We start from the raw sequence: 142838 nt of genomic DNA, 5'->3' as shown, positions 1-142838 counted from the left end.
ACTTCTTAATGTACTCTCTCGGTTTCATATGAATCGCTATGAATTGTACTCGTAATTTCTAACGAATTTTAATAAAGAAAAATAGGAAATGAGAGTGGGTTTTGCCTTGAGAGGAAAAGATGGGTTTGAAACCAACCTTGTATGGTAATATTATAGTTAATTTGATACAACTTGAATTCAAAAAATATTACAGTACAATAAATTTTGGATGAAAATACTAATTGAAACTATTTCCTGATTAAATATCCTAAAGTTATTAGTATTTACTTTCCATTTATTCCTTCACTTATTTGTTAAATTTTTACTTTCACCCTTTAGCTCTCCTATAGATAAGAATTTACGGAGTACAATATACAAAAAAGAAAAAAAAAATCCTAAAAAGAACCGAAGAGTATCTGAATATGACATACTATATGAAAATTATAAACATGCACTCCTCGACTCCTCGATAACCAAACCGAATTATTTTCTTCTTTGTTCTCTAAGGGCCTGTTCTCTTTAGATTATTTTCAGTTCAATTAAGTTCTTAATTTCCTTCTCTCATAAAATATTCAGTTTAGTTCAGTTCAACTCAGTTCAATCAATGAGAACAAGCCCTGAGCATTAGACATAAATGAGACTTTTATTTTGAAAAAATTCTAATCTCATGTATCACTCTTTTTTTTTTTTTTTTGAAAAAAGTTCTAAAGGACATTAAATTTCATTAATAATAGCCATACGGCATCTACAATTGACAATTAACGATAATGAAAACGAATTTAACAAAATCAAACAAGAATAAATCGGGGAAGGGCTAAGAATCCAAATACATAAATATAACAATTCGGCACATTCTCGGTTCGTTGTCTCATACAACTTTTTGAGTGGAACCGTCGCCGCTTCGTAATTTTGGGAGAAAGAAAATTCTTGTATTGATTCCGTAACCCGAATCCGAGCCATAATCAATAGTAGCCCCGCACAACCAGAGACCAAATTAAGCACAAATAAAACCTTGTCTTTCGAAGGAGTCCGAAAAACCTTATCTTTCGAAGGAGATCGAAAAAACCTTGTCTTTCGAAGGAGATAAACCCTTTCTTTCGAGGGAGACATTATTGTAACCTAAGAAACAAAATTAAAAACTTAAAAGAAAATAAAGATTGGGGCTTTCCACCGGTGAAATCCGATGGAAGCCCCTTCAAAATTGACAATGGAGGCTAAAATTTAGGAGAGAAAGAGAGGAGGCTAGGGTTTTTCTATATCTGTGATTTTCTGTTTTTTGGTTTTTTTTTTTTTTTTTTCTCATGTATCACTCTTAGATATTTACAAAATGAACTTTTTATTTATTTATTTTCATTGATAATAATAATCATTATTATGTTTTTTTTTAAAAAAAAAAGGAAATAAAAAAAAAATTAAAAAAAAAAAAGAAGAAGAAATGGACCAATAGATATCATTTGATAAAATCAGTCTCTTTTTCTCATGATCGTCGATTGGCAGACACGGTGGTTACGCGGAACTTTACGCGGTGTGGAGGGCCCCACATTTCCCTCATCAACATCTCACGTTGACTATTCTAGTATCTCTTCTTTGTCTATTTCATTTGTTGTCTCTTTCAATTAGAATGTCATTACCACTTTATCATTAAACTTTTATTTAATTAACTACTAATCACATGCTTAGTCAATTGTTAACAAGAGTAATAAAGATTATTACGCAACTCATTCAACCCTTTAACATCAAATCAAGGTTTATGATGTTATGACTAATTCATTTTCGAAATTACATTGGATTTGCATGTGGTTAATTTTCATTGGTCGATAAGAATTGCTAAGTGTGGTTCTTTAAGTTAGCTTTTTTCGATAGAGAAATCAATATTTTGGTCGGTGAAAAAGATAATAAAGCTAAAGTATTACGGTAAAACAATTTTACGATGTTAGTACACAATTACAATTACTATTAAGTCAAAAAAATTAATCTAACTAAATATATACGGAGTAATGAACACTAAATTAATCAATCAATAGTTCACTTCTAATATGGACCAAGTATTTGAATCCATTTTAAAAGCTTGGGTTATCTAATTCAGGAAAAAAGTTTGTACCGGATGTTATCGGCTAACAATATGGTCTAGACACATTGGTTGGATTTATCTAATCGAACCTTGCTCTGTTGTTCATTATCAATCTTAGAATATCGGTCTGATTATTATACACGTAGAAAGCTACTTTTTGACTACGTAAACACTTGCCACCCATCACTTGGGATATTCTATAAATACCTCAACACATTTCACCTTTAAGGTACAACTTTTTTAACCAAAATACTCTCAAATTACTTTCTTAAGCATATCGAACCCATATTGGCTTTATCATTAGAGCGGTCTTCTTAAGACAAAACCCGAGAATAACTAAGCTACTTTGACAGTGCACATATTCAATTAGATGATGAACCATTACCAACCAGTCAACAAGTTTGAAGGCTATATGGGGAAAAAAAAACATATTGAAACTTCTACGAAGTACAAGTACATTAGATACTGTTCCAATATTTCCTGAATAATTATTTTCTATGTTAAATTTGATGCCAATTAGTAATAAAAAAAAATGAAGAAGAAATTAGTTTTGACTATTGTAGACTGCTAAATTATTATGGAGCATCTCAAGAAAATGCCAAAATACGATCACAAAATTGAGAAGTTGGGCTTCCATTGATACTTTGGGCTGTGTCTATGATCTAATAGCATCACTAATTGGAGCAATTGTAAATGGTTTGGTGGAAGAAAGCCCTAAAAGGTGAAATCATCACGAATTCACTAGTGATTAAATTAGCCTTACATAACAAATAGCAATAGTAAATCAAAGGCTAGTTACCTTAGATGGTCGGGCCTCCGTGGCGGCATTTTGATTTGAGATTAAATCTTATCTATAACCAATTTTTCATTGGAAAAAAAAAATAGAGAAAGAGAAGGATTTGAATAAAGGTGTTGTAAGTGTATAAATAACTTAAAATAGTGAGAAAGTCAATGTAATAATGTGATGTACTTTTATAAAGGAGGAAATATCATTTTGAGATATCCTATAATTTATACTAATGGAGTATTTCATTTGTTATAACTAGGTTAAGTCCCGTGTCATGCACGGTAATTTTTAAAACTTGATACTTATCATTAATTTAACATTATTATTTAATTATTAAAAATTAAACCTAATTGCAGAATAAGATAAAAGTTTTGTAATTACAAAAAAAATTAAAAAAATTGATCACACCAAAGAAAACAGAGAGAATGCGAGTGAGGGATAGCTCAAGTGGTTAGAGATCTTGGGATCGATTCTTACCTCCGCCCTTGTGGCTCTCTTAACACCAAAAAAAAAAAAAAAAGAATAATGTATACACAACTAATAAAAATAACTATGAATTACATCATAAAGTTATAGATAGAAAACAATTATTGCATAATATTGTATATAAAAAATAAAATAAAAAAAAAAAAAATCTTTGTTTGATTGTGTACAAATGTCAAATGGAATATACTTATAAAAGAGGAAGTGAAATATTATTGTATAGTTTGTATTAAAAACTTCTCTAAGAAGTTTTGGCCCAAAAAAAAAAAAAAAAAACTTTTGGAGGGAAAATTTTTTACCAGGAGATAACATGTGTCATTTCTGGTTTCGCCTTTAGTATAAAGTTATAGATTGGTGTGAAAGACTTAGCTTGTTGTGATAAACAAAACAAAACACTCATAGATTTACGTGGTTCACTAACAATGCATTAGTTATATTCACATGTGATGAGAAGAAGTTATATATATCAATCTTATGAATACCACTGATTATATTATGAGTAAGATCATTAACCGAAATATAGATTTTGTATAGTACGAGTACTAAATAGAACGAAATACACCTTATCGTCCTATATAATTATGTTGATTGTTCGTAGGGGGCTAACAAATTAAGGCATATTCTAATTCAAGCCACATTTTTGGATTTACTTTTCTTCAACCAACCTTAGTATCACCATGCCCTAAATCAATGTCAACAATTTTGACCAAAGAAGCAACATAAAATAGTCAAACATATGCGACAATTTTTAAATGACTACTAATTAACTTAATACGAGGTTTCAAACAAACCAAAAGTAAAGCAATTAATCATATCAATTTACATATACTTTATATTATCTAACTAGAGGAAACTAACATGTTTAATACACGTACAAATTCAATTAAGTAATATTACATGATGATGCATGCATTACAACCCTCTAGAAACTTAATTGTCTCTTGCATGCTTCGAAAGGTAACTTGAAATTGGAACTACTTCTTTTATGAAAACAAGAACCAAATTCTTTGATAAATTCATCAATCAATTCTCTAAAAATTATATCTTGTAAAATCAATCCAATTCTTCCAACCTCTTGTATTTGTCCTCGTTCGATATCCCTACAAACCTCGAACACACTCTCTTTCATCGCGCTACTCCATGGCTCTCCGGCTTCTGCTGTCGTGGTAGCGGCGTGATGAGTAGGTCTAGCAGGAAGATGTAATGGTAGTTGTGGTGTAATGGAGGGTAATGATGGTTTACTAAGGAAATTGATGGCTTTGTCTTCATGATCACCTGGCTTTTTCCTAGTCATTTGTTGCGGTTTTTGCTGCTTCGGCTTTTGTTGTTGCATAATTTGCTCTGGATTACGAAAAAGTTGGAGAATTAATCATTAATGTTCGTTACATAGTTTATTGTCACAATATTAGTTAGAGATTAAAAGAGACTATATGATGATTAAAGCTACTCCGTAAGTAATAATTATAAGACTACTGCATTTGCCTAAAAATTTGAAGAGTAAAGTTGCATGCTTTTAGAGATTATCGATGCTATTTTTACTAATGACATACATTTATGACCAAATGCCAAATAATGTGCAAAAGTTTGTAAATCTTTTATTACAAAGGGTATATTCATTTCAGCTTAATTTCATTTTAGTTCAGTTCAATTTAGCTCCTAATTTCCTTCTCTCGAAAAATATTTTATTTCAGCTCTATTCAGTTCAATTCTATTCAGCTCCAATCAGTTTAGTTCAGCTCAGTTTAGTAAATATGAACAAGCCCAATGTACTTCTTAACATTTGTTTTTAATGTTAATATGGTTTATAAATAATGTAAAAGTCAAAACGTTGCGATTAAAAGAGATCAGCAAAAAGTTTATACCTTTCACATTCCAACTTCAACGGTGTACAATTTATTCAAGGATCTATGTACTTGCTAATTCAAGGAACAAAATATACCGTCTAGATAATTTAAACAATACTTGATCTTCTTTGATCTCGATGGTCCTTTTTGGAACCTAATTATGATATAGTCCTCTAAAGTTTAAAGCTCAATTCATGTCATAATGAAACCCATTACATGATTAATGTTGTTATGTTGATGGGGTCACATTGTGATCATTCATTCATGTTGGAAAAATACCTGTTGAAATCAAGAACAAACCGTTACAACTGATCAAGATCCGTCCTCCTTCTGTTGTGCCGTGGTTTGGTACCCACTGACTTAGAAGCGAAATACGCCACCACCGGTACAGGTTTCCAATGACGCACGCCCCCCAAGTTTTACACAACGACCTTTGCAATTCGTGTACCCGAATCAAAGGTTGGAATTGCTCAAGAACTGTTCAGATCTCAAAGGGTAGGTTTGTGTTTTTTGTGTTTTGGGTATTTTCAATAACGAAAATTAACGTATATTGATTTTGGGGTATGAGGGTATTTATATGAATATAATGGAGTAAAGAACAAGCCAAGAAATTAGGTCTTTTAGCCCACGCAAGCCCACCGCCCAAAAGCAAACTGATCGACCGAGCTCTCGCTCGCAGTCGAGCGAGCTATCGCTCGGCCTAGCAGAGAGCAACTACGGCAGCGAGCTAGCGTGCGAGCTATCGCTCGAGCTCTCGCTCGCCCCTGTCGCAAGCACATGGCCAGCGAGCTATAGCTCTCTCGTATCCGAGCTATAGCTCGGCCTTGCAGCGACCACGAGCAGCAGCGAGCTATAGCTCTCTATTACCCGAGCTATAGCTCGGCCTTGCCAAAGCTATCTATCCTTGCTAGAGCTATAGCTTGCACATATCACTCCCTCGTTAACTCCTCCTACACTCACTTAGTAAATCTCCGATTTGCATTACTAGAATCGCAATTACTCCAACAATCCCCCACTAATGCAAAACGGACATGAGATCATGAAATCTGAACAGTAAATGAAAGTCTTAGTACTTAAATGCTAGTATCCGAAGATTTGAACTAACATATTAGTGCACAAGGTTTTTCAACACTTCCCTAGTAAGTATCCTAAGATTTGAACTCCTAGGAGCGAGGAAGGGACCTTGTAAACACATACCTTGACTTTAGAGCTTAAGCAATTCCGCAAATTTGGCTACCCTTGGGATCTCATGAGTACTTCAGAAGGATCACGCTCAATCCTCCCTAGAAGAGCGCCACTCTTCGTACCCAAGTAGGTGTTCTCAACATTCCTAGCAAATCCAAGGACTATTCATGCAGACATGTGAAACTTCACTTGTACCTTGCAAATCCAAGGACCATTCATACAATGGAACTAAACATTAAGAACATTTAAGTTCAACCTCCATCATTCAGTAGTGCACCATCTAGCCGCAGCTCAACGAGCTTTCGGGCAAGATGCACTCACTAGTGCACCATCTAGCCGCAGCTCAACGAGCTTTCGGGCAAGATGCACTCATCTTCGGTGTCTCTATCGGTCCCTGCTCAAGTAGTATCTGGGCTAATAGTTCCTGATAACTTAAGATCACTATAACTCCCTACTCTTGAGCCACTGGGCTAGAGACATTAAGAGCTACGCTCAACCTGCCTCTTGAATCTACCTGGTCAACAACCACTTCAAAAGGAGTCATTAGATTCAATTCAATGTAAGCATAAACACAATAATAAACCCGACTAACTTCACCAATTGAACAACAATCGATAGTTTAGGAATTGTTCATATCATAACATGTCAAATGCTAAACACATACACAATTCACACTCGATCAACATATGGTTTCAAACCCATTCCTGTTGACGATTCAATTACCATTCTCTTGCATAAACCCTTTGTAAAAGGGTCAGCTAGGTTTTTCTCTGTTCGGACATAGTCCAAAGAAACAACCCCATTCAAAATAAATTGTCTTACTGACTTCTGCCTAACATGTATGTGCCGCTTCTTGCCATTATAGACACTATTCTTAGCAACACAGATAGCAGCCTGTGAATCACAATGCATAGAGACCGGTGGTGTTGGCTTCCCCCACAACGGGATATCTGCTAATAAATTTCTCAACCAGTCGGCTTCTTGAGTAGCAAGATCCAATGCTATGAACTCTGCTTCCATCGTCGACCTGGCAATACATGACTGCTTTGCAGACTTCCACGAAATAGCACTCCCACATAGAGTAAAAACAAATCCGCTGGTGGAGTTCACTTCATCACTGGAACTCACCCAATTTGCATCACAATAACCTTCAAGAACCAATGGATGACCAACAAAGTCCAACCCCCAATTCATGGTACCTCGAAGATATCTGAGTACTCGCTTCAAGGCTCCCCAATGTTCATTACTAGGACAATGAGTGTACCTGCTTAGCCTGCTCACAGCGAATGCAATATCTGGACGAGTGCAATTCATCAAGAACATCAGACTGCCTATTACTTTCGCATACTCTCCTTGGGAAACAGCTTCTCCCTTATTTTTCATGAGAGCTATGCTACTATCATACGGAGTCCTCAAAGGCAAAACATCAAAGCTTTCAAACTTCTTTAATATGTTCTCCACATAATGAGACTGAGTTAGGAAATAACCTTTCTTGGTCTTCAAAACTTTGACACCAAGAATGACATCTACTTCTCCCAAATCCTTCATCTCAAACTTAGAAGAAAGCATTCTTTTTGTTTCAGTTATAGCACTCATATCAGCACTAACAACAACATATCATCCACATATAGGCATATGATCACACAATGATTACCAAACATTTTAGAGTAAACACATGCATCACTACCATTGACAACAAAACCGAAACTAAGAATAGTATTATGAAATTTTTCATACCACTGCTTTGGTGCCTGCTTCAATCCATACAAGGACTTCTTAAGTCTACAGACCTTATTCTCCATTCCAGGAACTACGAACCCTGGAGGTTGCTCCATATAAATTTCCTCTTCCAAATCACCATTCAAGAAAGCTGTCTTGACATCCATCTGATGCACAAATAAATTAAATGACGAGGCTAAGGCAAATAAAGTACGAATAGTAGCAATTTTAGTCACCGGAGAATAAGTGTAGAAATAATCAATCCCATATTTTTGAGTGAACCCTCTAATCACCAATCTGGCCTTGAACCTTTCTACAGTACCGTCTGTTCTCATTTTCTTCTTGAAAATCCACTTGCACCCTATAGGTCTGCTTCCCTTTGGCAAATCAACAAGTTCCCAAGTATCGTTTTGCATTATGGACTCAAGTTCACTGTCAACTGCTTCCTTCCAAAGGCTTGCATCAACCGAGCTCATTGCTTCTTCGAACGTTTTTGGATCTTCATCTACAACCTGAAGACATACCATGACCTCATCTAGATCATCCTCACCTTCCAGCTCAGTTAGGAATGCTGTAAGGAAATCAGGGCCAAATGTTGCTTCTGTTCTCTGTCGTTTGCTTCTCCTAGGCTGAGATAACTCCTCAGTCCCGGGATAAGTTTCAACCTGCTCTGTAGATAAAGTAATTGAAGAAAGATTGTTAGTAACATCAATTTTCTTTAAAGGAAACACTTGTTCGAAGAATTCTGCATCACGGGATTCGCTAATGACATTGTCACCCAGACTCATGAATCGGTAGGCCGCACTGTTCTCAGCATATCCAATAAACACCGTATCAAACGTTCTCGAACCAATTGTCGACCGTTTGAAGGAAGGATATCCCACCTTTGCTAGACACCCCCACACTTTCAAGTAACTCAGATTCGGGGCATAACCCTTCCATAGCTCGTATGGAGCCTTGTCTAACTTCTTGTGAGTAACTCTATTTTGAACAAAATTTGCCGACAGTATAGCTTCCCCCCACATGTTGTCTGGCAACCCGGAACTCAAGAGCATTGCATTCATCATCTCCTTTAAAGTCCTATTTTTTCTCTCTGCAATCCCATTCTGTTGTGGCGTGTACGGAGCTGAGACCTCATGAATAATCCCCTCAGCTTCACACACGCCCTTAAGGAAAGTTGAGCCGTACTCTCCTCCTCTGTCAGATCGAACCCTTTTAATTTTTCGACCCAACTGATTTTCAACTTCTGCTTTATACACAAGAAACTTGGACTCAGCTTCATCCTTTGACCTCAAAAGATAAACCTTGCAGTATCTAGAGTAATCATCAACGAAAGTAACATAATATCGTTTACCACCTCTACTCTCCAAGTTCTTAAAGTCAGCTAAGTCAGAGTGAATTAGCTCTAGCAATGTAGTTTCCCTTTTTGTGACAGACTTGAAGGGCTTCTTCACAAACTTAGACTCTGCAGAGACTTCACATTTTTCTAGTCCATCTAATGACATATTTGGGAGCAAATTTAAACGCTTCATACGTTTCATTTTGGTCGCACCAATATGACCCAATCTAGCATGCCATAAATCAAAGGACTCAACAATATAAGCAGAAGAAGAACTCTTATTAATAGAAGATTCAGTTACAATTTCAAGAACAAAAAGACCCCCACTAAGGTACCCTTTGCCAACATATTCCCCATTGCGGGTTAATACAAGTTTGTTAGCATCAAAGACTAACTTAACTCCTACTTTGTTAAGCAAAGCACCAGAAATAAGGTTCCTGCGAAGAGAAGGAACATACAATACATTGTGCAGGGCCAAAGTCTTTCCTGAAGTCAGCTTTAGCGTCACCTTTCCTTTCCCTAGCACCTCTGAACTGCTAGAGTTCCCCATGTAGACTTGTTCGCCTTCCTTGACTTCCTCCATACTAACAAACAGATCCTTGTTGGCACAGAAGTGTTTGGAAGCTCCTGTGTCAACAATCCATTCAGTGTTATTCTCTACCAAGTTGACCTCAGATACTACCGCAGCAATCACATCATCATCCTCATTCTCAGCTAGATGAGCCTGATTCTTGAATTTGCCTTTCTTCCCATCGTTGGTTTTCCGATCATTCTTGCCCTTCACCTTGCATTGAGATGCAAAGTGCCCCGCTTTGTCACAGTTCCAACATGTGATGTTCCTTTTATCAATCTTGCCTCTAGGCTTGAGGTTACCCTTGTTTTTCTCAGACTTCCCCTTGCCAGCTTGATTGTCACCAGATTTCCTGTCATTGTCAGAATTAAATTCTACCAGATTAGCTTTCACAGCTAGTTCATTTTTCGACTTGGAATTAGAATCCTTGAGACGATTAGCCTCTTCAATCTTCATGTGACTCACCAATTCTTCCAGAGTTAAATCTCTTTTCTTGTGCTTAAGATGATTTCGATAATCAGACCAAGATTCAGGTAATTTCTCAATTAGAACATTAGCCTGCAGGATCTCACACATCTTCATACCTTGAGCAAGAATTTCAGCAACATAATTCTCATACACATGCACTTGATCCATGATTGGTTTTGAATCAACCAACTTAAAATTCAACCAGTTTCCAGTCACATATTTCTTTTTCCCGGCATCATCAGCCCCATATTTCTTTTCCAAAGACACCCAAATCTCTTTAGCAGATTTGAATTTAATATACAAATCAAAGATGTTATTTTTCATGTGGTTTAGAAGATGTCCCCTAACAAACTTGTTATCGCGTTCAAATTTCTTGATTTCAGTCTCATTAGCAATAACAGTGGAAGTAGTTTGAATAGGATCAGATTCTTTATTCCCAGCGATAGGGGTACTAGGAATATCAATCATAGCATTGGTTTGAGTAATAGGTTTTGGGGCATCATTAAACAAGACATAATCAACTTCTACTTGTTCAAAAGCAATTAACATTCTTTGTGACCATCTCTTGTAATTAATTCCATCAAGAGACTCAACCTTAGTCAGATCTAGGTATAGACGAGTTTGAGAATTGCTAGTCATGATATCAACAGATCTAAACAAATTATTTCGCTTCTAAATTGTTGGAAAAATACCTGTTGAAATCAAGAACAAACCGTTACAACTGATCAAGATCCGTCCTCCTTCTGTTGTGCCGTGGTTTGGTACCCACTGACTTAGAAGCGAAATACGCCACCACCGGTACAGGTTTCCAATGACGCACGCCCCCCAAGTTTTACACAACGACCTTTGCAATTCGTGTACCCGAATCAAAGGTTGGAATTGCTCAAGAACTGTTCAGATCTCAAAGGGTAGGTTTGTGTTTTTTGTGTTTTGGGTATTTTCAATAACGAAAATTAACGTATATTGATTTTGGGGTATGAGGGTATTTATATGAATATAATGGAGTAAAGAACAAGCCAAGAAATTAGGTCTTTTAGCCCACGCAAGCCCACCGCCCAAAAGCAAACTGATCGACCGAGCTCTCGCTCGCAGTCGAGCGAGCTATCGCTCGGCCTAGCAGAGAGCAACTACGGCAGCGAGCTAGCGTGCGAGCTATCGCTCGAGCTCTCGCTCGCCCCTGTCGCAAGCACATGGCCAGCGAGCTATAGCTCTCTCGTATCCGAGCTATAGCTCGGCCTTGCAGCGACCACGAGCAGCAGCGAGCTATAGCTCTCTATTACCCGAGCTATAGCTCGGCCTTGCCAAAGCTATCTATCCTTGCTAGAGCTATAGCTTGCACATATCACTCCCTCGTTAACTCCTCCTACACTCACTTAGTAAATCTCCGATTTGCATTACTAGAATCGCAATTACTCCAACAATTCACAGTTTTCACACTACCATACGATAGATGCAAAGTAATATTGAAGAATAATGGTTACATCTAATTAACCACTAAAAGACAAGGAATAATCAACATTCAACACCAACCATAGAGTTTGATTAATTGGGGCCTACAACATCTATGTGTGTTCTTCTGGGGCCAATCTACCTTACGTCTGGTAGATTAAAGTTTGTCCCTTTTGCATGAATGAACATGTATTGTCTCCCACTTTGTGATGAAAAAAATTCCACCTTAGGGTATCTTAAAAATAAAAAGGCTGTTCTTTAGATTTCATGCGTATTATAGAATGAATTGAAGCACTCTAAAAAAATAATAATAATAATAAAAAAAAAAAAAAAAAAAAAAAAGCATAGCATCTTGAGAAGATGATATTGTTATACAATGATGAGATCAGGAAATATTATATAGGCGTTGTTTAGAAATACTTCAAATTAGTTGCAACCTATAAGTTCATTATACCCTCATTCTAAATCACTCGAATTGAAACTCAAAGCTTATGTTCTTTTGAATGTCATTATGGTATTTATAGAGTATATTTAATCATCAAGTTAAAGCTTGATCGCTAGCAATTTAGCAAAATTCAAGATGATGTGGCCCACTAATTATTACTACCATAATACCATTACATAATATTAATAGGTGTGATTGATTATATTTCATGTACTTAAGTTTGTTTTTGTTGTGTACTTATGTATTGGTGTATATATGCTTAACAAAGGTGCATACACTTGATTGACATTAAGATAGTTTGTGCTCATCACACAATCAATTCGACATACATGCATGCAAACTAGAGATATGCAAGTTGATTGGGAGCTCCTTTGTAATCTTTTATATAATTATATTTACTTAATAGCTAGGATGGAATAATGCGGTTGATAATATTTTCACATACTTACATACGAAGTATACTTTATTATGCAATTATACTTAGGGCTTGTTCTAAATGACTGAACTGAGCTGAACTGAACTGAATTCATTGAAGTTGAACTGAACCGAAGTGAACTGAAAATAATATGAAGAGAACATGCCCTTAAACAAAGTTGCATACACTTGACAGAAATTTAGATAGGGTGTGCACATCACATACTGTAACTAATACTAGTAGTTCCTACACACGAATGAATGACACCTAAAGATATATATGTAGACTGGGAGCTATTACTTTTTTTTTTTTGATGGAGTAATATGGGTGTTAAAGTTACTATATATGGACTTCATATGAATGAACAACCTTATAACTTACGTTAACTCAGTACAAATTGGATGCTACATACGACCTACATAAACCTAAGAAACCTTATTCTATACTCTAATGCGTGGAAAGGAAAAAGGAAAACACAATCAATGTGTTTTTTGACCACAAAACATTATCATTTGATGTAGAGGTGTATTATATAGATCATGTGCTAAAAGTATGCTCTAATCATAGGCAGTCTTATCCATGAAATTCTATTGAAGATTGTGCTCAATTGGTGAAACTTTCACCTGGATTTTGCCTATCAATATTGTCATTTTTGACACAGAATCTTGCATTTGGCACCAGCCATATAAGGAAGGTCATATGTAGCTAGGCTATGTGGGTAAGAGAACATACACGATTACACCCGGAATATACTCCTTGAGTCCTCGATCGTCTCACAATATCTTATTACCATTTTGACTTTTACATTAAAGAGACATGGTTGAAATTTAACGATATATTGTATTAATATACAGAATGTATATTTTCTTATAGTTAAACCAATTTATTACTAGTAAATAAAGTATTTTTTGTGATATATTTATAGTCCATGTATACCATTGTTATTATTACTTATTCATTTATTTTTAATAAATCAATAGCTAAAATTAATTAATTTGATTATTAGAAATAGAATTTTCTTAATCTAGAATTAAGCTAGCAAAATAATCAATGGAGCATAAATAAGACAAAAACAAAATGTTCAAAATAAAAAATTAGTCTTACCATTAGGGGTTCTTTGGTAATAACCAGATGACAAGTGGCGGTGATCTAACACCGATACCGGGCTCGGCCCATCACTCCCCACCTCACTTTCAACCTCCTCCGTCTCCTCTCGTCTCTTCATCTCCACCACTCGTGGTGGCGTTTGGGTGGCGCGCACCGCCTCGATAATCTTCTTCAATGCCTGCAAGTCCTCATCGCATTTCTCCAACGCCCCCAGCAGCTTCCTACTCTTCTCAGCCGCCGGAGACACCACCGGCGCCGGAGATCTCGCCGGAAAATCTTCAAGTCCCATTAAACGTGCCACCACCCTAGGCGAGCTAACCGAGCTATCTGTCGATGATCGTCGGATCTCCGCCGGAATTGCCGGGCTTCTCGGCGTCTGATCAAGCGAACATCTTCCGGCTGACGAGCCTTGTTCTTGTTGTTGGCATTTGATGATGTCTTCGGATTTTGTTGGTGGTGGTGATGTGGGAGCTTGGACAATGGCATTACGTTCTTGTTTTTTACCTATTATTATTATTGATCACATGAATATATAATTATGAAAAAAAATTAAATAAATCACGTCTAAGTACATAATTTTACTAAATATTACAAGTACATATTATACATTTTATTTCAATAGTAAAACTAAATGAACAAATTAACCTTCAATAATGTATGTCTAGTGCAATTTAAACAAATTATCTTGCATTGTTTTTTTTTTTTGACGAGAATTGAAATTATGTTGTTTTGTTTTATAAAATGTAATATTGTAACATTTTTTCAATATGATCACAAGTTTATGCTAGTTATTTTTTTAGCATCACAAAAATTAAAATGATGAAGTTTATGTACGTACCGAAAGTGAGGAATTTACGGCGAGTATGGTACTTAGACATGAGCTGAAAAATCCCGGACATACACCCAACATTGGTAGTTGATGTCGCCGGAGAACCGGAGTCTCGGCGATAAGAGGAAGATCTAAACGACGATGATGATGACAACGCCGACGTAGTTTCTTGCCTCTTCTTCTTTTTTCCTCCCATATCTAACTCTACTAATTGCTCTAAGCTAGTTTAATTTTTGTGATAGTTGAGTTTTTTTTGGGTAGGAGAATATGTAACGGTAAAGAAATGACAAGAAATGAGAGTAAATAAAAGTAAGTCTAGTGGAGTGAAGAGGTTATGGAATTGTGGGGTGTAATATGATAAATGATGATGAGCTTTTTTTTTTTTTTTTAAAAATATTTTGCTTTTACTTTTGATCTTTCTGATACTATTTCTTTACAAAATATCTTTTTATTTTATTTTATTTTATTTTATTTATTTATTTTGGTTTCGTTTATGGAAGGTAACTTTGGAATTAGAAGGTGAATATTTTGTCACGCAAAGGTTGTTAGATGAGTGACATTATGCTTTTGACTCGCTCTATTATGTTACCAACAACTTTAACTTATGGTAGAAATTTAGTTGGTGATGATGATTGAGGTTCTTTAAATGAGTCAAGACTAGTCAAGTTAAGTTTGTAGTAATTAATAATTACGTAGATATTACTACTTTTTTCATTTCAGATTAGTTGACATGTGTTACGTATGTATAAATCCAATCGTTAATAGCTGTAAATCTTTAATAAGCAAAATTGTAAAGATTAAACATTTGAAAAATGGACCTTGAAAAGAATTTAACAATACCTCACATGACTATATATTTTTTTTTCTTAAAAGTAAATAACAGAAAAAAGCAAAGCCAAAATAACTTATGTGCATATTTTTCAAGGTTAAAACGTGTCCACTAAAATTGACTTTTATATAGTATCATCTTTCATACGGTGATTATATTATATCACCCATTATTGTATAAATGTCGCAATATTATTAGTAACAAAATAAGCCGACAAAAATTGCAAAGAACTATTTAACACCAAATATAATAGCCAACATTATGTATGAAAATTTTGTCAATAAAAGGTATAAAAAGGAAATAAAAGATTATAAAAATGAAAAGTGGACAATATATTTGATAGAAGTGATATATAGAACACCCTTTTCTTTTACTCCAAAGTTGTCCCATACAAATATGTCATATACCATGCAATATCAATGTCTTCTCTGTTAAAAGCTGACCATCTTATTATATACCCCCCACAAAAACCACCATAAATAAATAAAAATTTACCACCAAGAAAATATAATATGTCGCATGTCACATGTTTATACTTTAGGCCAACAAACTTTCATCATTTTCTGACCACTTCAATATGTTTATGTGTGGGGGCTTTAAGTATCTAAGCTTTGGATACTCTCTTATTTGATTATGTTTACTCTAGTTCTTTAATTAGCTGATAATTAAGGTTCATAAGTACTTAAACCCAAACTGCAAATAACTAGCTTGACTTTTTATAACAGACCTTCATGATCAATAAGCAGGCAATTGAAAATTTAACTCCAAACGCAACTGAACTAAGACGAGTTCTCATCAGTTGAACAGAAGAAACTAATTCCGATTGCACATTACAGTCCAGTACCTTGGAAAAACATCAGTGCAACCAGGAAACTTCATACAGCTAGCACCGTAAAACTACCTGATGAGCTACTGAGAACTTACCTAAAACATTAAAACTTACAGAGTACAGGCGGGAAAATCTGAACTACCGCAGAACCAAAAGAGAAGTTTTTCAAAGCAACCCTCTCCTCCTCTTATAATCACCCACTGAAAGAGTCAGAGAATGTGTTCTTCCGTCATCTACTGGAACTTGGCAGCCTATTTTAGCTTCAATCTTCTGTTTTCTGGCCAAAAAGGCAGCTGCTGCCCCATATGCCCCCCCGAAACTCTCTAACAAAGACAGAGAAATGGGTAGCTTAAAATCATGCAGCGTGTTTGACTCTGTTCCTTGGTCCACTGGTGCTTTTGTATCCACCAATTTGCCTGCTCCAGCAGCAGCCACCAAAGCTGCAGTTGTAGCGTCCTTGGCATCACCGCTCTTGCTCTTCTCAGCATTTGATACACTGATATTATTGACTCCTTCAGCTGTTCCTTCTCCAGTTGTTGCAGGCTTAGCTTCCTGCTTTGCATAATAGTTTGTCGATCTAGTCCATCTTCTTGAAAAAGGGTCATATCCAGCATCTCCAGGATTCAAACTCCGGTCTGCTGTTTTCGAGGATGAGACTCGGAAATTCTCAGCTCGATTCTTTTTGTTCATTTCTGCAAGCCTAAGTGCCTTTTTATCTAAATCTTGGCCTTGCCTGGCTTTTTCAAGTTCTTTTAGTCGGGTTTTGATTCTTTCAACCTCATCAGCATCCCCTTTGCTCTCCGCATTTTCCAACTCTCTCTTCAATTTCTCCTTCTCAGCTGCAATGTTCATTGGCCTGGCTGAGACTGATTTCTTTTCATGCAACATTTGTTTCACTGTTTCAGCTGAGTAAACAAAACCATTTATTTTATCAATAGCATCCTGCTTCTCCAAAACTTCTTTAGTGTGTGGCATTCGACCACCACTACGGTCCACCTCTCTTCTCCATTCATTAAACTCTTCCAAAGTGGGTGGAGAGTCAGAAATTCTAGCCATCTGCCACCTTGCAGCAGAACGATCACTGCCCCACACACAATTTAGGTACTTGTGGGTTGTCTTATTCTCAAGCGTATATTTTCTGTTTGGATCAGAAGCATCAATGTTTTGAACCAGACATAACCTGTAAATGCTTCGGCCATCCTTCATCCCAATACCAACCCTGACAAAGCAACCGATGATCAACTCCTCAAAAAATGGTTCCATAAACCACTTTGCCAGTTTCGACCTCCTGATAGTAATATTCTTTATCTGTTCATATGTTGGAGTATTGGAGATAGTACTGTCTCTATCTTCATCACTATAGTCCATTCTGCCACCTCCTGTCGACCCTTCATCATCACTGCGAGAATCACTTCCATTTTCACTCTCACTAGAGCTACCTGAGCTAGAAGAACCAACACCTTTCCTCTTCTTTGGAGAGTATTCCCTGGAAGCACGGCGTTCATGGCTCCCTCTCTGCTTCCCTTCTGGATCCCGCTTCATCCGTCTCGCCTTCAATTCCTTCAAGGCATCAGCCTTGGCTGCCGAACGATCAGCATATCTGATAGAAGAACGCACTCCACGAGAAGAAGCAGGAGGTGAGATGTCTTTTGCAGATTGGGACTTTTTATCACTGCTCAATCTTGATCGCATCTGTTTGTGTAATTTTCTATCATCTATCTTTGCAGCCCTATCAGACAGAATCATCTCCCTCTCAAGTTCTGTCAACTTTGAAAGTTCCTCCCTATCATTTTCATCTTTGTAAAGGTCACTACCAACATCAGAATCACTGCTATAACCTTCACGATCAGATCCCCCACCTTTAATATCCATATCATCACTACCAGGATCATCATTTCTATTCTTTGACCTTTTTTTTAAAGGAACTTGAGACCCAGACAGCTTTTTACCAGCATGTCCATGGTTATCATCTGACTCATCATCCTTGGAATCACTTCCATCATCTGAATACGAACCCTTGTGCCATCTTTTGGAAGTTGGATGAGACTGTTTATTTCTCTTAGATGCACCTGTTCGTCCTGCTGCCTCCAAGAGCATGTTCTCCAAGTCTGCCTCTGACATGACTGCTGTGATTTGTGAGAATAATTTGGTGGTGAGCTATAAACTGCAAAAATACAAAAAATGAAACTGTAAAGATACAAATTTCAAATTACGGACAAGTAAAGGTTAATAATAAATAGTTCAATTCACAAAATTGATCCAACATAATATGGAGCTAGAAGACAAATCAGCACCAAAAAGCCTTTAACAAAGTAGAAAAATACACGATAATGAAGTAAACTATATAAACAAAGTAGAACTTTTGTTGAAGAAGATTCAAGGATGTCATGCAAAAACTGAAAGCTATAACAAATTAACAATATCACTATGTAAGGGCATATCGTATAACATTCAGCCAAAATCATCTCATAGTCTAATTATTCATATCTGAATCACTAAACTGTTAACTGTCAATGTCAAAAGAAAGGCTTTTAGGTCTATAATAAGCACGTGAAAACGAATACAATAATAAATTTTAAGGTCTATAATAAGTAATAAATTTAACAATGTTTAGGTTTCATTTAATTTGATCCTTTAATGATCCACATAACTACCAGAGTTTACAGTACTTAAACATCGATGAATCAACAAAAAGGTTAATATTTAGAGCAACAAAAGAATTTGATTACAGAACGCAGGGTACAGAAATCAGAGGACGCCAGGAACAGAATATATTAAATAGAAGTATGATCATAAACCAAAGCAAAAAAGTATAAATACTAATCTACAGATAACCATAAAAGAAACAACAATTATATTCCAGCAATCAATTTTAACTTCAATTTTGTAGAAATTGAAATCAAAACATCCCCTAACAATGCAAATATGAGTATATGACTACAGCCAATTACAAATATACAAGAAACAACTTAATCAAAGAGAAAATTGAGAGAATTCAATTAGGGATGCAATCCTTGAAAACAGGCTAAATAGGAGTACGATCGGCTCGAGCACAAATCTAGATAAGCCTCAATCAAAACTTGGCTTGGCTCTAGTAGCCTAAAAAGTTTTGGACTAGGATTGCGTGCTCGGTTAGGCTAAAAAATACTCCGTATGACACATTAGCTACCAAATTTGACCCAAAAATCAAATAAGGTTAAAAAAAATCACATCAATTGTTCTCGCTAAGAGTATATCAACGCCAATTGCACATATTAGCAACAAAATTTATCTCAAATATCAAATCAGGCTCGAAAAATCACATAATAGTGTTCTTGCTAAGATATACTTGTATATTAGAGTAAATTGCAAATTTTCGATGAAAATCGATTCAATCATCAACTTAGGCTCAAATAAACCTGCTTTCGCTTTAAATTAACAACGCAAAATTGCACATATTACAACAAAAGTTAACTCAAATATCAAATTAGGCTCGAAAAATCACATAATATTGTTCTTTATAAGATGTATATCAACGTAAATTGCAAATTTTCAATTAAATTCGATTCAATTATCAATTTAGGCTCAAATAAAACTGCTTTCGCTTAAAAATATCAACGTAAATTGCACAATGCAAATTCCTAGCAACAAAAATCGCTCGTATAGGCATTCACAGCTTCGGTAATAATAACCAATAGTTTAATTATTTAGTTCAAAGTATATCATCGTCCAAACTAAAGATACAATATTACAACCCTAATTTGATTATACAGCCAATTAAATTAAATTAAAAAAAAAAAAAGAAAAACTGAAATTAAACCCTAGATTGTGAAATTGAAATTCAATATTCAAAAAGAAAAGAGGAAAATACCTTACCTTAGATGATGCTTCAATGAAGGAAAAGAATAACAAAGTCGGTTGAATAGAGAGAAAGCTCAGAACGCTTCAATGGAGAACTTAGATAATGGAGGAGAAAGAGAGAGAGAGTGAGTGCAGCGTAAAAGTAAAAAAGCTCCAAAAGAGGTAAAAAAAAAAATGACATAAGAAGAAGATTAATGACACTAATTTAATACGGGCTAATTTTTTTTTCCTTTTTTTCTTTTTTTGTGTGTGTTCCACCCGGTTTACCCCTCTAAACTAATCCGAATCAGGTAAATCAGGTGAATTGAACGAACCCTAATGTTAAGATTGTTAACCATATATGTTGGATCTTGTCAAATCTGTTTTATTATGTACTTAATTTAAATTTATGTTCAGTATTTGTTTTACAAGGATCTTGCTAACAAACTCCCACGGGCATTAGAAAAACGCATAAAATATTTCCTACAGTGGTAATAATTTAGGAATGAATGCAAAAATCACGCATCAATCGGTGTAATTAATGATCATTATAATTCATTATTTCTACTTTTACTTAGTTTACTCAAGACCATCTTATATGAGCCTATATGTATGTGACCAATTATGTGGTTCCAAACAACATATATGGCATCCAGATGCATAGACTCTCTCCTCGAGTGTTTTCAACACTAAGCCTCAAAACCTCTAAAACTTGGTTTAAAAGCATGGATTATAACCTTTAGTTTTGACAAACTTTTATTTTCCAATTCAAGAAAGGAGATAAGTCAGTGTCCTATACAAGAGGCCATTTGAGTGTGTGGTATACCGAGTCCACTTTAACCGTTTACTTCTACGCTTCCTTTTATTGATTCAAGGTCACAACAAGCCTTAACGCGACTGATTAGTGGTTGTATATTGTTCCAAACAACATTATATAATTATGGAATAAATTCTTTAAAATCTAGAGATTTTTACATTTAATTTCAAAAAACCGAGCATGGATTGGAAATTATCTAAAATCTATAAATTATCATATATGCAGTTTCAAATTCATGCAAGCTAGCTAATATATCATACAATAATAGACTTGTAAAACTAATTAAAGTTAAAAATAGATTTGCACAAATTTCTCCAATGCAAGATTGTCAAGTAGCTATATCACATCCGAGAGGTCTTGCAGTCTTCCATCGTTGCTCAAGCCTCGATTGGCAAGGGATTGTTGAACGCTTGTTGCATAGTTAGCTCTAAACGTGTCGTCGAGTGTCCATCTTGACATGAACTCCTCGTTCTAAACATGTATGTATACGTACACACGAATAACAAATCAAACAACACGTACACTTAATAAGAATGGGAGTTTAATCAAAAGGCCAAAGAATGAAGATTAGTTGTGTAATTACTAACGTTTTTGCAAGATAATTCTTCAAGTGATGCCAGATCTTTCTTTGTTACAAGTTCATTGACCTTTTCTTGTAGTTTGCAAAACTTATCGTTAAGAGCAAGCTGTCATAACGAACAAGAAAAAGTGTTATTATCTATAAATAAAGGGATTTTCTAATGTGTGCCCATGAACACATGATTTAACTATATAGTTATATACTACTCGTAACAAATATGATCGAAAGTAGAATGTATGTAGCATATATAATTTAATAGTAGTAGTACCTCCTCTTTCATTTGCATTTGAAGTTTCAAAATGGTCGTAGTGGCCTTTTCTTCCTCTTGCTTCACAATGTCGTACCTCTTTTCGAGAGGTGTAAGTTGGTTTGTATTTTAACAATTTGTTGTTCAACTTCTGCATGTTTTTGTTCATTCCCATAGTTTGGATCTACTTCTTCCCTGATTCTATTCAAACATTTCTATATTGTTGAGACAAAGAGAAAGCTCAATACAATTAGACCTACCTATCTTCCACTACACGTGTATACTTTCTTACAGAAAAAGGAATTACTTGGCCATATGAAGTAAAAGGGTTCGACGTCATTGTAATTTTCTGCTTTTCAAAATCATATAATATATGTCATATAATAAATTAAAAATTACTCAAATATATTAAACTCATGATAATTTTAAAAACTGACAATAGAAAAGTGCAAACATTTCTTTCTTGTTTCTTGTTTTTGGTTTTTTGGTTTTAAAAAATAAAAAATGAAAATAAAAAACAATGTCGAACAACCCTTTTTTCAATTACAGTGTGTTGCAAGTATTAGAATTCAAAGAAAGTATATAGAATAGGAGAGAGTATAAAATCTTACTCGAATCTCGCGCTTCAAATCGTACTTAGAACGAGCATAACCATAACCATGAATATAGGGCCAATGTTCATGACTAGTTGTTGCTTTCGGGATTTTAGCATTGGCTTGTTTAACTTCGGGCTCGAGCAATTCCCCTCTTCTTTCAAGAGGTTCAAGCTCTTTGAGGATTTGTTTCTCGGTCGCCCAATTAGTCTTCCCATGACCTACTTGCACTCTCAATTTCTCAATTCTTTCCATGATTTCAGCCAATTCTATGTCCGGGTTCGATTCCTCTTCGAGGTCTTCATTCTGTACTCGATGTATATAACCATTATTGTGATTACTATGGTAGAAAGCTATAAGCAAAAGAAGAGCATATATGTCTCGGAATATAATCAAGACTAAGGGCTGTTCACTTCAGCTTAATTTCAGTTCAGCTCCAATCAGATCAGTTCAGTTCGGGTTCAACTACTATCAGTTTAGTTTAGTTTCTAATTTTCTTCTCTCATAAAATATTCATTTCAGCTTAGTTCAGTTTAGCTCATTAAATGTGAACAAGCTCTAAGCTAATCATTGATTGTCTCTCCAATAAGGTTGTATTTTTAAACAATATAAACGAGATACATTTTTATTTAATTCAATATCTTATGTAATTGATAAAATCGAATCTCCTTTATTTATAGATATCTATTACTTTTAATTAATAAATTAATTAGACTATTAAAAAAATGTCATTGGTAAGATGTATGGATCTCTTTATGACGCCAAAAAAAGAAAAAATCGAGCTAAATAGTAACTAGTATAGCTTACAATTGCCTCAGGCCAATGCTTCAACAGTAATGTTCGGTATTTCTTGATATCACGCTCGCTATAATGGCAATACCATCTATTTCTTACATTGAATTTATTGTTTGGATCCAATAAACTTATTTTTACCTGAAAAAAAAAAATACTTGTATAAGTTAATTTTGTCAAAAAAACAACTATCCAAATTTGTGAAATTACCAATTTTCATGATTTTTCATTACCTCTGCTTTATTTTGTCAACCAAATAAGGCCTAATACTTCTTGAATTAGTATATATAGACCACAAAAGTAAAGACGAGAATAAAAAGAACCTAAGAACTAGAATGTACCTTTAAGGGTCGTATTCTATTAAACAAACATGTTTTCTCTTTTCGAACTTGTTTCCTCAAGTCCTTGGCTATATTTAGGTCGACTTCCAAATCAGAATTTAGGTCATACTTCTCTATTTTGGCAAAATAAAATTGATGAACTGATTTATTTGGTTGTTGATCATCATCAACATCACCTAATTTTGCATTTTCTGTCAATAAAAACGATATACGGACTACGGAGTAATAAAATAATAATACTAATAAAAATCATGATACTATCAAATATAAAACCATTTAATTATACATCTATCAATATGATATAATAGGGAGAAATCATAATTAATCGTAGTTAGTTAAGGAATAATACCTTCAAACGCCATTGATTACTTGGATTTAATGAGTAACTTGTTATGCCCTAGCCTTCCAAATTGATTAGTGGGTATATCCGTATATGTCACCGAATTTGGAAGACGGTTTTTTGGGAAAAGGAAAAAGAAAAGAAAGAGAGAGAAAAAACCCTAAAACCGATATACAATATTTATCCTTGAGATACCCTAATAAATTTATTTTTTTAAAAAAAATAACAAAAAAAAAAAAAAAAAACCCTAAGGCCTTGTTTGGTTGATATGAAAATGTTTCTTGTTACGAGTAAATACATACGTAGTATTTTTTTTTTATTTTTTTTTCTGATGCAATATACATATGTAGTATTTAAATTGCTTGATAATTTTTTATGTTTGTCTTTGAGGTAAATTCGTCTTTTTTGGAAATAGTTTGTGGGTAAAGTTTAATTAATTTTACGGTTTTACCACATGCCTAATAAGTTATCAAAGTACAGTTCTTGTTAAAAAAAAGTTATCAAAGTTTACTAATTAAATGTTAGACTTGCCGAGGAGACTTTAATGAGAATTTGACACACACACTTTGATTGAGATATCAAATATCACGAACTACTTCTATGGAGGAACGAAATATCATAAGCGTCTTCACTTAAGGAGGAGTGTATGGTTAAGGAAAATGTTATACATAGCCTTTAGGGCTATATATACGCATTTAATTTAGGGCTTGTTCATATTTACTTAATTTCAGTTCAGTTCAGTTCAGCTCTAATCAGTTTAATTCAGCTCAGTTCAGCTCCAATCAGTTCAGTTCAGCTCCTAATTTCCCTCTCTCATAAAATATTCATTTCAGCTCCAATCAGTTTAGTTCAGTCCAGTTTAGTTCAGCTCCAATTAGTTCGGTTCAGTTCAGCTCAGCTCAATTTAGTAAATATGAACAGGCCCTTACGCTAGAGTTACACCGATTTACACGTGTTTTTTTTCATGAATTCCTAACTTTATACGTTTTTCAAGAGTAAATTTAATGGTTATATATAGGGCTATGTATATATAACATTACCCATATTATTTGATGACAAAATTGCCGTATTGGTCAACAATTAATTTATTGATTAAATCTTTGCAAGGTTTTTTTTTTTTTTTTTTTTTTTATTTTTTTTATTTTTTTATTGTTTAGTAAATATATAAAAGTAATACAAGGTAGCGTCCATATATAATGACATACAAGTGACACAAAACACAACCAATTGAAAATTATCGTCAAAGTGTAACATTTTACATGTGTAAATTCGTTGTGAATATGTTCCCGCAAACTATATATGTGTACAAGTTCGTTTGTACAAATGTCTTGGCAACTTTGGAAGTGGAACAAGTTTTAAGGGAGATGCCATATAAGTGACAATTCCCGGAGCCTCAGACATATTGATCACTTCAGGTTGATTTCCAATAGGAATATCCCAATCAAAGTGGTGCAAAAGATGTCCCAACATCAACGTAACCAAATTTAACCCTAATTGTGCTCCCAGGCAAACCCGACGACCCGCCCCAAATGGTAACATCCTAAAATCATGACCCTTTATGTCAACATCGTTCTCAAAGAACCGTTCTGGCCAAAACTCAAGTGGGTTAGGCCAAACATATGGGTCACGGCCCAAGGCCCAAACATTCACAAAGACGATTGTATCCTTAGGGACGTCGTAGCCACCAATCTTGGCATGGGTCTGGGCGCGATGAGGTAGCAATAGTGGGGTCGGTGGGTGCAACCTTAGGGCCTCCTTGACTATGGCTTGTAAGTAAGGAAGCCTTGGAAAATCTTCTTCATTCATAATTCTTTCTTGTCCAATTACATTGTTTAATTCATATTGGGCCTTTTGTAAGACCCTTGGATGCCTTACTAGTTCAGCCATGGCCCATTCCACTACTATAGCTACTGTATCTTTACCAGCAATAATCATATCCTACAATCAACAAATTAAAAGTGTATCAATAACTATTTTCTAATAACCTAATTTATTGGGTTAAATAATAGACTAATAGTAGGCCTATAATCAATATGAAGTACAACACATTGTATAAATTAATAAAAGGCTTTATACAAGTAAGACTGTAAGAATAACATTTAGGGACGAAATGAGTACAAACTACAAAACTTACCCAAAGGAGTCCGATAATAGTCTCTTCGTTAAGACCATACTCATCCTTACATGAGATCAAAGCATCTACAAAATGAAGCTTGTTATCGTCCACCATGAACCTTTTCATAAAGTTTCCCAAGCGATCTTCATGCTTGTTCAAGACTTGATCTTCGAACATATGTTGCAACCATTGGATGCCCAACATTAACATATTTGTCCTCTTGAAATTGTTCAACTCAAGTAAAATGTTCATCAATTCCCTTCCTAATTTCCCTTCAAATTCACCTTTGGAGTTGATAAATCTCTTTCCTAATATTATCCTTGTTATGTGGTTTAATGCTGCTTCTCCCACGTATTTCCTAAGTGTTAGAACACCTTTCTCATGGTTTTCTTCTGAAAAAGTCAACAAATTTATTTGACATGGTTTTAATTAGCTAGGAATAATAAGGACCTAACTACATATTCAATTGTCAATCAACTTGATTGATTAAAGTCTTGAGCGATGATACTCATCAAGACATGAGATTAAATCTTGTATACATCATAGTCTTTGCAGCTTTCTGTACAACTTAAAAAAAACAAGTTAAAAAGCATAAGTACGTACCAAAGTAGCCAGTGGCACTTTTGTAAATAGACTCGATCATGGCGGTGACTTCGTCTTTTCGAATGGGCTTAAAGGTATCAATTTTTTTACTAGTGAATAATTCAAGTGTACAAACTTTTCTAACCTTGACATAATGAGGCCCATAATCAGCCCAAGTAAGGTCCATCCCATCTCTAGCAAAGTTTAATTTGGATTTAATCCTAATCCTATTAGCCAACTCTTGATCATTCTCTTTCAACACTTCCTTAGCCAACTCTGAGCTTGAAACCACAACAAACAACTTGGACCCGAACCATATCGATATTATCGGGCCGTAAACTTGAGCCCATTCATAAAAACACCGGCATTGAACGGGCTTAATTTTATGAAGGTTTCCTATAATGGGCCACGGGCTCGGGCCCGGTGGGAGGTTGAATTTGAGCCGTTGGATGATGATGTTGCATGTTAAGAGGGTGGTTAAGATGATTATTGATAGGTTGATAAATAGTAGAATAGCCATTTTTTAAGGTTGTTAGAGAAACTAAGCTTGCATAATATAGGGAAGAAAATGGCTATAACATAGTTGTAAGTCATGAGTTTTGGCTTGTCAAAAGTATTAAAATTAGATTTCTAGGAAGTAGCAAGAATGCAAGATTTGTGACCATAGGATTCGCTCATCCTTGATACATCAATTTCTTCGATTGTTTTTTGTTGATGTTTAGAGAGCCACAAGGGTGTGTAATGAGAATCAATCCCAAGATCATCTAGAACCGGGAGGGGAGAAGTTTTGGGTGAGACGGACTCACATGAGTCCACTATCATATTTTTGGTGTTGCGGGCCTCGCGATCGGGTTTAGTTAGCCCGTGCCTTTTTATTGGACTTTTGTTATTGAGCCCGGTCTCACGTGAGTCCGGTCTCACGTGAGTCCGGTCTCACACAAAACCTTTTGTAGTGGGGAATTGGGGATACATAGTTATTGGAGAGGTACTTTGATGATTGATATTTTCTTAAGATTCAATAAATTTGAGGATTTGAGTTATCTTTTGTATATTAGAAAATGTCAAATATTAGCCTAAGTTAGTTAGCTAAAATGCTAAATATATCAAGTATACTATTTTCCGATATGCTAGACTTGTATATCTTGCGTTGTAATGAGCGCAATCTAAGCAGTTCATTTAAGCTCAATTAAAACAATTTAAATTCAGTTAATAGTCAGCAAAATTAAGTCAAGTCGGAAAAATCTTTCAAAAAAAAAAAAAAAGTCAATTCGGAAAATATAAGTAACCTTAGAAATTAACAATTACAATAGCGAAACAATCAAATTTCAAGTAAACTTGTACAATATGAGTATTATAATTCATTATATCAACATACCAAGTATTAGTTAGTTATAATTATACAATAAAGATAAAAATTTAATTTGGAAGTACATATTGAGATCAATCTAACAAGAGTATACCATGTATAAGACAACTTACATTTAATGGGTACAAATTATGATTTTCCATGTGTTGGATCACAAAGTTTCAACGTTTTGATATTCAAGATTTGACTAAGTTTCGAGACTTCTATTGATAGCATCATACTTCTTTCATAGTTTGCTCTAAATAGATTGTCTTTGTTCCATTGAGACATGAATTCATCAACCTAATTTTGTTCATGAGAAACAATATTAAAGATTTTAAACAAGTTACTCATACATAATTAATTTTACCAATTGGAAAGATTGTAAGAAATTGAAATCCTTGTAATTGGAAAAGGTAGTAACCTGTTTAGGGCATAATTCTTCAAGTGCTACCAAATCTTTCTTGGTCGCGAGCTCCTTGGCATGATATAGAAGTTTTGTATTATCATTGTATCGAACAATCTGCTACATACGAATCAAAGTAATTACTGTAAAATACTTCATATTTACAATTATTGTACAAAAAATGAAGCTAAGAGGATAAGAAAATGGAACTATATAAAGTACTCCCTCTGTCTCTTTATTATTGTCCACTCTCTATCATTTATTACTCACATAATAAAGAGAAAGTGGACATCAATAAGAGACAGAGGGAGTACATATTAAACGAACGTACCTGATCATCTAGGTGGTTCTGGGCAATTAAAATGTATTCATTCAGTTTAACTCTCTTTTTGTTGATTTCAACTAGTTTTTCTTCCAAAGACATAATCTCCTTTGCTAATTCATCATTTTGTTGTTCCACTTTTCTTTTTCTCTCCTGTCCATCTTTTAGTGCATTTAAACCCTCCTACAATAGGTACATAGAAAATTAGAAATATAGAATCATCATCATTTTTTTTTCGGGTTAAACTAGAGCATTAGCACCTTTTTTTCCGGGTCAAACTACCACATTAACAAATATGTCTAGTTTGATTATTGTATCAATTATTATGGAACGGAAGGAGTTGTAACAAAAGAAAAAAAAAAAGGTTTTGAAGCGTATAATAGTATGGTTTTACCTGAATACATTGCTGTATAAATTTTTTAGAGCACCTTGTTGTTTCAACATGATTATGTAGTTGGTCCTTCCTCCTTTGCAATTCTTTAAGCTCCTTAATTATCCTTTTTTCACTTGCTATATTTTTACTCCCATGTGTAAATTGGTAGCTCAATTTTTTAATTTTCTTATCAATATTTATGGAAGGTTCTGATTCCGATTCCGAGTCCGAATCCTATCAAGAGAAAGGAATCAAGAAAAAATAATAATTTGAGAGTTAGATACGGAGTAATACTACTCATTTTTATTTTTGTTATGTTTGATAAACCATAAATCCATCATCATTTCTTAATTCTTACAAGTTACAATGTTTAATTCTATAACAATATTATCGGAATTTATAATAATTTCATTTGTAAGAGATTATTTTTATATATCAAATGAATTGCTATATACTTGTATAAGGTTTTGCAATTCTTACATTGTCCTCATGTAGTCGAGCGTCAAGCTCCCTTTTCCAACTTTCAAGATTACACATTGTATTGTAGTCACTATACCACCTCAACTTATTATTCTCCTTACGTATACTATCCTGCAAGCAAGTAAATAAATGTACATTTATATATATTTGGTAAATAAATAAAATTTGTCATATTCACAATATAATAAACAAGCTAATGTAAATCATGCTTGTTAAATAATTAGAGAAAGATTGAGATGCAAGGTATGTAGCTCAATTGGTAAGCTATCTCAGCCTTTGTCTAAGGACATCGGATTAATTCGATCTCAATATATATAGAGAGCCACAAAGGAAAATAACATGCTATGCCTTCTATGATTTAAGGGGTTGACTTATTAGTACTTCAGACCGTTGAGTTAGGCCTTGGCCCATGTGTATCCTCGAAAATAATAAAATGATAGATTAAGTTAAATGATGCATGTATATATGTACCTTCATAGAGCTTATATCATCCAAGATAATTCTTTTTTCCTCGATCATTTTATTGTTTAACTCCTTGGCCTTCTCGATTTCTTCTTTCAATGCTGGAAATTTAACAAAGTAAAATCGATGCATGTTTATTTTTGAGTTGTTGAAAGATTCAGCTGCTTGAACCTCTTCCATTATAATATGATAAAGAAAACAAAAAATTGAATAAGTTGGGTGATTAATGATAATTTAGCTCAACAAAGTTATATATGTATATATGTGTATGAAAGAATTGAACAAGTAATTGGAATTTAGATATTTTAGTTTAATAATTCAAAGGTTGAATTAGGACTTGCAGTTCACGACAAGAAATAATTAGTCAACGATTAGGAAGCAATTATTTATAATTTATAAAGCTTAAAAATTGCAATTGTTAAAATTTGAAAAGGACTTTTCCTAAAAATAAAATTTAAATGAGGGTATTTGAAAAATGAACACCCACTCAAATATCGTGTAATTAGGTTTGGACTTTATTTTCTTCCAAAAAAAAAAAAAAAAAATAAAAAAAAAATAATAAATAAATAAAAAAGGTTTGGACTTTATTAGGTGTCATATATATAACTGCCGATTATATCAATCAAGAAGGCTAGGGCATAAACAAGGTACATACTTGGAAATCTCAACCTTTCAAATTTAATGGCGTTTGAAATAATTGAAGGTACTCGTATTATTTTTTATATATTAAATTAATCGGTAGAAATTATGTTGAACTTTAATTTGATTATCATATTATATTGTTAATTTTTGTTTACAGAAAATAAAACATCAGATGACCAAAAACCAACTGCGTTGGTTGAGAGATATTTGGAAGCAAACCTAAATATAGCCAAAGTATTAAGAGAACAACTTCGTGATGAATTATCACATTTGCTTCCAGAAATACGATCCTTAAAGGTATGTATTCCCTGCGTTCCTTTTTGTTTGTCATATTTTACGGCCTCAAATGATTAACGTGCTTTATACATTATTGAAAGGATTAGAACATGTCATTTAAGATTTAATATAAAAGGGTTTGATCATATTGATAGAGATTACGATAATAATATCGCATATATTATGTTTGATATATTCTGTTTGATATATAAAAGGGTTGTACCACTCTTATATATACAACCCTTTTATATTATTGATTAATGAGAAAGCCTCCATCAACCCTATTCTCAATCACATATTTTTCATTGTTTGTAGGAGAAAGTAAGGGCATTGAGTCAGTGCAATGTAGCTTTTGGTTTTGGTGATAGCGGTGATTATTGGAACATTCCTTGGCGCATCCGCCGAATTAATGAATACCGAGAATTGCTTTGGAAGAATTGGCCTGAAACCATTGTAAGTAATGCTAAAATAATACTTCGTACTATTTATTTTTGTTAAATTTAGACTAGAAATATTTAGATCCGATCAAATTATAACATTTAGTTTTCTATACTTGAATATACTAAGGGTATGTTCTCTTCAGCTTATTTTCAATTCAGTTCAGCTTCAATAAGTTCAGTTCTTATCTTAATTTCCTCGTCTCATAAGTTCAGTCAATCAGAACAGGCCCTAATACACAATGAGAATATGAGATGGAGATTGAGTAATTTTATGTATTCACATCTAACTAACAACTGAGGGCCTGTTCTAATTCCCTGAACTGAACTTATTGGAGCTCAAATGAACTGAACTGAATATTTTATGAAAGAAGAAAATTAAAAGAAGGAAATTTAAATAAGGACTGAACTGAACTGAATTAAAAATAACCCGATAAGAACAGGCCCTGAGTGTCCTTGATATCTCAGGTGGTTAAAGATTTCCTCCTGGATCGATTGTCATCTCCCGCCCTTGTGGTGATTAGAGGGAATTAAAAGAGAATGATGATTTTAAATAATGGGAAATTGTTAACATGAATGGAAAAGGAAAAAAGATGATAAAAAATAATGTTGACACATACATTCACTAAATCGTATACTAGTAGAAGAAACTTGATTCCAAATTAGAAGAGTTTTTTTGTTTTTTTTTTTTAAAAAAACCTTTATTAATCATGAAATAGGAAGAACAAAAAGGATCGGAATGAGTAATTCCGAATAGATTTAAAGTATTTCAAACATATTTCTACAAATGTAAGCTACTATATCTCAACTTTTGCCTAAATTCCCTTTGTCTTTGATTTGTCTTTCTACCATATACTTCGGACTTCGTATATATGGACTAGTATTTAATACCATTAATGTTGTTTGAATGGTTGTATGACTTGCTTGTATCGTCGAGTGCAGAATGAGGACCTTGAGGAGGAATCAAACCCGAACATAGAGTTGCTTGAAATCTTGGAAAGAATTGAGAAATTGAGAGTGCAAGTAGGTCATGGCAAGACTAATTGGGTGACCGAGAAACAAATCCTCAAAGAGCTTGAATCTCTTGAAAGGAGAAGGGAATTGCTCGAGCTCGAAGTCAAACAAGCCAATGCTATAAATCCGAAACCACTAAAAGGATACGGTTGTTGGCCCTATGGATCTAAGTATGATTTGAAACGCAAAATTCGTGTAAGATTAATAACTCTCTCTCCTATGTTGCCATATATATATATATATATAACCAATTTTGAATTTATAATAATCATCAGCTTAATCTTTTGATTGTTTTGATCATTTAATAATAGGTTTAATAAATAATTAAGAATGTGTTACCTTTTTTTTTTCTTTCACTAATTATATTGTGCCTATTGTTGTCTAAAACATAGGAACTTCTGAAGGAAATCAGAGAAATGAATCCATATTTTTGGAATGAACAAAAACAAAAAGAACACAAACAAGAAATTGTTCAAATAGAGAAGCAACTTACACCACTCGAAAAGAGATTCAAGATTGTGAAGAAAAAGAAAGAAATGACCACTGCATTTATTTTGGAACTTCAAATCCAAATAAAGGAGGTACTAAAGTATTAATGCTACATTATACTCTATCCGTCTCTATTTGTTCTTCTACTTTAACTATATTTTTTTTGTGCGTAACCATTTAAATAAATTTACGCTTTTCCCTATTGATGATATGATAATATTTTCGCAGATTGATCGAAATGATGAATATTGCAAATTACAAGAAAAGGTCCAGGAGTTTGCATATAATAAAGATTGGAAATCACTTGAAGAATTGCCTATCAAAAGTGTAAGTTAGTTAATAAATAAGCTCTAAGTACTCTCTCCGATTGTATTAAACACGTTTTGATTTGTTTTTCGTGTGTACATGTTTAGATTGAGGAGTTCATTTCTAAATGGAGACGCGATGACACATTCAGAGCTGCTAACTATACACGAAGCATCCAACAATCCCTTGCCAATCGAGGCTTGAGTAGAGATGGATGGGAGACTGCCACAAGTCCCTCAGAAATGATTTCTTGATAAATTTGGGAGATAAGGGTGTGATTCTAGTGCAAATCTATGGTATGTACTTCGTATTATGTAATGTTCATTTCTTGTACAACTTTATTATAGTGTGACATACTAATTCTATAAATCTCATATACAAGTATTAGACATGTTTGATTGTTGCACTTATTTGTGATCTTGTTAGATACTCGTACATCTTAATGGGTTCTTTTAAAATATCAACTTTTTAAATATATTAGTTATTGAAATTATAGTAATTGAAATTACGCATTAACATACGTGAAAATTACAGTGTTGCAATAAAAAACAACTAAATGGAAGAGTACAAAAAAAATACATAAATCAAGAATAAGATGAACTTAACACAATTTAAGTATGTATACATGTGTGTTAGAGAAGTAACAAAATAAACAGAAATAAAAAGTTTGAATTACAATTAATAATTTTTCTTGTGAAGTTTTAATCTTGCTGTTAAATAAATTAGCCTCTAATTGATCATCATGTTTCGTTGTTTCGATCTCATGACTAAGGTTTAGACCTTCAAGTGATAGCATCATACTTCTTTCACATTTTGCTCCAAACAGATTGTCTTTATAGTTCCATTGAGACACGAATTCGTCGAATTAATCTTGTTCATGAAGAAAGCACAAGATATATAGTGATGTTACATAGGAAATATTGCAATTAAATTACCAAGCAATATATAGTGACCATATTGTATATCATACCTTATCATTAGGCTGCTTCTCGGCTGATAAAATGAATTCGTTCACCTTTGCTCTCTTTTGGTTAATTTTAGCTAGTTTTTCTTCCAAAGACGTTATTTCCTTTGCTATTGCAACCTTATTTCGTTTCACTATTCTTTCTTTCTCTTGTCGCCTTTTTACTTCATCAAAACCCTCCTATAATAGACATATAAAATCGCCAGATGATTAATTAAAAATGATACGGAGTACTTTTTTAGTGTCCATGAGAAATAAAGCACTTATTAAAAAAACGGAGGGAGTATGAAGTAACTAATTATAACTAGTAGCTAAACAAGCAAGTAAATGACTTGTACTCGTAAAGGATGATGTAATTATGCATGTATTGAAGAAAACGGCATTCCAACACAAGAACTAATATGCCAACAACTTTTAGATATGTACTAATAATAACAAAAAGACTTAAAAGAAAAAAAATTATAAAAAGAATTTGGAAGTTTATAATGTTACCTGAATAAGGTGTTGTAGACCTTGTAGTTGTATTACTTGTACATTATTATCACTTGTTGTTTTGTCATTTTTATATAATTTCTCTTTTGTTGTTTGTAATACTTTAAACTCTCTAATTATCCTTCTTTCATTGGCTATATTTTTACTCCCATGAGAAAATTGATAGCACAATTTTTGAATCTTCTTATCTACCTCTATAGACTCGAGTTCTGGTTTCAATTCCGGATTCCAATCCTATCAATAAAACATAGAAGGTTATAGTGAGCAAGTATATATATGTAGAGGTGTCAAAAGCACACCTGACTCGATCATAAAACCAACCCGAAAAATATCCGATTCAGATTTGGATCGCGTGGACAAAATAATTTATTATGATTCAACTTTAAAAATTGACCTGACCCGATCCGACTTCATTAGACCCGATCCGATCATCTGAATTGACACCTTTTTTTTTTTTTTTTTTTTTTATATATTTTGTTAAAAAAAAAAAATCCATTTCTAATTTCGATTCTTACGTTACATTCAGGGAAATGAATCTGAATTTCCATTTTCCATTGCTCAATATCTCTCCTTATACCGTGCACACTATTCCATCTCAACTCCATACTTTCTTTGAGTAATCTATCCTGCAAGCAAAATTACATACGCATATATTACTTGACATAAAATGTTCGCAACAATTTGACATAAAATCTGAGTAGAAAATGTCTCATCGCTGTAAATAATTTAAAACGTATATATTACTTGAGATAGGTGAGTTAGACTTAAATACATGTCAATACGTGAAATAAAAAAAATGTTCATTTTCATTGATGCATGTACGTACATACCTTCAAAGTGCCTATTTCATCCAATATGATACTTTTTTCCTTGTGCAATTTATTGGTCAACTCCTTGGCCCTCTGGATTTTTGCTTTCAACGCTGGAATTTTTACAAAATAAAGTTGATGGAGGTTTTTTGTTGACTCATTACTATTATGTAGTAATTTCTCCCCTTCGTCTTCCTGGTTCTCATCCTTGTTAAAATAAAGATGATTGCTACGAATACTATTTTTCGGCTTTAATGAAGATTGAATAAGGCTAGCTTGAATCTCTTCCATTGGAAATATGATTAAAGGTGACTATGAAATGGGGAATGACGGCCTAAGGTTGCCTTAGAAACTTATATAATGAAATATTTAACTCCAGTTGAAATGATTTGATAATAGTTAATGTAATTGAGCTGGGACTTGTAGTTCAAGGCAAGTAATTAAGTCATTAGTCAACGATTTGGAAGAAATAATTTATAAATCATAAAGAATAACAAAAAAAAAAAAAAAAAAAAAAAAAATATTTTAAGGGAATGACCGAATGAGCTAGCAAGTTGCAACGACTAGAATTTGTTATATACTTACACCCGGGTGTACTGTACACCCGGCGGGGTCATTTGATTATTTGCTCATTTGTTGATTAAATGAGCAAATGATCCCGATGACATAATAATGTGCTTAATGCCTCAATTACGTATCAACTCAATTATAGCCTCTTGTACAAGTGTGAAGGTAACCTTGGATGAGGCACAATTTGTAAAGGAGTGGCCATATAACTAATAACTCCCGGAATTTCAACCATTGAAATATCTTCTGGCTTAACTTCACTTGGTGTGCACCAGTCAAAGTGTTGTAAAAGATGACCTAACATCAACGTAACCAAATTTATGCTCATGTGTGCACCCATGCATACCCTTCGACCCGCACCAAATGGTAACATTCTAAAATCATGACCTGTGATGTCTACATCATCGTCTAGGAATCGTTCAGGTCGAAACTCATGTGGGTTGGGCCAAATGTCTGGGTCACGAGCAACGGCCCAAACATTTACAAGGACAATTGTTCCCTTAGGAACTTCATAATCCTCAATCTTGAGGTCGGCATTAGCTTTATGTGGTAGCATTAAAGGGGTTGGAGGGTGCTTCCTTAGGGCTTCCTTGATGATAGCTTGTAAATATGGAAGGTTTTCCAAATCTTTTTCTACTATGTTCCTTTCATGACCAATTATAAGATCTAGTTCATCATGAGCCTTTTGTATAACTCTTGGGTGCCTCAATAGCTCTGCCATAGCCCATTCAACTGTGATCGCGATTGTGTCCATACCCGCCATGACCATGTCCTAGGCCAATACATATAACATGAAAATTGTTATAATATATAAGTCTTGACCTCATGGATACTATAAAGCGTTGCAAAGCATGATATAAATTAAATTTTAAAGCATGTTCTAGCAAAAATTATAGAAAAATTTGAAAAACTTATATAATGAGAGAGTAAAACAAAGTTGGCCTAATATAAATGCAAAATTAACAATGACTAAAAGCTACAATCAAGATTTTAAACACATAAGAACAAGACAAAGACATACCCAAAGAAGGCCAACAATGGTTGCCTCACTTAGGCCATAATCATCTTTGCATGAGAGCAAAGCATTAACAAGGTGTTGTGTATCTTCTTCCTCCATGATTTCCTTGGCAAAGCGATCCATTCGATTTCTATGCTCGTTAAGAGGCGGATCATAGAACCTTGACATCCATCGCAGCCATGGAACATGCTCAACCAATATACTCGGCCTCTTAATCTCTCTCACTCCTTGTATTATGCGCATAAACTCTTGTCCTTGCTCATCTAATTTGTTTTCAGAGTTGATAAACCTCTTTCCAAAAGTGATCCTAGTGATATGGTTCAATGCCACTTTCACCAAGTACTTTCTTAGGGTTATTACACTTTCTCCTACACACATTTACACCGTAGACATATAAGATCTTGTTAGATTCGTCTTATGTATAATCATTTTAATTTATCAATACGAAAAATATTATAAATTATGAATTGACAAGCGTAATACCAGTTGAATTACTGTAATCCGTAGATATGGACTCAATCATGGCATTGACCTCATCTTCTCTAATGGGCCTTTGGGCCTCAATTTTCTTACTAGTAAATAATGCAAGGCTACAAATTCTCCTCACTTTCACAAAATGAGGCCCATAATCAGCCCAAGTGAGATCTATTCCGTCTTTGGTGAAGTTAGATTGAGATCTAACTCTGTATCTATTAGCCAACTCTTGATCATACTCCTTCAACACTTTTTTGGCTAAATCAGAGCTCGAAACAATGACGTGTAGATCCGATCCAAACCAAACCGATATAATTGGGCCATAAAATTGGGCCCATTCATAGAAGCATTTAAAATGGACTGGTTTGAGACTATAGATGTTACCTACTATGGGCCAAGGCCTTGGGCCGGGTGGCAGAGTTGATTTCGGCCTTTGTATGCGACGGTATACTAGTAAAATAATGAAAAATGTAGTTGGTATGAAGGCTAGAGATAAAAGCACCATCTCAATGAGTTCGTGTTTGTGTCAATATAAAAAATTATGATAAAAGCACCCTTTTGATGAGTTAATTAGGGAGAAATGGAGAATTAGGCATAAAAAGAGCAATATATATACATTTATAGGTGTGGGCTAAAAAATGTAATTATTGAGTTTAGGCTAGGCTACTAATTAAGATTAAATTAACTATTATGTACTTCGTATAATTAAAGAAGTTATGAGAAGTTAAGATGTCATTAGTTTGTTGTTTGTATGTGATAGTTATTTATGGCTTGTAACATAGGAAATAATAAATGGCTATCTTAAAACCTATGTTTTAACAGAAGAATGCATGTCACCTACGTTATTATGTATATATAATTAATTACTCATACTAAGTTACTTTTTATGTAATTAATTTTAAGAGGTTAAAGATGATTAAGTTCCAAATTGAATGGAATAATATATAGAATACGGAGAACAATTAGCAACTTTAGAGTTAATAGTAACGTCCACAAGCTAGATAATTAGTGCTTATGTAATACTTTTATCACCAAAATAATATCTAGATTATAACTTCAATAATTCAAAAGCAAGTCTATTTAGCAGTCTTGTGATTTTGCCTTCTCTAGATTTATAACCAACTCCACTTGTATTCATGTAATTTCTGCAAAAAAAGACAAGGTAAAACACGAGTAAGGAGGTAATCAACAAGCATGTATCCAAAGAACTAACAACAAAATTTTCATTAAAAAAAAAATATTAATGATCAAATGTTAATTTTAAGAACAAAGTAAAAACGACGATTCACTGTGTTTTGAAGATGTTCAAATGTATACATGTAACAATACACATAAAACGACATACAGAGCTATAAAAATATACTATCTGAGCTCGAGTCTTCTTGATTTTCTCCTATATTCATAGCAGCTAATTGATTTGTCAAGCAACATTCTGCAGGATCATCAGCCTTAAGAGGTGTACTATAAACTGTGGACGACGATTGAAGTGGCCATGACATCGGCACAACCAAGTTCCTGTAACATATACACATAAGTATATAGGCCAAAAATTAGTATGACATTGCCTTTAAATCATACTATATATATTTGCGAAAAGCATACATACCCTTCAATATTCTTGTACTTGCAACGACTCATAAAGTTCACAGTAAATCTTCCAAACAGAACACTAAGATTTTGAGCAAGATTCGGAATCTTGGAAGTTGGTATTATGTCCCAAACCTTGATAACTTGTGTGTTACTTGTTTTTTCCTTAAGAATGTCAACAGTCCAAGCAAGATTCAGCTTCTCATCAACCTTGTATAGCTCCAATAATTCAGTAACCGCGCCATAATCAATGCCAGCCACATTCATCAGTAGTTTTTCATCAGAGTTGGACTGACGCCAGCCATCAGAGATCTTGTGCAGCATTTCTTTAACTCTCTTTTGTACCTCAATGCTGTTTATGCTTGATATAGAGATCCTAAACTCGTCACTAAACTTAACCTGCATATAAGCATATATCTAGTTCAATACTCGATTTTTGACAGTCTGTACTGTCCTTTTTTCCCCTGAGGATATATTACAGCAAGATTATTACTGACGAAACTCACCTTCCACCTTGCTTTCTCAAGTTTTAGATACCGAAAAAAGTTGGGTTTACCAACTAATGTAGCTTGTTTAAGGTCTATATCATCATCTGCATTATAAAAACACCCTAGAGTCTTGGCATCGAACACAAGGTTCGTCCACACCGATCCACTATTGCCTAAAGTACTCCCGCTTCCAACGATCCACAGACAGTACCTACATGTTTAACACCAGAATTGAACCAGAGTAAAAAAAAAAAAAATGCTATCATTAAGTTTACAGTCTAAACAAGTGGAGTACTACATTACTTGATCATGTTTTCGGAAGCTAGAACATATGTAGTCATACCTTGCCCTGGTGAGGGCTACATTTGTTCTCTGACAATTCGAAAGAAACCCAACTGATCCATTTCCATTACATCGAACAGTTGAGATTATTATGATATCCTCTTCACCACCTTGAAATCCATCAACAGAACGAATGTTGATGCAGAAATTTTCCTTATGTTTTATGTATTTCTTCCCGAGTTTTTCTTGAAGTAAACCTACTTGACCTTTGTAAGGTGATATTACTCCCACTGTCACCTTCTGGTTTGTCACGCGATAATAATCTACATACATACAGTGGCGAATCAAATAAATAAATCTAATATAGGTATGCACATCAAATTCTCATGTACATTATTTTCCAAGGGACAAATTATCAGTTCACAAAAGTTTATTAAATCTTACTTTTAAAGAGTTTTGCAATAATATGATCAATAACAGTAGCTTCCTCCAAATTTCTTGGGCTATGCCCTTTGACGAAATTCTCCTTTCCATTAGACACATTGATGAAAGAATATGGTCCATACATAGCTTCCTTGAGAAATTTCTTTGCATAGCTTATTTCTTTGACATTTGGTGCATCTATAATCTTGTTCTCATAAAACTCTTTATTCGGAAACGAGCTTATGGAAGGATGCATTCTGTACTGAATGTTCAGAAGGTGCTTCTTCTTCCCTAATGTTGCGATCCGTTGGAACAAGCTCCTTCCAAAGTTCATCTTTTCCAACACCTAAAAAAGTGAAAATTCCGACTTTTAATTTCAAGTTAAAAAAAGCAGGGGAATTCAAAGCAGAAATATGTAGTACTAGTGTAAGAACATATAGCAGCTTACCTTGCTCTGAACCATGGCAGGGAGTTGTCGATCATCTCCTATGAGAATCGCGACTCTAAGGCCAGGAATTTGTAAAGGAATGGCTGACTCGCATTCTTTAAGCTGTGCAGCTTCATCTATAACCACCATCTCAACTCGAGTTTTCACTTTAATCGAGCTTGAAGCAGTACAGAAGATCAAACGCGCATTTGCTAAGCAAAAATCATTTATTCTTCCTTTTATATCAGGCTTAGGAAATCGTTCTTGAAGCAATTTCAGTACAGGTAAGATGTCTGCCTTTTTTGTCAGAATCAGTTCAGAGTACTGACAACCATTTTTTCTAGCATATTCGAGGACTCTCCTAAGCAGGTCAACAAGCTGAATCATCTGTTTCGCAACATCTAATGGTAAACACGATGTAGGTAAGTGAGTACAGAGATTTTCAGCGCAAAATACTAATTGATTAGCTAAAGAGCAGAACTTATTTCTCACAAAATCCTCAAATGTTAAAACTTCTTCAGTCTTTGTTACAGCATTACTAGCTTCACCATCCTCTTTCGATTGGCTATTAGTCCTATTCCCTTTTCGGCTCTTCCTGTTTTCCTTCCTGCTCGCTTTCAAGGACTGATCAATAATTTCCTTCCATTTCTTGGTACGACTCCTTGCCCCTTCCTCTTTCTCTACACTCGCGACTTCCACCTTAGAAGCCTCATCAACTTCCTTATCACTGTCATCCTTTTTATTATCCGGTACCAAGTAAGAATCATACAAAGCATGAGGGTCTTCGAGCAAAGATATCATCGAAACCAGACTATAAGTCCAACCTTTAGTAGGTTCAAGACATTCAACAATGATTTCCACTCGATTCTTAAGAAATATGTCCTGGATATCCTTGTGATCATTGATCTTCATTCTTTCCTCATTTCCGAACAAGACTATGTCTCCCATTCCATAAGTGTCGCAGACAAGCGACTTAACGAATAGCCTCATAAGCCTTTCAGCAACCTGAACTACTGCTATATTTGTGGGAGCACAAGTAAGTGTCCTGCACTTCAACTTAAGTTGTAAAGATAGAAGAGAAGCAACTGTTTTCGTTTTTCCTGTTCCGGGTGGACCCCAAATCAGCTTCAGATTGTACATTTGATGCAGGCATTTTCTCAAGGAAATACTGCTCAGAACAGCTTCTTTCTGAGACTCATCTAATCCGAGTGAGCCGGTTAGATCAGACAATCCTTCATTCAATACACATAAGGTACAATCATTGTCGACCTGATTAAATAACAGTCATAACACATTATCAATCAATTCCAAAGAAAATTAGAACCATAAATTTACTAATATAAGTATCAGTATGACAGTATCAGCTTCAGAAAAAAAAAACAGGGAAAAAAATATATAGCAGACTGATTTACTTACAGCAGAGTTGTATTGCAGAACCTTCTGAATCAGGCCTAAATTCGCGCTTTTAGGATCAGGATGTAGTGCAGCCCATATTCTCATATTGGTTGTCATATTCATCAAGTATGTAACAAAAAGCCTCTCATTTTTCTCATTCAATCTCTGACGATCAATATTTTCAGATGACAGTATCTCGATAACAGGTGAATCTTCTTCAGTCCTCGAAACAAATGCAATATGAACTGATTTATCAAATCTGATTAAATCTTCAATACCTCTAGGCCTTTTGTTTGTTACAGCAAATATGTCACCAGATTGTGGCTCGTAGTAATGTCGATTTTCATCATCATCAGTTATCGGTTTGGTAAGAATGTCATAGATGAATCTTTTTTTAGAGGGCTTGTAATGCTTGGACAACCAAATGTGTGATATTTCACATACAGGGGATTGAGCAACTGACTCTAACCCGGAACAGTAATCAGCGCGAGTCTCCTCTATAAGTGGCATCTTAAATGAGCTTAAGTAGTGTGTACTTGATACAAAAATGTCTGGTATTTTCTTAACCTGTAAGTTTAATAAAAAGTATTCTATGAAGATTGGAAAACATGAAATAATTATACATATTATCATTCTAATTGAAGTAAACATGTAATATTGAAAAAGTAGTCCATGAGAGTATGAGACTGAAATTATATTGGCTTAATTCTATATATAGATTCACTGAATTCATCTGAGTTAACATTATAACTTGAAATTAAATAAATATACTCCCTTCATTTCTTCAAAAAAATATATATATTACATCTATACCAACAAAATCAAGCTATAAAAAATGTTGTTCTAGAACTGAGGGAGGTACGCGCACACAAACACGTACACACGAATAATTTAAAAGACCAAGTACATACAAAATAGAAATACCTTGTCTTTGAAGAGAGTTTTGTTAAGAACATCTTTGATTGACCAAGAGAACACCAATTCAACAAGTTGTTTGTTCGGGAGTTTATCCTTCTTTGAAGCTTTGGACTTCTCCATTTTTTTTTTCTCTAGTATTAGTATTTTGTTTTCAATAACTAATAACAAGAATGGAAGACATTAATAATGTAAATAAAAATCTTGTTGAACAAAAAAAAAAAAACAAAAACAAAATTGTTGATGAGCCAAAGACAATTAAATATTGGTATATGTAGATGAAAGGCATGAAATGCTACTAGTATAATAAGAGTAATTTATAAAGACTGAACAGTCAAAAAAAAAAAAAAAAAAAAATAATAATAATAATAAAGACTTGGAAGTTAAAATGACAAGCCAAGACACTTTCAAGCAATTAGGGATGGCAATATTAAGTGGATATCCATGAACCTGCTCCACCCGCTATAAATAAATGGACGAAAACCCGAATTAAATGGATGAGAAGCAAGTGACGGATGAAGCGGGTGATGGGTCGGATCGGATGTGGATGATACTTTTTTCACCCGCTAACCATCCACCCACCCGTTTAACATATATTATATTTTTTAATCCAAGAATTTTAATAATAAAATATGAAATGTGCAAGAAAATTACTTTTTTTTTGTTGCAAATTAATTTTTCAAACAATATATTGTTATTATTACATTTTGTATTAATAAAATAAAAAAATTATTGTACAAATAACCGAAAATTAGAGTTTATGTGAGTTTTTTTTCCACTTTAATACTCATCCATTAATCATCCGCTCCATCCGTTTCATCCGCGGATGATGGACGGACGGATATGGATGATGGGTGAAGCGGATGACGGATGGATGTGGATGGAGCGATTAGAGTAATGGATGGATGCGGGTGAAGCTCCACCCGATCCGAATCCGATCCATTGCCATCCCTACAAGCAATGCACGTCGTAGCCTTGGGGATATCAAAGAACTTTTCAATTTTTGGTGTAGCTTAGCTTAGGAACTCTCTCAATATAACCATTAATCTTCAATTAAAAAAATTATAATAAGAAAAAAAAAAAAGAAAAATTTTAGGTACGCATCTAGTTATTGTACTTGTACAAATTTGAATTAAGTTTTTTTTTTTTTTTTGGATAAGTTTGAGTTAAGTTATGATGATGAGGGTTGTAATTAAAGGTGTTATTGTTTAAATGTATGCAATAGAACCATAGAAGTAGTACAAGATTGAAACAAGACAAACAAAATTGAGGGAATAAATTTATACAAATAAATAATACTCGGTATGGATTAATCTATATTATAGTAGAAATTAAAATAATACATACGGAGTACATAATAGTACGGACATTACAATTTTTCCTTACAAAAGCAAAATTAAGTAAAACTTATACTACTCTTTGGTAATTAGAGCATTTTCAACGGTAAGCTACAATATATACGGAGTACTTTGTAGCTTACTTTACCATATCAAATATTCAAGCTAATATGTTTTGTAGCTACAAAGTGCTCCAATGGTTAACTATTGTATGAGCACCACAAACGTATAAACATCACAAAGATTACATCATTATAAAAGGAACACATTCTCCAAAATCTTGATCTTGTTAAGCGTAATAGCTTAAGTGCTTGTGTTAAACTCCTTCGGGTACATGGACCATGTACTTATTAAAATGGTGCGACACGGCCACATAACATAAATCCATGCGACCGACTTTATAAACATCAAGTTGACTTCCAACCCAATACCAAGGTTATTATTTTGTGCAAGTACTTGAAGCTATCATCATTTCTGATGGATCCAACAACATTCTTCCATCACTACATAAGCCTCGATTGGCAAGGGATAGCTGAATACTTCTTATATAATTAGCTCGAAATTTGTCGTCATTTGTCCATTTAGACATGAATTCTTCAATCTGAACATGTATAAACAAGGAACTAACACATCAAATATAGCTAAAACATCCAAGTATAAATTAAAAAAAAAAATATTAAAAAAAAATAATAATAAAAAAAAAGCACTTACCTCTTTAAGGGACAATTTTTCAAGGGTGACAAATTTTTTCTGTGTTGCAAGCTCTTGCACCTTCTTTTGTAGTTTGCAATATTTTTCATAAAGAGTAATCTGCCAAAATAAGCATGTAGAATTATTGTTTAATTAAGTTTTATTAATAGAATATTAGGTCCTTTAATGTAATAATGTTAAAAAAATTTACTCCTAACATACACAAATACCTGCTTTTTTACTTGGATCTCAAGAGCTAAAAGGCAATCTTTTGTTTTTTGTTCCTCTTGTTTTAAAATGTTGTATTTCTTCTCAAGAGACGAAATTTGTTTCTCTAGTTCAATCATTTGTGGTATGCGCTGCATTTTTGCACCGTTTTCTTGTTCTTCATGCTCTTTGATTTCCTTCAAACATCTCTATATATGTTGAGACAATGAGTAGAACTTCGTCACAAAGTATTGTCATGCAATTTGTTTATGGCTCAATCCAAGAACGCAACTTAATACAATAATTTAGGCTATATTTAGTTCACCTTATTTATTTTGTGTCCCTTACTTCAGAGCATATTAGAAAAAAAAATTTAGAGTATATCAAGTCAGAAAAATAATGTTGAAACTTGAAACATACTTTTTCTCCTTTATTTTGTGTAGTATTTTATAGCTAAATGTCTTTAATTTCCTTTATAAAAGAAAGTTATGAAAAATTACAAATTTGAAAATTGTATATTAACATATACAAATACTCATATTAAAACTCCATTTAATATTTTTTTTCCTTATATGGTATATCATACATATAAAGTCAAATATAGTTAAAAAACAAAGACAATTCAATCACATTAGATCAGAAAAAAAAAATTTAAAAAAAAAAAAATCAAATTATATCAGATTAAAATAAAATAAGGTGAGCTACACATAACCTTTATAAAGAAAATATGTTCATTCTTAATAAGAAAAACTTACACGGAGGTGTTGTTTCAACTCATACTTATTCATGGAATCATAGTACCAATAGAGGTAACGGGGTCGTCTCTCTTTTGATTTCAGACTTTTGGGTTCAGCTTCTTTAATTTTGCCATCAAGTAGCACCTCCCTCCTTTGAAGATGCTCAAGCTCTTTCAAGATTTGCTTCTCTTTCACCCATTTCGTCTTCCCATGACCTAATTGCTCGACCAATCTCGGAATTTTTCCCTTTATTTCAACCAACTCTATCTTTGGGTTCGATTCATTTACCTCTAGGTTTTCATTCTGTATACATGTACTCAATATATAAGCCTAATAACGAACCATTTACTATGTACAATTATCATTATTTCAATATCATGCATGCAAGAAAGTTTCAAATGTAGAATAACTTTTTTTAATATATATATATATATATATATATATATATATATATATATATATATAGATATGCATGTAGAATTGTTTATATATAAAGAGCTAACGTGGTTGAAAATATGGATGTAAATTGAAATCTATTTACTCCGTAGAAAATTCTACGGAGTAATTATTATTGATGATGAAAGATTAAAAATCTTTTTTTTTTTTGACAATAGATTAAAAATGTTTCAAAATTTTGCAAATAGCCGCCTAATCAATGAAGAAAGTTGTATGTTTTTACGTACCAATTCCACATCTATACGTAGTACATACTCCCTAAACTCAAAGGGATAATATGGTGTTGCCATGTGTTATCCCTAACCTCAAGATAATTTGGCGCCACATGAATTCTACAATCACACGTATCATTGCTAGCTCTTTGCACACACATATTGTTTAATGTAAATATTTTTTAATGTATGGCTTTCTTTGCACCAAAGGAAAAAAAAAAGGTTTATTTATGGAAACTACTTATTACTACGGAGTACTAATCTTATCTACTACCTCAGCTCCGTTACACATTATTTGCAACGATTTGACATAAAGTAGAGAAGAAAAATGTCTAATCGTTGCAAATAACGTGTAAGGAGGTAGTACTTACTAAGACAATTACTAATGACGGTTGACTTATTGGACTTAAATCAAATTTTATAAAATAGGAAACTGAAAATTTATCCGCTTAAAAATAACCTGTATATTTTTATTTTTATTATTATTATTTTTTTTAAGAATAAAATATCCTTTATAATCATGTAGACATGTAGTACTCGTAGAATTTTATTATTGGTTTAGTAATTTTTCTCTAACAACCGACTTTCCATAGAATTACGCGTAGTCCAAATTTGTGTTATAAATAGGCCAATTAATTTGCGCTAGAATTTCATACACAATACTCCTTCAGCCCTTCTTTACCAAACCCTTGGTGTTCTTACGTACAGAAATTATAATGGCTAAACTCAGCAAAATTCTTCATAGTATTATGAGTAAAATGGCATCATTAAGTTGTGTTTCTCTTCCTAAGAAATCAGAAAGCACCATCAAGAAGAAGCATATCAAAACCACTACGTCTTCAAGTTTAACACCGGCTTCTTCTACGAATAAAGGTGTCACGGCTAATCAAGGTGTTGCAACGATAACTCCGGTGAATCACCAAGGCAGCGACAAGCTGTGTCTTCCCAATAATCTTCCTGCTCAAGTTGTTATGCCCTCGTATTGTCACAAATTTAGTGCTCAGATATTGAGTAATGTGTATTAGCTTAATTAGTATACATGACTTTCTTGAAGTCATTAAGTGTAATTAATTAGTTTGGATGATGTTCTTAATCGATATCTTAAGCATGCATTATGTTGGTGTACATACTTAGGAAAATATTTTGTAAGCAAAATTTGTTACTCGTATTAATCAAATCTAACTTTTGAGTTATGACTTAATTACTTGGTAGTTTTTCTTGATTTTTGGCTTAACAATCGAGCTGTTTGAATAATCAAGGTTTAAGTACAAGTCATGTTTGGAAGTTTAGGTTGATATCGAGTTGAGCCACATTCAATTCAATTACCAAAACTATTCCAAATTTATAAACAATTTTTAAAATATACTCCTATAGATGAGAGAATAACAATTATCAAACATTAATTGCTTAGGTTAACATCAAATTCAAGTTACGTGGTTTTAAGTAGAATTTTGGTATTAGGTCAAGAATTTTACGGAGTAATTTAATGTAATTGATTATGAATCAAGTTTTGTAGGAGAGTCATATTGAATTTAATCATCAATAGGCTTATTAACTGAAAGTAATACGAAGTAACTATTAGACATATTTATTGCCGGATCAGTTATCAATATTAAGTAAAGTGAAATTTAGTTTATGTAATTTCATAGTGTAGGTGTTAAGTCGAAGTTGTTTGCTCTTTAACAATACTCCCTCTACCCCTTATATTAATACAATGTCTCTTTTAAGCATTTATTCCTCATATAATAAAGAGAAAGAGGCATTGTATTAAGGGACGGAGGGGGAAGTAATTAGTTCCTAATAGGAAAAACAACAATATTAGTAAAAAAATAAAACACCAAGAATTGATCAATAGATTCAATACTATTAGTTGTGCTATATCAAAATATTATTTTAAAAACAATTTTTTAAAATATGTAGATTGTAGGTTAAGAGAACGATAAATTCCTCAAGAGAATATTTAAAAACTTCTCAATCTTTAACCTTGTCCTCAAATAAATAAATAAATAAACATTATACAAATCCATACTTATAGACTAGAGTTGATAGCCACATGAATTTGTTTTCCAATTACTGTAATATATCCCATATTCATATCCCAACATATATCTCCTAGATTGCCACATTTAATTGACCTCCATGGGCTAATTTGGTGCTCTATATGACATAATTTTCATTATTTATATAAACTTATTTTTTTTCTAAATTAAACTTACTTAAAATATATTATATTATTTTCTCTATTGACATGCATGTGTAATTTGTATGTATGTACTATCTCTTAAAATATTACTCTTATATAATTGTGATTATTTTGTAAAAGTTATAATAATTAATATTACTACGACATACAGAGTACTATCTTAGTAGGAATAGTAGCTAGTAATATCTAAAATATGAAATTGAATTTTACCTACATTAATAATTTATTATCTTGTATAAAAAATTATTTATGGAAACTTATTTTAATCTTATCTACCGAGATAATACTAAATTACTAATGAAGGTTTACTATTGGACTAACAACAATTTAGGAAATCATTATCTTCTTACAAAATACTCAATATCTTTTACTCGTATATTAGAAATCATATACGGTAGAAATTTATCGGTTTATTAGTAATTATTTCTCTAGCAACCGACTTTCCATAAAATTACGCGTAATCCACTAGTAAAAATTTGTGTATAAATAGGCCAAATTATTTGCTTTAGATCGAGTTTCATACACAATAATACTTGTTCTTTGTTAGTCTTAATTTTTTCTTGGTGTTCTTACGTAAAGAAGTAGTAATGGCTAAACTAAGTAATGTTGTTCATAGTATTATGAGCAAAATGGCATCATTGAGTTGTGTTTCTCATCCTAAGAAATCAGAAAGCACCATCAAGAAGAAGATCAAAACCACGTCTTCACCACCAGCTTCTTCTACTAAAGGTGTCGCGGCTAATCAAGGTGTTGCAAGGATAACTCCAGTGAATCACCAAGGCAGCCACAACTCGCCGTGTCTTCCCAATAATCTCCCTGCTCGAGTTGTTATGCCCTCGTATTGTCACAAATTTAGTTCTCGGATATTGAGTAATGTGTATTAGCTTAATTAGCATGTATGACTTTCTTGAAGTCATTAAGTGTAATTAATTAGTTTGGATAATGTTCTTGATCGATATCTTAAGCATTATGTTGGTGTACGTACTTAGGAAAATATTTTGTAAGCAGATATTTGTTATTAATCAAATCTAGTTTTTGAGTTTTGACTTACTTTTGGATCGATGCATGAGGTTTTTGTTTTTCTTGATCTTTGGCTTAATAATCGAGTTGTTTGAACTATCACGGTTTAAGTACAAGTCATGTTTGGATGTTTAGGTTGATTTTGAGTTGAGTCAAATTTGATTCAATTACCAAAACTATTCCCAAATTATAGTTTTATTATGATAGAATAATAATATAAATACTCCGTATCAAACATTGATTGCTTAAATCAACATCAAATTCAAGTTACGTGATTTTAAGTGGAATTTTGGTAATAGGTCATGGATTTTAGTTTAATACTCCGTATAATTGAGTATGAATCAAGTTTTGGCGTTTTGCTAGTGAGTCATATTGAATTCAATTGTCAATTGTGAAATTAATAATTATTTGACACATTTTATTGTTGGATCTGTGAACAAAATTAAGTAAAGTCAAATTTAATTTTAACTTCATAATTTCATAGTGTACGTGTTAAGTCGAAGTTTTTTGCTCTTAAATTAACAATATATAGTAATTATTAGTTCCTAATAGGGAATACAACATTATTAGTAAAAAATAAAACACCAAGAATTGATCAATCAAATTAGTTGTGCTATGATGCTATATCACAATATTATTTAAAAAACAATATTTAAAAATATGTAGATTGTAGGTTAAGAGAATGATAAATTCCTCAAGAGAATATTTTAACACTTCTCAATCTTTAACCTCTTAGTAGGTATTGTACAAATCCATACTTATTAAGTTATTATAGTATATTAAATTTCATATATTGATATATAGCAACATTTATTTGTTTTTTACTTACTATAAGTCTATAATATATCCCATATTTTCATCCCATCATATATCTCCCCGATTGCCACATATAATTGACCTTGCCTCAGCTCCCAGGTTAATTGGGTGCTCTATATGGCTTAATTTTTATTAATTATATAAACTTACTTTTTCTAAATTTAACTTAATTTTAGTTAGAAATATTATTTTCTCTATTGTGGAATTTGTATGTACTATCGATCTCTTCAAAAAAATTACTCATAAATTATTAGGATTATTTTGTAAAAGTGATAATAAATATTACTACATATACGTCGTACAATCTTAGTAGTAATATCTAAAATATGATAAAATTATTATTTTCTCTATTGACATACATGTGGAATTTGTATGTACTATCTCTTAAAAATATTACTCAAAAATTATCAGGATAATTCTGTATAAGTGATAATAACTATCACTACATACGTAATATACTAATACGGAGTACTTAAATACATTTTGACTCTCTTGTCAAAAAAAAATACATTTTGACTCTTTCTCTAAAATAAATATATAAAAAAAAAAAAAAAATTGATTCATGATTTTGATTTATAAATTGTGTGATTTTATGCATTATACTACTCTTTCGTATTTGGTTTTGGGTAGCGTGAACAGCTAAAAAAGTTACAGAATTGAATATCAACCAAAAATAAATAAATAAATAAATAAAATGAAATGAAATGCTTACAATGGTTTCAGGCCATTGCTTGTGAAGAAACTCTCGGCAGCATTCAAAACTTCGAATTAGCACTTCGGCTCTGTAATTTCTTGTATGAATATCTAATCTCAAGGATTCTAATTTATGCTGCATAAAATTAATTAACTACTCATTAGTTTATTACTTGTATTATTATATGTAATTCAGTAAAAATTAAATATTATTGTATGTCTCTAGCAAAGGGCAGAGGGGACCTTCCATCAAAGCCATTCAGAGCCTGGCCCCTTGTACATTATTATAATTTATTAGCTATTAAACTTAATAATGTTATTATACTGATTGGTATAAAGAGTAAGGGGTATAATATTCATATCCCGACCCCTGTAATATTTTCGGCCAAGATCCACCATTAGCGATGAGTGAAGATATGTCCCCAAGAATGATTACTGTATCAAGGCAACTTGCTTCTACATTGACACAACTTTATTATTAAGGTATAAATTAGGAAAAATTGAAAAGAATAACCTCATTTTTTATCAATGTGCTCAAAACGAGGAAAGATGGGATAATTATAGGAAAAAATATATGAAGCTAATAATAGAAAGAATTAATAATAAATTAGCACTTATTACACCAATTTACTCGTGAATTGTGGATAAATTCCCAGCTTAATACGGAGTACTAAAAAAGGAAGTATATATATTAAATGTTTATATGCAGCTCTTTTTGTTATCTTTTTACAACATAACTCACACTCACTCATACACTAGACGGGTTAATTTATATTAGATGGGCCAGTACAACAAAACATGTTATAGAGTAAATTAAGTTTCTTTTTAACTGGTGTTTAGAGAGCGAGCCACGAGGACGAGTAATGAGATTTGATCCTACAATTGCCTAAAACCGGCGGGAGTAGTGCCCTAATAACCACTTGGGATATCCCTCACTCTTATGTTATAATTCACTTTTGCTTAGGCACGTAACCACGACGTATGTCAATTAGCAAGTGCGACACATCTACATAGATTTGACTTGTTAATAACTTTTGTTTAGACATAATATCTAAATTAACATGATATCAGAAAGTGAATTATATATAAGTACTTCGTATAAGATTTACGCACCTTTGATAGTTGTATTTTATTGAGCAAGCTTCTTCTCTTTGATTCGATCCGGTCCATGGACTTCTTGGTAGTGTTTAAGTTGAGTTGCAAAACAGGATCTGGAAAATACCGGTTTATTTTGGCCATGTATAATTGATGAACCACCTTCATCGACTGTTTATTATCATCATCATTATTGTTGACGACATGAATGGTGCAACCATCACTATCATCTGAATAATTATTTTTTGGAACCAAAAAAAAAAAAACAGTAGTCAATAATTATATATAGACATTACAATAGGTACGGATTTTGTAAACAATAGTTGTGTTGTATACACCAGGCTTAGTCAGGCTATACAATTACTGTATTTGTAGGCGCATGGTTAAAACATGTACGTGAATTTCAACATTTAACAAAATTGATTAACTAAACTCTTACCACTTTCATTATATATTATTTGCAACGGTTTAGCATAGAGTGTAAGTAAAAATTGTCTTGCCGTTGCAAATAATATGAGGAGGTAGTAAAAAAAATATAACACACTCTTCATAAACACTTTTTTTTCCCTTATAAAAGAAGAAATTAGTATCGCAGTTTAACATACATACCTTCAGATTTCAAAAAAAAAATAAAAAATAAAAATAAAAAATAAAATAAAATGTACCTTCAAATGCCATTGATCTCTTAAACTTTCAAGGTTTTTATTGGTCATCTTAAATTCTCAAATGCTTCTTATATATATGTACTTTTTTTTTTGAAAGATTATTATATATATGTACTTGAATTGAGAACAATCTTCCTTTAATGACTTAGTAGTATATATTTTTTATTTTTTTATTTATTTAATTTAATTTTATCGTTTTCATTTCTTTATAAATAATTGTTATAATACTACGGATTATTGAATTTTTCTTACTGTGTGTACATCATCCTTGTTCAAGAAGTTGACTTTCATAAATCATTCAAAAAACTTGCTGAACTTGGAGTTCACGGCAATCAAATTAGTCAATGAACCGTTCAATTACAATTAAATATTTCGTAATTAAAATATTTATAATCCAAAGTGTCGGATAGATCAAGTGATTAGATCTTTCCTCTCGGTTCCAGGAGATCTTGTGACCGATTCTCACCCCTGCCCTTGTGACTCTCTAAACACCAAAAATAAAAAAAAATAAAAAAAACACTATTATAGGCATGTTCTCATTGACTGAACCGAGCTGAGCTGAACTGAACTGAAATGAATATTTTATACGAGAAGGAAATTAGAAGCTGAACTGAACTGAGCTGAACTAAACTGAAGTGAGCTGAACTGAACTGAACTGAATTTCAATAAGAGAATAGGCCCTACGTCTGCAACCTATTAATTTATCTTTAAAAAAATGAAACAATTGTAAATAGCACACTAATAAATGGACTGAATTGAAGTGAGCTGAAATGAATATTTTATGAGAGAAGGAAATAAGGAGCTGAACTGAACTGAACTGAAATTAAGTAAATGTGAACAGGTCCGCAGTTGATACTCCCTCCGTTTTCTTTTTATATGCATCATTTTAACAATTGCACTATTCGCATACCATGGTTGACTAAATATTTTCACCTCTAAAAAAGTAAATAAAAGTTATTATCTAATATATCATTAGATTTGTTATAATGTCTAGTTTCATAATATAATTTTGTTACAATTTTTACAAATGCACAATTAAAGATATTAATGGTCAAAGTAACGTCTCGACAAATAAGCCGGTCAAACTGATGCATATAAAAAAAACAGAGGGAGTACTAAAATAACAACCGCTAACATCATGCTAGACACGTGCCAAATTGCTATTAAAATTTTCCTTCCAAAATTATACATGATGTCATTATTTTATGCTTTTTATTAAACTTTTGATTAGCTATATTATTATTAGTATCAATTTCCGAAAAACAATCTAAACAATTTAATTTCTCTTCCTCAGATACCCCTTTCATCATTTAATTTTTCTACTCCATATAAACTCTTTTTTTTCAAAAGTATTTGATGTATTATTTATTTTGGGTTTTTAATATAATTGTGATATGAAAAAAATGAACACATTTAGAAAATTTTATTTGTTCAAATTTTACGTCGCATGTGACTAATCTAGTATTATATCTTACTCCGTATAAGATACTTTCACAAAAGGCTACTTAGGGCCTGTTCTCTTACGTTGAAATTTAGTTCAGTTCAGTTCACCTCAGTTCAGTTCAGCTCCTAATTTCCTTCTCTTATAAAATATTCATTTCAGTTCAGTTCAACAGAGTTCAGTCAATGAGAACAGGTCCTTAGTCATTCAATAAACTCCCTCATTTTCTAATTTTTCTCCCATTTATTTTTTGATTCCCAAGACAGACTTTAATATATATACTTCCTCCATTTCTTTTTACTTGCAACACATCTTTTTGGCACGCAGTTTTAGGAGATGATTAGTGAAGATAAACGAGCGATTTTATCAATATATTTTTAACACGAAGATTAGAATAGGGTTAAGTATAATTTGTAAAAAACTATTTTAAATAATTTGTCCGTTTACATCATATAAACTTGACCTCAAAACACGTGCCACAAGGCTACGTTGCAAGTAAAAAGAAACGGAGGAAGTATATATATATATATATATATATATATATATATATATATATATATATATATATATATATATATATATATATATATATATATATATATAATTAAAGGTGTTATACTTTGAGCGTATGCAATAGAAACAGTGCATGACTGATATAAGACTTATTATTAAATAGAGGGAATAAGACTATACAAATAAGTGACACAAATTAATTAATCTATTTCTCTTTGACAATTAGCTTAATTATTTGGAATTGGATGTTAAACGTATATGAACATCACAATTCACAAAGAGTACATCATTTCGAAAGGAACACATTCTCCAAAATCTTGATCTTCTTAGGCTTAGCTTAGTGCTTGTGTCTTGTTTAAAATGGTGCGACACGATCACATTTAACATAAATGCATGCGATCAAGTTCCAACCCAATGCCAAGGTTATCATTTTGATGGATCCAACAACATTCTTCCATCACTACATAAGCCTCGTTTGACAAGGGATAGTTGAATACTTCTAATATAATTAGCTCGAAATTCGTCGTCATTTGTCCATCTAGACATGAATTCTTCAATCTGAACATGTATATACAAGGAACCAACAAATCAAATATAGTTAAAACATCCAAGTATAAAAATAAATTAAAAAATTAAAAAAAATAAAAAAATGGCTAAATCTCATTAAGCACTTACCTCTTTAAGGGACAATTTTTCAAGGGTGACAAATTTTTTTTGTGTTGCAAGCTCTTGCACCTTCTTTTGTAGTTTGCAATATTTTTCATAAAGAGCAATCTGCCAAAATAAGCATGTATAATATTGTTTAATTAAGTTTTATTAATAAAATATTAGGTAATTTGATGTAATAATGCTAAGAAAATTTACTACTAATATACAAATATACCTGCTTTTTTACTTGGATTTCAAGTGCTAAAAGGCAATCTTTTGTTTTTTGTTCCTCTTGTTTTAAAATGTTGTGTTCATCCTCAAGAGATGAAATTTGTTTCTCTAATTCAACCATTTGTGGTATGCGCTGCGTTTTTGCAACCTTCTCTAGTTCTTCAAGATCTTTAATTTCCTTCAAACATCTCTATGTCGAGACAATGAGAAAACTTTGTCACAAATTTAATTTATCATCATGCCATTTGTTTATAGCTTAATACAAGATCGCAAACTTAATACAAAAACTTAGGCTATGTACCATTGTACCATATTACTTGGGCTTTATTGTGCGTTTTTTTATAGCTATATATCTTTAATTTCCCAATGAAAATTGTAATTTAATTTATACGCTAATATATAGTACGACAAATCTATTAAAACTCCATTTGATATATTTTTTCTTACAATTCAGCTTCCATATATAGATCAAAGTAGTTTAGTCAAATTAGACAATTCAATCACATCAGATTATAAAAAAAAAAAAAAAAAAAAAAAAAAAAAAAAAAAAAAAAGATTACATTAGATAAACAAAATTAAGGTGATCTAAACATAACCTTAATAAAGTGAATACATTGGTTAATTATAAGAAAAACTTACATGGAGGTGTTGTTTCAAATCATACTTATTCATAGAATCATAGTACCAATTGTGAAGATGTCTATGTATTGAAAACGGAATTTTAGATTCTGCTTCTTTAATTTTGCCCTCAAGTAACACCTCCCTCCTTTGGAGATGCTCAAGCTCTTTCAAGATTTGTTTCTCTTTCGCCCATTTCATCTTCCCATGACCTAATTGCTCAATCAAACCCGGAATTTTCCCCTTTATTTCGACCAACTCTATCTTTGGGTTCGATTCTTTTACCTCTAGGTTTTCATTCTGTATATATAAGTACTCAATAAGCCAAATATAACCATGTACAACAATTCTTATGGCAATTATCATGCAAGAAAGTGGCAAGTGGAATAATTTTTTTATATATATATATATATATATATATATTTGAAATATAAGTAGAAATATTTGTAGAATTGTTTGTAAATAGCTAACATAGTTGAAAATATGGATGTAGATTGAAATCTATTTAGAATTTATCTAGTTACTGATGATGAAAAATTGTAAATGTTAATAAGTTTTGCTATTGGCCTAATCAATGAAGAAAGTTACATGATTTTTACGTACCAATTCCACGTTTAACTACTTAAATACATGCCAATTGTAATTAGCTAATAAATTCAAAGTATAATGCTAGTTTAAACTTATAACACAGTATGCAAATTATTGTCAACGACATGCAAAAATTATAAGTTAATAATTTATAGTTGCAAAATGTATTTAAGGATTAAATCTTCTTATAAAAAATAAATTATTAAAATGAATTTAGCAATCAATTAAAACATTTTAATTCGAACAAGAAAAAAAAACATTTTGATTCATGATATTGATTTATAAAATTAGTGTGAGCAAGTTAAAGAATTGAAATTTATAATTTTATGCATTATTATACGGAGTACTACTCTTTCTGTTTCTTTTTGTTTGTTACGAGTAAAAAGAGATATGGAGTACTCCATATTTGTTTTAGGTAGTGTGAACAGCTAAACAAGTCAAAGAATTGAAATCAACCCAAAAAAAATTGAAATGCTTACAATGCTTTTAGGCCAATGCTTGTGGAGAAACTCTCGACCGATTTCAAAACTTTGAATTAAACTTTCGGCTTTGTAATTTCTTGTACGAATATCTAATCTCAATAATTCTAATTTATCCTGCATAAAATTAATTAAATACTCATTAATTTATTACTTGTATGCATAATGATGTAGTAGCTAGGTGTGGCTTTGCCACGGTTTGTACCCCTTAGTTCCGTTAGTTTCTTTGCTTTGTTTTTTATTTCCCGAGGCCTAGCCTCTCATGCGCACCCTAAAAAAATATTGTGTGCTCATCAATATAATTAAGGTTTTCTCATACTCTCTAAGCTTTCTATCTTCTTTTTCTCATAACTTTATCACCAAACCATGAGTAGATACATTAGCTAAGATTTGAGATCGAATATCGTTAACTATCAAGATTAATGAATCAATTAAGGGATTACAATAACTAAACACACAATGATGATTTGATCAAATCCTTTACAATAACTAAAACAGATAATGATGATTTGATCAAATCCTTTACAGTAATATCTACTCTATTTGTCCCTATTTTTTTGCCCCATTATAAATAATTGGGTAAAATCTCAAAAACTTTGACCATAAATTATTACTCCGTATTACTCGTACTTAATAAGAGATAATATAGGGTGTTGTTGGAATCGTGTCATTGTGAATTTTATTAATATCAAATTTTTATAATTTTTAGCGTATAATAAACATTTCAAAATATGCCTTGTTTATCAAAAAAAAAAATGTGCCTTGTAGACCGTGTTATAATGGGGCAAAAAAATAGGAACGGGTTGAGTAAATTAACTTGGTATCAGAAAGTGAATTATAAGATTTACGCACCTTTGATAGCTGTATTTTATCGAGCAAATTTCTTCTCTTCCATTCAATCCGGGTCATAGACTTCTTGGTAGCGTTTAAGTTGAGTTGCAAAACAGGATATAGAAAATGCCGATTTATTTTGGCCATGTAAAATTGATGAACCACCTTCATCGACCGTTTATTATCATCATCATTATTGTTAAGATGAATGGTGCAACCATCACTATCACCTGAATAATTATTTTTTTGAACCAAACCCAAACAATAGTCAATATAATTATACAAAGACATTACAATTTACAATAGGTGCGATTTTGTATACAATGGTTGTATTGTATATACCAGGCTGAGTCAGGCTATACACTTATTGTAGCGTAATAGCGTATACACCTGGCTAAGTCGGGCTAAACTACATTAAATTCAACCTTTGACGAGCTTAATTAATTAAATAAGCCTATTAAAAAAAAAAAAAAAAAAAAAAAAAAAAAAAAAAAAAAAAAAAACTTCTACGTATAAAGCATCGTAGTGTAACATACCTTCAAATGCCATTGATGATCTCTCAAACTTCAAGCTTTTAATGCTAAGTCATCTTAACTGATTCTTATTTATATATACGTGAATAGATAAGATCATTCGAAGAACTAGCTGAACTTGGAGTTCACGACAAGCATATTAGTCAACGTAACATGCAATTTAAATTAAATACGTAGCACTCTTATTAATTAAAAAGATACTACTACGTAGTACATCTTGTATTCCTGATATTTTACCTTGTTTTTCATGTCTTCATGATATTTTACGTATTTGATTTGATTTTTTCCCATCTCTAAAATACACTTTAATACATAAATGGGTAATGCTATAAAATATTTTAATATACTTCCTTTTTTAGTATTAAGTTGGAAATTTATCAACAATTCACGAGTAAATCAATGTAATAATTTTAATTTATTGTCAATTCTTTTCACTTTTAGCTTCGTATATGTAGTTCTAAGCGCTACATATATCTTTTGCCTAGATAAATATCTCTAATTCTATACAAATAAAATTAATTATAAAAATTTGATATTCTTAAAGTAGACATTATGACGAATTTAACAAGATTTCACTAACCAATATTACGAGTATTTATTATAAATTAATAAGGTTTTAGGGTCAAAGTATTCAAAGTTTGACCTCAAAAAACACAAGGACGTAACAAAATAACGACAGAAGTCATATAACATAAGCAATAATTGTACATTTGTACCATAAAGGGGCTAATATGTAAATCAAAAATTAAGCATCAAATGGTATGTCCTCATAAAAATATTTCTTAAATGCATCCATATGGGCCACTTGCAAGCAAATAGCAACTTGGACTGACCCATCATTCACAGGCCCAGGAAGCATAAGACAATCACCATCAGAATCATGGGTACCTGGGCCCATATAAATCTCTTTTCCCCAACCAAAGTCAAGCCCATAAATTGGAAGAGTCAACCAACTAATGACCCCAAGATTAGGGTTACCATAAAATGGACCTTCATTTTTGTTACGTGCATGCAAGTCTTGAAAAGGGGATAAATCAGTCAAATTTTTCCAAAAGTCAATGTTTGACCAAATATAATTATCGTCCACTTTTTCAATTGCTTCCCTTATTCTAGCACAAGTATAACCCAAGGGAGATGTTATGATATCCCCTGACCTAGATGAAGCCACCACGTCTAATATAGCGTTACCAAGGTACTTAGACGGTAGTGGTGGGTGCAAGCGGCTACGTATATCGACTGAAAAGCCTAAGCATGTTGGTTGTTCAAGGTGGTGCTCGCGTGCCTTGCTAGCACTTCTCCATACATGGGCCGCTACCACTTCATAACGAGTGTAATTTGTGTTTTGACCATTGACTTCCTTGTAAGTAGCCTTCTTTAGGCTCTTAACATGATCTTTTGATAAAGGTAATATTGCCACGGTAGTGGCTTTTTTACGCTCCTCCAAATTGTTTTCTTGCCCTATTAATAATGGTGGTGCACCTAACTCTTTGTACATATCGCGAGGTGTTAGAGTCTTTTTGAGATATTGTGTTCTAATGATATTCGGATTGAAGTAGGGAGCCATCGCGATTGGTTCACCACGTGCTAGTCTAGCCCATTCAGACATAAAATGAAGTGCACTTTGTCCATCAGCTAGTATATGTGATATGTTAACCCCTAAACAAACACTGCCACATCTAAACTTGGTGAGTTGCCCTACCACCAAAGGTAACTCATTAATAGGTTTGTCATAGTCAACAAAAGGAATGAGCTTATCAAATAAATTCGTTTGAGATGCAAAATCGCCAAAATCACTTAGTTCACCACAAGACTCGGCTTCAATTAGCTCGACTCCCATTGCATTACATAGGAGCTCAAGTCTTCCTTGGCCTACCCATCGAACACGGCCTGCTAAGGGATAAAAATGGACCAAAACCCGACTCAACGAATCCTTAAGGGTGTCTATGATAGACTTAGAGGAAGTAAGCCACTCCTCGGAAGGCTTGTAGAAGTAGACAGTCGGAACATGGGTGATCACACCGGTTTGATCCCATTCAGATAATTGGAACACACCATTACACGTAAGCTCGATTGGTCTTACCATGTAAGAACATTTTATGCTAACTTCCATTATACCTGTGATAATTTAAAGGAAGAAATAAATTCTTAGCTAGATTGTTTTCCTTAGGAAAATATTCATGCAATTTGAATAACCTATAGTTTTTGTTTAGGCATCAAAACTATGAGTAATCAAGCAAACAACTAATCTAAAACGCATTATATGTTACTTATTTAATTACGAGTATTATTTAACGATGCTTTTGAGACTTAAGTTGCATTTATTGCTTCTAAGGTAATTAAACTCAAAATTTAATATTATATTTAGTTTTACTATTAAATGTGGGCCATTTGTAAAAGAAGAAAAAAAAAAACAACAAACTATACTTTAATACGAGTAATAAAATTCATTAACAATGATCCAAAATATATTTTATTTGTTCCATTATTTATTTTTCCATAGTCAATCATATTAATAGCTTAGTGTTAAATTCTTTTTTTAAAAAAAAAAAATTCATCAAAATGTGTATTTTTCCTTCACTTGCGAAAAACAATAAACAATTATTTGATAGAAGTATGGAACCATTTAATTATATCAATGTGATTGAAATGTAAAAGTTAATACCTAATCAAATAAATTCCCCTATAAAAACTTGATTCAAATTTTCCTCAAAAAAAAAAAATTAAAAAAAAAAAATTAACAAAACAAACTTGATTCAAATACCAATAGTTATGGCAAATCAAGTGGTTAGTAGTGGCAGAAAAAAATGTTCAAGTGAGCCTATATAGCCAAAAGATAAATGCAATAAGTGATCCTTTTGTCATCATTCACCTATACAATTCTACATAACATACATTAGACATTCACTAACTATTTAAATAAATATCCAATTCATGAATCAATCCAAGTTTCAAACGAGGTTTCTTCATAAATCCATAATCCAAATCACGTCATCAAAGCATTGTTAAAAAAATTACGAAGTAATTATTATCTAAGAAAAATAAGGAGGAAATAAAGATTACTTACATAAATACTCTCGATATACTTAGCTTCAATTAGTAATAACAAACTTTCAAGATTTATACTTTTTGCCATAAAATGATAAATTGATAACTCATTAGAAAACGTAAGCAAGTAATTAAGTAAATGTAGAAGTTAATTTATTTAATAATGTTACATTATTTTTGATGGAAATGAAATTGAAATTTAACTCTTGCAATCAAAGCAATTGTAATATTCCAATCAAACGTAAAAGCAAAGGAATTAATGAAGCAATAAATTTAAGCTAACTAGTAATACCCAAGTATGTAATTGATGAAGAACTTGTACACCAAGAAATTAAACTTATACTATGTCTTCACTTTATTGTGTATTACGCTTTAAGTGAAGTCCTTTCATTAATTAATTAAAACTCCTACATTTTTAAAGGCATACATATAGTGTCACATAACCTATATCTACCACAAAATATGAAACAATAATAATCCATTACACCCCCGGCCAAATAAACACATTTTTACCTTGTAACTATTATTTATAGTCATTTTATTATACGTGAAAATGGAGAATGGAAAGAAGAGAGTGGCTTTGCTAGTAGGATGCAACTATCCAAACACACAATATTCATTGCATGGTTGCATCAACGACGTTGTTTCGATGCAAGAGCTCCTCATGGAACGATTTGGATTCGATAAAAACTCGATTGAGCTCCTAGTAGATGAAGGTCCATGGTCTAAAGCATTGCCTAGTGGTGTTAACATAAAGAATACTCTAAAGAAGATGATTGATGAAGCCGAAGCAGGGGATGTCCTGTTTTTCCATTATAGTGGGCATGGTACATTAGTCCCTTCTAAGCATCATCTCAATAAAAAGGAGGAAGCAATTGTTCCTTGTGATTTCAACCTCATTACAGGTAATTAATAGAATTATTATGTATTTAAAAAGAAAAGGATGCATTCAAAAAACTGGTCGAAAATAGAAAATGATGCACCTAAAAAAAGAGGTACGAATTTCATGTATCTCCAACTTTTTTTTTTTAAAGAACAAATACTTTACCTCAAAAAAAACAAGATTTTTTTTTTTTTTTTTTTTTTTTTTTTTTTTGACACATACTTTGAATTATTTTGTCAAGACTTGTATTGTAGTGATAAATAATCTATTGTTTGTTATTGTAGATGTGGACTTTAGACAACTAGTGAATGGACTACCAAAAGGAGCAAGTTTCACAATTCTCTCAGATTCATGTCATAGTGGAGGCCTCATTGATAAGGAGAAAGAGCAAATTGGGCCCAATACCTTATCTCCTACATCACAACTAAGCAATAACTTGGGCCCAAAACACTCCAAGCCCAAACAAATCCCAATTGAATCAATTGTGAACCACTTAGCCTCTCTTACAAACATGGTTGAGTCTGAAATTGGGGAGCACCTAACCACCCTCTTTGGTGATAACGCGAGCCTAAGGTTCCGTCTTCCGGAACTAGACCAAGACAAGTTGTTTGGACCTCATAGGCCGGACTCCGGTATCTTGTTGAGTGGGTGCCAGTCCAATGAGACCTCCGCGGACATGCCTCCTATGGGGTCCAATGGAAAGGCCCATGGGGCTTTTACGTACGCTGTCCAAACCGTGTTCAAAGCCCAACAAGGCCCACTTAGTAATAGAGAGGTAGTGATGTTGTCTAGGGAGGTGCTTGAACAAGAAGGGCTTGAAGGGCAGCATCCTTGCTTGTATTGTAGTGATGAGAATGCTGATGCACCCTTCTTGATGTGGGATGATGCACAAAGCAACAATTGACCAACATTTATCATTTGCTTTGTATTGATACTATAGCAACAATCAATAAATCTCATAATCAATTGTGTTTCCTTTAATGCATATTTCAAGTGAATTGAAAAACAATTAAATATGTTTTATTACCTTCTAATAACTTGTTTGATAGCTAGCCAGTAATAAATAACCGTAACAATAGCATATTGGTATGTAACTTGTTTTAATTTTTCAAGTTGTGTAACGTATGGATTGCATCGTAATAGACATTTGTTTATGTTATACTTTTACATATGAAATAAGTTATTAAAAGGTCCTAAGTAATAAATAAGGGAATCAAGTATTATGCAATTAAGTCTACTAGCTAGTAGCTAGGCACCACATAATAATTAACCTCTTGACCAAACAAGTATGGAGTAAGCATCTAAAAAACTCTATAATTTGGTCTAGTTGTACAACATTTTTTGCAAAATAAGAACTTTGCACGTTTTCCCCAAATACCACTAAAATGAGTCATAAGTCATCACAAGACCTTCTATAAAAGAGGAACCACTAATTTATTTTACACCCAATTATCACATACTCACATACAATCATTAATCATAAACCTTCTATCTAAGTGGAAATAAATACTCATATAAGGGAAGGTGGATAAGACGATGAAAAAAGTGTTTAGTAGTATATCTACTATGGTTCTTATAGTTGCCATTATGGTTGTGTTACTTCCGGCCACCTTCGGTATGCGCCAAATTCGGCCTCTTACTTCTAGCATTTCTTATGAACTCCCCCTTACAAATACCACGGAGCACTTTGAAGGGGTTGATGGTGCCAATTCAATTAACAACAATAATCATAGCAATGATATCCCTTGCCAATGGTTGGGAAGTAGATGTGGCCCTGAGAGTCCGGCTCTATTCATTACATGTTGTCCTCCGTTTAGGTGTTTTAACCCTAAAATCGCACTTGGAAAATGCATACAATGATCAAATCTAAACATGGAGCCATGGAGGCTAAAGGGGTGTTTATTATGTACATGTATGCATACTCTAACCCTTCCACAATATCCAATGTATATACTAATTAAATAGGAGTATGATGGTTCATGTTTGTGACTTTGTGTTAGCAAATAAAAGTTGTGTACCCTATAATACTTTTTTAATTATATTTTTTTGTGTTATTTTGAATTTGAATGTTAGATAATATACCCTATAATACTTTATTTATTATATTACTTTGTATTATTTTGAAATTAGAATATTAGATAATATACTAGCCAATATCTAAATCTAAAAAACAAAGGAAGTAAATGAAAATATGTTGACCCGGGAAACACCCAAGCCTAAAAACAGGTTTAATACATGTATTAAAAACGAGAATGTAAATGAGAAATTCCAAGTTTCTGTTACTGATAAACAAAATATGTTATGTTGCACAAATGGTAAAATCGTAAATAAATGTAACTTTTTATTAGGTATAATCACTATTTAAGTTAGTGATTTTGTCTATAATTATAATCATAATTTTAACCCCTTGATTAATAAATTTTGTTTTTCGATATGAGAAATTGAGGCGGGCTCGAAGTAATTTGGGACGAAGGAGTAATAGACAAATAGTCCGTTTTTCCAATGAATTAAAACAAGTACTGTACATTTATGTTTTTCCTCCTCCCCCATTTTCCCTCTCTCTCCTCATTAGCCTCCATTGAAGCTTACTCTAAATCCTCCATTGAAGCGGCTTCTGAGCTTTCTCTCTGATGTAAGTTGTTCTTTTTATCCTCTATTCACAATTTAGATTAAATCGTTTTTTTTGCCATTATAGTCAATTTAGGGTTCTTCTAAACTGAATTGTTGAACTATTGCTCATAATCACTTTAAATTTATAATTGAAACTATTGTTGATATATATTATATTCAATTAGGTTCTTCTAAGGTAGATTGTTGAACAATTGGTTATAATTTAATTACTGTAAGATTATAATGATAAATTTCGTTGCTTGAATTCTGCTATTCATATTTTAAGTGGGAAGAATTTAGTTTGCTAATTGAGTCAAATTTGTTGGATAATGTATTAATGTGTTGCAGAATCCTTTAATGTTAATATGGAACTATGAAAATGTAAATTTACTCCCTGGGCCGAGGGCGGCTGCCACCCGGCTCAGGGACGATTGAGAACAACTAGGGAAATGAAATGTACTTCCTCCGTTTATTTTTAGTTGCAACGAGTTCTCGAGAAATTATATATAGTCTGTTCTTGTAACTTTGGCAGAAAATCTGAGCAAGAATATATATATGTCTTGCAGAGTAAAAGATAATTTGTACAAGTGAGTAATGTTAGTGAGGTGGCCAAGGTTACTTAATCCGACTCAGCTTGCACAGATTATACGACAGCAGAAGAATCCGTTTACTGCTTTAAAGATCTTTAATGAAGCCAAAGTCAAGTATCCCAATTATCGTCACAATGGTGCTGTCTATGCCACCATGATCAATATACTCGGGAGCTCAGGTCGTTTTGATGAAATGAAGGAAGTAATTGAGCAGATGAAAGACGACTCGTGTGAGTGCAAGGATGCAGTCTTTGCAGGTATAGTTAAGACGTATGCAAAAGCTGGATTGCTTGATGATGCTGTTTCTTTATTCAGAAGCCTTCCTCAATTTAATTGTGTGGCTTGGACTTCATCTTTCAATACACTTTTAGAGATTATGGTGAAGGAGTCTAGGCTTGAGGCTTTCTATCGTCTTTTTAAGGAAAATTCTCGTGGTTGGGAAGTTAAGTCTAGGATTGGATCGTTGAATTTGCTAATGGATGCTCTGTGTCAGATTAAACGGTCAGATTTAGCGCTAGAGGTTTTTCAAGAGATGAACTATCATTGTTGTTATCCTAACAGAGAAAGTTATAGGATTCTTATGAAAGGCCTCTGTCAAGATGGCAGGCTATACGAGGCCACTCATTTGTTGTACTCTATGCTTTGGAGGATTTCTCAGAAAGGTTGCGGAGAAGATATAGTAGTATATAGAATTTTGTTAGATAGCCTGTGTGAGAACAAACAGATTAGTGAGGCTTTAGAAATTCTTGGGAAAATTTTGAGAAAGGGCCTCAGAGCTCCCAAGATTCGCACCAAACTCAAAGATCTTAGCCATCTTCGGGATACTGAAGACATAGAGCAGGCTAAGCTTTTGATCAATGAAGCTTTGATTGGAGGTGCCGTCCCTAGCCCAGCTAGTTACACTGCTGTGCTTACCGATCTCTACAATGAAGGTAAAATTTCTGAGGCTAACAAAGTGCTTGATAAAATGCGTGAAAAGGGTTACCGACCATCACTGAGGATATATGAATCAAAGGTAGCAGCATTGTGTATGGCTGGTAGAGTCGATGAAGCTGGTCAGATGATAGAAGAGGAAATGCTGAAGAAGGATTGTGTCCCAAATTCTCTGGTCTATTGCACTGTTGTAAAAGGCTTCTGTGATGAGGGTAAGACAGATTTAGCCATCAGGTATCTGGAAAAGATGGATAGGCAGAAAGGTTGCTCACCGGACCAGGAGACATTCAGTGTTATTGTTAATAGATTGTGTCAAGATGGGAAATTTGTTGAGGCCAGTAAGATTATGGAAAAGATGTTGAGTAAATCTTTTTGGCCTGAGTCGAATACTTTTAGTGCTGTTATCAGAGGTCTTTGTTCAATAGACAGAATGTATGAGGCTGTAATGTGGTTGGAAGAGATGATCAGTCAGGGTAAGATACCTAAGTCTTGTATATGGAGAGTATTAGTAGCTTCAGCTAGTTGTAACACAGAAGAGATTCGTGATTGCGTTGCTTTGCTGGATTATCTGAGAACTTAAATCTTTGTCTTAGTACAACTTTATAAAGTATAGAATTCTTTCAAACGGTCCAATTAATGTAAAACCTGCTGTAGATTGCAATTATACAGGATTTCAGATGGAAATTTACAAAGTCCAAGGAATCACTCATCATTGGCTCAGGTGAGTGTTTTATCAAAAGATATGTGACATCAATTTTCAAATTACATTGAAATGGAAAGGAAACCTAAATTTCTAAATTTTATGTAATAGTGAAAGGGAAATCAATTATCATTAGAAGAACCTCTTCCTCCTCCACTTCGTCCCAGGCTATGGAGAAATGGAGGAAGAGGATGGATGTACAAGCAGGATGCAACTACCCTAAAACCAAATTTGAACTCAAGGGTTGTTTCAACAATGTCAAGTCCACGAAGGAGATGCTGATCGAGTACTTTGGTTGGAGAATGATCACATCGAGGTCTTGATTAATAAGCCAAGATCTGATAACTTGCCTACGGGTGTCAACATCCAGACTGCAACAGGACTTGGACGTGAAGCTGTTATCTATGCATTGGGGGAGGCGCGAGAGGATAAGCTACTGGAACAGCGTAATGAGGAGGAGGATGATGGTGGTGGTGATGATGAGGGTGACCAGGAGGAGGGAGCATAACAGGAGTCCCAACAGCGGATGCCATATGATGAGGAGGCGGGGGTGGTGCTGCAGTAATCGGGTGGCCTATTTGAGTCCCATACATTCCTATACCTGCAGGTGCCATATTTACATTAGGCGGAGGCCTATGCTTATTTGCTGCTACTGCTGCTGTTCCAACTGCAGGAGCTGCAGAAGTATTGTTTTGCTGCCCTGTAATGGGTGCTTGATTCGGCGACAACCCTCCTCCATTAACACTTGTAATGTCATGAATGCTAGATCTTCTTCTATCCCTGTTCATTGAGTTCAGTCTTATAAAATATTTTTGGGCATGGCTAGCTACTTGTGTTGGTGTCCTTGTTATTACAAAGTTCCTAGATATGCTTCGCCAATCGCCTTTGCCGAACTTGTCAAGTCCAAGTAAAAATAACCTGAAAACAGGGGATTTAAACTTGCATTAGTGTATATTTTGAAGTATGATTTAAGAATCAAATATACATATAAACATTCGAATTTTTTAAGAAAAATGATTTTTAATTGAAAAGCAATCTTTATCTCTATTATTGTAAGAAAATAGGCAGAACTTTTCTTTCTCTCTTTACCATTACTAACTCACTAAGCCTACCATTGACACTGCTGGCCAAAAGAATGAAGCACAGAAAACGACTTACGAATACAATCACCTATTGCCCTTGTTTTACGACGGATTTCCAGTTTATCACCTTGATATATTATTAGCCTATTAAAAGGTATTATCGATACATAAAAAAGAGATAAACTTCAAGTCCCTCCTAATCATACAATAAGCTCTTGCAACTGTCAAACAAAGCATTCAGATCTAAGCAACCAAGGTCCAAACTATACCAATTAGTCACCCAACATACAAGAAAACCATAATTTGAGTTTAAGTCAATCGCATTTTAAGAGTATAAACACTTATACAAGGTTTAAATTATGTAGTTAAGGGTCGCTTTTAGAATAAAACTTTGGGTAGTTTTTGATAAAAAATCCTTAAAAAGAGAGCGAAAAAAAGGGAAAATAAAGGGTCATACACATAGTTATTAATAGTACATTAATTAATACATACCTATGCTCTTCTTCAGTCCAAGGGATGCCCTTTTTTCGTTCTTGTTCCAACTTAGAGTTAGCTTTTGTGGTATTGTTTCCCATTGAGGAAGGCCCGAAAGCCGAATACCCGTTACCTTGATTCGAGTTTCCTCTTTGGTCCTTGTTAAAAGAAGGGTGATGATCATCCTTAGTTGTAGAAGTTGATAATGTAGTAGTATCCTCACTTCCATAATTAGGAAGTGGTACTTTACCTGCCTCAATAGCACCTACATCCTCTACTAGGAACTCATAGTGTTGCTTAATCTCTTCAATTGTTTTAGTTGGAACCATTGAGGCGACCTTATCCCATTCCTCATTCGATTCGTCGATAGAATGTGTTGCAATCGCGTTCTCAAACGCCTTCTCCTCCTCCCTAGTCCATGACACTAAATTCGGCATTGTCTAAAAACTAAGTAACTAATATGATTTTTCGAGTACGATTTTTCGAGTATTTTATTTTTGTTGTAATGGGTCTAGCTAGTTTAAGACTAGTGCAATAATGGAAGAGGGGTGTATTGTATCATTGAGATAAAGAAAACAATAAGATTTTCATAAGGGAAAAAAACAGGATAAGAAAGTGAGGTGAGCATCAAACCAACAATAAGATGGATGGGGGGACCTAAAATAATAAGGGAGGGTTGAAAAGCATATGGTGCGAATTTTGTAAGGTTGTTACCAATTTACAAATGTGTACAAAAAAGTGATGTACACCCTTTGGGTTTTCTGATTGGTTGCCAAGTTTTTCAGTCATGAAATTATGGGAATTGGTGGGGACACTTTCTCAACACTCAGTTGGAGAATCTATGGGACAGTCATTGTGTCATCACCATTCAATTTTTTTGCATCGGTTAGTGTCATAGTCATGGACATGGTCATTTTTTTCATAACACTCACTCCGCTTGGTGGCACTAGAGGTGTCAATTCGAGTCATCAGTTAGTTGGATCAATGAAGTTGAGTCATGGCGAATTTGTGTTACAACATGTTTTGTATGTGGCTGGTCACATCGTGTGACCAACTAACACACGAGTAACTCTAACCGATCGAATAACCTCTAACGAAGTAACCCCTGATCAAATAACCCTGATGATTCTTTCTAAAAAAGTATATATAGCTGGCCGCATAGTGTGGCCAGCCACATATGAATGTTTGTGCTATGCAAATTGCTAAGTTAATATACCCATGCTCAAATGCTACATCGCATTGGATCTGTTGTTTGGGCTGGATTAGATTTTGGCACTCCAACTTTGTTATAATACTACCTCCGTTTCGTATTAGTTGCAACTTTGGAATATTTTATATCTCACAAATAATACCCCAAAGTTGCAACTAATAAGAAACGGAGGTAGTATCTTTTTTAGGATCTTATTAAAGGGTGTTATTAGTTGTAATTAAAGGTCAGTGCATAGTTTTGTCTAAAACCTCTGGAAGTTAGGTAAAATTGTGAGATTGAGACTAGTCTAGAAATGACTTTTCAAGCTTAGTATAAGCCCAAATCTTGAATATTATGCCTAAATTATAGTTAGGCCCATGTCATAAAACACTAATCTTGGTCTATTAATTTTGGATAGAGTCATGTTGGGTCAATGTATTCTTGAATACGGGTTCAAGTTGGTTGTTTATCTCAATCTTCAGGTTGAAGTTGATTTTAAATCGGGTCATATAAAATTAGAATTGAGTGATGGGTTTAGGATATTTCAATTTTAATTGGGTGGATGTAATCAAATTGTGTCATTCTTAGGTTGATTCATGTTCAAATCAAAACCTTCGAAGGTTAGGTAAATTTTGCCATAAATTATGCTGTACTTGTTACTCATCATGTTTGGATTTGGTTAACTAAATAGTTTTTATATTATTTAGAGTTTATGTTTTATTCAAATAATCCAATATAGTTGTCTTATGTGTTTTGTCAAGTTGGTTTGATATTTTGATTAAATCAGGTTAGCTTTGGCTTAGCTTCCAATTTGTTCATTTAGTTTTTTTTTTTTTGTTGAAACAATTTTGTTCATGTGAAACTAAATTATCAATTATAAGTTATGATTGTTAATGAAACATGCGTAGTATGTATGATTAAAAATTTACATATGCTCATGTAATTTCAAAATTTAGTCAAGTAAAAAACAAGTCAGGTTAAACTCAAGTTGGGTTAATAATAAGTTGAAATTATTTGAATTGGGTAAATAACATGATGTAAATCAAATGGTAGTCTCCTTCAATGATGTAATCATTTATGAGTATATACTTGTGTATATTGTATTATTTGTATATGCTGTTTTCTTAGGATATTATCCATTTTGAGATATTTCAAATGCTTTTACAATCACCTTATATTTAATTTGCTTAATTAAAACAAAAGATTCACATTGGCTTTTATCTTTATTTCTTATCCACTTTGCTCAATCTTGTCAAAATTCAACTGTAGAAAACATGATAAAAATGAGGGTCTCTACATGAAAGTATTCCCTACCACTTAAATGAACTAAGAATACACATGGCCAAATGAATACATGCAAGTAATCTTAGAAAAATAGACTTGTGATCTTGTTTCATCGTTCACTTGACTACCCCACTTCCATTGGCTAGAAAAATGAGCAATATTACACGTATTATATTCTCTTGATTTTTACTTATTATTTAAACTCATCTAATTTATGAGGATTCGATTATATATTAATAGAGAGATCTCTTATCTTCCAGGCGCATGACTTGGGATCGAATCCTCATGTAAGAGGATTGGTTTCCTCCTCCTTCCAGCCCTCAATCAAAGTAATGTTCATATAGCTATGAGTAAATCAAATCAAATCAAACTATCAACGTAATAATAAACTTAAGGAAGAACGAGCATTGAACTAAATAAAAAATGTCTTTTTTTAGCGCTAGTAACACTAGTGGACGTTATGGTTATAAGCAATATCTTCAATTCAAATAGACACACGTAACGTATGTACTGTTTATTTTGCCAAACCAATTGTCTACTTTTGTCCCATACATTATACATACTCTACTTTTCTTTCACTCAACATCCATCAATGTAAGGGGTAAAAGAAAAAGGGTTTGACACAAATTATGCAATCATACAATATAATTTCCCATAGATTCAAATTCAAGGGTAACTTATTCTAAGATATATGGAAAAATTTTAGCTAACTTCTCAAAATTGTACGAAGTAACAACTTATAATTAAATTTTAAAGTCTGCCAACAAGAAAAGTACGAATAGAACAAAGTAACAACTAATAATTCCGAACAATGATCATACAAAATAACTTAAATTAATTTATGCCGGCTTTAGCTTACTTACACGCAAATAGTTAACTTCATGCTTCCAATAAAAACCACCCAACTCATAGAATGGGCAATAATTTTAATTAGTTCAATTAGTTACCACTACTATCCAGATGCATGTCCAACATGCATGAAAAAAATAAGCAAGGATTCTAAATTTAGGTTATTGCTTACATAATCAAAACATCTAATTTGGGTGATTAGTAATAGAGTGTTCAATTGTCCAACAAATTGGTATAGCTTCTACTTCATGCTAAGCAAACCTACCATAACTTGCATTATATTGAGTGTACATATTATAAACTATATATAATCATCATATGAAGAAATAAAACTTCAACAAGCTAAAGAAAAAAGAAACTTGTTTTTTTTTCACATATTGTTGAACTTGTTTAAGACTTGGTCGTCAATTTTAGTCATGAAGGAAAATAATGGGAAAAGAATGGCAGTGTTGGTAGGGTGCAACTATCCGAACATGGAGTATGAGTTGCAAGGTTGCATCAACGATGTAATCGCCATGAAACGCATGCTTATTAAGAGGTTTGGGTTCGATGAGAAGGATATCGAGCTACTAAGTGATGAAGAAGGCTCTTCGGTCTTGCCTACGGGTGCTAACATAAAGAAGGCACTCAGAAACATGGTTGATCGCGCTATGGAGGGTGATGTGCTCTACTTCCATTATAGTGGCCATGGGACGTTGGTCCCTTCCTTGAAGCAAAATGAGCCTCGTAGAAAGGATGAAGCTATTGTGCCTTGTGATTTCAATCTCATCACAGGTTAGTCAATTTTGCATCATGCATACATGCTCATAATCTAATTGTCTCGTTATTATATGAAGTTTAACATAGTATATTACTAGTCACGTATTTTGGAATGTTCGTAAAATCTTGTCATATCTCCTTTACTTAATTAAATAGATAGTGGACAAAGAACAAGGAGAGGTCGAGACTGCTATTATATAATCATTTTAAATTCTTAAAACACGCTATGTGACAATTAATTTCAAATAAAATTGTAAAATTAAAACATTGTTATGAAATATATAGAAATTAGAGGATTATGAGAAGGAGGTAATAAGAGAAGTATTACTTCTTTTATGTATTACTCTTGGTAATATTTTGTGTGTCATACAAGTGAAATTACATGGCTATTTATAGTAGTAAAAACCACTATTACATTGTGGGCTATAACCTTAGAGGGTGGCAATTAGGGTTGGCTACTACATTAAATGTAATGAAGAAATTGGAGTGTGGACATTCACACCTTGACTAAATTAATTAACTCTTAACACTCCCCCTTGAATGTCCATACAGAATAGGGTATATGTTGCCTCGTTAAAACCTTGCTAGGTAAAACCCTTTAGGATAAAAGCCATAGCTAAGGGAAAAGAGTACAACAATATATTACTATATGCTTTAGTGTACCGCCTCATTAAAAACCTTGTCAGGAAAAACCCATTGGGATAAAAACCTGATCGAAGGGAAAAAGAGTGCAGTGCATATAATGCTCCCCCTGATTTTAACATAGTTTATGAAGACGACGCATCCCAATCTTGTGGACCAACCGCTCAACACTCTTCGAAGGTAGGGACTTTGTAAACAAGATTATCAGATGATTGGATCTGTTGGACATTTATCTTCCCTTCCTTCTGCAAATCGTGTGTAAAGAACAGTTTTGGGGATATATGTTTAGTCCTATCACCTTTAATATATCCTTCAGTTACTTGTGCGATACATGCAGTATTATCTTCATAAATGATGGTTGGACTTTCAGTTACTTCTTTCATCCCACATTCTTCTTGGATATTGCCGATCATTGACCTTAGCCATACACACTCACGTCCTGCTTCATAAAGGGCAATCAACTCAGCATGATTTGATGATGTCGCAGTTAAGGTTTGCTTTGTTGATTTCCAAGAAATTGCAGTTCCACCATAGGTGAACAGATATCCAGTTTGTGACTTGGCGTTTTGTGGGTCTGATAGATATCCAGCATCTGCATATCCGATGAGGGTGGCATCTTGCCTTGATTGATAAAACAAACCAAGATCTTTTGTTCCTCGTAGATATCGTAGTAAGTGTCTTACTCCTTTCCAGTGTCTCTTCGTTGGTGCGTTGCTAAACCTGGCTAACAAATTCACAGAAAAAGCTATGTCTGGTCTAGTATTGTTAGCTAGATACATTAGAGCCCCAATTGCACTTAGATATGGTACTTCAGGACCAAGGACATCCTCGTTTTCCTCTCGAGGTCTAAATGGATCATATTTCATAGTCAAAGACCGAACAATCATTGGGGTGTTTGTTGGGGTCGCTTTGTCCATGAAAAAAACGTTTTAACACTCTTTCGGTGTAGTTAGACTGATGGACGAAAATACCATTATTTAAGTGCTCAATTTGCAATCCAAGGCAAAATTTAGTTTGTCCAAGGTCTTTCATCTCAAATTCTTTCATCAAGTATTTTGCAGTTCTTTCAAGTTCATTTGGGGTTCCAATGATATTCAAGTCATCAACATAAACTGCAACAATTGCAAACCCTGATTGTGATCTCTTAATGAAAACACAAGGACTGATTTGATTATTCTTGAACCCTTCTTTCATAAGGTATTCACTAAGACGATTATACCACATCCTCCCAGACTGTTTCAATCCATAAAGTGACCTTTTTAATTTTATGGAAAGTAAATGTCTAGGCTTGTGGTTTTTTGGTAATTTTAGTCCATCTGGGACTTTCATATAAATATCTGTATCGAGTGACCCATATAAATATGCGGTTACTACATCCATTAATCGCATCTTTAGTCCTTCTGAGACTGTCAAGCTTACCAGAAATCTTAACGTAGTTGCATCAACTACGGGAGAATATGTCTCCTCATAATCAATCCCTGGAATTTGAGAAAAACCTTGGGCTACAAGTCTTGCCTTGTATCTTACAATTTCATTTTTCTCATTTCGTTTTCTCACAAATACCCACTTGTATCCAACTGGCTTTACACCTTCTGGTGTAAGGGTTATTTTTCCAAACACTTCTCGTTTTTCGAGTGACTTTAACTCTGTCTGCATTGCCTCTTTCCATTTTGGCCAATCATGCCTGCAACGACATTCTTCCACTGTTCTTGGTTCACTATCATTTTCGTCAGATGCCATTTCAATTGCAATGGAATATGCAAATATTTCATTTACGATAACATCATTTCTATTCCAATAATTCCTGGTAGAAACAAAATTTATTGAAGTTTCATTGTTATCGATGTTATGGTCATCTTGTTCATCCCCTTTCGGATTATCATCTTTTTTTCTATTCTTATCTGTACTTTGTCTTTCTTGACCTTCTGTAAGGGGAATATTGTCGATCTCATCAGGTCTTTTTAATTTTCTTGGTTTAGAGTCTTTTGAACCAAGTGGTCTTCCACGCTTTCGGCGTGCTAGAGATTCATTTTCAATGATCTTATCACCAGAAGGAATTTCAATTCGTGCAGGGGCATTTTCAGCTGGTATATGTGATTTTGTCACTTTCTTTGCATCTATAAATGCATCAGGCAGCTGATTTGCAATGCTTTGTAAATGAACAATTTTCTAAACTTCTTGTTCACACATATTTGTTCGTGGATCAAACATTGACAATTGTGTTGCATTCCAAATGATTTCTATTTCTTTCTTTCGTGGGTCCACTTTCTCTCCCCCTAAGGCTGGGAATACTGTCTCATTGAAATGACAGTCGGCAAATCTGGCCGTAAATAAATCACCGGTCATTGGTTCAAGAAATTTAATTATGGAGGGTGATTCAAACCCAACATAAATTCCCAGCCTTCTTTGTGGACCCATCTTTGTTCGTTGGGGTGGAGCAATAGGAACATACACCGCACAACCAAAAATTTTTAGATGTGAGACATTAGGTTCTCGACCAAAAACTAATTGTAGTGGTGAGAACTTATGATAAGCAGTTGGTCTCAACCTAATTAGAGTTGCCGCATATATTATGGCATGACCCCAAGCAGATGAAGGCAATTTTGATCTCATCAATAATGGCCTTGCAATCAATTGTAGTCTCTTAATTAATGACTCAGCAAGTCCATTTTGTGTATGAACATGAGCTACTGGATGTTCTACAACAATTCCAATCGACATACAATAATCATTAAATGTTTGGGATGTAAATTCCCCAGCATTGTCAAGCCTTATTCTTTTTATTGTATGGTCTGGAAATTGTGCTCTTAGTTTAATAATTTGAGCAAGGAGTTTTGCAAAAGCAACATTTCTACTGGATAAGAGACTTACATGTGACCATCGAGTTGAGGCATCAATTAATACCATAAAATATCGGAATGGTCCACATGCAGGATTAATTGGTCCACAAATGTCTCCTTGAATCCTCTCTAAAAATGTTGGAGATTCAGTAGCAATTTTGTTCATAGATGGTCTTATTATTAATTTGCCAAGTGAACATGCAGAGCATGTTAATTCATCTGATCGAGGGATTTTAACATTCCTAATTGAATGTCCTACTGAATTTGCTATAATCTTGTGCATCATTCCTGTACCAGGATGACCCAAACGATCATGCCATAAATTTAGCAGATTCTTATTATCTAACTTCTGGTTAGATATCGAATTTATTTCAACTGGTCGTATATCTATATGATATAACCCTGAAGAATATGCTGGCAATTTCTCATACACATGTTTCTTGCCATGTTTTTCTGCCGTGAGGCATAAATATTCCTTTTGATCCACTATCATTGTTTCTAAATGAAAACCATTTTGACGCACATCTTTAAAACTTATAAGATTTCTTCGAGATTTACTCGAATATAAAGCGTCAATAATGATTAATTTTGTTCCATTTGGGAGTATTATGCAAGCTTTTCCAGAACCTTCTATTAGCTTGGCTGACCCAGAAATGGTATTAACATTTGCTTGAAATAATTTTAACTTTAAAAAATATTTTCTATCCTTCAGAATAGTGTGTGTTGTTCCACTGTCCAAAAGGCATTGAAATTTGGAACCAACTTCGGGCAGATCCATATCTTCATAAAATAATAAGTATAAGATTAGTTTAAGATAATTTAACTGGACTTACTTTATTAATGATGAAAAATTAAGAGTACATAACTTGAACATGAAAAAAAAAAACATACAAGAAAAGTACATAATGAAAACATAATACATATCATAGTAATTGATGAATTATCTAAACATGATTATTCTCTCCAAAGATATATTCACCACCAGCTTCACCATTGTCTATGTGGAAATCAGACACATCAAGGCTAATTCCAGGGACATTTTCTTCATTAACATAATTTGTTTCGGCATGTTTTTCTTTCCCTTTAATGGAAGCCTGGTATAGTTCTACCAGATGTTTGGCCGTACGACAAGTACGTCCCCAATGTCCAGTGATGCCACATCTATAACATGTGTCTTTTCCTTTTGTGGTGGCTTGATTTTTGTTTCCTTGTTGATGCCCCCTTTGAGTGTTGTTTCTAGGGGGAAATTGGCCTCTACCACGGCCATAACCACGTCCACGGCCACGTCCGCGGAAATTTCCACGACCTCTGCCACGATTATTATATTTTCCACGTCCACCTCTATGAGCAACATTTGTCTCGGGTGGATTTGAGCTTTCTACAGCATTTGTTTCATTGAATGCTTGAGACCCAGTTGGTCTTAGGTTGTGATTCTTCAACAGAAGATCATTATTCTTTTCAGCAACCAATAATGTAGAAATAAGCTCAGAATATTTTGCAAAGCCTCTTTCACGGTATTGCTGTTGCAATACAATGTTGTTAGCATGGAATGTAGAGAGTGTTTTCTCTATCATTTGCACTTCAGTGACTGGTTGATCACAATATCTCAATATTGATACGATTTTATATAGTGATGAATTATAATCACTGACAGATTTAAAGTCCTGAAATCTCAGGTTTGTCCACTCAAATTGTGCTGAAGGAAGGAGTACCCTTTTATGGTGGTCATATCTTCCTTTCAGGCTATCCCATAGTTCTCTGGGATTTTCCACCATTAAATACTCAGTTTTCAAACTGTTATGTAAATGATGCCTTAAGAGAACTATAGCTTTTGCTTTCTCTTGATCAGTTGGAACTTTAACTTGAGCAGGGGCATCTTTTTCGTTTCCTGGGATGGTAATTTCTTTGATTGTATGTTCCAATCCCTGAGCCTTCAAATTCATTTGGGCATCAACTGTCCATTCAAGATAATTATGTCCAGACAAGTCTAATACGTCAAATTGTCTTTTCATCAAGTCTCCCATTTTAACTACAATCAAATAGGTAATTATTATTAAGCCAATTAAGCAAGTGATAATTAAAGTAATCAATTTGTAATCATAATAATAATCCATTTAAAACATATTTGCTTCTCCCCCTTGGGTTATTATTATGATGTACATAAAGTTAAGCTAAAATTAAACATGATAATTACGTTAGTAACGACAACAACAATAATAACAATAACAATGATAATAATAACAATAACAATAAATACTACTACTATTACTACATCACCGACAACGACAACAACAATAATAATAATAATAATAATAATAATAATAATAATATTAATGACATACATTAATGATAAGACAAAAGAAACATTTATTATAACAAAATGCACTTATAATCTACCTAGAAGACAAAAAAACTTGAAGTACTACGGAGATTACATGCATGAATTCCCTTTGTCGAAAAACCGAGCGCTACTTATGTAAAATGATGAAAATCATCATTGCCATTAATAAAACTACTAGGGCCATAATTAAAACTAAATATAGTTTTAATTTCCTTAAATCTTCTTCAAAGGTAAAGGGGTGTGGTGGTTGTCGGTTGTCGACGGGGAACATGGTGTGTGACCGGTGTAGATGGAGGAAGAAGAAGAGGAGATAATTTGGGTAAAGTTTAAGGGGGGGATAAGGTTTGTATGGTGAAATAAGGGGGTGTAATCCGCCTTTTATAGGGGGGTAAATTATCCGTTTCAGCTTTACACTACTGTAAAAATATCATACAATGTTCTAGTAGACTGGTAAAATAATCGTAATCAAACTATTAATATTTACAAACGTAAATAAGTATCACACTGGGATGCAAGCCGTAGTGGTCCGAGAACCCTAATCTATTCGTGAGGTCAAGGGTTCGAAAACTGAAAGAAACATAAAAGTGTGTAATCTAAAAATTAAATAAATATAAAGGCTGCATCATTTTTTTTTCATTTTAGTAATTATGCACAAGTAAGTAAGTATAAACATGATTTGTGTGACCATGAAATTTACTCTATTAACATGCATACAACAAATATTTCCACATGCAAAAGTAATTATATATTACTTTCTATAACCATGCATGAGAGTTACCAAACTAAGTATCATAAATAAGGTATGTATTGATATCCTCATTTTTAATCAACATGGCTAATTATGTGGAGTAATTTTGTGGAGAAATATATTGTGAGTTTCTGGTATAGAGGATCCCATATGGGCAACTATAGAGCATACTCCTCAAAATATATTTTGTGAAAGAAATTGAATCTTTGTAAAAATTGGATAATCGGTATAAGTATACCTGATTGAAGATGGTGCTGATAACGTGTTATGAAATATATAGAAATTAGAGGATTATGAGAAGGAGGTAATAAGAGAAGTATTACTTCTTTTATGTATTACTCTTGGTAATATTTTGTGTGTCATACAAGTGAAATTACATGGCTATTTATAGTAGTAAAAACCACTATTACATTGTGGGCTATAACCTTAGAGGGTGGCAATTAGGGTTGGCTACTACATTAAATGTAATGAAGAAATTGGAGTGTGGACATTCACACCTTGACTAAATTAATTAACTCTTAACAAACATGTTTTTGTAGACATGGATTTCAGGCAACTAGTAAATAAGTTACCTCCTAAGGCCAGCTTCACAATTCTCTCAGACTCATGCCACAGTGGAGGCCTAATAGACCAAGAGAAGGAGCAAATTGGGCCGACAATGATGGCATCAAAGGGTGAAGCCCGATGTTCACGGCCCAAGTTCATCCCATGTGACCAAGTCCTCCAAAAGCTCAAACAACTCACATAACATTGGCAGACACTTGAAGGAACACTTCAAAGACCAAGCTAGCCTTAGCTTCTGCCTTAATGAACTTGATCAAGATCAACTAAGCCTCAAACGAGCAACCAAGGGCGACTGCGGAATTTTACTAAGCGGGTGCCAGTCTAATGAGACTTCAGCAGATGTGAGCTTGGAGGAAGGCGAAGATGGAGAGGCCCATGGCGCATTCAGCAATGCAGTTCAGAAAGTTCTGATGCAGAATTCGGGACGGCTTAGCAATAAAGAGGTTGTTATAATGGCTAGGAAAGTGTTACAAGAACAATTGTATAAACAACATCCTTGTTTGTACTGCAGTGATGAGAATGCTGATGCTACTTTCCTGCTGCAATCATAGATCATAGCAAGTCTAAGACAATCATGTCATAAAATTATATATATATAAGCTCATCATTTAACTAGAAGATTACGATTTGCAAATAATTAGTACTCGTATAGTCGTATGTCAATAATTATTGTACAAATTTGTTTGTTATTTACAATAATATGTACTTTTTATGTTAAAATTCATTGCTCCTCTGATCCTGTCAATCATGCTAATCTCTAATACTTCCTCAATTCGTTCTTATTGCTTATTTAGACGGTAATTCTATCTCTCTCTCTTCATCATATGATTCCCACACTCCCCCTGTCTATTTAACTATACTAGGACACTAGTATAATTGACGGAGGCTCCGTCCCTGAGACCAACCCTGCCCTACCTAAGGCCTGGAGTTCATTTTATAGGCATTCCATCACACGAGCCAAGGATCCAAAGGAGGCAAATACATCCCAAAATTCCATACTGGATTAAAATTTAAAATGCCTAATAATTACATACTAAGTATAAATTATAAACTAGAGCATGAACAATTTTATTGAAGGTGTTGACTGAATAACTTGCCGTGGACAGCAAGTACATACTATCAGTTCTTCCTCTATATTTGCTCCTTTCTCATTAATCCTTTATTCCTAACCAAAATTGGTTTGTTTATCATACATCCTGCTATTATTATCATGAAAAGTTTACTAGAAACTGCAAAAAATGAAAGCAGAAAGGCGATTCCATCGGTACAGAAACTAGAAGCAGAATGCAAGAAGATAAGCATGGATTTGTACTGGAAAAAGGTTTACTTTTCTTCAATCTAATTAGCATAACAGACTTTTTAACTAGCCCGGTTTGGTTCGTGATCCTAAATCTATCAGAATAAGGCTAGCTTACATAGTTACATACCTAAACTGTGATTCACCCCGATTTTACTAGGCTAAGGCCGATACCTCTATGCTTCTCTTAGGCCTTGGCTTGTTCCCATGATCAGCCTGAATATTCCATTTCTACTAAATGTACTTTGGTATTGTAACAGATCAATATATAGTAACCCACAAATTAAAGTCACAAAGGTCAGAGCTCGAAGAACTGAAGCAGCAGATAAATCAATGGAACAATGCACTAGAGGAGCAGCAACATCTGCACCGATTATACCAAGAACACAATACACTAGTACTTACTGCTTATCCTTAAAAAGTAAATTAGTTAACCTTTTGCTTCAACTAGTTACGGTCACTAATGATATATTCTGTATTGGCACGAATAAAAGATGCAGCTTCATAGCTTGCATCATAAACTACGACACAAAAGTGTTAACCTATCTTCAGAAAGGAGTCAAAGGACTATACTAAGAGACTTAACACAGCTTCTGAAGGCAAAGGACATTCCCAAAGAAAAAATTACCAAAAAAGTGGAAAACCCAATGTATACTGAAGAACTAGTAGAAAGTATTCAAAGCAACATCAAAGTAAGAAAAATTTCTCTCTACTATGTTCTTAAACTTATATTCTTCAATTCGTCTATTGAATAGATTCAATATTGCCAACATAAATTCACCTGATTTTTTTTGTCTACTTCCCGGTTTTTGCTACTATTACTGTAAATACGCAGTACATCAGAACTGTAATTGACAGAACTACGAAACAGTATATGGTTAAACAACACAGGGTCAACCGGCTACATAAAGAAGAATACATGCTAGACAGGCGTGTGAAATTCCTGGAGAGGAAATTAGCGAAGATTTATCTAAAGTTAGAAGCCAAATCAGATGGTTCAAATGTATTATGCAAATAGTTCAAAATTATCAAAACTTATATCGTTAATACTCTTGATTGATTCTAACCGAGTTAAAGTATTGCAGTCCATACTCTATATACTACTACTCATATACTCTATCACTTATAAAGTGATAAGAAGAAAGTTTTATATACCCGACTTGGATTGTCTGTTGTGCACAACTTTGTGAGAACGAGGATACATAGCGGGACCTGTGGAGTCATGCAGAGCACCATGTTTCCTAAGGCTCAGCCTCTCACCCTTGGATAATTTAGTACTGAAAATTGTGTTGTTAGATTGCCAACTGGGTTGCCCAATGATGCAAGAAAATTCTAGGTTTTATTGAAAGTGACCCTTCACCAGACAACTCTTCCGCCTGCAAGAATTATCACCCCATAAATTAGCAAGAAATATTTATTAGTTTCATGTAAAATAATGTGGATGAATTAAATTGCAGGTTGAGTATATGAACTGGTATAAACATTTTGACCCTCTTAATTACTTCTCTACTATTGGAAGGCATGAAAATTAAAAAGTAGTATAATAAGGACTCCCTTCGTCTGGAATCAACAGTTCAATAACTCGTAGTATGGCAACTAAATCCAGACAGAGGTGGTACATTATAGAATTAGAAAAATTAAGGTAAGCGAGGTGCACGAAATAAAAAGAAAAATGACTTGTCAATGATCTGGCCATCATGTAAATCATCAAGAATATTCATAGCATTAAATGATTCTTGATGAAAGCATCCAATATAATTATTAAAAAAAAAATTTACATAAAATTGTGCTACATTAATAAAATTTGGCTTTATTAGATAAGTCATTTTCAAGAAATGTATTTGTTGGCATTATTAAGGAGACAGTTGGGACATCTACATCCAGTTGATTGATTAAGTAATTATTAAGAAATATTTTAAATTACATGGAGTACTGTATTAACTTAGTCCAACACGCTAATGATTTAGTATGTGTAAGTTTCTTTGACCACTAAATAACTTGGATAAGTTTCCTACACATCCTAGTCGTCCCTAATATGTATAAATATATACATAGCAACTTTAAACATCCAACTTCTCATCTAAAATGAATCAAAGTCAGAAACAGGAAGAAATTATAGTCCCTGAAAAGGAGGTTCAACAGCTTCAGCAATGCCTTCCAAAGGCTAACTTCATCGGAAGCAAAATTTTGAAATACCAAGGTTACTGGTACCATGACAATCATCTCCAAAATGTCATCGCGTTTCAAAGACACTTCCATGCTCGAGACACTGATCTCATCATTGGTAGCCTGCCTAAAACTGGCACCACTTGGTTGAAATCCCTACTATTCGCGGTTGTTAACCGTGCCAACTACTCCGCAAATCATCACCAAAATCCTCTCCTTGAAAATCATCCTCATGAGCTTGTGTACAGCTTAGAGACAGATGTCTATAATAAGGCCTTTGTTTATCCTCGTCCACATCACCTTAATGAGCTTTCCTCACCAAGACTTTTAAGCACACATCTACCCTATGTGTCACTTCCTGAATCTATTCGGACTTCTGGGTGTCGGATTTTGTACATCACCAGAAATCCCTTGGACACACTTGTTTCTCTATATTATTTTTCCATGAAAGTGATGAAGAACTACTTTTCCATGGATATATTCAAGATGATACTCGGTATGTTTTACCCTACTCCTACCATGCAGGATTTCTTTGAAGCTTTTTGTGAGGATAGAATCCCTTTTGGGCCATTCTTTGATCACGCTGTCGGATATTGGAAGGAAAGTTTAGAACACCCTGATAAGGTGCTATTCCTCAAGTATGAGGAATTGAAGGATGATCCCACAGTTCAGCTGAAGAGATTGGCCGAATTTGTGGGTATGCCATTTACTTCCCAAGAGGAAAGTGATGGTGTCATACAGAAAATTATAGAGATGTGTAGCATCAAGAGTATGAAAGAATTGGAGGTTAACAAGAGTGGTGTAATTAACAAGTTGTTTGACAAAAACTCATACTTCAGGAAAGGCGAGGTGGGGGACTGGACTCATCATTTCACACCTCCCATGGTGGAGAGGATGAAGAAACTCATGGATGAAAAACTTGAAGGCACTGGTTTATCCTATAAATTAACTTCCTGATACCAATTCTTAATTTACCTTAATAATTGTCCTTTATTTTTTCTTTTCTTTTTTTTTTTTTTTTTTTTTTTTCAAATTTCCTGGGGTCTTATTCCTACTATTTTATATGAAATTCTCTAATAATCTCTTTGTACAGTCTTTTAATTTCCTGTTTTACCCTTTGTTTATTATACTGACAGTGCTATACTTCTATTATATGTGTTAATGCTCATGCTCCCTGATGTTCTGAAGTACAATTGTATGAGTAATGTTATGAGTCAGATAATCTCAGCACATATAATAGCTGATAATTTCAACAAGTAATTACTAGTCAGGATTCAACATCTAAATAGATCAATCTGTAATTACCAAGGAGTCAAGAGCTCATCCTAAAAACAGCACTTAGTCGTGTCAGATGTATATGCAATATATTAATGGAAACCAAACTTCATGATGCCACAAATACCATTTTCAGAGCAGTTAGCACAGATTGTCAAAGATACACTAAAACTAGGCGATTTATTTACTAAAATTAAATTTTCCTATAACCATAAGCAATTGAGCAGAACTCACCAAGCAATAGCAGGCAACCTTAAGCAGTTTGGCCCATGAAATTAATAGGAGCATTGTCATCACTGCAGTCAAGCATGGATGCTAAGCAAATTTTTGTAGCTTCAACCTCTCCCTTACCAGTATGAAGGATGGTGGTTGCTGATTGTTCACATGCTTCCTAATCATCAAACGAACCAGCATCAGTAGGTGCCCCAAAGACTACTCCAACAACCTATTTGGCCATACCCATTGAAATCTCCTCTGTACGAGGAACCGGCTTAGCAGCAGGCTCGTATCTGAATGGTACAACTTGACTACTTAAGTCATCAAAAGACAAGATTGTCAGCAATTTGTTCTTGTGCAAATTTCCCAAAAAAAAAATAAATAAATAAATAAATTGTCACCGTACATACATACCAAAGATAAGGTTGAAATCATAGTGCAATTCTTTCCAACAATTTGTCACCATCTTCTGAAGGAATTTGTGTACAATGACCTAAAGTGGAAAAACAGGGTATCCTCATATTTTTCCCACTGGAGCATCGGATTAAGGCAGCTCTTATGTTGGCACCTGCGGACATGACAGGAGTGGAAAATCAGACAATTTGTTGGTCAAACCCAAATCTTTAAAATCAGCAAATTCCACATTCAAGTGACATCTTTGATGGGGCAATGCAATTTGTTTTGACACTTGAATACCGAATAGGTAAACCAAGCAAAGAAGTCATCGTCTTGAATTCTTTATGTATAATGGTCTGTTTAAAGACTTGAGACTCCCTCCTCTAAGAGACCAAGAGGGTATTAGAATTATGGCCTATAAAAGCATCATGGATACTGGATAATCAGAAGGCTGCAGTGACTTACTTGAGATCGAGCACATTGACGAACTGTGACGATTCTAGCTTGACCAGGAAGAAAGCACATCCCAACCTAGCCCATAGGCTGCGGATCAGTAATAGAGGCATTACATTATGTCATGCTCCCAGCAGCTACTGAAATACAATATCCAAGCACATCATCAAGGGCAACTGAGGCTTCTTTCAATGCAACTTTGCCCATAGCAAGAAACAACTCCATATATGAAGTAAAATACAACCTTTTGTGGAAACAAAGATCAGTAAAAGCAAAATGCACATGAGATAAGGAACTAATATCATGACGATAAAAAGTAAAGAGGCAGAAATCAGGTCTGCAGCAGCAGTGATTCTCATATGCAAAATTAAAATTACAACTTGTATCTAAAAGAAAGAGAGTTCTTACCTGCAGCAGACTAGTGTTATTATCATTTTTCACAGATTTCTCCTTATCTGAATACTCAGGTTTCTGCTCATCCTTCTTTAGACTGCAAACCAAGTCTGTCTAACAGCAATAAAATAGTGGTATCTTATACATTTTCCCTATCCATCACATCTCTTTTAGCTTTGTTCGAAAATGAATTTTAAGAGAGAATGATGAGGCCTTATGTTCAAAGTGTTTACTCAATTCCCATAAAGCTTAAAACTAACAGCAAAGTAGAATACTTGCATATTCTAAAACAACATTATGATTCTAATTTCTAATGCAGGGAAACTGGAAGGCACAGCAAAAGCATTGATTGGACTGGTACAGGGCATGTCTGAAACATAATCAGTTATTACATGCCTAAATTTATAGACTGTATGTTCTTGATCATGATTGTCATGATGAACATTGCAGCAACAGGCTACAACATAGAAGCAATCATGATATTAAATTGGTACTGAAAATGAAACAAGGGAGCATGGAAAAAGGTAAGATTATCATAACTCAATAAGTAAAAAGGCCCAGCTCAAGGCCACAAGAGAACCCATTCAGCGAGCAAAATCTTAACTGCAACTAGTTCCGATGGAATACATTCAAACACTACAAAATTAACAAGCTTAAGATAACTAGAGAAGAAAACAATACAGAGTAACATACAATTCTAAGGTCTATTTCAATTCAAAACTGTATTATTTTATTCTTGATCAGCATCTGTATCCTTTTTTTTCTTCTTTTCCTTCTTCTCCTTTTTTTTCTCACTTCGACTTCCATCCTCTGTATCAGCAGTAGCATCACCGTTTTCCACGTCCTTGCTCTTCTTCTTCTTTTTCTTCTTCTCGGATTTCTCCTCATCAGTTGACTCTGCCTTATCTTCTTTATCCTTCTTTTTCTTTTCCTTTTTGGACTTGGACTTCTCTACATCAGGAGTAACAGGTTCATCAGCCTCCTTCTTCTTCTTTTTCTTCCCTTTGACTTCCACAACTTCCTCTTCCTGAACTTTAATCTTCTTGACATCACCAGCAGGACTACCATCAACCTCCTCCAATTTCCTCTTTGACTTCTTCTCCTTCTTCCCTTCTACTACCACATCTTCTGCCTTTGCTGGTTCAGCTGCAGCAGCAATGCTAGCGATCATGGAATCTCCACCAGTAGGAAGCACCACATTCCTTGCCCACTCAGCAGGAGTCTGCTCATTTGGCTTACCATGCTTGTCCAGCTTGCCCTCTGCAATCAGCTTCTTTTTCATCGAGGCCCTCGGCCCAAGCCCCCATTTCCTGGGATAAGTATCCCTATCCATAATCACCCTCTTAATCTTTGCAACAATCCCATGATCACAAGTAGCCATGACAGCAGTAGTCATCTCTGCAATCCCCAAAGCAATAGCTTCTCCCTTAGTAGTCATCAAAACAACCTCCTCCCCAACCTCAACATCATTCTCAAACCTAAGCAACCCCGGAATCATCAACTTGGCACCATAACAAATCGCATTCACAGCCGAATCCTTAACAACAAGCCTCTTGTAGCTAGTCAAAACAACCTCCAACGGCATAATAACCCGCCTCAAATAACTCTCATCCCTATAATTATCATACATCCATTGCCCATCCATCACATCATGCATCGTAACCATATTATCCTTCTCCCCCAAAATACCGGACCGCACCCTCCTAAGCTCCTGCATATGTCCTCCCACACCCAACAACAAACCCAAATGAACACATAGTGTCCTGACATAGGTACCAGCCTCACAACTAATCCAGAAAACAACCAAATGCCTATCGGCATCGTACTCAAGAAGCTTACTTTCATAAATAGTCCTAATCCTAAGCTGCCTTTTAACAGCAGAAATCAAAGGGGGGCGCTGAAAAACAGCACCCGTTAAAGTTTCCAAAGCTCTAGCAACTTTAGCAACATCAGGAACAGCAGAATGTAATCTAGCAACACAAACATACTCTTTTCCAGCACCTTGTTGGGATTTAACTAAACGGGTAGCTCTTTCAATACAAACAATCAAATTCCCAGTAACCTTAGGATCTAAAGTACCAGAATGCCCAGTTTTTTCTACCCTTAAAATGCGCTTAATCCAAGCAACAACTTCATGAGAAGAAGGATTAGCAGGCTTATCGAGATTAAGAATACCATACCTGATGTACTCGGCAAGAGGGCGTTTCAATGGAGAATACCCAGATGAAAGAGGGGTGTAATGCCCAGTTCTAACATTCAATTTGTCGTAGTTTTTCAGGAGAATTGGCCACTGAGAAGTGTCGATTGATGGGGTGAAACTTTGGGGTTTGATTAAGAAATCAGTGTCGTTTTGGGGTTGGGAGTCTGTCGTTTTGGGGGTGTCGATGATGCTCTTGCTCTTCTTCTTCTTCTTGTCTGAGCCGACGTCCGCCATTGATGAGGTTTGGAGGAGACTGGAGAGAGTAGGGTTTTATTAGGGTTTTGGAACAAAATGAACATGGAGTAGAGTTTTATCTAGAAGTGATTATTAGGCGGGCCAGGGCCCGGGCCGGTTTAATAGGAGAGGTAATTTTTAAAATTAACAAGGGTAATTTAGGAATAGTGAAATTTATCAGTTAAAACGTCCAAAAGGTTCTTCCTTTTTTCTTTACTATTTTTTGAATGCTCCCGAGAACATGGCTAGATCATATTGCTATATCACTTAAAGAAACATCCCAGGTTTGTTCTCTTCAGCTTAATTTCAGTCCAGTCCAGTTCAATTCAGCTCCAATCAGTTCAATTTAGTTCAGTTCTTAATTTCCTTCTCTCATAAACAATTCAATTCAGTGTAGTTCAACTCAGTTCAGTAAATAAGAACATGCCCTACATCGTTCCACACTCTCAAACCGACTAACCACAGTTGAAAGTGGGCTTAAAAATGAGCTACTTTATTACCCCCTCTGGCACTCTCTTAACAAAACATGAGCATCGCCTGCCCAAAATAAATGATTTCCAATCGGGCCCAGCCCGACTTTGGGCCTAAATTTTATGTTAATGGCCCACCCAAAACGGTTTAGGCCAACAAACTAGGCTCTTATCCTCCTAAAATATCAATAACATTTGGTGTTTGAATCTCCGCGTATGCCCTTGTCGTTTGGATATACGATTATGCCCTTGCTCTAACTCCCATCATGTCTCGTGCAACTATGGAGCGCAAAGGTTTGATCTCCAACTTCAATCCAAGTCTCGTGAAGCTTTATTCAAAGCTTAGAGTTGCAATATCAATCGATTAAAGAGATCAGAAGAAATTACGCCAAATCCCAATTTCAGAGCATCTACAATTTCTCAACATAAACCCAATTTTCCCTCCAAATTAAGAAATTTGATTATTTGGGTTTTGATCAGAATCAATTGATTTCACGGCTTGATTCTTTATATTTTTATTTCTAGGTTCTTATTAGTAACTAGATAGGTGATTTGTATTCATATAAGTTTAATGTTTATCATCAACTCTAAGTATCATTGTAGATTGCAAAGCTATCTACTTAGAAAGATGCGAATATATCAAAAACACCTCACAGTGGATTATGAGCCATGCCAATCATGTAAAAGTTGTGTCATTTTCTCTAAATATGTGATTTACAAATCTTTATCATACAGTATTATGGTAGATGTCCCATGAATTTGTGATAGCGAATGTTGTATGAAAAACAATAAGCTATACAAGTTATTTTACAGCAAAAATTAAGTGGTAACTAGAAACTATTGCTGCTAAAGGTTTGCCCAGGATACGTTGCCTTCTGAAACTTCTTTTAACCTTTGTACGTAAGGCGAAGGAAACCATCCTGTCTTACCATTGCATTCGCCTTTGGACCAGCCACCGGGAATCAAACAAAGCACCACACAAAAATCAAGTTGTTAATCAATAATCATTACAGTATTATGCATGACTACATGTGCGAAGTGAATGATATTAACCACCAGCAATTAAAGAACATACCTGCTGCACAACACTAACAGCAGCAGGCGACCTTAAGCAGTTTGGCCCTGAAAGTAATAGGACAATTTTTATCACTGCAGTACAAGCACAGATGCTGAGCAAATATTTGTAGCTTCAACCTCTCCCTTACCAATATGAAGAGTGGCGGTTGCTCATTTTGTTCTTGTTATAGACCAGATTTCTCACGCACAATTAATATGAAATGAAACAATAATTAAGGGGAAAGCTCGAGTATTTGATTGATTAAGGGTCGAATTACAGATTACAAGTGATAAGCATAACTTTAGGCTATGAGTCTCTCAGTGACTTGAGGTCACAACTCTCACAATGAACTTGTCTAATTTCTGCATAATCTGTCTAACATGCTACTACACTACTTATACTCAAAGCATAGCTAATACATGTGACATTTTAATTAACCAAAATGGAAACCCACAAAGAACATGATTAAAGGAAGTTGCTTTCTTTCCTATTTTCCCATTAATTAACTTTGTCCTGTTCCCCTTTGTTGCTGGGCTCTGCTGCACCTTGCTGCTTCTTCTTGGCGCGCCTCGTATACACCAATATTGGTGGCTGTCTTGCGATGTTGACCCCGTTGACCCAGTCCATAACATCACTCCCCCCTTTGAGTTTCACCTTGTCCTCAAGGTGGAATGACGGAAACCGCTGCTGGATAGCTTCATACTCCTCCCAAGTTGCTTCAAAGTCAGCCAAGTCCTTCCACTTAATTAGGACGTCCAGACCTTGAGTCGTGCCCTGTTGCTTCAGTCGAACTGCCAAGAGTTCCTCTGGTTCGACTATCATCTCCAAATCCGGAGACAAGTGGTGAGGGATGAGGGGTTGGCTGGTGAGATCACCTAGAGCACGCTTCAATTGCGAAACATGAAATACAGGGTGGAGTTTACAATTATCAGGAAGTCGAAGCTTGTATGCTACCCTTCCAATTTTCTCCAAGACTTCGAAAGGGCCATAAAATCGTGCCGCCAATTTCTCAAACGGCCTCCGTGCAAGGGATTTCTGACGGTACGGTCTCAATTTCAGGAACACGAATTCCCCTTCCACGAATTGCTCTTCCCTTCTACTCTTATCAGCGTTCCCCTTCATGATTTTCTGCGCACGATTAAGATTCATACGGAGCTCATCTAAAATGCTATCCCTTTCTCTCAATGCTTCCTCGAGGCTGCCAACCACCGTCTCATTCGCTCCTAAACGCCACAACTTAGGAGGATCTCTCCCATAAACAATCTTGAATGGAGCCATCTTAGTCGAGGTGTGAGGAGATGTATTATACGAGTATTCTGCCCATGGCAACCACTTAGCCCACGTGCGAGGTTGCTCCGCAATAAAGCACCGGAGATAAGATTCCAAACACTTGTTGACGATCTCCGTTTGACCGTCGGTTTGGGGGTGATAGGCCGTACTTCTCTTGAGGTGTGTTCCTTGTAACCGGAACAACTCTTTCCAGAAAGTACTCATGAACACTTGATCTCGATCGGAGACAATGGAAGACGGAAAACCATGAAGCCGAACAACCTCCTTCACGAAATAATCAGCCACCTTAAGAGCGTTAAAAGGATGTTTGAGCCCAATAAAGTGGCTGTATTTTGACAACCGATCAACCACCACAAGCACGGTGTCGATTCCTCGTGACAGCGGTAACCCCTCCACAAAATCCATTGATATGTCTTCCCAAATTGCTTCGGGAATTGGAAGTGGCTGAAGCAACCCAAGTGGATTTTTGGTGGTGGATTTGCTCCGTTGACAGACCTCACATTCTCTGACATATTTCCCGACGGCCTTCCGCATCCCCGCCCAAAACCAATCTGAAGAGAGACGAAGATATGTCTTGATCTCCCCATCATGACCCCCTATGGCTGTATTGTGATATTCATTCAAGAGAAGAGGAATGAATTTGGAATTACTGGGTAAAACAACCCTACCCTTATAAAAAACTCGATTTCCCTCAAGGTGAAAGCCTTTGGGCCCGTCTTTCCCTCCTTTCAGGCCCACCACGATGCTACCCAACCATTTATCCTTCTCCAGCTCTCTTTCTAATTCGGCCCAATCCACCCAATGTGAGTGGATCATCGTACTCAGCCCAATCTTACAGAACTCATCATCTTCTTCATTCCCCTGCTTCCCCTTTCTTGACAGAGCATCAGCAACGCGATTTGCTGCTCCAGGCTTGTAATGGATCTCGAAATCAAACCCCACCAATTTTCGAATCCACCGTTGATACTCACTCCCCACCTCGCGTTGTTGTATTAAGAATCTCAAGCTTTGTTGGTCCGTTCGAACCACGAACGTTCTACCCAACAAGTAATGCCGCCACTTAGTCACCGCAAGAGCTATAGCCATTAGCTCCTTCTCGTAAATCGACCTTCCTTGAGCTCGGACCCCTAAAATCTTGCTGTAATACGCGATTGGGCGCCCCTTTTGCATCATCACGGCCCCTAATCCAAAACCCGAAGCGTCGGTTTCAACCACAAACTTTTCTCGAAAATCAGGCATTGCTAGGATAGGGGCGGTGGTCATGGCCGTTTTGAGCCGATTGAAAGCTTGAGTTGCTGCCTCAGTCCAACAAAACGAATCTTTCTTTAATTGGGAGGTTAAAGGCTCTGCAATTTGTGCATAATGATGTACAAATTTTCGGTAATACCCGGTTAGGCCCAAAAAACCTCGAAGTTCCTTGAGGTTTCTCGGAATTCCCCAATCAAGAACCGCCTTGATTTTCTCCTGATCCATAGCTACTCCCCTCTCCGAAATTACGTGGCCTAAATACGCCACTTCACTCTCACCAAATTCACATTTCTTCCAATTTGCATATAAACTATGCTCCTCCAATTTTTGTAACACTAACTTGAGATGCTCACGGTGCTCCTCCTTACTCTTACTATAGACAAGAATGTCGTCGAAGAAAACCAACACAAACTTCCTCAAAAATGGTCGAAATACGTCATTCATTAGTGATTGAAATGTGGCCGGTGCATTAGTAAGCCCAAATGGCATTACTAAGAATTCGTAATGCCCTTCGTGAGTACGGAACGCCGTCTTGTGAGAGTCCTCCGGCTTGACCCGTATTTGGTGATAACCCGACTTCAAGTCGAGTTTGGAGAAAACCTTTGACCCATGCAATTCATCTAGGAGCTCGTCTATCACGGGTATTGGGTATTTATCGGGAACGGTTTCCTTGTTCAAAGCTCGGTAATCCACGCAAAACCTCCACGAGCCATCCTTCTTCTTGACCAAGAGAACCGGACTCGAAAACGGACTACTTGAGGGAACGATGATCCCTGCCTCAAGCATCTCTTGGATCATTCTTTCAATCTCATCCTTTTGGGCCTGAGGATACCTATAGGGCCTCACTGAAATTGGGTCACAACCACCCTTCAAGAGTATTGAGTGTTCATGGCCCCTTTGAGGAGGGAGCCCATGTGGCAAATTGAAAACCCCCTTAAACTGACCCAATATTCCTTCCAAAAATCCGGGTGGGCCTGACTGGTTTGGGCTCGGCCCATCACTTTCTAGCTTGTTAATCTCCACCAGAAGCCCTTGTTTCTCCTTTGACAAAACCCTCATCATTGCTTTCAAAGACACTTGGGCCTTTTCTAATGCAGGATCGCCCACAAGTGTCACCGGAATCCCCTCCACCGTGAACTTCATCACATGCGTCTTCCAATTCGTGACCACCGAACCTAGTTTCTCTAACCATTGCACCCCCAAGATTACCTCCGTGTTGCCTAAAGCTAGTGGGAGGAAATCTTCCTCCACCGTGACTCCCCCACTCAACTCCACCTTGACCCTCCTACAAACTCCATCTCCACGGATCGTGTCACCATTTCCCAAGGCCACCAAAAATTCCCCACCTCGTTCCACCTTAATGTCCTCCTCTTCCACCACCTTAGCGGAAATAAAGTTGTGAGTCGCCCCCGGATCCACCATGACTACCACCTCTCTTCCACTCACCCAACCCTTTAGCTTCATTGTTTTCGGGTTGGAAAGCCCAACCACCGAGCATAAGGACGCCTCCACCGGCGGTTCATCCATCACCTCCTCCTCGACGCCTTTGCCCTCCTCCTCCTCCGCTCCCTCACTAACGATCAAGACACTAAGCTCCTTCCGCTTGCACCTATGACCCACACCCCACCTCTCATCGCACTTGAAGCACAAACCTTTCGACCTCCTCTCCGCCAACTCGAAGTCCGTAAGGCGTCGGGTTCCTCCGGTAGAACTCTGGGCCGGGCCTGGGCTGGGTCGGCCCACGTTGACCGAACCCTGAGACTCGGGCGCCTTGGGCCAGGATCTGGGTGGCCCGCTACTGCTATTAGGTAGTCCGTATGTTTGGACTAGCCCACCCCTATTGAGGTTAGATCCTCCTTGGGCCGAACCAACTGCTGAAGGCCCACTAATGGCCCCTCCCTTCCAATTCGCAACAGGGGCTTTATTCTGTTGCACCCTGTTACGTTCCTCAATTCTACTTGCTATCTCCATAGCTCTCTCTAAATTAGGTGGATTAAGCAACCTAAGCTCCGCCTTAATCACCTTGCTCAACCCGTTAATGAACTGCCCCAACATCAAACTCTCCGGAACATCTTCCAAGGGCGCCGCCATCTCAATGAATCGCCGGCGGTATTCCAGCACCGTGCCACCTCCTTGCGACACCGCCAGCCACTGTTCATGTAGGGTGCCGGAGTGCGCGGGTCTGAACTCGTTCAATGTCCGTTGCTTGAGATCCGGCCAACCGTAAAACGGCCGCCTTTTTTGCTCCCACTGAAACCACTTGAGGGCGGGTCCATCCATCGCAACCACCGCGGCCTCCATTTTCTCCCTCTCAGTCAACCCATAAAACTCAAAATACATTTCCGCCCTTGCTGCCCAATTGTCCGGATCCGAACCCTCGAAAAGGGGCATCTCCAGCTTTCGGTGTCTCCAGTGGCCGCCGCCGCCGCCGCCTTCTCCTCCGCCTTTCCACCCGCTTCCACCGCGCCACCCGCCAGCCTCTCTAGGAGGCGAGTCCTGTTCGGAGTTACCCCCTACCGGTGTCGCCACCCGTTCACCCTCCTGTTGCAAGCTATTATCTCCTTCGTGGTGGTGCGCCGGTTGTCTGAGTGACTGCTGTGGTGCACTCTGTTTCGCCGCTCTCATTTCTTCCTGCAATTTGGCGACCTTGGCTCGGTCTATGGCCCCCTGATTGTTGATGTCGTCTCGGAATTGGTTCAAGCGAATTTCCAGTTTGGTGTGAGTGGTTTCCAAAGCGCCTTCGATTTTCTTCCGTTCTTCCTCCATTGCAGCTTGGACCGCCGCTGCGACCACTCGAGTGAGGCTATCACCCGGGGATTGCACTTGTAGTTTGTCTTCGATGGAAGTCAACTGACTTTTCAACTCGGTGAGTATCTCCTCCACGGCACTAAGCCGCTGCTCCGTGTTTCCGTCCATGAATCGTACTGCTCTGATACCAAGATGTTATAGACCAGATTTCTCACGCACAATTAATATGAAATGAAACAATAATTAAGGGGAAAGCTCGAGTATTTGATTGATTAAGGGTCGAATTACAGATTACAAGTGATAAGCATAACTTTAGGCTATGAGTCTCTCAGTGACTTGAGGTCACAACTCTCACAATGAACTTGTCTAATTTCTGCATAATCTGTCTAACATTCTACTACACTACTTATACTCAAAGCATAGCTAATACATGTGACATTTTAATTAACCAAAATGGAAACCCACAAAGAACATGATTAAAGGAAGTTGCTTTCTTTCCTATTTTCCCATTAATTAACTTTGTCCTGTTCCCCTTTGTTGCTGGGCTCTGCTGCACCTTGCTGCTTCTTCTTGGCGCGCCTCGTATACACCAATATTGGTGGCTGTCTTGCGATGTTGACCCCGTTGACCCAGTCCATAACAGTTCTCATGCTTCCTAAGCATCAAATGGACAGCATCTGTAGGTTCCCCAAAACTACTCCAACAACCTATTTGGCCATGCCCATTGAAATCTCCTCTGTTCTCAACAGAACCGCTTAGCAGTAGGCTCGTATCTGAATGGTATGATTTAAGCCATCAAGATACAAGATTGTTAGCAATTTGTTCTTGTGCAATGCAGAACCTCTACAACAATTTTCCCATCAAAACACACACACACACACAACAACAACAACAACAACAACAACAACAACAACAGGTTTCATCATCTATGAAGGATATCTCAAAAACAGAACAACACTCATGATGACAATCTTCTTTCTTCACAGTAGGGGGAACAGAAGGAGAATTTTGTTTTTGGGGGCTATCAATCAAATAAAAATGTGAAGAGAGTATGCATAAGTTAACAAAACATACAAACATACCAGTGGTATGGTTGTACCATCTTTGTCACCATGTCGGATAAGGTTGAAATCATTGTGCAATTCTTTCCAACAATTTGTCACCATCTTCTGAAGGAATTTGTGTACAATGACCACTAAAGTGGAAAAACAGGATATCCTCATATTTTGCCTACTGGAGAATCGGATTAAGGCAGCTCTGATGTTGGCACCAGCGGACATGACAGGAGTGAAGAATCAGACAACTTGTTGGTCAAACCCAAATCTTTAAAATCAGCAAATTCCACATTCAAGTGACATCTTTGATGGGGCAATGCAATTTGTTTTGACACTTGAATGGAATAATTTATTATGGTCATTTAAATAAGATATTATTATTATTTTGTTTCTAAGGGCATATTAACATTCTCAAAGAAGTTTCTGAAATATCAACTCAATATAACTACTTCACACACATCAAATATTAAATAAAATAACAAATTGACAGCAATGCTGCAAAAAATCAGATAAATGGTGACATAGTAGTGACATACATAGTAAAATAAATAAGAAACAAAATCTCTTTTAGACTTATATTAATGAAAATGCAGAAGACTAATGTGCACACCCTCCCCCCTAACAATCGTCTTCCCCCTCCTCCTCTGGTAAAAAGGGTGACAGAAAGAAGATTGTACAGAAGAACGATGCACACACCAGACGGAAGATAGCATATGATGAAAGGCAAGAACAAAGATATGGGCTTGTAGTTGGTAAAAAGGACAAACAGGCTATCACTCAGCTTATAACTGTCAGAGATTCAATTATCTCATATGAGAGGATCTCTTAGTTTCTCACCTTGTTGAAAATGTAAATATCAACCATGAAGCAATATACATGGCAGGGTGGAAGTCATCTAAGAGAAAGATACTCAGGAAAAGACAACATACTCTCTAGTTCAAACAGAAAACTTCCATATATTGGCACTTCTGCCCCACTATTAATATATTACATGCAGTGCTAGCATAAAAAAGAAGGCTTTATTTTTTTGTACTCTTACAGTTTTACTCTCTCATTGAGTCATTGATACACTTTCCTTTACTATGAAAAGAAAACAGATACTCTGGATACAACATATTACGTACCAGAATTTGTCAACATCATAGAGTAGGATTGTGTCATTGACTCTTGGCCAATCTGCTGAGATGAAAGAAGTCCCACATCCACTGAAGAGAACATAATGTCATGTCCCAGGCTCAGCCTCTTGAGCAATAATACCATAGCTTTCCTGATGTTGGCCTCCATGGATATCACAAGGAGCTAAGTGCAACAGTCAATGTTGCTGGGTTGGAATCCAACTCAATGAATTAGCATCTATCACATCCAAGTTAGATCCGTTATGGGATCCCACAGCTGCACTTCGGTACTGGAACAACGCCATTACCAAAAGCTTATTTGCTTTTTACATGAATGACCATCTTGCATTTGGTAAGGTGTCTTATGCACATTACCTAACATCCCATGCCTCAGTATAAGAAATCTTACCATATGAAAGCAAATAAGCTGTTAAATAAGATCTTAAGTAGTGGGATCAAAGGAGTTTTTTGCATACAAATGAGCAGTTGTGGTATATGTAATGAATAATTAGATCAGTTAAAGAGCAGCAAAAGGGAGATGTAAAATCATTTTATAATACTCCATATTACATAAAAGCTCAAATGCTTCTCAATTGAAAACTTCAAATACAGTAGTTTATAGTAATAAATTTGCTAAAAGGTTCTATTTGGTCCCCTTCCCCCACCCCCCCAATTGAAGATCTAATACAGTAGAATTCAGTAATATATTCCACAAAACAGAACACTCATACAAAATAGAAAGCAAGATTTGGAGATATGAAACCAGTAATCTTATGCAATAAAAGTAAATCACAGTTACAAATTCACCCGTATAAAGCAAACCACCAAAAAGATGGCAAAAACCAAGGAGTGAAACATCCTGACAAAGATCACAAAATGAAAGATGCCCTTAGCGCTAATGACATGCCATAAAGGATTCAAAAAAAAAAAAAAAAAAAAAGCCAGGACAGAATTTACAAATAAAGTGGCAAAGTTAAAGATCATTCCAGATATTATAGGCAGTGTTTGAGCTGTTATAGTTAACAATTTCATCTTGACATCCCAAAAGGAATGCTGTCCTTATTGGATCTACATTCACCAGCGCATGGGCTATCCCTCTTGGGCTAGCTGCAACAGCAACCTCATCTGCACCAATTACCACTTCAGCATAACCCTTATCAGCTACTTGACTGTTCTCCAACTGCATGCATCAATGTCAAGTTATAATACCAGAACAAGGAGTATTATAAACTCCAAAGTAACACGAAATATGACATTGATGATTGATCCGGCTTATAGAAAAATCACATCACATCATGCTCACAATAATCCCTCTCTGATTTAATAAATACAAAGCCAGATAAAGGGACTTAATAACAGGGAAGAAACCAACATTTAACAACTTGAAGAGTTGAAGTATATTAGACGAGAGAAATGTCTTTAAACATCTCTTAGAAAATATATCTTAACACATGGAAAGATCAAAACTTGCCAACAAACATACAAAGAATGGTTGCAGGTATCACTCACCTTATAAGCAAATTCCAAAATGGGATCCATCAAAGGTTCAATTTGCTATCAAGAATGTATCTAGAAAGATTTTAAACACCTAATCTCAAGTAATGATTATGAGGTAAAGAATAATTTTGTGACATAGTAATTGACGATTGGCTAAATCTGTCTTTATTCATGTGAGTGGAAAAAAATCAAAGAATCATGGTATTTCTTAACAATGCAGTATTATTGAGTACTCCTCCACTAAAAAAGTTAACATCTATCTCCTTTTGAAGGTCGAAGTTAATCTTATAAAAAATATTTTTAACATATCAATGTCACCAAAAATGTATTAATCAATGATGTCAAACCTATCCAAAATAAGGAGATAATATCACAAATACATGTGATTCCAAGTTATAACTGCACTGTACAGTGAATATCATCCATAGGGTTTCAGCAGGTCAAGGTTGAGACAGACAAGTCGAAAAGTCCCCATTTCCTCCCTACTATCAAAAATCAATTGTAGCCTTCGTACGTTAAGAAGGAGCAAGTAAATTAGACTCCACTGCCTCCTTACTATTAAATTGTAGGTCCACAGTCCATATTAAATTGATAAAACCACAATACTACAAAACAGCACATGAAACCCCATCCCTTGAGAAGAGGAATCAAGAGATACAATCAACTTAACATGTTTTGTAGTTTTGACTTTTTACGGTATATAGTTCAAACTATTGTTCCATGAACATTTGCACCGAAAGAGGCTAAAAGATACATTTGCTCCCAATCCCATTTGCAAACTATTGTTTAAAGACAGAATTAGCTAAAGCAGCTCCAAAGAAGCTTAAATATTTCAGTGGTTAGAGCAAACATATATATAATAGAAAGCAACAGAGCAATGGTACAAATGCAAAACCAAGGTATTCATTTTTTCTATTATCACATAAACAAGCAATATAATATAGAAATTCATTCCAAAAAGAAATAAAAGCATACCCTAAACTTTGTACGAGCACCCCAAATGATAAATGTCTCATTGCTAGTATAGTGTCTGTGATTCCCTCGAATTCCTCCGGGCCGGATTTCACCAACATGAACTGTAGCACAGGACAGTGCCCCACCTGAATAAACACCAAAGAAACACCAACAATGAACATTGTTTCAATTCCATTATCTATAACTGCATGATGAGTTAGCCAAAATTAATTTTAAAAAAAAATGCAGAAACCCCAAATTAATTAATTTTCCTATTTTCTCCTGCTGCAGAAAATGATTATCATAATATCATAAGAACTATGGAAACATAGGATATAGTTACAAACAGCACAAATTTATCAGTAACCCATTTCCTATACACTGGGATCGAATCCTGTCTACATCATTGCGACTCTCTAATACTAAAAAGAAATTGATAGAGATTTATGAACATACCATTAATACCAGCATCATTTGCAGCAGAAACAGGATTAAGCAACCAACCCCTTTTATCTTTAGCCAATTTAGAAGGAAGAAACCTAACCAAATTAGCTTTTAAGTCTTCTTCTTTACTCCATCTTTGAGGATTTTGAAGAACAGGAGAGAAATGAGAAGGGTTATGAAATTTGAGAGAAACCCAAGTGAGAAAAAGGAAGATTAAGAGTAAAAAAGGAAAAGCTTGAGGCTTTTTCAACAAATTCAGGATTGAAGAGAGAGAATTTGATTGGAATTGAAAAGAATTTTCTGAACTTTGGTTTCTTCTTGGACTCACCATGTTTGGCGCATGCCTATTTTCTGTGTGATTTCACTGTTTTTAGGTTGAAGATTTGGTTATGGCGTAATACTCTGATTAAAAATTTCAACACTGAGTCAAGAACTCAAGACTGTCATTGAAGAAGAGACTCAATTGGTATAACCGTATAAGATACACCCGGTTGTATGCTTTACGAATTGAAGGACCAAAACAATCCTCGTTGCATGTAAAATTATATTTGAACATCGAAACGGGTGTATTTGTAGAGACGTGGATCATGTATGTTCTAGTGTAATTTCATGAAAGTAAAGTCTTAAGGAATTATTTTTAATCCAATTATGTATGATATATTCTTGTTGTTTGATTATTGTAATGTAATTAACTATGAATTAATTGATCCTTCGTTCCTTTTTTAATAATTGGAATAGTATTGTATCGGTAAATCCAAGTTGATCACCAAATTTAACAAATTTCATTGATTTGGAGACATATTGATGAATAAAATAGCTACTTCTCAATATTTTATCAATATAATGACATGGATTGATCTTAAATGAAAAAAACTCGGTCATTAACCGTATAAATAATGTTTTTTGATTGATATGAATTGATTTTTTTTTTTTTTTTGAAAAAACTCGGTAATAAAAAATTAAAGCTACATATACCTAACACCTTACATTGTTGGATGAGTGAAAAAAAAAGGATTAAGAGCATGTTTATTGGTACATGGCTGTGGTTCTTAGCCAAGAAGACGCTGGGCACTCTACGGAGAGCAACTCAAGAGTCACTCAAGATCATCCCGACTGCTGAGGACCAATCGGGGCGAGGATTTGAGCTTAATTATCAGCTTTATAGCTTGATGTTTGTGCAATTAAGCCTAACCAGGCCATGACAATGAAATCCCAAGTTTTATTAATTTCTTTCAAAAACAATTAATACATGCCTGTAAAAAGCTTATAACAAACATGTTTAGCAGCAACCATAAAATGGAGCAAATAAGCCCCTCTTAGACAATTAGCAATACTATAAAAAATTTATACATAGAATTGAATACATTGCTAATAGCTATTAGAGCCATGAGAATCGTATCGAGGAATGAGAAATCAAAATTCAATGACCAAAATTGAACTATTCTGCTTCTGTTAATAATATGTCATGAATATGCAGAATTTCTCGGCAGAAGCCTTAGAGTGTGCTTAGCTTCTCTGCCTTTCTGTAGCTTTGGTGTGTTGCTTGTCGAATAAGACCGACTTTCTGTGATAAAGCTTGCAGACAAGGTTCAATGCATGAAACTAGCAATACTCATGAGCAGGCTTTTTAAGGAAAGGCTTGTAAGTCATCAGAAACCCAAGAAGTTCAACCACATTAAGTATGAAGAAAACCAGGTGAGTTCCTGCAAGTAACAATTATCAGCAGCTAATACTAAATAGCGCCATGTAATCGTAATTTGCAACAATTATCCTGCTATCTATTGTGAGGGAACAAAACAGTGACAAAAACGTATTCTACATTTTTTCGACAAACATACCAGGAAGGAAACTAGCTGTTTGACGCACTTGTGCCCAAGAGAGACTGCAAATAGGAAATTCAGAACATTAGAGTGACCAACACAAGATGGTATGGACTTGCCAGCATATAAAAATTAACATAAAAAAACTTCTCATGAAACCCAAGATCCCAGCATAGACGGTACACTTTTTACTTATCATTAACCCCAATTGCACTGATGAAGGTATGAAATCACTAGGCTCGGATGCAACTCAGGCAAGCTATAAAGAGCAGTTCTATTGTTTGCAAACTGCATGTCCCAGTGAAGAGAAGTTGATGAAAAATAAATCTGACATATTTCAAGATACATTTTAGACTATTCAGACTTCATTTCACCTCAAGTACTCATGTCGGATTCTCAAACACTCAAGCATGGATATGGGCACTAAACTGTTGTCAGTCTGATACAGTGACACTATATTTTGGACCCAAAAAAAAAAAAAAACCTTTCTGACTCCTACACTTGGACACATTCTCTTTTCTGAAACTGGTGCCCTAGTCTGAGTAACAAATTCTCAATAAATGACCCATTGGCGTTTATCACCATGGCTTAATTATATTTTCAAAGATGGACGCGGAAAACAAACCAGCATCAATTACACCTTTAAATTAGGTGGTCTCAAATGGAGTACTAGACCGTACACATGTCATTGCATAGATGAAAGAATTAACCACATCCCCTCCTAAGTTATTAGCTTGAAGAACAAAGAAACTTACAGGGATCCAGCAGCGGCAGGACCAAGTGCTTTGCAAAAAGACATGATACACAAAGATAGTCCATTTGCAGCTCCTCTTTGATGTTGATTCTGGTGTTGAAACTCGAAATATTAGTAAAAGATCCTGACTGGCTTAAAGGTGACATAAATCGCAAAATCTAAGCAGAAAAACTGGAAAACAGAATGAAAAAAATTACCACAGTTCTATTTTGCAGGAGGAACAATCCAGTAGTGATTGAAACCTGACATTTAGGAAAGTTAGAAGATACAGATATGATATGTCTGATACTTCATCGGTTCATCCCATTGGACTTTTGTACGGGATTCAAAGAGATTGATCGAGTAAAGAAAAGAAGTTTTATTCAACATATTGTATAGTTTATTATTGGACATCCAAATAAACTATATGTACAGTTATTTATGGGATGCGAGGAGTATCGTTGTAGGCTTGTAGCAAATGCTTGAGTATGATAAGGGATCCTACAATATATATAATAACACAATTGATTTTGCTTGAAGAAAAAAATTACATACCGAAAGCACATTTTTCACTGCAGAAGCAAGATCAACCACAAGTGAGAGACTCGTGCCTCTTAGATTAGCAAAGAAAGGATAACATGACAGCAATGCAATACTGAGAACCTTCATGCCACAACAACAACAATTAGAGGATATGTGGGAATTAGGGAATATATCACAAGTCTTATCATGGTGAGAAGAAAAACAAACTAATTCAAAGCCATACCGCTCCAACACGTGAAACTGTGATTGGACCAAGTTTCCTCTCCAAGAACGGGTAGAGAAGTAGTTGACAAAATAACAAACCAATTCCTACAAAAATTTTGGAAAATAAAATATATAAAATCAGATATATTATATGCTCATTGTATAAAGTGTGCCATCCTACGAACATGACCAATATCGATTACAAATAATTTTTCATAAAACTAAATAAACATTTCAAAAGGACATCAAACCAAGCAGTCTAAAGATGTCATGTAATAGAAATAGTACAATTAGTTCAATGTCAACTCTTTTACCACTGGACATCTTACAGTTCAAATGCATTGCAAGTATTCTAATGATTGACAGAGCTATACCTGCCACAGCAAGAGCTTGACCAACATCTTCAGTTGATAAACTCAATCCTCCGACAGTCTTAGGACTTACAGTCCATAATGAGAATATCTGAGGAAAAAAATTTTCAAAGTTCATAATCAAATCAAGATAAAATCTGAAGCTGATGTCAGTATGTTGTTAGATATTCCGTATTACCTCAATATATGCCATATCATGTAGCTGGAAAACACAATATACTATGATAGTTGACATTAAAGGCCAATTTTTGAGAAGGCTGAACCATGAATTTGAAGCTCCCTCTTTGGAATTTTGCAATTTTTCAGTGTCAGCATCCTCTATATCATTAGAGCGATTCTCGATTGTGCATGTGTGCAATGTTTCCTGAAGACATCATGTACCAGTCAGAAAAACAATAAGTGATATTCTAATACAAGGGCATATGAAAAAAAGAAGCCTACTTCTGCCTGCCAATTAAAATGATGGCAAAACTCAACAACTGAAGAAGGTACAAGTACTTAAAAACCAGTGAATGCAGGTAACGATTGAGTTATATTCAATAAAAGTATGAGTGGTCAGAGAATGCATTATAAAATGATGGACAAAGAGACCGTACCGGGAGCCAGAAGCAGAGAACGAATACAAACAATGCAAAGATTGATATCACCAGTGAAACTAAAAAGTACGGGAACCTACAAACCACAATTCAAGTTGGAGAAAATTAATATAAAATAAAGTAAATGCTTGCATCTAGAAGCATTAAGGCTATGTTTGGTTCAAAGAGAAAAGTTACGAACTGAATTTTAGTGATTTTCCATCTTACCAAATACAGCCTAAAAGAAGTATGAGATGGAATACGGGGAAAAAGGAGTTTACCTCCCGAAAATTGATTCTTGAGAGAATACACTTGGAAATTTATCTGCAGGCTGTAAAAAGTATTCAGATGTATAACAAAACAAGACAAGAAATAAAGGCAGAGAGGTAAAATAATTGATTGTAAAATTTGACGAAAACAACTGAAAGATATGGAGAATAAATTGCATATATTGATGTATACATAAACCAGAAAAGATAAATGAATTTCATTGTTTTAGCAGGAAAGAAATTCACCTGTGCAAGATAACCACCAATTGCTGGGCCTATGACCAAGCCAATACCCCATGAAGAAGTCATCTGAAATGGATAAATTTCTCACTCAACATTGCAAAGCTATTCAACAAGATTGCAAAAAACAAGCACAGGTTAAGAATCATACCATTGCCACCCCTAAAGCTTGATGCTCTCTACGGCTAACTTCAGTTGCATATGCCTGGCAAATGAGTTCAAAAGTTGAGGTAATCAGAAAAGTTATACAGAAAACGGTATGGTTTTGATAATATGAATATAAATGTTTAAAAAAAAAAGATCCATGTAATGAATATATGTACATATATTGTAAATTACACACAATTTTTCCCATGCTTTCAGTTTTCTATAAAACGGTAAGTGGAAATCACCTAAGGTGGATCATCTTTGACAAGTTTGGCTTTATGTAGTGTAAAAAGAAATATACATTCTAGGCATATTGCAATAAATTTCTCATGGCTTCACTTACTTGGACCCTTGGAGGGATTAAGGAACATTGTTAATTGTTAAAGTAAAACTAATAGCAAGTTAGCAGCACCATAATCAAGAGATCTCATTATCACCGTCTCTAAATATTAGCTTTTATCAGTCAGTTTCAAAACCTTACAATGAAATTAAAGATCAATGCACGACAATTGAAATTTTACAAAATATATGAGTAAATATGTTAAGAAAAAATGAAATTATGTGTATCCAGCACAATCAAAAGTAAAGAAGACACTTCAAATGTAAATCCATTAGGATTTCTCATGAGTCCTGTCCGAAACCGATAGAACCTGCTAAGGCAGTTAAATCAATTACCTTAGCATGTTTACTATCACCAACCCATACATTCCATCCAAGACAACAGAAAGAATGCCAGCAAAGAAGCTACATAAACATAAGGTGAACTTACCCTCATCGGACCAAGTGTACCACAGAAAGCACCAAGAAGCAATCTTGAAACAAGTGCCATCCAATAATTTGTGCTCAGGCCAAACATTGTGTTGAATATAACCCTGTAATAAGCATATACTGTAATGTCAGTCTACAAAAGAGACAAGAGATCTATCATAATGGAAATAGTACAGATGTAGGGAGGACTGAGGAGGAAAGAGTCAGAAGGCACTACTTACACTGATAATGTGCCCAAAATCATGACAGGTTTGCGGCCATAACAATCAGCCACCATTCCCCATAAAACAGCCGTCAATGTTCTCCCAACCATGAATGCAGATCCTTCAACATACAGAAAAGTATTACACTGAAATGTAAACTCCGTTTGGTAATATATCTCCATACATTATTCCTGTCCAAAATGTCAATGCAATAAAACTTTGCTTACCCTCAAAACCAGCATAGAAACTAACATCTTCTTCCCGTTTTGCAATATTAAAGTCCCTAACCTGAACAATACAATAGTCATTAGATTCACAGAGCCAGCAAAATTTGTGATTGTGAAATGGCAAAAACTTGTATACAACAACCTTAATCACCCCAACTTACATTTATATCAACTTCACAACTTTTGGGGTGATTAAGCATGCCATAACAATACTTTTATTGTATTCAAGACCTAATGTTTGAAAATAATAAGGCATTTTCTCCAAGCAACTGGTCCACCACAGACATCACCAGAACAAAAAGACTACGTATAACCCGAAAAACTGTACTCACCATGTAGTAAAGGAATGGGAATATGGATGAAATCGGCAAAGCTGAAACAGCAACAAAGCAAGTGACACATGTTAGTATTACAATACAAACGAGAAGTTAACTAAAAAAAATTAACGGAAGCATAAGTCAAATACAACATATTAGTATAAACATTCTTAATACAATCAAATAATTTTAAATTAATCAAAATTTAAATCATCAACAACCACATTGCAAAACCGATTTTTAATCACTTTATTAGGTAATCATTGATGAAAACTAAATAAGTCCAAGTAAAAAAGTAAAAAATAAAAAAAAATTGGTTCCGTTCAATTGTTCAAATGTCAATCATGTAAGGACATGAACGTGTCGAATTTCGATGCCTAGCCAAAAGCAAAAAAGTCCCCAATGATTAATTTTTCAATTAGCAATGATTTAAAATCCCAAGTACCTAATACTAAGAAAAATTAGTCCCATAAACCAAATAAATCACTCAAACCAACAAAGTCATACACTAAAATATGGTTCCGTTCAAATGTCAACCATGAAAGGACATGAACGTATCGAATTTCGATGCCTAGACAAAATAAAACCTTTAAAAAAAAATAAAAAAAATAAAAAAAAGCCATCCACAATGATCAATTATTCAATTAGCAATGATTTAAAATCCCAAGTACCTACTAAGAAAATTTAGTCCCATAAACCAAATATATCACTCAAACCAACAAAAATCAAACACTAACTTCCAAACACAAAATCCCACTAAGATTAAAACCAAATGCTCAATGTAAGTTCCCAAAGTAGCTTTATTAACAGCAAATCAGGAAATGATTGGAGAAATTATTAAAAACAAATCTTCTCAACATGAAAAATAACAGCATTTCAATATTAGGACCACATTATGTATGTTTCCTTGATTCATAAAATTAATACCGTACATTCATAAAAGTTATGTTCTTTCAATCATTTGATCATAAAAATTAAGTTCATTTTCTCAAAGTTAGCTTCTTTATTAGGATGCAATTCAAGAACAGAACACCAAAAATAATAAAAAATGATATAAATTACTCAAAATTCAAGAAACCCACATACTCAAAACATATAAACAAATCATAAACAACATAAACAAGATTCAAGAAATCATAATAAACCCAAAAAAACAAAAATTGAAAGAAAGAAAGTTAAAGGAAAAAGAGGGTTACAAGAACAAAGAGTAATAATCCAAATGAAGAAGAAATGAAGCCAAGGAAGATTTGGGTTTTCTGCTTTTCGCTTCTCAACTTGACAACCAGCGCAATCTTCATTGTAATAGTAATCCTTCAACAACAATGGTGTTTTCTTTTCCGCCATTGTTAACCAATTAAATTAAATTTTCTCTTCAAAAATCTAACCTTTATTAAAACCCCACTACACTAAACTAAATTAAATTCTACAACTACAACAAAATCAGATTTTGAATAAAAAAAATCAATTTTTATAAAAAATGGAGAAAAAAGAGTGTTGAAAAAATAGAAAAGAATAGCATTTATATATAATGATTTGTTTTAATGAATTTGTTATATAAAAGCAGTAGTAGTAGAGAGATCTAGTTTCTCGTGTACCTAGGAGGATGTCGTAAGAAAACAAAGAAGAGGACAGATTAAATGTGAAAAATATATTGGATCAACGTGTCGTATTTTGTTTGTGTTTTTGTTGTTGCATGATACGAGTAGTAATATGATATGCTTGCTTTTGTTTATTTTCCCAATTAGATGGGGTTTGCAGGATTGAGATGGGACTACGGTGGATTCCACAATTTCGTATTGTCTTCTTCACTTTCCGTTTATGTCTTTGGTTCTTGTTATCACTCCACCGTACTTGATTGCACACTGTATTTAAAGTAAAATGTGGGTGTGACTCATGTGAGGGGCCTTTTCTGATTTATTGAATGGAACGGAGTTAAGTTGAACTGTACTGAACTAACTAGAGCTAAGCTGAGCTCTGAACTGAATACAGCTGAAATGAATTGTTTGTGAGAGAAGGAAATTAGGAACTGGATTGAAATTAAATTAAGCTGAAGAGAACAGACACTAAATACAACATATAAATTCGGTTATTCGGGTAGGTTTTGTTGAATCGGGTCAAGTCGAGTCTAGTCTAAACCTAAAGTTAAGCCGTGCTAATAAATCATTGTGTCCATACAAATAAAAGGTGAAACTTTTAACTTTTTAATTTGGTCAAATTAAACAATCAAAAATATGTTTGGTTGATGGCTTTTTCATCTAATAAAATCTAAAAGCCAATAGGGATAGCTTTTTCTATTGATTTTTGGCTTATTGGCCCACTTTTTCACTAATAAACAAATATCTGCCACAACTAATTTTGTCAAACACTTTTGTAAACAACTGATTGAAATAACCAACTTAAAAAGTCAATTCATACAGCTAATACTTTCAATAGGTCAAACAAGTCTAGCAAACCAATCAAAAGTCAGCTATTGATTGCCAAACAACTTTTAAGTCAAGGAGCGTATGTAAATAATGCAAATAAATAATGCAAATAGTTCAATTGCGCACAAGTCGTAACTCGTAAGGTGATGAGTTATCCACCTAGAGGTCAATTGAGATTGACTCACCAACCTTCTATTTTTCAATTAGCATATCATGAAAAATCGATTTTGGTCGTCATTGATCTGATGCCAATTATGGTTAAGTACGGATCATATCATTATGGTCAAGTTATTAGCAAACCAGATTTGACTAACAACTACAAGTGGTAGGGTATTTAAGGGATGGTGTATTAATCAAATTATTCACAGAGTAATTATTTCATTGAAAAGATACGTAAAAACAAAATAAATTTATAAGTTTGGTATCAATAAATCCTTAAATTTAAACAAAGTCTAAATAAGAAAGGGGGTTGTTAAATATCGCCCTCAAATATCTAACTAACGCCCACAAAATAAAATAAAATTACGTATTTATCCTTATAATAACGATTATAAAAATACTTAATTACGAGTAGAAACAATGTGTTGTATTTTTTTTTAAATTACGAGTAGAGGTTATTGATAGGGTTATAGAAGGGAGTTAATACTAAAAAATACGCTATATTATACAAGTACATACTTAATAGATTTTGCAACATAATAACTTAATAAAGCTAAATTCTTTCAGGAAAAAAAAAAATTAATAAAGCTAAATTTGTAGGTCTATGACAAAAGACAACAAAGTTTGTACTTTGTATTCAAACTTGAAAAGATAACACCATAAAATAACTGTAAAAATAAAAAATTCAAATAGTGTGGTTACTAGTTTGACACGCGAGACTAAAAATTATTTGTATCCCTATTATATGAGTATTAATCAACTCTTGAGTAATTTTATGTTCACCTAAAATTTTTGTGATCTCTAATTTTAATTTTGTGTTTCTAAAAATTATCGTATTTACTATTTTAATAAGTCATGCATAGTGTGCCTATAGATCTAGTACGTTTATATTCCAAGCAAATGAAAAACAATCCCATACGCCTCCAAGTGTATATAATAAGACAATAATTTACCAAAATTTTCCTTTTATATTAGCCACAACATCAAACAAAAAAACAAAACAAAAAAAACGTGCAAACAAAAGCTATAATGACTTTTTTTTTTTTTTTTTTTTGGAGACACATTCTCAATGACAAATTTGGAAGAGCTACTTTCAATGGCAAAATTATAGCTTATGCCATATGTAGTTACAATAATACTCCAAGTAATCTCATAATAAATTTAATGTCTTATATTGGTTGGTTTTATTTGCTATAAAGTTATGCTAAAAGCTATTGTTTTTATTCCTACTTGTAGCCTTAGTGTAGTAAACTTTGGGACAACTAATGCCATTTTTTGGGAAAACTTAATGCATGTGATGAGTGCTTCATATATTCATGATTTATTTTAGTAAATTAATTAATTTGAAAATTGTAGGTAAGACAAAGTAATTGGATTCTTAACTATACAAACGTTGACAAATAAATAGGCTTATATAATAGAGATTAGATTTTTGAAGCTATTCCTCATATCAACTTTTTCCTCTTCTTGACAAATAAATAGGCTTATACAATATAGATTAGGTCTAATAATGTATACCAAATTTGATCTACTTAATCAATCTTAATACGGAGTGCTCTCTGAATCTCTGATACTTTAACCAACTATGAGTATAAAACGCAAAATAATTAGCATCCACTAATTCAAGTCACGCAACAACAAAAACTAAAGATCGTCCTTTTAACAACAATGCATGTACCACAGTCGCAGCCTACACGTAATAAGAGTACCCCTTAGCAATCACACGAGGAAACCTAACCTCAAGGACCAAACAAGAAGAAAAATTGTCTTTATATGTATCATTTTGCTTTCTCTCCATTTCAGTAATTTCGTGCCAAAAGCGGGTTCAATTAAGGTCACGTAAGCATGGGCCCATTACCAAACTCCTTTTACCTTCCACAGAAAAAGAATTAAAAATTTAAAATCAAAATAATTTGAAAATATATTTATCTTCCCCCTATTCTACTAAGAAATACTCGTTCCGTTAATTGTTAACTGCAACTTTGAGGTATTTTTAGTGAGATATAAAATATTCTAAATTTGCATATAATAATTAACGGAGGTAGTAATCAATTTTTTATCGATTTTGACAGATAATTGGTTTAACACAAACTCTTATATGTGTGAGCAGCCATTATAAAAGTTACTGTGTGAGTTTTATAGGGGTTTATTCGATGGAGTTAAAGGGGTTTATCGATCAGTGTTTTAGAGGTTACATTGTAATTTTGTTAGCGCCCACACGGTGCGGCCAGCCGCACACAAGACGCGCTGGTTTATATTAGGTGGTTTAATAGTTTTTATCATACAACTACTTGTATTGCTTGTATGTGTACATGGTGTAATCAATGAATTAAAACAACTTTATTATTACGGAGTACTATTTTTGCATCATTATGGAACAAGTTCGAGCAATCGGCATTTAGTGCTCTAATAATGCATACCTAAACTACCAGTCTAACAGCACCGTTCAAATAATTAAAACTTTCTATGTTTATGAAGAAACAAATTGCTAAAATTTCTAGCTTTTTCTTCTAAGTTCTAAGCTTCTAACTTTTGGTATGGAATAACTTTAATTAAGAAGGTGACTTTTAGAAAGAGGTATAGTAACATCTCGCAAGATGTTGCGCACGTAACACATATCAGTGCGATTCTGATACCCCCATCCCAACCAAGTGTAAAGAATCCATTATTTCATTTACACTCTATAATTTGTCGTTTTATCAACAGAAAATTAATTTTATACTCACTTTTAGGGCTTATTCAGATTTACTAATCTAAGCTGAACTGATTGAAACTAAGCTGAACTGGACTAAATTATTTATGAAAGTTGAAAATTATGAACTGAACTGAACTGAACTGAATTGAATTGCATAGATGTATTTAAAACTTTCAATAATCTACCACTATAACTGTTTAAAATGCCTAGCTAGTTTGGAAACGTCATACTCCATTCGGATGAAATATAGTTGTAATCTGAATTTGAATAGTCCTTATTAAACTTCTTTATAACTTACTACGTATCTTCCTAAAATAAATGGATATGAGGTGATTGAACAAGGCTCCACTAAATTTATCTAGATCTAATTACTAGTATAACTTTTCAATTGTCGCCAAATAAGGCTTAGTTCATCTAACAAGCTAAGTGAGGGTACTTGAAAATGGTAATCCCTTAACCGTTTCACACCTACTCCTTATCAAATCCCAACCAAACGTCCGGTAAATACAAACTCAAGTAGTAAACCAAAAAAAACCGTGAAAATTGAAATCTTATCTAATTTAACTTGTTACTTCCCTTAGATAATGAATTCAAATAACCTTACTAATTAATAATAAGTTCGCCCGTCAAAAAAAATAATAATAATAATAATAAGTTCGCCTCATATAAGATTTTCCCAAAGATAAGAGAAATTTTAGTATAAAAGACGAGAAAGCGATAAAGAAGATAAAAATGTAAAATTACCAGCAGTAAGGGTAATAACCCAAATGAAGAAGAAATGACGCCAAGGAACATCTGGGCACTCTGCCTTTTGCCTCTGTACTTGACATCCTTCACAATTTTCATCAAAATTATACTTGTTTTCCTCCGAAACTAACAATGGTTCTTTATGATCCCCCATTTTCAAAACCTTGGACTATAAAACTTGCAATTTTTTTCTTTGTGTTAAAGAAATTATGCACCAAACATTATAAAAATAATATGTTGTGGGTTAATAAAGGACAAACAAAATTATGAAGAAAAGCAAAAAAAACATTAAATGATGAAATTTATTGTATTATGATGGGTCGTAACTTGTAAAGGAAAAAAAATCTGGTTGTGGTTCGTCCACGAGAATAGTAGTATACGTAAAGTTGTGAATTTATGCAAATTTGACGAGGGCATTGATGTGTTAATCAGAACCTGTCTTATTTATTTATTCTTTTTTTTTATTTTATTATTTTTTAGTACGTAGTATTAAAATATGTGTAATAAATCTAATACAGTAATTAGATTTGGACTTGTGCAAATTTGATAGTGACAGAATTTATTAGCAGTCCAAGTAGCAACGCTGCAATGATAAAATGACTTATAGGTCCAGACGTCCAGTACCATCCAAGTATCCAACAACGGGTGTACGGGTGTCAATTTAGATGATCGGAACGGAATCAGTGAGATTAGGTCGGGATAATTTTTAAATTGAGTCATATTGAATTATTGTGTCTACGCGAGTTAAAATCTGAAACGGTTTTTTCGGGTCGGTGTAGTTTCGAGTCTTTTGACACCTATAGGTCTAATTGTCCAGCAATAAATCCAATGAGGATTTGTTTTGCATACTTCACTCAAACATGCAAGATTCAAGTTACCAAAATTTGTACGATCATGGTTCAATCTCGAGATAAGACTCTCCTAACCTACAAGTATGTTAAATTTCCAAAAAAAAAGAAAAAAAAATGTTACCAATTGCAAACATGGAATAAGATAGTATTAGAAATTTGCTACTTGGTGGTGGCCGGTGGGTAGAGAATTTTAAGATATTCATTAGCCTGGGGGGTTTCATCACAAAACCGGACACATATGAATGAAGAATTTTTCGAAATCTGAATGAAGAACAATATCACTCATTAATGCATAGTATGCATGAAAAAGATCTATATCGGCGACATTGCAATGCAACAATTAGAGATCAGAGACATTGCAATGCAACAATAAAATGTCCGGTAAATGTAGGTCTATAGCAGCTTGCTAGAGCTAGTTAACTTTGTTAACAATCACGTTTTAGCGTCATATATATAATCTTTCATTCATATTACTTTACTACAAGCAGCTTTGCACTCTATATAAACCATGTACTCAGTTATTATCACCACCTTACATTACATAACTACAAGCACGAACACATTCAACTGTATGACAAGTAAACTTTCGCACTCCACAACTCAGTCCTTCAGAATTTAAACACAGTTTGTGTCATAACTTGCAAGTCCGACCAACTCCGGGCCTTCCAGACGAGGGTTGTTCTCAAAGCTGCAAAAATAGGTCATACCAAGTCAATTAAGTGTGGAAAAGATTTCTTCAACGAAAAAATTTATAGAAAACAAAGATGGCTTGGTCTGTTCATCTCAAACACACTATTATCATGAGCATCACATTTTCGCAATGAATGACTTGACTGTAAGCAGTAAGCATAAAACTAAAGAAAATACATCAACATTTTTATATGTCACACATAACACCCCAACAAAATGCAAAGACCCTTTCTTAACCGCTGATTAGACAAACAGGATAAACACCTGGAGCTGAATAGTCTGTCATACACCCATAAACCCTCCCTAGCTTACCCTCTCTTAACTGACCTGCTAAAAGTCTCGCACTCACTCAATCAATCAATCAAAGCCTTAATCCCATAAGTGGGGTTTGAAAAATTCTTACGGTGAGCTTAAGAGAGAGAAAGATGAATAGAGGTACAGTATATTGGATGAGGTAATGATGATGCAAGGAGGGAGGAGGGTTTGAAAAACTATTAACCCCATTTTAGGGTATAGTTCCACAATCATCCACCTAGGCTAATACCTTCCGAAATGAGAATATTCCCTCCTCACTTCATCACCCCATCAATACTTCATGGTCTTCATCCTAATATCGTCACGCCCACTCATCATCACTCTCATATCTCTTATTACCCCTTTAACTCATTAACTCTAATATAAGCATATGCTAGAAGAAGGAAGAAAAGGAAAAAAGTGATAAGCGCAAAGAAAGCATAGCACCTGAAATGGTTACTCTCATGATAGTAGCAAAGTATTGGATTACATACAAAGAGAAAAGAGATTCGTGTTGCTGAGAGATAAATTATCCAAAATCAGTATGGACATGCTATTAGGAGTTTAAAAATGGTTATAAATAATGAAGAAATTGAATTTGACATATTGTTTACTGGAGGAGAAGTATAGGGCATGTAAGCTGATCGCTTTCTTTAATCTTATGACCTATCTGAGATTTATTTTATCCTCCCTTGAGAAAACATTCATCATTGGCCAAAAAATGGATAAAAGAATAGCCAAATGCCAAATATGCGACCTCGTAATTATTCAGATATAACCACATCCTAAACACCAATTGTGGTTTTTTTTATTGCCTATATACAATTCTGGCCACAAGCCCACAACCACTTGGGACCCAAAAACGTGAACTCTATTACACCATACTGATCTCATCTTTCTTCATATATTACATTTTTTTTCCAATTTCATCCTTACTCTTATTGGCAAATCAAAAACCATAAATGATGAACTCTTTTTCCTTCTATATTTATTTACTTCTCTCTCTACACTACACATCAAACTTTAGAATGCCATGGCATTTTGGTATGTTCATCGTCATTCTTTTATCACTTCTAGTGCTAACATCACATCTTTCATTTTATCATTTTCTTATTTCTCCCTTGAATTTAGCATTAATCAGCTATTTTTGATGAGTGCCAAATTTATTGTCCCAACTTTACAAATTGGGGTTTTCTTTTCATCACAAACTTTGGGTCAGCACTAAATCAGACAGGAAACTTGAGGAAAGGCAAAAATAAGTTAAGAAGGGAAAAGGGAATCAGGAAGTCTAAAGTAACTAGAAGCAAAGGTGTGATGAGAAGAATTCAGAAGTATATTTTAGCTTTACTTAGTTTTTAAGAGTGGGGTAACTGTCAAGTCTCTCAAATACTTGATTTTATCACTAGTTTCCCATAATTCCAGCTAATCAATCATAATCATCATTTTTTTTTTCCCTTTAATACAACATCACTAATTCTGTCCGGTAAAGTCAGTTAATAACAGAAGACACTCTGTAAGAGTGTTAACTTCCTCACAAGCACAAAAGGTTGAAATCATGTAAATCTGATAAGAGGATAATGTGACATTGTTCTTCAGCCTCAATTAAGGAATACCTTATATATGCAAAATGGATATTATTATATCCTAGACCATTATCTTTCTAAGGAATATTTAAGTTTGAGTTAGGAAAAGAGGGAGGAGTCTTCAATCTGTAATAGATGAGAACTTGTTTGATCAAATTGATAAGCCCCCTAAAATATGGAGCCTTAGAGCTTTCTATCTAATTGTATGTTTATTTACTAATTTATATCAGGATACAAGATTGATTATCGGATATGAATATTATCATAGACTCATAGCCCACAAGTGACAAAGTAATCCACAAACTTGTTTGGAGCACATATCAAAACCCACTTTTGATGCTATCTTTCATGTGATCAAACTAAGAGGCTCATGGCACCCCACCTTAGACACATAACATACACTTTACGAAAAAACTACAGATAAGTCAATAAATGTAGGGAAGCCTTCCAGAGTTTTTTAAATAAATAAATAAGAGCAACTAGCCAAATTGAGTAATGCGCATTAGAGGTGAACTTAGTTTCTATTAAAATGGTTATTGATGAAACCATAACAAGTTCTCACTTCTCAGATGGACCAAAAAAAAAAAATTTAATGCTATACTGTAATTACTGATAAGCTTGATAAACAAAATTGCCCCCCACTTAGTAGGAGTAGCAGTATTCACTAAATCTCAGATAACAACATTCACACTAGCACTTTGACACGAGGGAAAAAAAAAAAAAAAAAAAAAAAAAAAAAAAAAAAAGGCCTCAAATTGACTAGAAATCACCTGGGGAAAAATTTACATTAATTGGTGCTGTCTTATACTGACATACAAATTCAGCTTTCACAACAAATCTGTGCTCTCAATGAAGGTCAATGTTACAACCTATACCTAAATGTGGGACTGAAATGGCTATACAATTAAGCCACTTTTTCCTTGAGGCAATGAAGTTATCATACTATCCAGTTAGAATCCTTCATCTCAAAAACTGAATGTTTAGGATGACACACCTTTCTGACATGTTAACTCTATAGGACGTGGTTTACGGTACGGTCGATATCCATTGAACTTTAACATCTTATTGTAATACTTGAAAAAGTTGCAGACTGATTTCACAGATAAGTGAGATAACCCTCATTTCTTACACCTATCTTTCACCTATAGAAGAGTTAACTTTCATAATGTCCAATGAATTATAGGTTTATCGAGCAAACACTGCCAGGGTCATAATAGGAAAGTAAGGCAACCTACTTAAAAAAACATCTATCATTTTGAAGAGAGGTTTGTGAAGGGAGGAAAAAATGAGAGCTAAATTCTCTTAGATTTACATTGGAAAGCAGATAAAAGGACAAAAGCAAGGGGGGAAAAAATGTCACACCAGCAGCTTGAAGGAATTAGAAATATCAACACAGGGCAACACGATGCTTAACTTGATGCCTGATACACTAAGGCAGCAGTGCAGCACTATCCTGATACTATCAATTATTTTTTAACAAAGAAAGGCAGAGAGGCCATGGTCTCTTCTGCAAAAGAACGCAGAAGTGCCCCATTTTATATATGAAAATGCCTGACAAGGTAACAGCGTTCGGGAAAGCATAATAGCTCACTGTAAGTAACACTTATAGTTAATCTTAATAAAACGAATGACTGCTGGTCTAATGCACTAATGACAAAAGACCTAGATAACTCAGTTCAGTAACATCCCAAGAATATGAACTACTGCAATTATGCATGCAAAGGAAAAGTTAACATATAGAGTACAGAAGAAAATAACTTACTTCTCCAAAGGAATGTGCTCAAAAGGACCAGATGTTGGAATTGGTCCACATAGCTTGTTGTTGGAAACATCTCTGGAAAAGTAGAAAAGAGTTTTAAAAATCAAAGAGCTTCCAACCAATAGAAGGATACATTGCAAAGTCTTCAACAAGCTCAACTTACATTACTTTCAAGCTGGCGATCTTGGATAATTCCTTTGGAATACGACCAGTAAGTTGGTTATCGTTCAATCGCCTACAGAGTAAAAAACATCAGTAATTTCATAACCAAAATCCTACATAGATAACAACGTATCATAATGATAATAAATAAATAAATAAATAGAAAAAAAGAAAATAGAGTCAGGCTCAGACTTACAAGAAGACAAGGGATTGAAGATTTCCAAGTTCCGGGGGGATGCTTCCTGATATATTGTTGTTATATAAATCCAAGCTAATTAGGTTCTTTAGATTTCCAAGCTCACATGGAATGGTCCCTTGAATATTGTTCTTGTACAGTTCACTGATTCCACAAGTAAAGGTCAACTTAATAAAAGAAGATTTTTAATTCAGTTGCACCAAAATCAACTATCAGCCAACTTGGTGAAACAAGGAGGATACTTACAGATACTGAAGATGTTCGAGCGTCCCAAGCTCAGGCACTAGGTGTCCAGAGAGATTTGAATTGCCAAGATCTCTGCATATAAAACCACATAGACATCAAACATTTTGGTATATATTACTCTTTAAAAGCGACTTCCAAAGTCTTAAGGCCACCAAATCAACATCCCAAACAAGGTGCTTAAAATAATGATATTCAATAGATCCTGTCAAGACTGTAAAGTTTACAAAACCAGAGCTTGCCACTTCAACTTTCAATCTGAAAGAGAACATTAGACCTAAGGTGATATGTGCATGCAAAAGTGAAAACAAAGAAAAATACCACAAAAAATCACGAGTGGTAGAGGAGAGGTGAAGAAAAAGCACTCAAGAAACAGTAAAACAAAACTTCTACTAAGTACAAAGATAAGTCAGGGCGACATTTTTCAAATTTATATTTAATTGAACTGAAATCTCATACATTCCTTATGATAAGATCATTGATTGGCTAGATAAAAGGATCAGCAATGATCATTGTAATGGATGAATCAAGATGAATCTGTCGATTATGACAGTGGGTCAAAGGCAAGTGCCACCTCCCATCTTCCCCAATTCTTCATTCCTCGAGTCAGAAACATTGGATCTCCTAAAAATGCAATTCCAATTCTTCCAACCTCAATGTAACAGAGTAACATAAATGCAACTGCCGTTGACCCATTTTGACACCATACGTCCTATTGTTCTCCATAACTCCACCATTGCCCACCTCAATAGAATGAAGATCAAGATCAAAACCACATAAAGTGATACATCCTCCATTCTTTTCTAGATGCAGCAATGTTTTTTGGGAAAGTTCCAAACTAGTTGCAACATTATTATATGAATTTTACTTCTTGTCAAGAATTTAGGATTTGGGTTTTCTCTATCTCTTTTGTCATTACGTAAGTTCCCTCCTTATCTCTCTTTTGTTCACATGGCCTCCTTAATATGGGTGCCTACACAGTACCACACCCTACGTTGCAGCTAAAAGAGAGTGGAGGAAATATTTAAATCTTATCAATAATCAACCTGACATATCTCAGACCCTAGCTCATCAACAAACATCCATAATCAAAATCATACGAGGCATTGTCATTTGTTACATAACTTTAACTGCTGACAACCCTATATCTTTGGATCTGACCCAATATTCTCTTTCCAGTCCCCACAGCTAATGAGAGGCGAGGCTGAGGAAAACGCAGATCAATCTGGCCCATCTGAAACACTAGCTCGTCACCAAATATATACAGTCAAAAGACTCAAAACCATATGAGGCATTGTCATTTGTTACTTAAATTAATTTCTGGCAAATGCCCAAATCTATGTATCTCACTACCCCATCTCCTAAATTCTTTTTACCGTCTCTAAAGCTAATGGGAGGCAAAGCTGAGTCAAAACGGTGCATCATTGATCCATGCTTATACTCAAAAATATTTCAGTTCATCACCAAAACCAACGAAATACACCATATGATCAACAAGATCTCCATTGGATGTGGCAATGTGGCATGACTAACTGGCATAACGTAGATATATTAATTGGCAAATGGAAGGATAGGCAGACAGATGATAAAAAAGAAAAATACTTTTTTTGAACTGCGCATGAAAAGGAACACATAACATGATATACATCCAGCAAAGGTTCCACAAAGTGATGAATTATCTAACTTTAACATCATCCACGTTCTCAAAACATCAAGCTATACAAACTATGTAAGCGTGTATCAGTTATGAGCCAGATGCCACTGATTCCACTTTGAAATATCCCCATAAGAGCTTCTTTTGAGGAACAACAATATTTTTCCCTAGACTCAATCTACGGTTCTACTCACAAAACTTTTTTCTCTTAAAAACACCATTGAGAGACAGCATTGGCAAAGAAAACTACTCGTATATAGCAAAAACTTTTCCCTCCAAAGGAGCAACATACTTTAAAGACTCTTGACACAAATCAAATGAAAACGCACACCACACATACACTTCACATCAACAATAGAAATACAACTGCCAATTACAACTGGGGAATAACTCCAGTACCAATTGCCATTACCATGTGTAGCATCAAGAACTTTCAGGTTCACAAATAAATCAAGTTGCTACTTGCCCAATATTCAACAACAATCATTTTCTAGGTACCAAATTACCAGATCGAAGAAGACTACATGTATACGGAAAATATAGCAAAGTATATTCACTTACAAAACACTACATACACAATTTTACTAACAAATAAAAAGGCCATTTCTGTAGTGTTAACTAAACTAGAGAAACTTAAACCCTGCAACAAGAGTACAAGACCCGCTCACCCTGACAAACTCATTCTAGATTTTTCTAAAATTCCCTCGCAACCCAGATCCACGACTTCTCTTAGTTATTTTCCAAAAAAATGTTAAATTCATGAAGAGAAATGAAAGAAAAATTCACCCCTAAAATCATCCAACACAACAAGCAATAATTCATACAACTGGTAATGTTAACAATAGATTCTCGGGTTTAAAGTGAACCAAGGTGAACCAAATCCCTCGGCTACCTATTTTTACACCAATCCATGTCTACTGTGACTTCATTTTTATTACTTTTTGGGCACACAAGAAGAATGTGATAACAGTTCCCATAAAACAAACTAAGAATTGTTCAAGATGACACATAAAATCCAACTCATTGCAAAATTTGCATCCAAGTAACTCAATTTAGATCAATCTTCCCCAATTTAAACCATTCTAAAACGAACACAATTGCCAAAAAATCAAACAAATCGAAACAAATGCCCACATAGACTACCCCACAAAACCATCCAACAGAGCAACGATTCAACAACCAAGCACTTAACAAGTTAGCATACACAAGTTCATGCAAATACAGGACAAATCCAGTCAAATACTCAAATCAACATCATCTGAATTGGTATGGTCAGTCTAAAAGAACTAGAAACCAAGCTTATCTAAGACTCAAAAAATTTCACCAAATATATAATCCAAAACATCCAAAATAAATAAAATGAAATAAACAAAAACAAATCAATCAACACCCAAATCAAATACAAGCCCAAAATCCAAAAATTGCACAGAAATTTAAAAATAAAAAAATAAAATAAAAAAGCAATCAAAGTTAAAGAGAGAGAAAGAAGATTATACACTCGAGTGACATGATCATCAGCGTTGCAGGTGATGTGAAACCAAGTACAAGGGCTAACAAGATTCGGATCCCAACTTTGAAGCACATTATTCGGATCATTCAAACTCCTTCTCAAAGCATAAAGAGCATCTCCTTCAGAATTCCCAGAAACCCAATTCACCAAAACCAAAGATAAACACACCCAAATCAAAGATGAAGCTTGGAACCCCACCATTTCAAAACCCCACCTTTTTTTTTCTCTCAAAATTCTAGGGTTTGAACACCAGAAAATTGCAGAAAGTTCAAAACTTTTTTAATAATTACAACTAGTACTTGACTACTTGTTGCTTAAATACAAGTGAAGAAAGTAGTAATAATTAAGAGGTTAGAAATGAAGGGAAGAAAATCAGCTTTGGAAATAGAAGAGAGAGAAAATGGGGAAAAAGGAGGAATCTTTGGTATGATGAAGAAGTGCGTGTGAAATGTGATAATGCCGTAGAAGGTGGGTTTGTTTGAAGGAGCAGTTTCGTTTTGACTTGGAATAGAAACGTTGGAACTTGGGATTATTATTAATGGTGATTGGTTTTGGTAGTGGAATTTCGAATCACTGGAAATTTCTTAAGTGGAGACTTTATTTGGAATTTTTGCAACAAATTTTGACTCAGTCTAAGTATGAGATTAGTTTGATTAATCAAGGTTTTAAGTCATTGTATTTCTTGCTTCTAGTCAAGAAACTAAGAGTTGTACTACTAGAGGATTGACGTAGTTGTTTGTTTGATATAATGCGGTTGTTTGTTTGATTTAGGGTCTGTTCTCATTGACTGAACTCAACTGAACTGAACTGAGCTGAACTGAAATGAATATCTTATAAGAGAAGGAAATTAGGAGTTGAACTGAACTGAACTAAATTGAAATGAATATTTTATAAGAGAAGGAAATTAGGAGCTGAACTGAACTGAATTTCAATGTAAGAGAACAGAGCCTTAATCAAATGCTTTGCTAGTCAAGGTATGAACTTGCAGTAGTAAGAATTCTTGAGTGCGTTTGAAGATGGAATATCATGATTAATCAAGATTTTTAAGTCATTGTATTTCTTACTTCTAGTCAAGCAACTCAAGAGTTGTACTACTAGTAGTGAGATTTTTTTAGTGCTCTTAACATAGATTATACTTTATAGTGATTGAGGATTGACATAGTTATTTGTTTGATATAATATAATGCTTTGCTAGTCAAGATGTGTACTAGTAGTAGTAAGAATTCTTGAGTGCATTTGAAGATGGATTATCGTGATTAAAGTGTTTGTTTGTAAGATGAATGAGACAATATTATGTTCTCTTTACTTAAAACAAGCTAAGAGATGCACGAAAATTCATACGTGTGAATCTATCAAGTTTAATATTCTCTGTTTCTCTTTCAAATGAACGGGTTTTTTTTTATCCCCGGATGTTAGTTTTTTTAGATGGTAGTTATTAAAAAAATAAAAAATTAAAAAATAAAATTAAAAAAAAAGATGAAAGATAAAAATGAGAGGGGTATTTTGAGTAAGTGAAATTTATCGCCCAAAACCCCCTTTCACTTTATATATAGGATAAGGTTAAAATGTGACTTTGTTTATACTAGTTTAGTGCTCCGCGCGCGATGCGCGCGCACCATTTTGTTAATCAAAATTAAATTAGGATGCTAATAGTGAAGCACTAAATAAATATATTTGAATTGGACATTAATATTTTGTGCTTGAATTCGTGCAATACATATGTAAGATATAGTCATTTTATATTGAAATATGTTTCAAATTGCTTTCTATTGTATGCATAGTTTTTAATTACATATTACTTTGTATAATATATGTGTGCACCGTCTTGTTATCCAAATTAAGATGCCATTAGTGAAGAACTAATTAAATATATTGGATTAGTCATTATTATTTTGTTATTTGGTTTAGTTTTTGTAAGTTTGTGCATGAATTCATTCTTGCATGAAATATAAATTATTGAAATGGATTAACGTTATTAACTATTTATATCACACACAATTGATAAGTTGACAGGCTAAAGTCGTATCACCTAATAAAAAATAATTACCTAAGTCCACTAGCTTATGTAGATAGGGAAGTAGGGTCGAATCCACAGGGAAACAAGTCTTTCTACTCCTAATTAATTAATATAGTCTAAATTATTAGAGTAACCAATATTTGTTGTGATTATAAACTATACTACGAAGATTATGAGTAAGGAGAATAATTAAGGAAGAAATCAAATATAAAAAGGCCTAGGGCATAGGTTCACTAATAAACAATATTCCAGGGCAAACACAATAATCAATCATCAATGCATTAATTAATCAGATCATAAAGGGCTTTCGCTACGTATTACAATCATAGAATTAATTTACCGGTATTAAATCTCTCTCTCGAATCTCGACCTAACCATTTATAAATTAATCTGCCTATTGAAACTAAGCCTAAACATCAATTCTCATCTCTCGAATCTCGAATCAATATTGCTAAACTCATACAATTAAACCTGGCCAAATCTAATTGCTTAGCATTTAAACAATCAATGGGAAATCAATTAAGCATTAATGATCAACAACCATAAAATTACCCCTTCATATTATTTATTAGATCCCCATAAACCCTAGAAGGAAAACTACTCAGACATAATTAAAACTAAATAAAACATAATAATTAAACAAGACATGAAGAAATTGAATGAATAAAATACTGAGATTAATTAAGAGAGAAATCGTACCAAGACGGCGGAATTACAATTGAGTTAAAGGAACAAGAGAGAATAAAAGTCTAGAGAGAGAAAGTTTAAGTAGAGAGAAGGAGAATAAAAACTAGAATAAGAGAGTAATGAAGAAGTCCCTAATTTTGCCTAAAAATAACACATTAATACTAAGCAAGAAAATCTCCGCTAAACAAAAGCAATTGGAAAACTAATCTCCCTAAGCACTACTCGCGCCCGGTCGGGCAGTGGCTCGCCCGACCGGGCCCGCCTTTTTCGTCTCAGATGCCTTCTCGCGCCCGGCCGGGCGCGGGAAGTCTTAAAGCATTGCTCCGCCCCGCCCGGCCGGGCGCGCCTTCGGGCGGGGCCTTGTGGCTTGGGCAAGGCTTCAACTTGGGCCATAATTGAACCTCGATTGGGCCTCCATAACCGAGCCCATAGTCACCGGTCAATACCTCCGATCGGTCTTGGGCTAACGCACTGGGTCGCGGTCTTCCAACACTTGTAGATGCTCCTCAAAAACCCCGGGAAAAAGCTCCAAGTACGCAAATTCCTACAAAACTCAAGCAAAACTACCAAAGCACTGGAAAACACAAATTAGTAATAAAAGTGGCTCTTATGAGCCAAAAACACTACTAATTACGACCAAGGGACGGGGATAAATATATATATAAAATGAACACATCATAAGTATTGACACTTATGTTGATATAAAGTATAGAATAGTAGTAAAAGTTAATAGCATTGCTTGGATTGGAATAGGTATTGATTTGTACTTGTCTTTTATTTGATATTTTTTCTTGTGAGTATGTAGGCTTTCATGATATTTATTATTTTGAATGTGTAGTTTGACTAAGCATTATTGACTTAATCGTATGATTTAGTCTCTTATAAGAAAAATATTGTCACAAATATTATGTGTTGCATGAAAATCATTATATATGTTTTGACTTGATTTACCTATCATGATTAGTTCGTTTCATTAAATATAGAGAAGGAATATGTAAGTAATTTTTTATGTTAATTATTTTATTTTTTTTATATTCTTTATAAAGGAATCTTGCATTATGATACTTGTTAAAAAGCATGTAGAATATTGACTAATGTATAGTATAAGTAACTTTAAATTTTAGATATTAATAAAGTCATAAATAAATATGTGTGGAATGTTATTATTATGAATTAAGTTTTTGACTAAGATAATCAGACTTAGTTAGCAATTGCTAGTGATTATAATGTATTTGGTTTGCATGGCATACTTGAGATTATTAAGTAATTACATATGGAGTATAGAAAATTAGTAAAGCTAATATCATTGCTTGGATTGGAACAGATATTTGACTTATTTCTTGTTTGTGTTAAATATCTTGTTGGGGATATGTAGACCTTGATGATATTTTTTGGAGTACGTAAGAGCACAAGAATAAGATTGATCCTAAATTAAAATGTTACGATAGGAAAGCCCTAAAGAATATGGGCCAACATTATAATTGGTTAGCTTAGGAGTTCTTTGGATAGGTAATTAAAAGGAATTTGATAATCTCTCGAGTAACCCCTAACCAAGTAACTCCAAAATTAGTAGCCCCTCAAATAACCCCTAACTATAAACCCTTAAGTAACCACTCACTGAGTAACCCCTAAATGAACTCCTTAAATAACCCCTTACCGAGTGACTCGAGTAACGCCTAACCGAGTAGCTCGAGTAACCCATGACCGAGTAAAACTTGAGTGAAGACTTTATTTGGAATTTTTGCAACAAATTTTGACTCAGTCTAAGTATGAGATTAGTTTGATTAATCAAGGTTTTTAAGTCATATTTCTTGGTTCTAGTCAAGAAACTCAAGAGTTGTACTACTAGTAGTAAGAATTTTTAGTGCTTTTAAGATAGATTATTGTGATTGAGGATTGACGTAGTTGTTTGTTTGATATAATGCGATTGTTTGTTTGATTTAGGGTATGTTCTCATTGACTGAACTCTGCTGAACTGAACTGATCTGAACTGAACTGAACTGAAATGAATATTTTATAAGAGAAGGAAATTAGGAGCTGAACTGAACTGAACTTAACTGAGCTGAACTGAATTTCAACGTAAGAGAACAGAGCCTTAATCAAATGCTTTGCTAGTCAAGGTATGAACTTGCAGTAGTAAGAATTCTTGAGTGCGTTTGAAGATGGAATATCATGATTAATCAAGGTTTTTAAGTCATTGAATTTCTTACTTCTAGTCAAGCAACTCAAGAGTTGTACTACTAGTAGTGAGATTTTTTTACAACTCTTAACGTAGATTATAGTTTATAGTGATTGAGGATTGACGTAGTTGTTTGTTTGATATAATATAATGCTTTGCTAGTCAAGATGTGTACTAGTAGTAGTGAGAATTCTTGAGTGCATTTGAAGATGGATTATCGTGATTAAAGTGTTTGTTTGTAAGATGAATGAGACAATATTATGTTCTCTTTACTTAAAACAAGCTAAGAGATACACAAAAATTCGTGCGTGTGAATCTATCAAGTTTAATATTCTCTGTTTCTCTTTCAAAGGAAAGAGTTTTTTTTCCCCGGATGTCAGTTTTTTAGATGGTAGTTATTAAAAAAAAAAAAAAAAAAAAAAAAGATAAAAGATAAAAATGAGAGGGGTATTTTGGGCAAGTAAAATTTATCACCCAATAAAACCCCCTTTCACTTTATATACTTCCTTCGTTCTATTAATATTGCAACAAGGAGGAAATTACGCATCCCAAAGCACATTTTATATGCTAAATATCTATAATTGTGTAAGAGTAAAATTTATAAAAAGTTGATATTGTGAAAGTATTTTGTGAGACGAATCCAACAAAATCCCACATGACTATATTTAGCTTAACGTATAAATCATATTATATGATCAAACAAGAGTAATAAATAGTGAAAAAAGTCCATTGTTGCAATATTAATAGAACGGAGGAATTATAGGATAAGGTTAAAAGGTTATATGTTTATATATTATGTTCCAAACGGCTAGTTCTTTTGGATATAACCACATTAGTTTTATAAGTTTGCAAAATGGGTGGAATAATGGTTAGAGCTACTAAATTATTATGAGTAGTCACATGATCAATCCCTCCCACAACAACTTACAATCTGCATAAGTATCGTAGCCTCGAGGCCCTCGACACTCAGAGGCGGACATTCATTGTGGCTGGTCGGGGCCCGGTCTCCCTTAATTAGTCTAAGTTATTGGTTTTAACTAATATAATGAATAATAATCATGCTTAAAAAGTTATGGCATAGTGGTTAAGTATTATGTTTAATTTTTTAGCCAAAGGTCCAGGGATCAAACCATGGCCCCCAAACCTTTTGGCCCAAGATCCGCCATTGTCGACATTGAATCTGATCTAATTTAAACTTATTTTCAATAAAAAAAATAATTCTAAATTCTTACATATGTTCAAGTGCAAGGTGCATCTTGATCATTTATTTGATGATTGATGCCAAGGTATTCCTTCAATTTCTCAATTGCTATGCATCTTTGGTTCTCGCTATAATTATGTAGTTTGCTTTGTTTATTTGTTTAATTTTTTGTTTTGAAACCACCAATTGAAATGACAATTTGTGCGTACACAAAAAAAGTTATTTAAGAAGAAATTATTGACATGGACCATATAGTGGGAATTTTATTTTATTTGAAAGATATAGTGGGAATTTTGTGAAAAAATTGTGTATTTGTAGATTTTTTTTTTTTTTTTTTTTTTTTTTTTGTATTTTAACAGATATCGCTCTAAAATGAGACATTATTTAGTGATAAGACTAAATATATTATGATCAATACCTTCCCTAAAAAAAAAAATATTATGATCAATACCAATATTACATTGTATGAAATACGATATCATATATATTAACCCGTCGTGCTTGCGCTCGTCCCAAATTTTAAAATATAATTACTGTACACATTTCATGACCGACCATCGTACTTGGCTGTGTCGCTCGGGCCCGTGGTGAACCATTTGGTGCCATCCTACTCCACCTTACTCAGTAGTTACTCCCAAATCATTCTTTTCATCTTCTATTCTATTGTTGTTCCCTCCATTTTATAACTCACTCAGACAGAAAAGAAAGCTCACAATTCAAAAACTTCTGTTCTTCAGAAACTTCTACAAGACATCAACAACACACCCATTTCAATCAGGTACGACAATTTCTCTCTCCTTTGTACATTGATGAACTAGGGTTTACTCTTATTTTTCTTTCTCAATTGAATACTTCATGTTTTATTTATACTAATTGTTTTAATTTGATGTTCTTGCGTTTGATTTCGTTTTGATAATCATGCCATTTTAATTAATTTAGTCTTGTCCTATAGATTGTGATCTTGAGTTCATATTTCAATTGTAGTTGTTGATGATTTTTCAATTTTTTATTCTTACATTTTCAATTTGATTTTGTTTTTATGAATGAGTGTGTTCTTGAGAAATCTTGATTTATGTTAATACGAATTTTACATTTGCGGGGAATCTGATATGAATTCTGTTGAATGTTGCTTTTGTGGGTATTGAATTTTGGTTAATTATGTTGAACAATCAGAAATTTTAATCTCAATTGAACTGATTATATGATTATGATGATGATTATTATTGATAGTGCTATGATTTCAATTTAGGGTTTTTTGGAACTTTGCGATTATGACGATGCCAAAGAAAGATAGGATTAGCAATTTACCTGACGAATTATTGATTCACATTCTTTCATTCCTTCCTATGAAAGAGGCTGTGGCTACTAGTGCTTTGTCGAAGCGATGGAAGAAAATTTACACCTGGTTATCACGCCTCGAATTCGATGACTTCCCTATATGTCATTGTCAGAAACGTCCACATTTGATCGACTCTTACCATGCTTTTGAGATGTATGTCGATAATGTATTGAAAGCTGTGGCATCTCAATCTCAGAAAATAACCACTTTTAGACTTCATTTTGGGGGTCACTGTGAGATCAGATACCTGTCTTCAGCTTGCAATCGAGTTTGTTTCCCTGATATGGAATCTATGCGCTTGAATGCCTGGTTAACTTTTCCCATAGCCCGAGCAGTTAGGGAACTTGACATTTATGCTCGTGTGAGGACACCCAGAAACCTACCATCAACAATATTTGATTGTGGAACATTGGAATTGTTGAAGCTCGATGTCAATCTTGATCTTGATGTTCCTTTGTCTGTGTGTTTGCCAGACTTGAAAGAGTTTAATCTCTCTTTAATCTACTTCCCGTTTGATGACTCTGTGGCTAGGCTAGTTTCGAGCTGCCCATCCCTTCAACGCCTTGATCTACATGGTATCTGGAAACCTGATGCTCCTCTTGTAATTTCTTCACCTTCTCTGCATAGATTAGCTATAGAGAATGTTTTACCCTATGATGGCCGAACGAGTAAGGTTGAGTTTAATGTTCCTAACTTGGAGTATCTATATTATTTTGACACATATCCAAGGAGCTACTCTATTGCACGTCTGAATGCTCTAGTCGAAGCGGACATTGAACTAGTTGAAAATTGCGATTTTGATACTAGGATTGTACTGGACTTTGTCTGTTTGATGTCTAATGTTCAGCATTTGTATCTGGGTGAATGGTTTGTATTGGTGCGTCCTTCTATCCCTTTCAACCACTATGAGTTCTTCAAATATACTCTGTTCAATTTTTTATCTAACTGGTTTGCCCATTGGTCTAGGGTTTGGATTATGTAGATGCTTCTGAACTCAACTGTAAGCTGCCAGTCTTTCGTAATCTGAAAAGTTTGAAGCTTGGTTGTTGTGGCTATAATGATTGGAATAAACTGTCGATGGGGCTATTAAATTGCGCGCCTTTCCTAGAAGAACTTACTTTAACACAGGTTAATGTGATGTTTGATTTTGATCCCAAGCTCTCAAAAATGACTAGTACTCTTATTATTGTATTTGCAGAGGCTCTGATTTACAATTTTACATGCAACTACGTATTATTATTCTTGTAATTGTTGCTAATTATCTTATTGTCTGACTTATCTCTCATATATTCAGGGAATCAGATTCATAGGTGATGAAAGTGATGAAGCTTATATGATGGCGTCTGATCGGGACTGTGAGTGTTGGAGAAGAACTCAAACAGTACCATCTTGTTTGGGGTCTCATTTCAAAAAGTTTGTATGGAAGAGATATTTCCATTCAGAATGGGATCGGGAAATCATCAAGTATTTTATGAGAAACTCATTAGTTTTGGAGGAGTTGGTGGTTGTAGTTCATCACCCTTCAATTATACAGATAACAAGGACATATTATGAGGAGTTACCAAGAGCCTCGATCACTTGTTCAGTAACTGTAAAAGACGAGTGATTTTATTTGGGTCTCATATTGTGAGCACTCTCAAATAATGGATGTAGTACTCTTTAGTGGTTAGAATAAGTAGTATTGTTGTTTTGTATAGACAATTTGGAGTTTGATGTTAGGATTAGATGGTGTCTGTTCGCGACTTTACAGTGATGAGCACTCCTCTATATTTGGGTGCTAGTGCTACTATAGACAGAAAGGCATGACGCATTTCAAGTGGTTAAGAATCTTAACTTCACTGCTAAACTTCTGCTGTTCTTCTAAATTTCCTGTTAAGCTGCAGATGAAGAGGAGATACAGTTGTATAAAATTTTAACCCTTGTATAGGTTATGTGTTGCTGTAAAGGTTTCCTTTTCTTCCTTTGCGCATAGCTTGTAAAGATTTTGCTATCAATACAATGTTACAAACATTTCTTGCTTTCCAAAAGAAAATAGTGTGGTAAATGAATAATTTTTTATGGTTGATCATAAATTCTTTTTTAGTTTTGACTGGTAGGTTATATTAAGAAGATCCAACCTATACTTTTTTTTTTCGAAATCCAATTTAACTTTGTGAGCAATCTCCGTGTTTACTATCCCTACTCTAGAAGTTAAAGAGTTACAACTCATGTAGTGTTTGGAAATTATGAGTACCATTTAATATATTTATTTAAGTATTTGCCATCATTAGTGTTAATTGTTTTTTCCCCTTAATGTTTATGTATTTATTTTCCCTCATTAATATAATTGTTTTTTTTAACTTCTGAGAATAATGTTTGGACATTTATACTCCTAAAGACAATTTAGATTGTTAATAAAGTATTGCTCCTTTGTACTTGTACTTGTATATACACATTATTGCAATAAAACTAAAGTTTTTAACACGATAGAAAACACAAATTCGAAGTTAAGCTTCCATTTTTATTTTATTTTTAAAAAAGCCTCAATTCAAACACAACATAAGTACGAAAATTACTCGAACATGCTCCAATTAAATAGTTTTTTTTTTTTTTTCTTCATTTTTCCTAATTAGCTTACTTTTATTTTTCTACTACGTATGTAAGGTTTTGTGTTTTGCTAATTTTTATTAACAAATTCGAATCGAGCTACGTTCGGCCTGATTTCTAACGGATATGTAGGCAATTGAGGTGTGGCCGTAATAAAAACACATTCACATTTACATTCATACATGATCATATCAAGGGATCTATAATATAATGCTCATCCCTATCCATTTAGAGCTAGACTTGGGGGCTTGATCCCTACATTATTGGCCTACCTAGCCTAAGAGTCACCATCATTTGGCTCTTCTCAATAATTTTTTTCCACAACCTTAGCTTTTGCGGCCTAACCGTAGTGTCACTTTCACATACATCACACACACATAGCTAAAATAATCCTTCCCTTAGGAACCTTTTGTCATGAAATCATGATACAACTTTGAAGCATGCTTTGTCTACTTAAAATCATTCATTACTCATATCATCATTGCATCACAAAGTATGAAGTGCTTAGCCTCTGCGCCTAAGTTGCCCAAATACTTTCATCATTGAGTCATCAATCGAGATACTCTAGGATACTACAATCCTTGCACCATGAGAGACAAGATCAATGTATACACTTGATTAAGCTCATTCAACATGCACCATCACTTGATTTATTCTTTTCATCTTTTCCTTTTTGAGGAAGTTCAAAAACTTCATTTTTCACAAACACTTTACTTCTTTCTTTTTACGTCTTTTTTTTTCGAGAGAAAGTCGGTACCCTCCACAAAAATGACGGAATTTTTTTGCTTTTCTGTATATTCGAGTCACACGAGCACAATCACAACACAATGCACACACAAGTCATGTACATTGAGTTTTGAGTCGTGCCATATTGAGTTGAGTCAACACTCTGCACACACGAGTCATACACATCGAGTCATCATCGAGTTGAGCCTGCACATACGTGTCACATCACATCACATTGAATCGATTTGAGCACATTGAGTTATTAAGTCGAGTTGATTACATTGAGTAACACCAAGCCTGGGGTAACCCCAAGATAATTATAAACATGAGCAAAGTCCTATAGTCCAATATATAGATGCAGGTACCCTAAGTCCTTGACGGATGAGTAACCTTTATAAAAGATTTGAGGCAAATTAATGAACAGAAAGACGAAAGTTTTCCAAGGCGATTAATAATGATGAACTGATAATTGAATTAGGGGCTTGTTTTTAACTAAACCCATAAAACCATTTCGTCACCACCAACACATTACCCCCAATCTCTCATCTTCACCTTTGCATTGTGACGATAAATAAGGCAACTCACTAGAGAAATACATCAATGGACAAAATTTGGAGATAGTAAGAGGTTGCATTAGAATAACACCAATTAATTAAAAATATTCTGAGCAAGTTTTGATGATCATAACTCATGGTTGTTTGCAATTTTAGAGTTGGTGATGGTAATTGTGGATTTGTTGGGTTGCTAAGGTATGTGAAAGTAGATCTTCTAGCTATTTCTTCAATTTCTCAATTACTATGCATCTTTGGTTCTCGCTACAATTCTGTAGTTTGCTTTGTTTATTTTTTTATTTTAAACCGCCAATTGAAATGACAGTTTATGTGCACACATTTAAAAAGAAATTGTTGGTACAGAGTATTTGGATTTTTTAAAAATTTTGTGTATTTGGATTTTTTTTCTTTTTTTTCTTTTCTTTTCATTTTAGCAGATATCCCTCCGAAATGAGACATTATTTAGCGATAAAAAGACAAAGGGCCGGTTTACATTTACTGAACTGAACTGATTGGAGTTGAAATATTTTATGAGAGAAGAAAATTGGGAGCTGAAAATGTGAATCGAATTGAGCTAAATTGAACTGATTAGAGCTGAACTGAAATAAAGTAAATATGAACAAACGCTATATATATTATGATCAATACCAAAAGATCCATCTATCTCATGAAATAAAATATCGTATAAGACTAAAAAATAATCACCGTACACATTTCATGCCCGACCATCGTACCTGGCTGTGCCGTTCGGGCTCGTGGTGAATTCGTGCCATATTGAACCATGTGGTGCCATCCTACTCCATCTTAGATCTTACTCCCAATTCCCAAATCATTTATTCATCTTCTATTCTATTGTTGTTCCCTCCATTTTTAAAACTCACTCAGACAAAAAAGAAAGCTCACAATTCAAAAACCTCCTCTTCTTCAGAAACCTCTACAACAAATCATCAACTCACCCATTTAAATCAGGTATGTCGATTTCTCTCTCCTATGTACATTGATGAACTAGGGTTTACTCTTATTCTCCTTTCTGAAATGATTCATGCTTTAATTGTACTAATTGTTTTAATTAGATGTTCTTGCGTTTAATTTTGTTTTGATAATCATGCCATTTTAATTAATTTAGTCTTTTCCTGTAGATTGTGATCTTGAGTTCATATTTCAATTGTAATTGTTAATGATTTTCAATTTTTCATTCTTACCTTTTCAATTGAGTGTGTTCTTGAGAATTCTTGATTTATCTTAATGCAAATTATATATTTGCTGGTAATTGATGTGAATTTTTATGTATGTTGCTTTTATGGGTATTGAATTTTGGTTAATTAAGTTAAAGAATCAGAAATTTTAATCTCAATTGAACTGATTGTATGATTATGATGATGATTGTTATTGATAGTGCTATGATTTCAATCTAGGGTTTTTTGGAACTTTGCGATTATGACGATTCCAAACGAAGATAGGATTAGCAATTTACCTGACGAATTATTGAATCACATTATTTCATTCCTTCCTATGAAAGAGGCTGTTGCTACTAGTGCTTTGTCGACACGATGGAAGACGATTTACACCAGGTTATCACGCCTCGAATTCAATGACTTGCCTATATGTCATTGTCAGAAACGTCTACAGTTGTTTGACTCTTACCATGCTTTTGAGATGTATGTTGATAATGTATTGAAAGCTGTGGCATCTCAATCTCAGAATATAACCACTTTCAGACTTCATGTTGGGGGTCACTGTGAGATCGACTGCTTGCAAAAATGTCGTCCAAGGTGTTTACCTGATATGGAACCTATGCGTTTGAATGCCTGGTTAACTTTTCCCTTAGCCCGAGAAGTTAGGGAACTTGACATTTATGCTCGTGTGAGGACACCCGGAAACCTACCATCAACAATATTTGATTGTGGAACATTGGAACTGTTGAAGCTCGATGTCAATCTTGATCTTGATGTTCCTTTGTCTGTGTGTTTGCCAAACTTGAAAGAGTTTAATCTGTCTTTAATCTACTTCCCGTTTGATGACTCTGTGGCTAGGCTAGTTTCGAGCTGCCCATCCCTTCAACGCCTTGATCTACATGGTATCTGGAAACCTGAGGCTCCTCTTGTAATTTCTTCACCTTCTCTGCATAGATTAGCTATAGAGAATGTTTTACCCTATGATGGCCGAACGAGTAAGGTTGAGTTTAATGTTCCTAACTTGGAGTATCTAGATTATTATGACACATATCCAAGGAGCTACTCTATTGCACGTCTGAATGCTCTAGTCGAAGCGGACATTGAACTAGTTGAAAATTGCGATTTTGATACTAGGATTGTACTGGACTTTGTCTGTTTGATGTCCAATGTTCAGCATTTGTTTCTGCGTGGTTGGCTTGTATTGGTGCGTCCTTTTATCCCTTTCATCCTTATGAGTTCTGACCGGGCTTCAATTATATTCTGTCTTTTTTTATCTAACTGGTTTGCCCATTGGTCTAGGGTTTACACTATGTAGATGCTTCTGAACTCAACTGTAAGCTGCCAGTCTTTCGTAATCTGAAAAGTTTGAAGCTTGGTTGTTGTGGCAATTATGATTGGAATAAACTGTTGATGGGGCTGTTAAATTGCGCGCCTTTCCTAGAAGAACTTACTTTAACAGAGGTTAATGTGATGTTTGATTTTATCCCAAGCTCTCAAAAATGACTAGCACTCTTATTATTGTATTTGCAGAGGCTCTTCTGATTTACAATTTTACATGCAACTACATATTATTATTCTTGTAATTATCTTATTATCTGACTTATCTCTCATATTTTCAGGGAACCAGAGTCATACGTGATGAAAGTGATGAAACTTATATGATGGTGTCTGATCAGGAATGTCAGTCTTGGAGAAAAACTCAAACAGTACCATCTTGTTTGGGGTCTCATTTCAAAAAGTTTGTATGGAAGGAATATTACCATTCAGAATGGGATCGGGAAATCATCAAGTATTTTATGAGAAACTCATTAGTTTTGGAGGAGTTGGTGGTTGTAGTTTATCACCCTTCAATTATACAGATAACAAGGACATATTATGAGGAGTTACCAAGAGCCTCGATCACTTGTTCAGTAACTGTAAAAGACGAGTGATTTTATTTGGGTCTCATATTGTGAGCACTCTCAAATAATGGATGTAGTACTCTTTAATGGTTAGAATAAGTAGTATTGTTGTTTTGCATAGACAGTTTGGATGGTGTCTGTTCGCGACTTTGCAGTGATGAGCACTTTATATTTGGGTGTTAGTGCTACTATAGTCAGAGAGGCATGAGTGATTTCAAGTAGTTAAGAATCTTATCTTTACTGGTAAACTTCTGCTGTTGTTCTGAACTTCATGTTAAGCTGCAGATGAAGAGGAGATTCAAAGTTCCTAATTTGAGTTCTGAAATTTGGAATAATACAGTTGTATAAAATTTTAACCGTTGCACAGGTTATATGTTGCTATATAGGTTTCCTTTTCTTCCTTTGCGCATAGCTTGTAAAGATTTTGCTAATTGCTATTGATACAAAGTTACAAATATTAATTGCTTTCCAAAAGAAAATAGAGTGGTAAATGAATAATTTTTTATGGTTATCATAAATTCTTTTCTAGTTTTGACTGGTGGTTTATATTAAGAAGATCCAACTTAGGGCTTGTTTGGCATCATTTTGGTTTTCAGTTTCCTGTTTTTTTGAAAACTAAAAACCAAAAACAGAAAACAAGAAAAAGGTGTTTCCACTTTTCTGTTGTCAGTTTTCAAAATTATCATGATTTTAATAAGTCTAAATAATTTTTGATTCATTATGTGACATATATAATATACTTTTAAAAAATAAAAAACCAAAAAACAGAAAACCACAGCGATGCCAAACGAACCCTTAACTTTTTTTTTTATTTTTTATTTTTTAATTTTTTTATAGTACTAATTATATATAATAATAAATAATCAAAGATCATTAATTCGTAGTTAAAAATCACTAATCAATAGTCAAATAGTTCAGTTCAGATCAGCTCTAATAAGTTCAGTTCAGCTCAGCTCTAATAAGTTCAGTTCAGCTCAGTAAATCAGACCATGTGTACTAGTAGTAGTAAGAATTCTTGAGTGCATTTGAAGATGGATTATCGTGATTAATGTGGTTGTTTGTAAGATGAAGGAGACAATATTTTATTCTCTTTTTACTTTTTTTTTTTTTTTTGAAGGGGTTATTCTCTTTTTACTTAAAAAAAGATTAAAAAGGGAAAATTTTGACTTTAACCACCTCATAAAAACACAAAAATTGCTTTTACCACCTCCACATCCAAAAGTTTTATTTTACCACCTCATAAAAAAAAAAGAAAGTTTTTACCACCAGAACCTAACTCCGGTGACGGAAAGTTACCGTGGGCCCCACACTAACGACTAGCTATTTTTTTCAAATTTACCCCATTCTTCCTCGATTTTCCGGTATAAATATACCCAAGTCACTCTTTTCTTCAAAAAAAATCCATGAATTGTTGTTTTTCTTTTTTCAAATTTCTTCCCAAAACCTCTAATTCGCTCTTGCCTATCAATCCTAACATCTAATTGTTTCAGATTTGTGCTCATTTAACAAAGTCAATTGAGACGGAAATTGGAAGGAGGTACGAATTTCAATTCTAAAGCAAAAACCATGAATTAGTATCTATTTTTTTTCGCAATTCTTGTCTTAATTATGTTCCAATTCTTATGTTTGATTGTAAGTGTGGATATTACTTATGAATTGAGCCCCATTGTAGGCCCTTATTAAAACCGAACAAATACTTAAAAACCTTTGCGTTAGTCTCACAAGCATAATATAATATAATAATCAAAGCAATAAGCCACATCATAAACTTATGGAACTTACACATGATTCGCTCTTCACTCATGCCCATCGTGAATTTGCTTCATCACCTGAAAAGCTCCTCTCTACTTGACCCCACTACTCGGCTACTCGCCATTAGAAATGGATCGTCGTAGGGCCAAGATAAAGACAAGGCCAAACAAATACATAAACACACAATCAACAATGCTGAGTACATAAGTACAAATAAAACACACTAATATGTTTTCACCCTATCATCACACAACTTACCTTGTTGCACCTGTTAACAAGCATACAACATACTCAATAACCAACTAATACATAACTAATTTATTTATTTAGCTTGATTACGCATCGAACGGGTTTCCACCTAACCTGAACCAATAAAGGGGTACTAACACGGGAGCTAACCGTTCCATTATAAAAGAACCACTTGTAAGTGGCGGAATTCCTGCGCATAATAAAAATGGAAAGTACAGCGTCCTGTACCAGTAGTAGAAGTTGTGGTCAAATATAAAGTCGCATAACTCCCCACATATGTTCATACTCAAGGTATATACGTTCCAAGAGTTTTGGTGCGTAATCTCTTTCACTTTACGTTATTTACATATTATTAGACTTGGTGATGAGTCTCAAACCATAAACATTCAATCATAATAATTATTCAAACAATCAAACATACCAATTTAATTCTTGAATAATTAGTGACCACATAACATTTAATGTTGAACTCTTTTTAAATCTACCTCGGTGTCAAAGACACCTTAAACGCATAAAGCGCCACAAATCCTATCTCTCAGTGTTAAAAACACCTTAAGTGCACGAAGGTACCAAAATATAATTTATTCCTCGTGTACAAAGACACTTAAATAACTCTTTCTTCATGCTTAAAACATCAATAAAAAATTACATGAACCATAATAAAATTCCTTTTCAATATTCTAAACCAAATTAATTAGTTTGATTAAACATGCTTATTAAGATGTCAATAATAAAAGTGTGGTTCATATACAACATGCCAACTTAACTATTTCCAATCACCAATCCAATAAATAATTTATTTCAAGCAATCATACTTCACAAATAATTCACCAAAACCATTCTCAATTCAACCAATCAAATTCATATCACCAATCTCATTTCAATTCAACCATTCTAACCAATTCCTAGCATGACACTAAATTAGAATCACTTAAATAAATTCTAGCATGTTTCTACATGCTTTATAAATTTCCGAGTACGCGTACGTAGCTCAAATAAGCTCTTAAAATAACCGAGTACTCTACAACAATTCCCGAACCAAGTCTCCTACATAAAGGGACAATAATACTATATTAATCACCCTTGTAACACAATTTCTGGCAACTTAAACTCACTTTAATTTAAACAACTAATAATAATCTGAAAATTATTTAAAAACCCCTAAATAACTTCTCTTTTAATGGGTAATTACTGATTAATTTAAACTCCTTTTCATAAAACCATCAAAAGTACTACTTTGGGCAAAATTTCAGCATTATAATTTAATTAAAAACCCCTCAAAACTTCATCTAACATCACTTTTATGCTTAATTAAGTCATAGAATCGCTAGATATATAAAAGCCTCAAATCAATTTATGTAGGAACCCTAAAAATCATGTTTTTACTAAATTAAAAACTCTAACTTTAATTATGTCACAATTCTAAAAATAATACTCATAATAATAAATTTGAAAATCTAAATTAAACCTTTGAAATATGGTTTTGATACAAAATTAATCATACTTTAAACTAATTAAACCATATTAATGACAATATGCAAACTTAATTAAAATAACAAAACCAAGAAGGAGAGAGAAGGGAGGAAGAAAGGTGGTACGGCGGGGGTGGTCTGGGCGACCATCAGCAGGTCGCAGGCGACAGCAGGTGGCTGGCTGACGACAAGGCTGGCCGGACAACATATGTCGTCTGTGATGCTGCTTGTTCACGCAAGGGAGAGGGAAGCAAGGGCTAGGTGTGGTGGTCGTCGATCAGGTGGTTGGCTGCGCTGGGCTTCGCCGGCGTCGGAACTTCGGCTAGAGCAAGCCGACGGTGGCCGCACGTTAGATCTGCAGATGGTGTCGGTTTGAGTCAAATTAAGTTAGAGTCCAGGGGTTTTTCAGTGCGGCAGGCCACATGGTGTGGCAGAGGTTACTTGTAGAGTGTTACTTGTATTATGGGGTTACTTGTAGGGTGTTACTTGTATTCTGGAATTACTTGTTTTGTGGGGTTACTTGTATTCTGAGTAACTCCTGCAAGTAACCCCAGACCAAACCAATAACATCCTACAAGTAACCCCTGACCAAAACCAGTAGCACCCATACAAGTAAGTAACCCCTGACAATACAAGTAACCCCTAACAAAACCTGTAACACTTTACTAGTAATCCCTGCCCAACATGTGTCCAGCCGTATACAAAAATTTGTAAAAAAATAATCACTATCTTGTCAAAAAAAATAAAAAAATAAATACAATACACATTTCATGACCGACCATCGTACTTGGCTGTGTCGCTCGGGCTCGTGGCGAATTCGTGCCATATCGAACCATCCTACATTCCTACTCCACCTTACTCCCAATTCCCAAATCATTTTTCCATCTTCTATACTATCATTCTTCCCTCCATTTCTAAGACTCACTCAGACAAAAAAAGAAAGCTCAAAATTTAAAAACCTCCTCTTCTTCAGAAACTTCTACAACAAATCATCAACTCACCCATTTCAATCAGGTATGTCGATTTCTCTCTCCTTTGTACATTGATGAACTAGGGTTTACTCTTATTCTCCTTTCTGAATTGAATACTTCATGTTTTATTTATACTAACTGTTTTAATTTGATGTTCTTGCGTTTGATTTTGTTTTGATAATCATGCCATTTTAATTAGTTTAGTCTTGTCCTGTAGATTGTGATCTTGAGTTCATATTTCAATTGTAGTTGTTAATGATTTTTCAATTTTTCATTCTTACATTTTCAATTTGATTTTGTTTTTATTAATGAGTGTGTTCTTGAGAAATCTTGATTTATGTTAATACGAATTTTACATTTGCGGGGAATCTGATATGAATTCTGTTGAATGTTGCTTTTGTGGGTATTGAATTTTGGTTAATTAAGTTAAAGAATCAGAAATTTTAATCTCAATTGAACTGATTGTATGATTATGATGATGATTGTTATTGAGAGTGCTATGATTTCAATCTAGGGTTTTTTGGAACTTTGCGATTATGACGATTCAAAACAAAGATAGGATTAGCAATTTACCTGACGAATTATTGAATCACATTATTTCATTCCTTCCTATGAAAGAGGCTGTTGCTACTAGTGCTTTGTCGACACGATGGAAGACGATTTACACCAGGTTATCACGCCTCGAATTCAATGACTTGCCTATATGTCATTGTCAGAAACGTCTACAGTTGTTTGACTCTTACCATGCTTTTGAGATGTATGTTGATAATGTATTGAAAGCTGTGGCATCTCAATCTCAGAATATAACCACTTTCAGACTTCATGTTGGGGGTCACTGTGAGATCGACTGCTTGCAAAAATGTCGTCCAAGGTGTTTACCTGATATGGAACCTATGCGTTTGAATGCCTGGTTAACTTTTCCCTTAGCCCGAGAAGTTAGGGAACTTGACATTTATGCTCGTGTGAGGGCACCCGGAAACCTACCATCAACAATATTTGATTGTGGAACATTGGAATTGTTGAAGCTCGATGTCAATCTTGATCTTGACGTTCCTTTGTCTGTGTGTTTGCCAAAATTGAAAGAGTTTAATCTCTCTTTAATCTTCTTCCCAGATGATGACTCTGTGGCCAGGCTAGTTTCGAGCTGCCCATCCCTTCAACGCCTTGATCTACATGGTATGTGGAAACCTGAGGCTCCTCTTGTAATTTCTTCACCTTCTCTGCATAGCTTAGCTATAGAGAATGTTATACCCTATGAAGGCCGAACGAGTAAGGTTGAGTTTAATGTTCCTAACTTGGAGTATCTAGATTATTTTGACACATGTCCAAGGAGCTACTCTATTGCACGTCTGAATGCTCTAGTCGAAGCGGACATTGAACTAGTTGAAAATTGCGATTTTGATACTAGGATTGTACTGGACTTTGTCTGTTTGATGTCTAATGTTCAGCATTTGTATCTGCGTGAATGGTTTGTATTGGTGCGTCCTTCTATCCCTTTCAACCACTATGAGTTCTTCAAATATACTCTGTTCAATTTTTTTTTTTATCTAACTGGTTTGCCCATTGGTCTAGGGTTTACACTATGTAGATGCTTCTGAACTCAACCGTAAGCTGCCAGTCTTTCGT

General features: G+C 34.4%; 13 protein-coding genes, 1 long non-coding RNA gene and 6 pseudogenes across 16 annotated transcripts; 7 read left to right on the top strand and 13 right to left on the bottom strand.

Annotated features, from left to right (window-relative positions):
• Positions 1-4065: 4065 nt before the first annotated feature.
• On the bottom strand, positions 4066-15171 carry LOC145609652 (uncharacterized). The gene is made up of 3 exons (XM_081665104.1): positions 14701-15171; positions 13860-14366; positions 4066-4661 (listed from the first exon to the last, which is right to left on the bottom strand). Exons 1-3 carry the CDS (start codon positions 14885-14887, stop codon positions 4243-4245), a joined length of 1113 nt encoding a protein of 370 aa, XP_081521230.1. The 5' UTR covers positions 14888-15171; the 3' UTR covers positions 4066-4242.
• Positions 15172-16234: 1063 nt separating this feature from the next.
• Positions 16235-20340, bottom strand: LOC145608264 (protein RTF1 homolog pseudogene; annotated as a pseudogene). The gene is made up of 2 exons (XR_014105765.1): positions 20205-20340; positions 16235-18513 (listed from the first exon to the last, which is right to left on the bottom strand). The product of XR_014105765.1 is annotated as a protein RTF1 homolog pseudogene (transcript).
• Positions 20341-25171: 4831 nt separating this feature from the next.
• Positions 25172-27096, bottom strand: LOC145609549 (cytochrome P450 98A2-like). The gene is made up of 3 exons (XM_081665005.1): positions 26598-27096; positions 26013-26386; positions 25172-25816 (listed from the first exon to the last, which is right to left on the bottom strand). Exons 1-3 carry the CDS (start codon positions 27094-27096, stop codon positions 25172-25174), a joined length of 1518 nt encoding a protein of 505 aa, XP_081521131.1.
• Positions 27097-36099: 9003 nt separating this feature from the next.
• On the bottom strand, positions 36100-37957 carry LOC145609547 (cytochrome P450 98A2-like). The gene is made up of 3 exons (XM_081665004.1): positions 37474-37957; positions 36982-37346; positions 36100-36732 (listed from the first exon to the last, which is right to left on the bottom strand). The coding sequence occupies exons 1-3, from the start codon at positions 37955-37957 to the stop codon at positions 36100-36102; spliced, it is 1482 nt and encodes a 493-aa protein (XP_081521130.1).
• An 844-nt stretch (positions 37958-38801) lies between these two features.
• Positions 38802-46686, bottom strand: LOC145609546 (uncharacterized). The gene is made up of 13 exons (XM_081665003.1): positions 46624-46686; positions 45959-46243; positions 45227-45412; positions 45018-45116; positions 44763-44907; positions 42979-43130; positions 42076-42621; positions 40681-41928; positions 40254-40578; positions 39871-40132; positions 39546-39738; positions 39059-39438; positions 38802-38967 (listed from the first exon to the last, which is right to left on the bottom strand). The coding sequence occupies exons 1-13, from the start codon at positions 46684-46686 to the stop codon at positions 38802-38804; spliced, it is 4050 nt and encodes a 1349-aa protein (XP_081521129.1).
• An 8772-nt stretch (positions 46687-55458) lies between these two features.
• LOC145609545 (uncharacterized) lies at positions 55459-58998 on the bottom strand. Its single transcript, XM_081665002.1, has 6 exons — positions 58986-58998; positions 58471-58679; positions 56573-56851; positions 55938-56123; positions 55730-55828; positions 55459-55612 (listed from the first exon to the last, which is right to left on the bottom strand). The coding sequence occupies exons 1-6, from the start codon at positions 58996-58998 to the stop codon at positions 55481-55483; spliced, it is 918 nt and encodes a 305-aa protein (XP_081521128.1). The 3' UTR covers positions 55459-55480.
• Positions 58999-59727: 729 nt separating this feature from the next.
• Positions 59728-61092, bottom strand: LOC145609544 (spermidine hydroxycinnamoyl transferase pseudogene; annotated as a pseudogene).
• A 1406-nt stretch (positions 61093-62498) lies between these two features.
• On the top strand, positions 62499-63888 carry LOC145609164 (metacaspase-9-like). Its single transcript, XM_081664712.1, has 2 exons — positions 62499-62932; positions 63195-63888. Exons 1-2 carry the CDS (start codon positions 62581-62583, stop codon positions 63812-63814), a joined length of 972 nt encoding a protein of 323 aa, XP_081520838.1. The 5' UTR covers positions 62499-62580; the 3' UTR covers positions 63815-63888.
• A 1523-nt stretch (positions 63889-65411) lies between these two features.
• LOC145608280 (pentatricopeptide repeat-containing protein At1g05600 pseudogene) lies at positions 65412-68520 on the top strand (annotated as a pseudogene). Its single transcript, XR_014105775.1, has 3 exons — positions 65412-65542; positions 66087-67764; positions 67855-68520. The product of XR_014105775.1 is annotated as a pentatricopeptide repeat-containing protein At1g05600 pseudogene (transcript).
• LOC145608281 (transcription factor SRM1-like) lies at positions 67737-69929 on the bottom strand. The gene is made up of 2 exons (XM_081663891.1): positions 69318-69929; positions 67737-68661 (listed from the first exon to the last, which is right to left on the bottom strand). Exons 1-2 carry the CDS (start codon positions 69734-69736, stop codon positions 68142-68144), a joined length of 939 nt encoding a protein of 312 aa, XP_081520017.1. The 5' UTR covers positions 69737-69929; the 3' UTR covers positions 67737-68141.
• A 3108-nt stretch (positions 69930-73037) lies between these two features.
• Positions 73038-81066, top strand: LOC145609543 (metacaspase-9 pseudogene; annotated as a pseudogene).
• Positions 81067-83897: 2831 nt separating this feature from the next.
• LOC145608983 (cytosolic sulfotransferase 5 pseudogene) lies at positions 83898-85203 on the top strand (annotated as a pseudogene).
• A 2023-nt stretch (positions 85204-87226) lies between these two features.
• On the bottom strand, positions 87227-89178 carry LOC145609346 (H/ACA ribonucleoprotein complex subunit 4 pseudogene; annotated as a pseudogene).
• Positions 89179-90315: 1137 nt separating this feature from the next.
• On the bottom strand, positions 90316-90843 carry LOC145606716 (uncharacterized). The gene is made up of 3 exons (XR_014105417.1): positions 90821-90843; positions 90691-90737; positions 90316-90556 (listed from the first exon to the last, which is right to left on the bottom strand). It is a non-coding gene; the product is annotated as an uncharacterized LOC145606716 (long non-coding RNA).
• Positions 90844-98890: 8047 nt separating this feature from the next.
• LOC145608666 (uncharacterized) lies at positions 98891-101445 on the bottom strand. The gene is made up of 3 exons (XM_081664275.1): positions 101036-101445; positions 100601-100725; positions 98891-99308 (listed from the first exon to the last, which is right to left on the bottom strand). Exons 1-3 carry the CDS (start codon positions 101352-101354, stop codon positions 99102-99104), a joined length of 651 nt encoding a protein of 216 aa, XP_081520401.1. The 5' UTR covers positions 101355-101445; the 3' UTR covers positions 98891-99101.
• Positions 101446-102224: 779 nt separating this feature from the next.
• On the bottom strand, positions 102225-113874 carry LOC145609730 (protein ZINC INDUCED FACILITATOR-LIKE 1-like). The gene is made up of 17 exons (XM_081665194.1): positions 113462-113874; positions 107456-107496; positions 107124-107184; positions 106915-107017; positions 106695-106797; positions 105930-105983; positions 105785-105847; positions 105551-105600; positions 105291-105366; positions 104873-105058; positions 104698-104785; positions 104343-104428; positions 104132-104239; positions 103795-103839; positions 103599-103687; positions 102862-102905; positions 102225-102726 (listed from the first exon to the last, which is right to left on the bottom strand). The coding sequence occupies exons 1-17, from the start codon at positions 113616-113618 to the stop codon at positions 102626-102628; spliced, it is 1455 nt and encodes a 484-aa protein (XP_081521320.1). The 5' UTR covers positions 113619-113874; the 3' UTR covers positions 102225-102625.
• Positions 113875-114690: 816 nt separating this feature from the next.
• On the bottom strand, positions 114691-122969 carry LOC145607709 (leucine-rich repeat protein 1-like). Its single transcript, XM_081663303.1, has 6 exons — positions 122393-122969; positions 119246-119317; positions 119000-119143; positions 118805-118876; positions 118645-118716; positions 114691-115003 (listed from the first exon to the last, which is right to left on the bottom strand). The coding sequence occupies exons 1-6, from the start codon at positions 122605-122607 to the stop codon at positions 114931-114933; spliced, it is 648 nt and encodes a 215-aa protein (XP_081519429.1). The 5' UTR covers positions 122608-122969; the 3' UTR covers positions 114691-114930.
• Positions 122970-129134: 6165 nt separating this feature from the next.
• Positions 129135-131689, top strand: LOC145609374 (F-box/LRR-repeat protein At3g59190-like). Its single transcript, XM_081664873.1, has 4 exons — positions 129135-129268; positions 129740-130706; positions 130796-130957; positions 131124-131689. Exons 2-4 carry the CDS (start codon positions 129762-129764, stop codon positions 131433-131435), a joined length of 1419 nt encoding a protein of 472 aa, XP_081520999.1. The 5' UTR covers positions 129135-129268; positions 129740-129761; the 3' UTR covers positions 131436-131689.
• Positions 131690-134479: 2790 nt separating this feature from the next.
• Positions 134480-137236, top strand: LOC145609373 (F-box/LRR-repeat protein At3g59190-like). The gene is made up of 4 exons (XM_081664872.1): positions 134480-134661; positions 135108-136071; positions 136167-136328; positions 136487-137236. The coding sequence occupies exons 2-4, from the start codon at positions 135130-135132 to the stop codon at positions 136796-136798; spliced, it is 1416 nt and encodes a 471-aa protein (XP_081520998.1). The 5' UTR covers positions 134480-134661; positions 135108-135129; the 3' UTR covers positions 136799-137236.
• A 3746-nt stretch (positions 137237-140982) lies between these two features.
• On the top strand, positions 140983-142585 carry LOC145609542 (F-box/LRR-repeat protein At3g59190-like; the record flags this gene model as incomplete). Its single annotated transcript, XM_081665001.1, has 2 exons — positions 140983-141255; positions 141727-142585. A coding segment is annotated over exon 2 (837 nt), but the record flags the coding sequence as incomplete, so codon positions are not given.
• Positions 142586-142838: the final 253 nt, after the last annotated feature.

Source organism: Chenopodium album, chromosome 23, assembly GCF_948465745.1.
Source record: "Chenopodium album chromosome 23, dcCheAlbu1.1, whole genome shotgun sequence".
Lineage (NCBI taxonomy): Eukaryota > Viridiplantae > Streptophyta > Magnoliopsida > Caryophyllales > Amaranthaceae > Chenopodium > Chenopodium album.
Note: the sequence above shows the minus strand (reverse complement) of the source record. Positions and strands in the feature narration are given on the sequence as shown.

What these genes read in the sequence shown, in the direction of transcription:
- LOC145607709 (XM_081663303.1), bottom strand. Translation starts at nt 122,607, where the DNA reads ATGGTGGGGTTCCAAGCTTCATCTTTGATTTGGGTGTGTTTATCTTTG. An exon ending in CTCGAACATCTTCAGTATCT is followed by an intron (nt 119,144 to 119,245) that starts GTAAGTATCCTC and finishes TTGTGGAATCAG; the next exon opens with TGAACTGTACAAGAACAATA. An exon ending in GAGCACATTCCTTTGGAGAA is followed by an intron (nt 115,004 to 118,644) that starts GTAAGTTATTTT and finishes CTATTTTTGCAG; the next exon opens with CTTTGAGAACAACCCTCGTC.
- LOC145609730 (XM_081665194.1), bottom strand. Translation starts at nt 113,618, where the DNA reads ATGGGGGATCATAAAGAACCATTGTTAGTTTCGGAGGAAAACAAGTAT. An exon ending in TTTCTATGCTGGTTTTGAGG is followed by an intron (nt 107,018 to 107,123) that starts GTAAGCAAAGTT and finishes TGTATGTTGAAG; the next exon opens with GATCTGCATTCATGGTTGGG. An exon ending in CAAGAATCAATTTTCGGGAG is followed by an intron (nt 105,367 to 105,550) that starts GTAAACTCCTTT and finishes TGTGGTTTGTAG; the next exon opens with GTTCCCGTACTTTTTAGTTT.
- LOC145608281 (XM_081663891.1), bottom strand. Translation starts at nt 69,736, where the DNA reads ATGCCGAATTTAGTGTCATGGACTAGGGAGGAGGAGAAGGCGTTTGAG. An exon ending in TGGACTGAAGAAGAGCATAG is followed by an intron (nt 68,662 to 69,317) that starts GTATGTATTAAT and finishes CCCTGTTTTCAG; the next exon opens with GTTATTTTTACTTGGACTTG.
- LOC145609549 (XM_081665005.1), bottom strand. Translation starts at nt 27,096, where the DNA reads ATGGCTATTCTACTATTTATCAACCTATCAATAATCATCTTAACCACC. An exon ending in AAGTGCCACTGGCTACTTTG is followed by an intron (nt 26,387 to 26,597) that starts GTACGTACTTAT and finishes TGACTTTTTCAG; the next exon opens with AAGAAAACCATGAGAAAGGT. An exon ending in CTATTATCGGACTCCTTTGG is followed by an intron (nt 25,817 to 26,012) that starts GTAAGTTTTGTA and finishes TGTTGATTGTAG; the next exon opens with GATATGATTATTGCTGGTAA.
- LOC145609373 (XM_081664872.1), top strand. Translation starts at nt 135,130, where the DNA reads ATGACGATTCCAAACGAAGATAGGATTAGCAATTTACCTGACGAATTA. An exon ending in TGCGTGGTTGGCTTGTATTG is followed by an intron (nt 136,072 to 136,166) that starts GTGCGTCCTTTT and finishes CCATTGGTCTAG; the next exon opens with GGTTTACACTATGTAGATGC. An exon ending in AAGAACTTACTTTAACAGAG is followed by an intron (nt 136,329 to 136,486) that starts GTTAATGTGATG and finishes TCATATTTTCAG; the next exon opens with GGAACCAGAGTCATACGTGA.
- LOC145609164 (XM_081664712.1), top strand. Translation starts at nt 62,581, where the DNA reads ATGGAGAATGGAAAGAAGAGAGTGGCTTTGCTAGTAGGATGCAACTAT. An exon ending in TGATTTCAACCTCATTACAG is followed by an intron (nt 62,933 to 63,194) that starts GTAATTAATAGA and finishes TTGTTATTGTAG; the next exon opens with ATGTGGACTTTAGACAACTA.
- LOC145609545 (XM_081665002.1), bottom strand. An exon ending in ATTTGAAACAACACCTCCAT is followed by an intron (nt 56,124 to 56,572) that starts GTAAGTTTTTCT and finishes GTCTCGACATAG; the next exon opens with AGATGTTTGAAGGAAATTAA. An exon ending in AAATCCAAGTAAAAAAGCAG is followed by an intron (nt 55,829 to 55,937) that starts GTATATTTGTAT and finishes TTATTTTGGCAG; the next exon opens with ATTGCTCTTTATGAAAAATA.
- LOC145608666 (XM_081664275.1), bottom strand. Translation starts at nt 101,354, where the DNA reads ATGGTGAGTCCAAGAAGAAACCAAAGTTCAGAAAATTCTTTTCAATTC. An exon ending in AAATGATGCTGGTATTAATG is followed by an intron (nt 100,726 to 101,035) that starts GTATGTTCATAA and finishes GTGTTTATTCAG; the next exon opens with GTGGGGCACTGTCCTGTGCT. An exon ending in GTGCTCGTACAAAGTTTAGG is followed by an intron (nt 99,309 to 100,600) that starts GTATGCTTTTAT and finishes TGATGCATGCAG; the next exon opens with TTGGAGAACAGTCAAGTAGC.
- LOC145609374 (XM_081664873.1), top strand. Translation starts at nt 129,762, where the DNA reads ATGACGATGCCAAAGAAAGATAGGATTAGCAATTTACCTGACGAATTA. An exon ending in TGGGTGAATGGTTTGTATTG is followed by an intron (nt 130,707 to 130,795) that starts GTGCGTCCTTCT and finishes CCATTGGTCTAG; the next exon opens with GGTTTGGATTATGTAGATGC. An exon ending in AAGAACTTACTTTAACACAG is followed by an intron (nt 130,958 to 131,123) that starts GTTAATGTGATG and finishes TCATATATTCAG; the next exon opens with GGAATCAGATTCATAGGTGA.
- LOC145609546 (XM_081665003.1), bottom strand. Translation starts at nt 46,686, where the DNA reads ATGGCAACACCATATTATCCCTTTGAGTTTAGGGAGTATGTACTACGT. An exon ending in AAAAATTGTCCCTTAAAGAG is followed by an intron (nt 44,908 to 45,017) that starts GTAAGTGCTTTT and finishes ATACATGTTCAG; the next exon opens with ATTGAAGAATTCATGTCTAA. An exon ending in CTGCCATGGTTCAGAGCAAG is followed by an intron (nt 40,579 to 40,680) that starts GTAAGCTGCTAT and finishes TCACTTTTTTAG; the next exon opens with GTGTTGGAAAAGATGAACTT.
- LOC145609547 (XM_081665004.1), bottom strand. Translation starts at nt 37,957, where the DNA reads ATGGTGCTTTTATCTCTAGCCTTCATACCAACTACATTTTTCATTATT. An exon ending in GTCCATATCTACGGATTACA is followed by an intron (nt 37,347 to 37,473) that starts GTAATTCAACTG and finishes AAATGTGTGTAG; the next exon opens with GAGAAAGTGTAATAACCCTA. An exon ending in CCATTGTTGGCCTTCTTTGG is followed by an intron (nt 36,733 to 36,981) that starts GTATGTCTTTGT and finishes GTATTGGCCTAG; the next exon opens with GACATGGTCATGGCGGGTAT.
- LOC145609652 (XM_081665104.1), bottom strand. Translation starts at nt 14,887, where the DNA reads ATGGGAGGAAAAAAGAAGAAGAGGCAAGAAACTACGTCGGCGTTGTCA. An exon ending in CCGTAAATTCCTCACTTTCG is followed by an intron (nt 14,367 to 14,700) that starts GTACGTACATAA and finishes TAATAATAATAG; the next exon opens with GTAAAAAACAAGAACGTAAT. An exon ending in TTACCAAAGAACCCCTAATG is followed by an intron (nt 4,662 to 13,859) that starts GTAAGACTAATT and finishes TTCGTAATCCAG; the next exon opens with AGCAAATTATGCAACAACAA.